We start from the raw sequence: 126,648 nt of genomic DNA, 5'->3' as shown, positions 1-126,648 counted from the left end.
TACAACTGGCATGCATGTCCCTCAATCCAAGCCCTATTATTATAGTAATGAAATATCTGAAAAAACAAAGCTAAATGTGTACTCAAAATAGCCCAAAAGCATAAGCGTACCATGTGGGCACCAAAATAGCATTCTCGAAGAATTAAACATGCATTATGAAATTTATTGTTTGCTATCCAAACTAGAATAGTTTTGTTCTATTAGAAATAGAGAATAGAAATTTGCATAGAATCAACTTTATGAGTGTCCAAATTTGTAGATTTTGTTGCACTTTTCGTTTATAGCTATAAAATGCCTAAATTCAATATCGTATGCAAAAGTTATGGCCAAAATACAATAGTGCTATCAAGCTTCCGTAGTTGTCCACAACTTCTACATCATGCTCTATATTCACTCAAAAATGGATAAAATGGCTACTCCTCAACTCAATAAGCACTCAACAAGGCTTGCTTAAGCCTTGGGAAGCTCCTCAACAAGTACAAAGCAAGTTGGAACAAGCCGAAAGAAGGAACGACTCAATACATACCTCAAGAGAAAGAAACAATGGTTGCCATGAAACCTTGAGTTGAAGCTTTGAATACGGGCTAAAGTAAAGGATGAAGAAGCTCCTCAAATGGTTGGCTCTAATACTAGTTGAAGGGAGTGAGCTCGGAGTGGAAGTATGTGAGTAGAACCAAGAGCTATGGTGGAAGAAGCAAAGGCAAGAGAGAGACACACACGATGTGGAAACTCTAGCAGTCACAATGTGTGACAGGCCTTCCCTTTATTCAAATGTCACTGAAAGAATAAAGAATGAAGTGACAGTGATGGGCACCCACCACTTGCAATATACATGTGTGTGGGAACTGTCAGTGTAGTAATACATAGGCGGCTAGGCACATGCACCTTTAACAATTGTTTTGCAAACAAACAAGTGTGTCTCATCAATTATATGTATCAGTAAAGGCATGGCTTCAAAGACAGCTTTTGTTATCCTTTCCTGCATTATGGGAGTTTACACTTGAAGAACGGTGTCAAATATAGGCAATATAGTACACTTATTTTCAAACTTTTGTATTTTGACAATATTTTAAACACATGGATTGTTGATCGTTATTAAAGGCATCTAGCTTGACATGCTTTACATGAAAAATCGACACATCTTTTCCGATGCTATTTTGATCAACATAGGACTTCACCAAGTGTCTCACAATCAACAACCTAGGATGCACCCTTCCCTCAACATCATCACAACATATGGGAGTGGGAGACAATTGATGCAATTCATTTTACACATGTAGGGTGTGATCCCTTTGACACAGACGGTGTACTTCTACTAATGCTAGAATTCATGTTTTGTTATCTTTCATTATCATCAACAACATTCTAATGTTGGGCATATGTGCATTCAAACCCCTTATAGGAAACTGCTTTCATTGTTCCCTCTATCATCACTTCACCTTTGCTTATTATCCTTGAAAAGACATTCATGTCTCATTTTGTTGTACTTTTCCTATGACATGGATTTGAAAAAAATGCATGCTACTTCTTTAAGCTATTGTTGTCTTTTGCATCAACTCAAACGATATGTAAACATGATGTTAACTAAAGCCCTATGACTCTAATTAGGCTTCAATTCCAATAATTGAATTTGGTCAATTTCTTGTTGGCATAGATATGATGATGGTTATCAAATGCATGTGTCCTAGCACCACATGCATGAAAGTAGGCACATAATTTCCAATATTTCTTAGTTTTAACATTGGACATCCGAAGAAGTTTATTTCAAATTACCATGTTTGCATAAACCTCAACACAATAAGGGAATTAAAAGGTTATATGAAGCTTCTAGTAGACATATATTAGAGGATACTACATCACAACCTTTTGATAACAACTCAAACTTAGCAATGCAAAAATAAACAACACACAAAATATTGCAAAAAGATTTGTATGAACTAGAAATTCTATTACTCTATGAGCCAATGCAAATATTGTGGCAATTATTGTAGGGGGATAGAGAAACTAACACATGATCTCCATTGTCATTTAGTTATATGTGACATCAAAGTTCTAAATTAAACAACATGAGGTAGTGTGCTAGACATTATCTTATTGCAAACATAAAGTTTATGTAAAGTTTATGTATGTTATAATAACAATTCACATGTGATCCATGACTCCTCAATTACTTTCAAGACTCTCTTGATTGGTGACAATGGTTAACAAGAGACTAAGCTACCTCTTGAAACATTTTCTCATGCACATCTTTGATAAAATTAAACACTTGTACATACCCTATCGCAACATCCAAATGCAAATCTAACATATCGAGATCGACTAGTTCACAGTCTTACATTTTCCAAGACTCGATACACCAAATTAATAACCCCAAGAATTGCATGTTTCGCTTGTTGTAGCGACTCTTTACAATCACTGTATGCCTGTGTTGCCATGCTTTGAACTTGCGGTGTGTCTCCACCAAAGTTTTCTTAAAGGACTTCTCCTCACATGTGATGTCCACACTCTTGCTTGTTGATGCCATCCATCTAGCCAAAGTTTTCTTAAAGGACTTCTCCTCACAGTGATGTCCACACTCTTGCTTGTTGATGCCATCATCCAACCATTGAACAACATTTTTTTTCACTAACTTCAATATTAAAACAAAATAGATTTTAAGACATACATCACTTCATAACCTTGCAATTGCTTCAACTTACTATGATGATCTTGGCTAGTAAGGCTCAAAACTAATATGTTTCAAAATCTGTGACAATTCAACAAACAATTTGTTGGAGTTTTGCATTTCAAATTTAAAAAATGTCTCTAAAAATGGCATAATCACTATGAAAAAGTTATATTTTCACAAATCGAGATTTGGCATTCTCATGTTTAAATATGTAATAGAAAAAATAACAAGATACAACCCTAGAGGCTTTCAACTTTGCAAAACAAACCAAACTTGTTTTGGACAACCTTAACTTGTTTAATGAGCACACAAATCTAAAGTGGGCTCCTCATGGAAATCAACAAATAAGATGCATGGAATGCAAATAAAAAATGATCTGCCAAACGATCAATAGATCTTGTGACTTCAATGATGGAACCTACTATGACATTAATGGCTTCTAATATTGTCTACAAAGACTTTTCATGACACCTATTATGTCCCTCTTTTGCCATTTTCCAAGCCCCGCATAATATTGGAGGTTGAGGCGCACATCAACCTCCTACACTCTTTTATTCCCACACTGTGGGATGCCTCCTCCTAATGAATGCAAGCCCTCCTCCATTAAGATCTATGTCCCCTTAGAGGCTCTATATGTGTCATTGCTTCCTCTGCGAATGAGAAAATGGTTAGATAACAAAATATCATAGTTGTTAAATATTTTGAAATTTGAGGATTAAAATATGTAAAATACCAAGCTTGGAGGATTGCGTGAGCCGATTATATCAGCTATTGGATCCACTACTCCCTCTCGTCCAAACATGTGCTCCATAAAGTTGAAGAAGTGACATGCAAAGTTGAGATAATTGAAATTTTCTTTCTTCTACTCATCGGATGGCATCATCTAGTAGCTATTCATCCCACTCAAGATTTGGCACTCCCAATTGGCAAATTGCTAAAAAGTGGGCCATAATCTTGACCACTTTAGTAAAGCTTGTTCCCATGTAACAACCAATCCTTTCTCTACACAATGACGTGCCATGTCCTCCCACTCTTCACGCTTTAAATTTTTTTAGCAAACCCCCCACAATATGTATACCGAAAGTCCTTATTGAACCTTGCATTGCTACAAGCCTAGTTGTTATTATCTTGCCAGTGTTTGAAGGGGTGGTGCTACCTCTAAGTTTTCTATTGTTAGTGCACTCGCTAAGACAGAGACATTTTCAGAGTTGGAAGTGGAAGAGGGGATTGAGGTTGGACACGAAGAATGTGATGGAGGATGGGGGTGGACCCTTGTGTTGTGCATCATGTTTAATTGATATTGTGATTGCCAAAGGGGGAACATGATGAAAATATTGAAAATAGGGTAATGGAAATTGCATGGATTTGGGATGATATAGAATTGGATGAGAAGGTCTTGTAAGATGACTTGGGATGGGCGAAACATGCTCAAATGTAGTTTGCATGGGGGCTTGAGGAACACATTGAGGAGTCACTAGTGGATGGAAAAGGTGGTGGTGGAACAGAGGGACTTGAAGGAGGAGGACATCATAAAGTAGACCTATAGACCGAGAAGTTCAATAAGGACTTTTTGAATTCTCAAGAGGCCTCATCAGGATCTTAGATCAATGTGACTACATTGAGTGTCTCACACTTGTCAACATGGGATGGAGACTATAATTCAATGGTGGGACATATGGCACATGCGTGGATGCAAGCTTGGTGCCATGTGAGAGTATTTGTAGTGGTGCAAGGGGAAAACAAAAAGCCATGGTGATGATAGAAATGACCTATGAGTTGCAAGTACAATTAGTTCAACATTGACTTAGTGGGGCCCAAATTCATAAAATTAACATAGGTACTATTTTTTCCATAAGTCTAGACCTTTACAAACCCCATAACATTGACTTAGTGGGGCCCAAATTCATAAAATTAACATAGGTACTATTTTCTCCATAAGTCTAGACCTTTACAAACCCCATAACATTATTAAAAAGCCATAACTTTTCATTGAGATTTGCACTCAAGTGTATGACTACCTAGACAAAGGAAATTGGAGAAAAGCACCATTGTATTTGAATACAAATTGAGGAGCACATAACAAATAATTGCAAGAATATTTCCCTAGAAGCATCTAAAAGCCTTTATCTACCTAATCTCAAAAGTAGAAGCTAATAACCATTCAAAAAAGGGAGGAAAAAAAAAGAAAAAAACTTCATTAACACAAACATAACGACACAATATATACTTATGCCATTAAATGTTGCAAATACACCATTTAATAAGAAAAAATCATGATTTGTTTTTGGTTTGGATTATGACATCAAGAAGATTCAATCAAGTGAACTATGGTGCAATTTAAAGTTGAAGTTTGTGATACTGGTGCTACATGAAATGCTTAATTACAACAATCAACAATGTGTTTAGACTTGACAAACGATTCACTTATTTTCTAGAACATTTATAGCAATGTGAAAATTTGTAACAAAATGCATGATAAGACAAGTATGTATGGACCATATTCAAGAATGTAGAAGAGACCATTTTTGTGTTTCTTGCATTCCAAATAGTTCGTTGCAGTGTAAAAGAAAAGGTAATGTGTTCATGCAACATTCTTTATTCAAACCAAAGCCAAACATTATGTTGTAGCCGGTGTGACCAACTTAAAACACATCATTTGAAAGGACCATTATAGATATTTTCTTGATGCACACAACATTGGGAACACAAAAATCCCCCTAGAGAATGTTCGCTACATTTGAGTGAAAATTTAGATATGTGAGTCAATCACTTTCAATTAAACCATGGAATCACTAAAGTGTTGATCATCTTTAGCCTTGTATTTGCATAAAAATGTTCAAGCACATGCATGTAAAAAACCTTTTAGGAAATAAAATGCTTTCAACCCTTTAGAAATTTAGCAATCAGAAATGCAAAAATAACATCAACAATTAAATGGATTTTGAATTCTATGACAATAGACATTATTTCTTCGCATAGGTCACAATAAGACCGCATGCATCACAAAAGCATGACAAATGAAAAAACTATTTGTTAATGTTTTGGTTTACATTTAAACAATTACAAAACAAAACTAAATGTTCATACACAATGTATTGGGAGACATTACAAGCAAAAATGCAATTAATGTCATATTGAACAAATGCCTTCCTTGCAATTACATAAATTAGGGAAAACCATAGTGACTGTAGCTTACTACAAAATTGTAGACATGGTTGATGCATTTTATTTGTTTATGGAATAGAAATGTAGACGAGGTTGTGTGCTCAAGTTGTGGAACAGTGTATTGCACACCTTTAGAATGTATAAACAATTAAACCATAAGTGCTTTCCATGAACTTGACAACATGATTTTAAGCTTATGGACATGAAAATACTGGAGAAAATGTGCACTCGTGCAAGTCCCTAAATCCTTGCCAACAATTGTCATGCATGTGGTGTAGCCCAACACTTTCATTGATGTGCCACATCTATATTTGTGTTTGCCGATTTATTAAATGAAAGCACAAATGCACGACAATTTGTGAGAGGACGTTCTTAAAGATGAGTAATGGAATTAATAACCATATTGTTGTACACATTCAGACGAAAGGGCTTGCAACCATACATGATGAAATGTGATATGCAATGGACATGATTTGATGATGCAACAAAGATGTTCATTTCCCTAACCATGAAGCATAGAGGGTTGCCGTAGAATAATAGATGGGACAAGCCTTGATGGGGGACTTCCATTGAAGAGATGAATTAAGGGAGATCCAACATAGAGGATTGTCATAGAATAACAAATGGGACAAGCATTGAATAGATGAATCAAGGAAGATCTAGCACATGTTGAGAGACAAGTAGTGAGAAGAGGGAAGAAAGAATAGCACATAGGTGGCCACGACCCACAAGACAACAACATCAATGGTGGAAGATTAGCAGATATGGTTTGCTTGTAAAGGAGGAGCAATCGCTGGAGGATGTAGATGAATGCACAACACAAGACAGAGCCACCATAGTAGGTTGTCATCACTGAAGGATGAAGATGAATGTGCAACTTAAGATAGAGCCACCACAACAACGTGCACCATAGGATAGAGCCACCATAGTAGGTCATCGTTGGAGGATAAAGATAAACGCATATATGCTATGCGATGTAACAACACGAGACAAAATGGCAAGAGAATGTTTCTTGGGCATATGGAAGGATTAAATGCAATATAATAAAGACAAAAGACTATCTTGGTCCCATGACCGATATATGGATAGAAGAGCTACATGCTATACTCACATAGGTGTGGGTATTAGGGTGCCTATCTAGCATGGATGTGCAATCCCCTCTCCTCCCCCCTCACTCTCCTATTCTGAGAATATATATATATCAAGATAGCATGTAATCGCTAAGAGAATTGTGCATCCACAAATTCCAAAATGTAATGGAAATCAATTATAAAGCTTAGGCTTACATGTAAAAATACATGGATCAAATGTATTGTTGCAGGGTTGAAATAACTAACTATTCATATAGAGCACACCAATATTATAGATGGCCCCATAAGCTATGGTTGGTTCAATGTGTGTGTGAATATGGTGCATATGTGTATGCACATGCACATTTTTTATACCACTTCAGATGCACATATGATGTGGTTTTCCACATATGATCATTGGAGTATTAAGACTTATTATTTGCATATAAGTTTTAATGGTATATAGCCTTTAATAGCCTATGCAATATGTAGATATCCTGAAGTCCCCAAACATGATCACGAGATCCCACCTCAGGCCACCTGCTCTCGCGTGCATCAGCCCCCAAAGGCTAGCAAAATGTCACCTCGTACCACATGCTATTCTCCCAGGCACGTCAGCAAGGTCGTCGTCACACCACAACTGCTGCATGCCATTGCGCGATGACCCATGCAGTCAGAATATGGTGGAGTATCAGCCGCTCGCCTCTTTCTCCCACTCCCAGCCTAGCTATTGGGTTTGTCCATGAGCCAACCCAGGATTTATTTGCCATTTTCAAGTTTGACTTGCAAAGGTGGGGGGAGGTGGCTCTCGATGCAGAGCTTGATTGCACCGAGTAAGCCTGGTGGTGACATGCCGAGATGTTCAATCCCCTTGATGGCACGAGCAAGGAGCTCCCCATCATCAGCAATAGTGGATCGAGACCAGATGGGTAGCTAATTTCACCTTGGGAGACTTCCCAACCTACAGAATGCTCGCCATGCGAAGCAACAAAAACGGTGAAGATGACAAAGATCAGATTATGGAAGGAACGATGGAGGCTGGAATTAATTAGCCACAACAATGCAACTACCATACACTTGATGAACACAAGAGCTGTAAGCAACATTAGGGGATGGATAAATGCAAGAGCTGTTAAAACGCCCTACTTCTGTTAGTAAGAGGCTGGGAGAAAGAACTGTGGGGAAACAAATGAAGGTTCACCATATAAGCATGCTATGGCCATATGGCGATCAAGTGGCACTGCAGTCCCAATAGACTTAGGGGTTTCCTATTAGGCAAGACATGATCTCCTCCTCCCCCCTCCCGCTTCATTTTCGATCTACCACCCACGAGCTTATCATATCCAACATGAGAGGAGAAGCCTTCAAACCATTTATGGTGCTTTTGCAGGTTCTTCAGCCGTAGTTCTTTCGACCATTGCTTATGAAATTGAATTGGCCAGTACGTCATCAAACCTGTCATCATGATGCCAAATTGTTCTGACTAGAAAGCTCGGTGAGATCTCTTGCAGTCAAATGAGACTTAAGCTCTTAGGGACGTATCACTCACCAAGGGGGAGAGGAAGAGATCCATGCGCCAGAGCGCACGCACGGAGAATTTACATTTGGAAAGAGAGGCTCCCCACAATGTGAGCATATACTTTGTAATGCTACAATCATATGAAGTCTCAGTATCATCCTGCACTTTTCTTTAAAAAAACCATTTGTAGGAGCATTAGTGCTTATGGCAATGTAGAAAGCAACCCATGACTTGGGAAGAGTGAAAAGTAAGAACATAGCCCTGATATTCTCCTTCAAGGTAATCCCCTGAGAAGTAAGTTGGCTAGAAATAGAATGAAACTCTTTCAAATGAGAAAACATAGTTGTGCCTTTCTTCATATGAAGATCCATGAATTTCTTAAGCTAATACAATTGTGAAGTAGGGCTTTGCCTATCATTAAGATTACATGCTTTCTTCCATAACTCTTAAGCACCACCTTCTGTCTCAATCATATTAAAGTAACCATACTTTAACAAAGGTGTAATAATAGTGGACTTGCATAACTCATCAAGATTAGCCCAAGTCTCTATATCTGTCATGTGCTCGACTGAGGACTCCTCAACAGTACGAGTTAGTGGTCCATCAAGAGACTTTTCCTAAGTACACCAACCAGTACTCTTCAAAATAACATGGGATTTGTTGCCTAGGCTCTCAACTCTCTTGAACCCACTTTGCAATAGAAGATTCTAACCATAACTTGTAAGGATCAACTAGCTTCCTAATACGGCACTAAGATCACCTAATAGCTTAATTAGCATTTGTCCTTGAGCCACTACATTCGCAAGTCAACTCTATTGGGGGTAAAGGTGCCTCTGCCTAGCTGCCCATGTATTACTACACTAACAGTACCCACCACTGTATACTGCAGGTGATGGGCACCCGTCACAGTCACTTATTCTTTATTCTTTTAGTGATAGTTTGAATAAAGGAAGGCCTGGCCACACATTGTGATTGTTGGAGTTCCCACTTTGATTTTCACTCTCTCTCTTGCTCTTGCTCTTGCTCTCCATCTGCCATAGCTCTCATCGCCAAGCTTCTTCCTCCTGGGTTCCACTACCCTTTCAACTAGTATTAGAGCAAAGGCATTGGAGCTTGCCCAGCATTCTCTTCAGCCCGTATTTCAAGAGCTTCAACCCGATCTTCAATGGCAGCCATGGCACCTTCATTTGTAGGTATGTTTTGATCTCATGTCTTCTCCCCGAGCTTCCGGACTTCCATTGGCATCTTCCAGGGCTGCATCGGAGCCCCCTCGACATTGCCAAGTGCTCCCGAGCACTGTTGAAGACCCCCCAACCCCCAGGAATAGCCATTATAAAATGTGGTGCATTTTTAGGGGGCTGTTCTGACCTGCTCCCGGCATTTCCCACTTCTTTCTCAGCTTCCCGGCACTCTTGGCAACCTTCCCGATCATTGTTAGACTCCCAGTGGTGATCGATTCGAGTGCTTCCCCCCTTCAACGATTGATGTATACACAGTCCCAGGACTATCAAAATAGGGCAGCACTTGACATTTACTGTTTGATGCATCTTGGCATTGCTCGTTTGATGCCTATTGATGCCTGGTGATGCCTGGATGTTATGGGATGCTATGTCTATACTTTGGGACTGATTTGGAGCAGATTTGGGCACTGATTGAGCTTCATTTAATAGTAAATATGCTACTGTAATACAGTGGGCTAAAGCTCATTTACTTGGTGTATGCATTGGTTCTTGGATACGGGGTTACTGGAGGTTTAAATGATCATACCGATGTATTTGGAGATTGTCAAATGCTTCTTTTTTGTTCCAGAATGCTTTTGAGCTTGGATTAGGCTCCGACTTGGTCGTCCTTCGCTGGCATTTGGCTTCAGTTGGGCATGCTTTGGACCAGTTTATGCCTATTGTCACTGCTTGACATTTAGGCTTCTTGCATTTATACTTTCGTCAAATATGGATACCACTTGGTTTGCCCATGCTAGACAGTTACTTGGAGCTTTGTCTTCAGATATGTTTGAGCATTTTGGACCTATTGGGCATTACATTTGGTTGTCAGTTACATGCTCTTTGAATGCTTTCAGGCTTATGCTTTACGGGTCTAAGATAGCTTGGGATTTATGCTCCGAATGTACCCTACTAGGATTTGGCATTTTTGATGATATGTACTCCATGTATTAGAGCGTTGCTTGCTCTCTTTGCATCTGACTTTACTTCCAGTGGGATCCTCTTGGTATATTTGGTCGTACACAGAGTCTTACTTACACTTGAGCTTGAGCTTGTGGGACAATTACATGCATTTGCTCTCTTGAAAGCTTTATGTATGTTTATCACAACATAAAGGATCAGAAAATGGAGCAAAAGTGCGGGAAAAATGGAAGAAGGAGATAACCAAAAAGGCACAGGACAAAGGAAGGAAAAGGCGTCCCGAATGGAAGTCAGACCGTGAAAATTTGAATGACGACCTCCCAAAAGGCTTCAATGTAGCCTCGAGAAAAGAAAAGAGTAAAAGCGCGCCATTAAATATGAAGGCACTCCCGAACGCTTGTAAAAAGAGCGCTGAACTCAGTCCTGTGCAAATTGTATGCATTAGTGGGAATAGGATAAGTAAAACGGTGGGAAATAGGAAAAGAGGGCCTAGACTAATGGCCGGCCATGTAAAAAGTGGGGATGACCACCCAAAAAGTAGGGCATGTATATAAAGTTCAAAAGTGAATGAGAAGCTCATTCTTGTGTGTGGCCAAAGCTTCTTCTTCTTCCTCTCTTGTTTTTTGCCTTCTTGCTTGTGCTTGAGTGAGGAAATGAGGGAGTGTGAGGGAGTGAGGGAGTGAGTGTGTCAGAGTGAGGGATCGTGGAGAAGAAGCTCCCCATCTTCTCTCTTCATCTTCTCTTCTTCTCTTCTCTTCTCTTCTCTTCTCTTGCGCGGCTATGAAGGATGGAGCTTGACGGAGGGGGCTTGAGGTTGCTTGAGCTTGCCACAAGGATCGTTGAGCTACCGGAGTGCAAGAGAGAGGAGGGAACTCGATCGAGCATCAAGGTAAGCTCACTGCACCCGTAAGGTAGGCATTGTGTGTCGGCTATGTGAGAGGTAGCCATGGCCGCTCGGCTTGAAACGCTTGATCAATAAGCGGTCTATAGATCTTGGGGTAGAGCTCCATAGCTCCCCTCCATTTTGGTTCTGTTGTTGGGACCAACGGAATCGAGCCTTGAGCATCGCGCGCATTGAATCGAGCATAGAAGTAGGGTTTATAGCCCGAACCGGTGCTTGAGATAGTTAGGAGATTTAAGAGGTTTTAATCCTTGGAGCAAGTAAGTATTTTGATTTGTTGTTGAATATTAGAGTAGGAACATCCATCTCCATATCTGTTTTTTATTTCTGTTGCATTAGGTTAAGTTTAGGATAGGAAAAAGAAGGAAAACAGAAGGGTTTTGCTGCTGCTGGAAACAGGGAAATAGGGGCACAAGATCAAATTTTTGGTTGGAAGAGTGTGAGGGATTAACTTCTGAGTTTCCAGCAGGCTGGGATGGGGCAATAAGAGGCCCAGGGAACTAGGGAACACCACATTTGACATTCTGCCTTCTGAGAAGAGAGTGAGCTTGAGAGCTAGGGAGAGAGCAAGAGAGAGAGAGCTGCGGGGAGATTGGGAAGTGCTGATCGATTCAAGCGCCACATCGCTTCTAGGTATGCCAGGCAATTCCCTCCATTGCTTTGCATCTATTTGGAATACACGGCACGATTCAGTGGAATAGGCATTGACCTTGAGGCATCGCGCGCTACCCGCGGGCCATCGTCCGCGCTGTCAGACTAGTTCGTCCGAGCCCTAGAATAGGACTACCCGATTTCTAGAGTCGGACCGTCCGATCGTGAAAATCGGACCACTTTTCTTATTCGATTCCCAGAATCGAACTAGCTATCCGACTGTTATAATCGGACTCGGTGTCAAAGTTAGACCACGTATCCTAGTCCCAGACTTGGACCACTCGACCCATTGCAGTAGTCCGCCGACCTCCCCCGTGTTCGACTAAGAAAATCGGACCTAAGTAAAATTTGACCAGCCCGTTCAATTGTTATAATCAGACTAGCCCAGAATCGGACCAGCTCGTCACATTCCCAAAATTGGACCGGTTTACCAGAACTTTAGTAGAAGGTTTTTAAACCTGTCCCACAATCCTGGCCACCTTGGTCACATCTCTGATCCCCCAGGGAACCTAGTTTAACCTTAGAAGCTAGAGGCCAGACAGGATAACTGAAGATTCACCCTGAACAGCTAGACACTGAGCAGACCAAATTTGCAATTTGACTTGACGTTCGGCGGCCAGCCAACCAACCAACCCTGAAGCAAAATAGAGAACGCAGCAGGGCCTTTCAGTAAAACTTTGGATCAGCCAGAACCTGCGCTTAGAGCCACATCAGGCTACAAATGTGAGGGATAGAGTGGAGTCTGCATTGAGTATTTCGTGCATCCGCACCTCACTTTTTGATTTCATCACCTAAGGTGCACTACAAGAAAAGGAAAAACCTTGTTTTTGCACTGAATACTAGAAAGCACGAAGCACAAGTTGTGAATAAGTTTGACGACGATTGCTTCCAATAACAAGGAGCTCATCAGGAGACATAATAACATCAAGGAACCCACTACTAGGAGAAGATCTCAAAACATAGCTGGCTACCAGAGAGCCCCATCAATAGGACCCTAAGAGGACACGAAGATCTGGAAGGCGACAACATAGAGGATCGGACGCTGCCGGAGTTACTCAAATTGATCGACGACCTTGTGGAGCTAGAAGTGGGAGCAATGTCAGGATCGCGAGGTAGACAAGGAGAGGACCGGACTTGGGAGAATTCCCAGTCATAGTGTAGGAGTTAGTCAACGAGTATGACTTGTTGACTAGGACGGTAGTTCAGGGTAGGCCAGTAGAGGAAGTGGTAGCAAACCTCGAAGAGGAAAGAAAGGTGATCAGAAAGGCACTAGAGAGCATGATTGTCTATAACCACAAGCAAAAGGCTAGGAAACTCCAACAAGATGTAGACATGTACGAGGCCCAGCAGGTGCTAGCCTTGGCTGGTGCAACCAAAGCATGACCAAATGCAGAGAGAGAGCGAGCAGTAGAGGTTGACTTATCATTGAGTGAGCTTGTATCTAGGCGGCTCATGGACAACACATCCACAGAGCAGAGCACAACAGCCTTAGCCACAGCATTACTCTCAGGATTAGGGGTCATGCAAGGGGCAAAGGGGCAATCTAGGATCCCTGTTGTAGCAAAGCAACTAGACAAGTATGAACCTAGCAATGACCCATATAGCTTTGTGGAGTAGTTCGAAAAAGTTTGAGAAGCAAACGGTCTCGCAGACCTTGCATAACGCTCTCAAGCCTTCGGGCTGTGTTTAGGTAATAAGGGGAGAATTTGGTACACTAGTCTAGATGCAGCCAAGTGCACGAACTTTGCCCGTCTTAAAGACCATTTTATCAAGAGATTCTCTGAGGCAGGGTACTCTGACAACCTCATTGTCTGGTTGATGAATGTCAGTCAGGGAAAAGGAAGACGTAAGATACTACGTCACTCATGTGCGTAGCCTCTTCAAGAGGATCCCGGCCAATGAACAACCTAACGAGAAGGCTGTGTCTACCATGTTTATAAATGGAATCCGAAGCGAGGAGCTCTACAAGGCCTTAGCTAGTAACTCCACTCTACATAGAGACGTGTTTACTAGAGTTTTTGAAGAGGCAATAAGGGTGGACGATCAGCTTAGGGAGCGAAGCATGAGGAACCCTAGTCAAGATAGTACAAGCCAGAGAGCTCCAGAGCGGACACCGGCATTGGGAGAGAGAGAGAACTCTAGCATACAGGATAAGGGAAAAGGTGTTGACCAAGGCCAAGAGCTGGCTGAGGTAAGAATGGAGCTTGTACAATTGCAAGAACAGATGAGGAAGCCTCCGCGGTCTCACGTGCAATGTATACACTGTGGCGGAATCCACCTCCCAGCCGAATGTCAAGATCCTAGATCTAGGCCGTGCTCGGACTGTGGTAGGTTCGGTCATGACGCATTACACTGCAGATTGCCTAGGAGATTCCCATATGCGCAGCAATACAACCCTCCATACTTAGGCAACAGGCCACCTAACCTCTTTGGCAAGGGAGCCCAGCTAGCACTTCCAGCACCAAATGACACAAGACCAGCCATTCTTAGGCTAGAGATAAACCCAACAGGCATACTCAGACCACCAGGGCCCTATGTAACCCAACCACCGAGTGACGCTCCTGTTCACTATGTGGAAGAACCTAGTGAAGAGGAAAGCTATGCGAACCCATACATCTCCTATGACGAGGAAGGCAATCTAGTCCTGATGGACTATCGACCAGTACCAGTAATGGTGTTGGGCAGAGGAAGAGATAGAGGCTTTGAAGGACCAAGTCAAGATCTCATGCTGGACTTGCGATCATCCAGGCCATATTTCATCACGCTGCCCAAAAAGGGAACAGGCAAACAAGGACAAAGCTGACCTTCGATGCACCGAGTGTGGGATCACACACCTATTTCCTGACTGCCCTAGACGGAAGCCATCAGCTAGTTCTGCCAACGTGCCCTCCATACCCTTGGGACTATTCGGTGCGGATACCTTTGGCAGTGAGGATATGCCCATCCCACTGCATGTCATGACATGAGCACAGACAAAACGAACAGGCATCTCGAAGCATAGGCCAAGTAACCTGGATGCAGCCTTGTTGGGAAAGAAAAGCCAGAGGAGAAGGAGAAAGAGAACATATGCAAAGATTACCCTTAAGACTAAGGAAGCTACAACCTTAGTGGCGGGAAAGGGGGTCACTGATACCGAGGCAGAGACCTCAGCTCCCAAGACATCAGAACTAGGAAGTGCCAAGGTAGGGAAGTACCCCTATCCTAGATGGCAACTTGAGGCTATAGCCAAGGTTAAGGAGTGGGTCAAGGATGCCCAGGAACACCTTAAAGATGTAAAACCCATACTGGAAGACCGAATGGAAGACCTCTCTAGCGTGAGTACACCCGTTTCGTCATTGTAACCTCAATCGGGGAACACACCCACACCACGAGAGATGCCACAAAGGCAAGACCAAGGACAAGCTTGTCAACAAGCTAACCAGGACATATGGCCAAAGAATGGTGACGAAGAAGAAAGCCAACCACCCAGCAACCTCCTCACCACTGTAGTAACCACCCCAATAACCGTGAGCTTGGGAGATTTGCTTCGGCAGTACCCTCCCTTATGGCAGGAATTAAGGCACTGGGTGGAGGGAAAAGGGGAGCATGCTACCGCTGACTTGCAAGAGCAGGACGTGATCACGCATATTCCAAGCCTGACGCTACACTCGGCTCCAAGGTCACTGCACGTCAACGCTTTCTAGGAAGGCACAGAGATACATGCAGTCCTACCTATCTTAGCCTTGGGGGACGCAACATGAAAAGGAATCATAGACACAGGCGTTAGGGTCAGTGTCTTGAGCCACGCAGTTCTACAGGTCTGGGGAAACCCACCTGTGGAAGCAGCTAGGTTAAATGTCACATTGGCCAATAGAATGAAGGTCAGACCATTCAGGGTCCTAAAGAACTGGCCAGTGAAGGTCGCAGGAGAGCAATTTTCCATAAACTTCATTGTCATGAAGGGAGTGGACTACGACATACTGCTAGGCCGACCCTGGATGAGGAACGTGCGAGTTATTGAAGATTGGGGGAACAATCTCATCTTCTTGGGGAATAGGATAGAAGCAGTAAGGGTTGAGATGGACACCTGGAAGACTACCCCAGCCGACCTCAATGCTATCTCTACCATGCTAAAAGGTGATGCCCATGCAAGCAAATCCTATGGGTCATTGACTGAGTACATCCCTTGCCCTGAGGACGAGTGGGATTGGATGCATGTCTTGGCAACCGTTGACCTACCGTTCTCAGATGAGGAAGAGCTGTATAAGCAAGCTGCTAAATCACCAAGCATGCTAGCTAAGGAGCCCACCGTGCCACTCTGCATGATGGCAGGAAGCTCACGTGACCCAAGAAAACCAGTCTCGTTACATATCCCCACCAACAAGATCGAGATTCAAGAAATCATAGAGTGCTTGACCGATAAACTAAAGGGCAACAAGGCTGCTAATCTAAAACCCCTAAGTGATCTCTTGGCTGGGCCTGAGTGGAAATGGACCAAAATGCACGATCTTAACCTATTATACAATTGGGCTTTAGTCACTGACAAAGAGGAGATTGGAGAGGAAAACCTGGGGGATGATGAACAGTCAGAGGGGCAAGACTTCGATGATGAGTGATACGAGCACTGTCGCTCTGCAGGGGACAAGAGTGAAGAAGAGTTGGACATGATAGAATACGACACTGAAGGGAGAGCAATCGAACAGATCAAGGCAGACTCTAGACTTAGAAGGGAAAGGGCAAGCTGGAAGGAAAAAGGAGTCATGTTGATGGAGTGCGATAGGTCCTGGTTGGAGCACATGGGAGCCATGGATTATGAGCAGGAAGGCGTGGCACAGCCACTGGTAGCTCCAATACTGAAGATGGATTCACCTACTGAATTAGGACCCCCTGGTGAAACTCCTTCCTCAAGTGAGGGATGTGAGTTTAACTCGGAGTCTGAAGTCAGTACAAAGAGTGACCCTGAAATACCCCAACCCTCTAAGGTCAGACGCACCAAAGGGGACTTGCCAGTCCACCTAAGGCGCAAACGGTTAAGGGAGAAGGCCAGGAAGCAAACTAAAGACTCAGAAGTAGAGAGGCAAAAGAAGCTGCAGGATCTCCCCAAACGCTTCACGAAGTTTAAGAAGGGTGATAAAGTGGTGGTTTTGCTAGGAGCAAAGAGACAAGGGCAAGCCAGTGAACCAATTGAGGGACCTGCCAGGGTCAAGGAAGTCGACCTGGCAGGGGAAGGTGAGAGGCCTCGACCTGCGTTCATCGCTGACAACCTGACCAAGGATGAGGAGGCTAGACTTGTTGCTCTCCTATGAGAGTATGTCGATGTGTTTGCTTGGTCCTTGGAGGAACTTAGAGGAGTCGATCCTAGGGTTGTGACCCATAATATTCCAATGGTTCCAAATGCGATGCCGACAAAACAGTGACCTTACCCTATGAATCCCAAACACGCCCATGTAGTAAAGGAAAAAATTTGATAAGCTCATCAAGGTGGGATTTATATATGAGATTGAGCACACGGATTGGATATCACCCATAGTGATCGTTATGAAAAAGAATGGTAAAATTCAGGTGTGTGTGAATTACAAGAGAGTTAATGCCGCTACAAAGAGGGATAACTACCCCTTGCCGTATACCGAGCACATGCTAGAGAGGGTGGCAGGCAAAGAAGCTTATAGCTTCCTGGATGGTTTCTCTAGCTATAATCAAGTGCAATGCACCCTGACGATAGGCACAAGACTGCCTTTGCCATGGAGTGGGGTGTATTCGCCTACATTGTTATGCCCTTTGGCCTAATGAATGCACCTGCAACCTTCCAACAATTAATGTGCACCATCTTCAAGCATATGCTGAGACGCGAGTTAGAGGTGTTCGTAGACGACTTATGCATACACTCTAGTTGGGCCGAACACTTAGAGAGGTTGAGAGCTGTCTTTGAACTGTGTCGGTTATACAACCTCTCGTTGAACCCCTTGAAGTGCCAGTTCTGGGTAAAGCACGGATGTATCCTAGGATACGTAGTGTCAAGGAATGGCATTGCCACCGACTTCTCAAAAGTCAGGGTCATTGTCGGCCTACCACCACCCATTAACTACAAGGGCGTTCAGTGTTTCTTAGGCCATACGAGATACTACCGATGCTTTGTACTGAACTACGCACTGATTGCTAGACCATTGTACAAGCTGTTGATCATATTTGAGTGGACGGAGGAATGCCAACGTGCATATGAACAATTGAAGAAGGCTCTCACCACTGCACCAATCTTACAAGCCCCAGACTGGAGTATGACATTCCATGTACACATAGATGCCTCTAAGTTTGCTATTGGAGCTGTTCTATGCCAGCCTGGTGAACATAATCTTGATTACCCAGTGAGCTTTGCCAACAGGCAGCTCACCGAAATGGAGATGAACTATTCCACTACAGAAAGGGAAGGTTTAGCCATGGTGTTTGCTGTAAAGAAATTTAGGCATTATCTATTGGCCACACACTTCATCTTTTTCGTTGACCATCAAGCCTTGTTGTATCTTGTGAACAAGCCGTGCACTACAAGTCGCATAGCGAGATGGTTACTTCTCTTGTTGGAGTTTGATTTCTCTGTGGTTGTATGTAAGGGAAAGTAGCACTACATGGCAGATCACATGTCCCGCATACCCACAGGAGAAGCTGTTGGACAAGGCATACCTGACGACTTATCGGACGCTCATCTTTTTAGCCTGTCTAGCGAAGGAGACTTGTTTAGGGTTGATTTGATGCCATATTGGGCCGATGATGTAGTCCAAGTGCTAGAGAACGGTCTGCCTAAGAGACCTATTGAGAAAGCCAGGCTAAGAACACCATATTGGGGAATATGGGAATTTCCCATAAGTTTGGGACACGTGGTCAAATCTTTGGATTTGTCATAACTTGAACACTATAACTCCAAATCGAGCGCTCTATAGCTCAATAGATTGCATTTTTCAAGCGCTTTCCAATGATAGGTCACATCATATGGTTTTGATAAACTTATGGGCATGTTATCCGGGTGCCACCTTTTTAGTATTCAAAAAATGGGAATTGGGAGATTCCCAAACTCACTAATATTGTGTTTAAGGAGACTTATCTTAAAAATCCAGCCATACCAACTGATCGCTGGCCAACTCTACAGGTTGGGACAAGACCGTTTGTTGTGTAAATGTGTGTGTGAGCACAAGATGCATGATGTATTGAGAGAAGCATATGGCGGGATAGCTGGCAGACACTTTAGTGGGGATGCGACCGCCCGTAAGGTGTTACAGTCCCAACTATGGTGACCCACCCTATTCCGTGATGCTGCTAAGTTTGTCAAACACTGTGATGAGTGCCAGAGGACTAAGGTGCCCATGCGCAAGGATAAGATGGAGTTGACCCCTGTAATAGCTCGACAGCCCTTCAAAAAATGGGGCATTGACTTCATTGGACCTATCAGTCCTGCGGCGCAGTATCCCATGCACGCTACATCATTGTGGCAACAAATTATCTGACGAAGTGGGCAGAGGCAAGAGCCACTAGAAAGAACGATGCTAGAACCACTGCGAAGTTCCTGTGGGAGCAGGTCTTTTCACAGTTTGGTTGTCCAATCGAACTAGTGGGTGATCAGGGTACGCACTTTCTTAATGAAGTGATATCCCACCTGCTCTCAATCTTCCTAATCATTCATAGAAGGTCCTCGCCCTACTACCCTCAAGAAAATGGCCAAGCAGAGTCCACAAATAAAATCCTAGTCAATGTGCTTACTAAGATAGTATCCACATCACGATGAAACTGGGATAATAAATTGATGGCAGCCTTGTGGGCCTATCGTACGGCTTATAAGATGGTTGTCGAACAAACGCCCTTTAGGCTGACTTATGGAACGGAGGCCATTCTACCCGTAGAGTTCTTTGTCCCTAGCTTAAGGATAGCAGCTCAGAAGCGTTGGGAGGAGAAGCTTGGACCGACCGCTTAGTGGAGTTAGAGCGTCTCATGGGGACTCGACTCTTAGCTACCCACGCTCTAATTTGTCAGAAGGCACGACAAAAGATGTGGTTTGACAAGCATGTCAATCAGTGCAACTTTGATCAAGGAGACCTTGTCCTATTATACTCGGTGAAAGGTCACAAATAGAAAATGAAATTTTGAGGACTGGGACCTTTCCGGGTAAACATTGCTACTACACGAGCAAAGGAGCTAGAGTCATGCTTACAAGTAGCCTACACATCTAAGGCTAATGTAAATTTGAGTCTAGGTCTTGGAAATAACTTAACATTGATCAATGGTTTAAGAATATCCTTCGCATTGGGTATATCATGGAACCCTTGGGAATAGCTCGTGTGGGAGATGATTGGTTTGAACAAGCTAAAAAGCATTGTCCAAGGATGGCAACATATGTTGATGGTATATTAGTGGATCATGCCATTGTGGATACAGGATCTGTGTCAACATTATGAGTTCAAAATTGATGGAAAGGCTTGAACTAGAAATCCAAAAGGATGGCTCCACAATTCTCTAGATGGATGATGATAGTTTAAGATAATAGGAAGCTGGCATGACCAAAGTCCACGAGACTGTGCTAATGTGGAATGCATCTTAAGCTTTAGGGTTATTAGGTTTGTAGGCAGCCAAGCTATCAAGTATTATTAAGAAGACCATGGATCTTGCAATCTAACTATCAAATTGATATACTTGTTGGTCATTTGATTTTTCGCAAAGATGCTAGGTGCATAATAGTGGATGCATATCCTGAATCTCCTCAAAGTGAGAGACTACCCTTATCTTCGATAGAATTAGATATATTTTTTCCTGGAGCTATGATGAGCTGAGGGGTATTCCTCCTAGTCTGGTTTTGCATAGTGTTCCCCTCTGAAGGAGGGTAGTTGTCATGTTTGACAAAAAGTGGGGCGTATACCTTTTGAGCTAAGGGATGGACTAATATTTTCTATACAACACATGGAGTCGTGTTTACCAATAGTTATCAGAAAAAAGAAAAATAATCTAATCTAGATTTGCATAGATTTTAGGGAGCTTAATAAATAGACGGTCAAAGATTACTATCCACCATTTATTGATCAAATTCTAGATCAATTAGTGAGTAGGGATATCTATTCATTTATGGACTGCTTTGTTGATTATAACCAAATGGCTATCGCAGAGGAAGATAAGTTGAAAATGACATTTATCACTGTGTTTGGCACCTTTTCATATCATGTTATGGCTTTTGGATTATGCAATGCACCAGATTCTTGGCAACATATGGCTAATAAAACTTTTAAAGATATTTTCCCAAAGGAGCTAAAGGTCTTCATTGATGATCTGGGAGGCAGCACAAGGGAGAGACAATTGATCATTCTCAGAAAATATTTCAAGCAGTGCAGATAGTTTTGCATTGCTCTCAATCCAAGAAAGTGTGTTTTTTGAGTGCCCTATAGATTACTATTGGGCCATGTGGTTAGCTCGATTGGTATTGCCGACTGATCCTAAAAAGATAAAGGTTATCATCACTATGAATCTTCCACGTACTCCTTGAGAAGTGCATAGCTTTTTCTATTGTTAGTTGGATATTATCCATTGACGAATCTATTGTCCTTTACATGTCCATTTATTTGGAGTTGGGTTTAGAGTTTCTTGTGTTACAAAGACATGGGCGTCTACTCCGAGGCGACGGTTGCAATTGTTTAGGCCTCCATTGAAACTCAGGTTGTTGGGCCTTAGCTTTTGCCACTGTGAGCAGTGGCCTATGAGACTTGGTGGATGAAGGTTGAGCACTACCCCCCTCCGTAGACTTGGCTGTGAGTATTTCTACCAGTGGCCTTGCGGACTTTAATAGGGTCATGGAGCCCTCTGAAGGCTGTAACAATACGGACGTTGCCTATGGCGAGGTGGATGTGTTGTGACTCATAATCGACATTGCAGTGAGTTTGCTTCTTGAAGGTTCACCCTAGCAGTGAATCTGTGCATGTGTCTTTAGTGTTTGGCAACACGTAAAAGATCATTGGTACAGTCTCAAACTCGATAGCAATAGCGGTCCTGCACTTACCGAGATGTGTATATGAGTGGCCCCCATATGGGTTTAATTGGGCATTAGTGGGCTATAGTGGTGGTTTACCAAGTTGGGTCCAATGATTGTGAGTTAAGATATTGAAGTCTGCTTCCTCGTCGATCAAGGCATTGAAAGCGCATGTTTGCTTGGCAGTGACCATGATTTGAAGGTATGCGGATTCTACGACTTCCTCGTCCTCATCATCAATTTTCGTGATTGTGGCAACTTGTACTATGATAGGGGGTTCAACATTGGTGGCTCATGCAGCGGATGCATGGGAGGGTAGTACTTCTTAATGCGACTGCCATTAAAGGAGCCTATGACATCACCGTCTAGGGCCTCGAGCTCAACATTGTCAGTTCGGTTGATTGCATGAACTTTAAAAGGCCCAAGACCTCTAAACTTCATTTTCTGCTTGTGTCCTTTAACTGAATATAGGAGCACTAAGTCACCCCGTCCAAAGTCGCGCTGTTGGATATGCTTGTCAAACCAGCTCTCACATCGTGTCTTCTCGCATATGAGCGCATGGGTGGCTAGAAGGTGTGTTTCTGAGAGTTGTTCAAGTTCAACCCGGCATTGCGTCCATGCATCCTTCCCTTCCCACCATTCTTGAAGTGCTATTCTTAGACTAGGAACGAAGAACTCTACTGGTAGAATTGCCTCAGTCCCATAGGTTAACCTAAAGGGAGTCTGGCCGACAGCCGTTTTATAAGCTATACGGTAAGCCCACAAGGCTGCCATCAGCTTGTTATCCCAGTCACTGCGCGAAGCAGAGACTACTTTGGTCAGGACATTTACAAGGATCTTATTTGTGGATTCTGCCTGTTTGTTTGCCTGAGGGTAGTATGGAGAGGATTTTTGATGGATGATCAGAAAGGTGGATAGAAGATGCGCTATCATTTTATTGATGAAGTGCGTGCCCTAGTCACTGACTAGTTCGATGGGGCAGCCGAATCGTGAGATCACATGTTCCCATAAGAACTTAGCAGTCATTCTAGTGTCATTCTTTCGTGTCGCTCTCACTTCTGCCCATTTTGTTAGGTAGTCCATGGCCACAATGATATATTTGACCTACAAGTAATGTGCCGCATGACTAATGGGTTCTATGAAGTCGATCCCCCACTTTTCGAAGGGTTGTCGTGCAATGATTGGGGTTAACTCCATTTAATCCTTGTGAATTGGGACCTTTGTCCACCACTGACACTGGGTATACATCATCATCTTTTATTATTTCATAGACTATTGACATAACATAAGTGTATACAATAGTACTAAGGTCCGTAGGACCATTCACACTGGGTCTAAGACCACCGACTTATTTAATGTCAGCATGTGGTATAGCTACACATGTCAGGTGTCAGGTACACATAACCTAAGTAAATGATCTTGAAGTCTTAACACTCCTCCTCAAGCTCAAGACAGCATCTACACACCAAGTAGTTGTCGGAAAACACTGAACTTATCTTTACCCAAAGACTTGGTAAAGATATCTGCAACCTGCTCATCAGTCTTCACATGCATGAGATCAACTCTCCCTGCAAGAACCATCTCTCTGATGAAGTGGTAGTGTACCTCTATGTGTTTTGTCCTATCATGGTATACTGGATTCGTTGCCAGGAGTACACTACTGAGATTGTCACATAATAAGGTCACTGGAGCATCCACCTGAATATCCAAATCAGCCATGAGCTTGAGCAGCCATGAAATCTCGCATGCTGCCAATGCAGCACCCCTATACTCTGCCTCAATACTAGATAATGCAACCGTTGGTTGTTTCTTGCTACTCCAGCTGATCATGCCACTTCCAAATCCAAAAGCATAACCACTTGTAGATATGTGATCATATGACCATCCTGCCCAATCCGCATCTGTGTATCCAACTAGTTTCAAGGGCTTATCTCTCACATAGAACAGCCCATAATCTACAGTGGACTTAACATATCTCATAATCCGCCTAGCAGCATCCAAATGTGGCTTCCTGGGCTTCTGCATAAACTGACTTATGAGCCCTACAGCATAGCTCAAGTCCGGCCTAGTGATGGTCAAGTAGATCAGACTTCCAACCATCTGCCTGTACATAGTCACATCCTGAATTTTAGCTCCAGTGCTAATGTCCAGCTTGACATTCTAATCAAAAGGTGTATCCAATGGTTTACAATCAGCCATTCCATATTTCTTCAGCATTTCCATGGCATAATGTTTCTGCATCAGCCATAAACCAGTTTCAGCCTTGATCACCTCAATACCCAAAAAGTACTTCAATTCACCTAGATCTTTCATGACAAATTTAGATTTCAGCATCAGCATAACATGATGTATCCCCAAATCATCATCACCTATGATTATCAGATCATCAACATAGATAACCAGCACTACCAAGCCTTTATCTGTTTTTTTCATAAACAGACTGTGATCAGCCCTACCAACAGCAAATCCCAAGCTCTGTAAGTAGTTACTGATCCTTGCATGCCAGGCTCTCGGAGCTTACTTCAGCCCATACAATGCTTTTTTCAGCTTACATACATAATGCTGAAAATCAGGGTGAACATACCCTTCAGGCTGAACCATATAAACATCCTTTGCTAAGTCACCATTAAGAAATGCATTCTTAACGTCCATCTGTTGCAATTTCCAACCTTTAGCAATAGCCAAAGTAATCACTGTGCGTATGGTTGCCATCTTGGCAATAGGATTGAATGTTTCCTCATAATCAAGTCCATACTGTTGAGCGTACCCCTTAGCAACCAGCCTGGCTTTGTACCTTTCCACACTGCCATCTAACTTGCATTTGATTTTGTAGACCCATTTGCAGCCAATGGTCTTTTTCCCTTTACGAAGTGGTACAAGATCCCATGTCTTAGGCATTCATTTCTTCATCCATAACTTCACACCAATTCTCATCTTTCACTGCTTCAACATATGTACCTGGTTCTTTGATCTCCATCACTTTTGTCATGTAAGCATAATGCTTTGCAGAGTAGCCACTGTACGTCAACCTGTCAACAAGGTATCTGACCCTCTGTGAGCATCTAGGTTGTGGTGCACTACTCGATTCCCCTCTCTCATGAGGCGGAATGTACCTTCTCTGCCTTGTACCAGGCGTATAGATAGTCGGAATACCAAGTTCACTGTCTAAAGTGTCAGCAGACTCATATCCAGAAGTCATTCTACCAAGTGTCATCATACCAGATGCATCCTCGGTAGCTTTCTCTTTTCCTTTTCTATCCAAGACATCATATCTCCCCTCACTGACATACTGGTGTCAGTGGACGTTGAGCTCCTCAATCTCATGTCCATGGGAATATTGTCTGACCACTAGGACTTGTCATAGCAGTGCTCTGCTACGAATCAACTGTAGATACATGAGTAGAAGGCATATCCGATGGCACTGCAACCGGTGATACATACCAAGAGCCCATCTCATCAAAGATAACATCCCTGCTCACCAAAGTCTCCCTGGTAGAGGAATCATAGCATTTGTATGCCTTCTTCTCCTGCGAATATCCAATGAAAACACATTTATGCGCTTTTGGATCCAGCTTCTTCCTTTTCTTATCTGGAATGTGCACATAGGCAAAACAACCAAAGACTTTCATGTGTGTTACATCCATCTTATAGCCATACAGCTTCTCAAATGGTGTCATCTCATGAATACTTGCAGTGGGAGTTCGATTCAAGATATACATGGCTTTCATAACAGCCTCAGCCCAATAATAGAGTGGCATCTTCTTCTCATTCTTCATGGCACGAGCAGCTTCAATCAAGACCCTGTTCTTTCTTTCAGCTACCCCATTCTGCTCAGGAGTGTAGTTGCAAGTAAGCTGCTTGCGTATGTCATTTTCAGCCAAAAAATTGTCAAACTCATTTGACAAATACTCCCCACCACTATCTAATCTCAAGCAAGAGATATAGTAGTCGAATTCCTTTTCAACCTGCTTTTTAAACTGTTGAAAAACAACAAACACCTCATCCTTTGTTTTCAGGATATACACCCAAGTATAGCGACTGTAATCATCAATGAATGTCACATAACACTTCGAGCCCCCAAACATCAGAGTGTACTAACTACAATGGATGCATTATGGGCTAGCCCCCAAACATCAGAGTGCACTAACTGCAATGGATGTGTACTCTACCTTACATGCCTGACAAATGGCAACCTGGATTGCTTACCAAACTGGCAAGCATCGCATACATGACCAATATCTAAATATTGAAACTTGGGTAAACCTGTAACAAGCTGCTTTTTCTACATAATTTGCAGCCTTTGCAAATTTACATGCCCCACTCTCTTGTGCCGAATTTCCAAATCTCTTATAGTGCTAGAACCATGGGCAAACATAGCTGAATTCAGCTCTAGCAAAGTAGCATCAAGAGTAAACATTCTACCATTCCTGTGACCGTGAGCTATCAACTTGCATCCATTTCCAAACTCTTCAATAAAGTAGCCATGCTTATTGAATCTAACATGCAAGTTCTGCTCCGTCCGACAGACAGTAAGTTCTTTGTAATCGATGGAACATGCAGTACATCATGCAAATTTTTCTTTCTGCCATCATGAACCACAAGAGACACTTTGCCTTTATGTTCAATGCTATGCTGCGTGTCATCACCTGTACAGACATAGCCATGTTTTTCAGCCACCATATCAGTGAACCAATCACCGTGAGGGGTCATGTGGTTTGATGCCCCTAAATCAATATACCAAACTGCATCATTAGTGGATTTTTCAGTAGCTCTGTCTTTTACATACTGCATGGCAAACAATCTATCTCCTGAAGTATCATTTGCCTGACTAGATGTAGCAAAGTGTCCATGTTGTTTGCCTTTCTGATTGCCCTGCTTCTTCCAACAGTCCTTGGCAATATGACCATATTTCCCGCAGTAATGACAATCCTTATCCTTATTTGGATTGTCAAATGGACGCTGCTATTGGTAGGAGCCTCTACCTCTTGGGCTAGATCTCCCCCTGCCTCTAAAGTTTCCACCACCTCTTGTGTTTGATACCTGCTGGTTGTTATTGCCATAGGATGCATTTTGCTGGCCTCCTCTGCCAGATCCATAGCCTCTACCACGGCTACCATGGTCGCGATGATTGGAATAGAAAACTGTATCCTTGTTTTTAGAACTGCTTGACCATGTAGCCAAGCCAAGTTTAACCTCCTCATGGATAAGCAATGCAACCAGCTCATTAAAATCAGGCATTTCAGCCCTCACAGACACAGAAGTGTCAAAAGACTTATACTCAGGCCCCAAGCCATTCAAAGTCACAGCAATCATGTCTTCATCTTCAACCTGTGAACCAACAAATGACAGTTGATCTACAATGGTCTTAACCTCCATGACATAATCCTGTATAGATCTGCTCTTTCTCTCCATGTTGTTGAACTTCTGCTTCAACTATATCTTTATGGCACTTGTGCTTGTGCCATAGTACTTAACCAAAATATCCCATGCATTCTTAGGAGAGCTGCAGTTCATTATCTGCATTACCATGGCATCTGATATACATAGAGACAGCCAGTACAACACCCTACGAGCTCTTTCTGTCCAAGCTCGATGTAGTCGTCTCTGATCAGTCGTAGGTCGCTTTGGGAGCTCATGTTCAGCTTCTACTCCAGTCATCGACTCCCAATAGCCTTTTCCTATTAAGAATTTTTCCATGCGGAACTTCCATATGGCATAATTGTTACTATCAAGCTTTTCCCCCACTATCTAGGTTATATTGTCAGTCCTTTCTGCATTAGCCATATTGTACCAGACAATATCTAGTCACTGCCTGACTTCCTACAAGCCAACAAGTCACTCTGACCAACTTCAGTCCTTGACTGTTTATGACAGTTTTTTGCAACTATTCTCTGCAAAAAACCAGGGTATTTCAACCCTTTACAACCTCAAAAAAATCCACAAACATATGGTATAACCCGTAGGTACATCAATTAGTACATAGACTTTGTAGGTATTGTAACTCTGTGTCATTCAAGCTTATTGCAGTAAAGAGAATATGCAGTCTGAAACCTGCAATTTTTTAGTAACCAGTAGTGAATTTACTGTCAAAAACCACTTTAAAGCATGTCATAAATGCTCTAAACTTTCCCAAACATTTGCTAGTATATGTAGGCAACTAGACATAGTCATACGGGCACAAAACAGTGCATATCCAGCAAGTACAAGTGACATAAGTCTGCTCACAGATTGTATACAGCCAGTAAACTATCAAACCAAGATGTATTTTAGCCCAAGAGATCCTCAAGCCACTTCATACATATGCCACTGTGTGTAGGGATCAATACATAACCATATGGGCATTCGCAGACTCTCTGTCTTCAAGAAGTAATGTCAAAAAGTACATGGACTATTTATGACCAGCCAATACACTGTCAAAGCATTTGTTCTCTGATTTAGATTTCAGTTTTGAAGAGCCTTCAATGCTCATCTCAATTCTCATAGCATTCAATAATCATATCCCGTACCATACAACTCCCTGTAGGTAACAAAAGGCATGTATTTCTTCAAGTCAATGAGTGTATGTTGATGACAGTTTTATGTCAATTTTCAGCCTGTCATAAAATTTCAGATCTGAATATTTTATCAGTAAAATACCACCCAAATTCATCAAACTCATTACATATGCTTCTCGAATGAACCCTCACTTTAGTAGAGCTCAAAAATCTCAAATGGCTTCAATGCTTCAAAGAGTGATCAGTGTATGCTGCCCTGTTTCAGTTTACAGCAAACTGTCTTCAATTTCAGATCTGTACTTTAGTATTCCAGCTCATTTATCAACTCCAGACCAAGCATTGACATGTCAGATCGTTAATATGTCTTCCAAACAAGCATACAAGCTCTGGATCACTCAAGTAGTGATTTATGTCTTTAATAGCAGCAAGATAGCCTTCATTTACAGTAGGTGCAAACACGCCATCAGTACGACAGTTTACAGCAGCAGGTCGTCTCCTTCTACATGCTCAACCAAGTCTCTTGAAGGCTCTAATCAAGCCTCAAGCACTACCATGAACCATAGAACCCAAAATGGCAAAATGCATACCTTCACAGATACAATGTTAGCCTGCACAATGACAGCTTGCTTCTCTTCAACCATTGCCCTGAGTCTTTAGGCTACATGTCTTTCTCACAACTTCATGCCTTCAAGAGCCCATCCATGATGGCTCTGATACCAAGAGAGGGAGAGAGACAATGTAATGGAGCAGCAACCTGACATTCAGGTCATTCATCATCTTTTATTATTTCATAGACTACTAACATAAAATAAGTGTATACAATAGTACTAAGGTCCGTAGGACCATTCACACTGGGTCTAAGACCACTGACTTATGTAATGTCAGCATGTGGTACAACTGGACATGTCAGGTGTCAGGTACACACAACCTAAGTAAATGAGCTTGAAGTCTTAACACACCACAGTTGAGACTGCAACACCTTGCAGGCTATCATGTCTCTGCTAAAGTGTCCTCTAGCAATCCTGCTATGCGCCTCTGTGAGCACATCGTGCATCTCATGCTTGCATATGCATCTACACAATAACCCGTCCTTCCCTAACCTATATAGTTGGCCTGCTATCAACTGATAGGGTTGGATTTTGAGGATAAGTCGCCTAAGTCGAGCCTTTTCTTTCGGTCGCTCAGACAATCCGTGCTCCAGCACTTGGACGATGTCATCTGCCCACTATGGTATTAAATCAGTCTTGAATAAATGTCTCTCGCTGGAAAGGCTGAACAGATGGCGTCTAGCAATTCATTGGCAATGCCTTGTCCAGCGGCCTCTCCTGTGGGAATGCATGACATGTGGTCAACCATGTAGTATTGTTTTCCCTTCCGTATGACCACGAAGAAGTCGAATTCTAAAAGCAGAAGGAGCCATTGAGCTATGTGTCCTGTAGCACAGGGTTTGTTCAATAGATACAACAAGGCTTGATAGTCCACAAAGAAAGTAAAAGGCGTAGCCAAAAGATAATGCCGAAACTTCTTTACAACAAATACCATGGCTAAGCCCTCTCTCTCAGTCATTTAGTTCATTTCGGTCTCAGTGAGTTATCTACTAGCAAAGCTCACTGGATAGTCAAGGTTGTGTTCGCAAGGTTGGTACAATACAACCCCCACGGTGAATTTCGAAGCATCAATATGTATGTGGAAGGTAATGGTCCAATCTGGGGCTCGTAGGATCGGTGCAGTAGTCAGAGCCTTTTTCAATTCCTCGTACGCTCGTTGAGAGGCTTCAGTCCATTCGAAGATGATCAATAGCTTGTACAAAGGTTTGGCAATCAATGCATAGTTCAGCACAACACGTCGATAGTACCCCATATGGCCTAAGAAGCATTGAACTCCCTTGTAGTTAATTGGGGGCGGAAGATCAACAATAACCTTGACTTTTGAGAAGTCAGTGGCAATGCCATTCTTTGACACCACTGCCCTAGGATACATCCAAGTTTCACCCAAAACTGGCACTTTAAGGGGTTCAGGGAGAGACGATATAGGTGACACCGCTCAAAGACTGCTCGAAGTTTGTCTAAGTGTTCTTGCCAGGTCGAGTGAACACACAAGTCATCCACGAAGACCTCCAATTTCTTGCGAAGCATGTCTTTAAATATGGTGCACATGAGGCGTTGAAAGGTGGCTGGGGCATTAGTCAACCTGAAGGGCATGACCATGTAAGCAAAGACACCCCACTCAATGGTGAAGGCAGTCTTATACATGTCGGCAGGATGCACTTGCACCTAATTGTATCCAAAGAAGCATTCTAATAAGTTGTAGACCTCTTTGCCCGCTACCCTTTTGAGCATGTGCTCGGTGTATGGCAATGGGTAGTTGTCTCTCTTAGTGGCAGCATTCACCTTCTTGTAATTGACGCACACTCTAATCTTTTCGTTCTTCTTCATCACTATGACTATGGGTGACACCCAGTCTGTCTACTCGATTTTGTAAATGAATCCTGCTCTCATTAGCTTGTCAATCTCCTCTTTGATTGCATAAGCATATTTTGGATTCATTGGGTACGGTCGCTACTTGACCAGCATTGAGTCTGGCGTCATGGGTATGTTATGAGTTACTACACTCAGATCTACCCCCTTAAGCTCTTCTAAGGACCAAGCGAACACGTCTATATACTCTCGCAAGAGAGCAACAAGACTTGTCTCCTCTTCCTCAATCAAGTCATCAGCAATTAAGACCAGTCGGGGTGTCTCCCCCTCCTATGCTAGGTTCACCTCCATGACCTTGGTTGGTCCCTCGATGGGTTCACTCATTTGCCCTTGGCATTTGGCACCCAACAGGATTACCACCCTGTCACCCTTCTTGAATTTCATAAATCTCCTCGTGAGATCCTGCGGCTTTCTTTGCTCTTCTATTTGTGTGCCCCTAGGCTGCTTTTCCTTTTCTTCCTTCAACCGTCTGCGCCTTAGGTGGACGGGTAGGTCCCCTTTGGTATGTCTGGTCTTGGATGGTCTAGGTATTTCTAGGCCGCTATCTGAGCTTACCTCCGAATCAGAATTGAACTCACCGTTCTTGCTAGAAGAGGTGGTTTCTCCTAGTGGTCGTAGCTAGAAGGGTGACTATGTTCTAAGCACTGGTGTCATACCTAGTTGGGTTAGTTCTACTTGTTCAAAATCTATGGCTCCTATGTGTTCCAACCAAGCGTAGTCACAATCCATGCTCATGACCCCTCGTTCTATCTTAAAGACACTCTTTTTCTGTGGCTTGGAGTCCGCTCGTATCTATTATATTTCTTGTCCCTCAGTGTCGTATTCCACCGTGCCCATCTCCCCCTCACTTTTGTCACTGGAAGAATGATAGTCTTCGTACTCGTCATTGTAGTCATCTTTGTCCGACTGCTCATCGTTTCCTAGGTTTTGGTATATCTCTTGTTTCTAATCCGAGACTAGGGCCCAATTGTACATGAGTTTAAGTCATGCACTTTGGTCCATTGCCACCTTGGTTCGTCTAATAGATCTTGGAGTGGCTTGAAGTTTGCTACTGGATTGCCAGCTAGCATCCTAGTCAAATACTCCAGAATCTCTTGGAGTTTCTTCTTGTTAATTGGCACTTGGAATGCGACAAGCTTACGTTGCCCACAAAGGGTTCCTGCCATCATGCAGACTAGTATGGAGGGTGTGTCTTTTATTCTGCCAACTGTCTTGATGGCTTGCTCGTATGCCTCATGATCTGAGAATGGCAAGTCAATCGTAGCAAAGACATGCATCTAGTCTCGCTTATCCTCCAGGCATAGGATATACTTGGTCAAGGGCCCACAGGACTTCTTGATCTGAGCGTTACCTTTAAGCATTGCCGAGATGGCATCCAAGCCGACTTGTGAGGTTTTCCCCGTGTCCACCTCTACCCTCACAGATTCCATTCTATTGCCAAGGAAGATCAAGACATTACCCCAATCTTCGATGAATCTGGCATTGCGCATCAAGGGTCAGCCTAATATGGTATCGTAGTCCACTCCCTTCATGACTATAAAGTCAATTGAGAACTAGACGCCTGCAATCTTCACCAGCTAGTTTTTAAGTACCCCAAATGGTTTCACACTCATGCCGTTTACTAGTGCAACATTGAGCTGGCGGTCTCGACAGGTGGGTTTCCCCATGTCTGAAGCACTGTGTGGCTCAGTACACTAACCCTCTCTCCTGTCTCTACAATCTCCTTTCTAGTTGTGTCACCTAGGGCTAAGACAGGTAAGACCGCATGCATCTCGGTGCCTTCCCAGAAAGCATTAACATGCAAGGACTTAGGCATAGAGTGCAGCATCAGGCTCAGGATTTGTGTCTCTACATCACGCTCGTGTAGGTATGCACCAGCTTGCTCTCATAATCCTTCAACCCACTACTTCAGGTCTTGCCATAGGGTGGAATGCTGCCTAAGTAGGTCTCCCAGGCTCAGCGTCACAGGGGTGCTCACTAGCGTGGTAAGGAGGTCATTTGCTCCTCGTCTTTCTCCTATTCTAGATTGCCCAGGCCAATGGATGTGACTGATTTGCTGGCCTATAGCGTCAAGGCTTTGCCTAAGCGGTACCACTTGCGGCACAGTTGCATCTCTTGCTTTTGGTCGAGGGGGTGAGACTAGCATGCTTATGCTGGAGAGAGCTTCGATCTTATCCTCTAGGATGGGCTTAGCATCTTTTAGGTGCTCTTGGGCCTCTTTTACCCATTCCTTCACTTTCTCGATAGCCTCTAGTTGGTGCTTCGAATTCGGGTGCTCCCCTACCCTAGCACTTCCCTTTTCGGCCGTCTTAGGAGTTGAGGTTTCTGCCTCCGCGTCAATGACCTTTCCAGTAGGCAGAGTAGTGGCAGTCTTGGTTTTCAGCGTGATCTTAGCTTTGAGTTTCTTCTTTCTCCGTCTATGGCTCTTCTTCCCGATCGAGGCTGCATTGACGTTGCTCCGACCTAGCAACAATATGCCTGCATGCTTCATCTGTGCTCGGGTCATGACATGCAATGGATAGGTATGGCCTCCCCATCGAGGTTCTCGACGCCGAACAGTCCCAATGGGACAGATGGCACATTGGCTAAACTTGAGGATGGTTTTCGCTTGGGACAGTCAATGAAGAGGTGAGTGATTCTACACTCTGGGCACCTTAGGTCTGTCTTGTCTCTATTTGGTTGCTCCCTTTCAGGACAACGTGATGAGACGTGCCTTAGATGATCGCAAGTCCAACATATGATTGGATCCTGTGTCTACCCTCCTAGGCCTCTACCTCGGCCTCTTCCTAACACCATCACCAATACTAGTCGATAGTCCATAAGGACTGCATTGCCCTTGTCGTCATGTTAAATGTATGGGTATATGTAAGTCTCTTCCTCATTTGGCTCCTCCACGTAGTGGACTGGAGCGTCACTTGGTGGATGAGTCACGTAGGGACTAGACGGTCTAGGTATGCCTGTAGGGTTTATGTCCATTATAGGAACAGTCGGTTTAACGTCGTTAAGTGCAGGAAAGGGCCAATCGGACCACCCTTCTAAAGAATTGTTGGGGTCTGCTCGCTAGATATGGTTGGCCGTAGGGTTGTGAGTACGGGAGTCTTCTCGGTAGTCTACAATGCACAACATCGTGAACGAATCTACCGCAATTAGCATAAGGTCGTGACCTAGGGTCTTGATACTCAGCCAGCAAGCGGTTTCTGCCACAGTACACACATTGGACGTGTGGGTGCGTTGGTCGTCTCAACATATCTTGTAGTTTGGCTATCTCCATTTTTACCTCAATCAAGTCTTGGTTTGTCTTAGTGGCTTTCCCTTTGTCCTGGGTTGTTGGACCTGATCATTCACTAGAGACCGACGCTCTCTCTGAACTCTGCAAGTTGGTCTCTTCTGAATTTGAGCTCTTGGAGCTCCGCTCTTTCAGCTGGTCGTCTACTCAAATGGTCTCTTTAAACACCCTAGCTATCGAGTCTCGCTGCAAGCTCGAGTTGCCTACCAAAGCCTTATACAGCTCCTTCTCCATATTCCAGTGATAAATATAGTGGACACCACTCTTTCAGTAGGTCGTTCGCCCACGGGATTCTCTTGAAGAGGCTCCTCACGTGGGTGACATAGTCATGGATGTCCTCTTTCTCTTTCTGCTTGACATTCATCAGTCTCACTAGCAGATTGTCGAAGTATCTGAACTCGGAGAATCTCTTGATGAAGAGGTTTTTGAGGCCATTAAAGTCCCTCATTCTCCGGCATGTAGACTCGTGTACCAAGTCCTACCCTTGTCGCCTAAGCAAAGCCCGAATGCTTGAGAGTGTTGAGTCAAGTCGGTGAGACCGTTGGCCTCGCAGACTTGCTCAAATTGCTCTACAAAGCTGTATGGATCGTTTGGAGTTGGTACTTGTCAAGTTGCTTTGCAACAATTGGGATTTTAGACTGGCCCTTAGAGCCTTGGTTTGCTCCTAATCCTACTAGTAATGATGTCGCTAGTAGTGCTGCAGCACTCTGTTCCGCTACTGTATTGTCAAGCAATTGCTTCATGAGAAGCTCACTCAATGTCAAGTCTCCTTCTAGGGCTCTCTCATGATCAGTTCGACTTCCACTTGCCAGGTTCAGCACCCGCTGTACCTCGCACAATTCTGCGTTGTGCCTTAAGCTCCTATTCCAAGTCTGTTATGATGGCTTCTGTCGTTCTGCCGCGGTGCTCATACCGTGTGTGAGCATCGTAGCTGCTTACCATTGCTGAATTGCCTCTGGAAAAACTCTTAAGTCGAGTTCCTCGTTCAGCCTGTGGTCTGAGCTTTCCTCTGACATGATCTCGTTCTCGTACTCCACCAAGCTGTCGATCAGGTTGAGCAAGTTGGTAAGATCCACTTCTCTAGCGCTGCTTGCTTGGTCCTACTCTATGCTTTGGTTGTTCGTCTATGTCTTGGGATCTTCTCCTACTAGTGGGTTCCTTGAGGTGTTTATTTGAGTGAGTTCTTTGACTTATTGTATCCAATCCTCAATTTACCTCTACTCAATATGTGTGTTTTCTTTCTCGTGCACTTGTGCTCAATCAGGCTTTCAGCTGTTCTCGAGTGTACTTCAAGTACGAAAATTCAGGGTGAGTGCGAAAAACAAGTATCTAAGTCGCTTACGCACTCTCTCGCTTCGTTTTAGGCCTAATAGGCTCGTTGACCCACGTCTGGCCATCTTGTCCGTTTTTAGGGTTTCTCACTAGATTATCTTGCCCATTTTAGGGTTATTCAGGGTCTTTGGCTCAACTGGCTGTCGCTAGGACTCTAGGTCTAGCAATAGCCTACTCGAGCTGCTAGGTGACCATGTCCTATGAATTTTTCTATTCCCAGTGCCAAAATTGAGTTCCGCGCCTCGGGGGTACTCACAAAGGTTTACGCGGCCGGAGAATTTGGAAAAATCTTGACTTGGCCCAACTTGTCCAAGTTGCAAGGGGGGCCGAGTGTGTCACTCGGACGGGCTGAGGGCCGAATGGAATTGTGGGCCAAGGAGATTCACTCGGACGAGCCGAGGGCCAAATGGTAACTAGTCCGAATGGGGTTAGTCGAGGGCCGAGTGGTCGAGTGGCCGAGTCAAGTGGGCTGAGGGCCGAATGGTGAATTCGACCGGGCCGAGTGTCGACTTGTCCGAGTGGTGTTGGGCCGAGTTGGCTGGGCCGAATCGGCAGGGCCGAGGGCCAAATTTCAAACTTGGTCCAAACGCTTCACTCAGACGGGCTGAGTAAAAGGTATTCAAGTGTAGTTGGTCAAGGGCCGAATGGCCAAGTGGTCCAAGGGCCGATTTTGGGATGGCCCAAGATCGCCATCACTCGAACGGGCCGAGCCGTGCACGACGACGGCCGCGCCGGGGATGATTTCATTGAATCTAACGATTCGCACAACGACCAAGCACGCCGCCTTCCATATCACAACAAATACATAGTAGGGAGGTCCTGATGTACCTGAATCACTCGCAAGAAGAACTCCCCAATGGCAAGATCGAATCGAATCAATGTTGGAAACACACTCTTGCTCTCTCTCAATGTCAAGGTATGAAATGAGCTCTTCCTTGACCTCTTGGCTCTTAAATCCCTTCTCGGGTAAGGTTTTGATGTCCCCAATCACTCACTTGTTGCTGACATTAACATCCCAAGCATTCTTTTTTCCCATTTTTGCATGACTTGTGCCCTCTTTTGCCATGTTTTACAGCAGCAAACCCTACACTTTTTCTATATGGTTTCCTAATCCTAACCTACTCTAAATGCAACAACGGTCGAAGGCAAAAAACTGAAATGATTTCTCCATCTTTTTCAATCATCAAACTAGCAAAATAACCCAAAATACTCACTTGTTTCAAAGATCAAAAAACCCAAAATTCCTACCTACCTCAAGCTTCGGTTCGGGGATGAATCCCTTACTTCGATGCTCGATATGAGGCGCACGAGTGCTCAAGCTTGAATCCATTGGTCCTGGCAATAGAACCAAAATGTAGGGGAAGCTCATGCTCAACCACCAAGACCCATGGACCGCTTATTGCTTCAAGGGTTCCAAGCTAGCTCTCATAGCTATCTCTCACCTAGCCGATGCACCGTTGATCCTCTCGGGGTGTAGTAAGCTTACCTTAATGTTGAAATGGGTTGCCTCCTCCCTCACACAAGTCGGTAGCTCCACGATCCTAGATGCCAACTCGAGCATCCTCAGGCCTCCTCCATCTCCAAGCTCCATCCACCATAGCCGCGCGGGAGATAAAAGAAGAGAAGAGAGAAGAGGAGAGAAGAGGAGATGGTGAAGAGATTCACCCTCTTGATCCCTCACTCCCACACACTCACTCACTCCCTCACACTCTCACACTCCCTCCCTCAAGAATATACACACAAGCAAGATGACGAGAAGAAGAGAAGAAGAGAGGACTCTTGTTAGCCACACACCAAAGAATGAGCTTCCATTCACTTTTTGAACTTTATATATACAAACCCTAAAACCCCCATGGGCACCCATCCCTTTTTACATGACCGGCCATTGTGGCAAGGTCCCTTTTCTTAATTCTCTCTTCTTGCTTCATGCCCTAAGCTGATACCTGTCTATTCTTTTACAAGTGGCACAGGAGGGAGCCTGGCGCTCTTTTACAAGAGTTTTTAGAGTTTTTGAGCTGCCTTTCCTTTAAGATTTCTCTTTTTGCCTCAATTTAGCTTTAGGGGCCGCCTCTACGCCTTTGATCTTTTTCCATTCTTTTTTTGGTTTTTCCTTCATTTTTTTGCCATTTCGATTTGAGGTTAACAACTATTTCTCACCTAGCCAACACTCCTTTAATCCTACCGAGGTGTAGTGAGGTTACCTCGATGCCCGAGAGAGTTGCCTCATCCCTCAAGCATGCCGGTAGCTCCACGATTCGTGATGCAAGCTCAAGCACCCTCAAGCTCCATCCTCCATAGACACATGCGAGACAAGAGAAGAGAAGAGAAGAGAAGAGAAGAAGAAGAGAGGAGACGATGGAGAGCTTCACGTCCAAGATCCCTCACCCTCACACACTCACTCCCTCTCTCAAGCACACACAAGCAAGCAAGGAGAAGAGAGGAAGAGAAGAACATGAGTCTACTTTTTCCACAAACCAAAGAATGAGCTTCCCTATTCACTTTTTGGCTTTTATACATGCCCTAAATCCCTTGGGCACCCATCCCTTTTTTACATGACCAACCATTGTGGCAAGGTCCTCTTTTCCATTTCCTTCTATTTGCCATATCTCTTTATCCATGCCTGCCTACCTTTTACAATTTGTATAGAAGGGAGCCTGGCGCTCTTTTACAATAGTTTTAGGAGTGCCTTGCATTTAAAAATGCACTTTTTCCTTTGACTTGATTTTTGAGGCTACCCTTGCACTTTTAGCTATTCTCCATCCTGCTTCTTTTGTTACATTTGCATTCTTTACTTCTTTTTCTTTCGTCTCAAACTGGGGTTAACATTACCCTCCTCCTAGATGAGTGTCTATCCCATGGCACTTGTGGGGCTTTGCTAATAAAGGCTTGGTGCTTGGAAGGGTGGTTGCTGAGGTGATGATGGGCCTTTTGTGGGTGGGTACTAGGTGAGAAGCTTAGCAATTGATTGTGTTGTTGGAGGTTGAGGATATGTTGTGTGGATGGCAGGGCCTCCAATGTTGGTGGTTTGCTGCATCCATCATTACTTGAAAGAGAAGAAGTGTGCTACCTAGGGGGTGTGTCTACCTTACCATGTAGTGCATTATACTTGTGTGAGTGGAACTGGGAGAGCTGGGTCTTATCCCAGGCAAGCCTGGGTGGTGTCCCACACTTAAGAGCCCAATTCATGCATAAGGGAGGTGAGTGGGTGCAGCTTAGGGAGACATGTCTAATCATAGGTGAGTGTGACCTCCCTAGGTATGTCCTGCCCTTGATGTGCCCTAAGCATGTGTAGTGGGGAACCAAAAGGACTAGGGGATTAGGGATGGAGTCGGCTGATTGAAGCCACCGAACGCATTTAACTTGAGAATCCCTAGATGTAGTGCTTGTGGCCTATGTGAAGTGAGGTGGTCTAACTGCTTTGCTCATGAGGTGCTTCTCTTTCCTCTTTGTTCTCTTTTTTTTTTAATTACATAGTCATGATGAGAGCTAGTCTTTGTCATCCGAGTGAGGTGGAGATGGGGGCCTAAGAGATTTATTCAAGAATTGCTAACTCTGCAAGTACCCTTTGAGGTTCACACAGACTTGTAGAGTGGTAGTAGAAAGCAATGGATAATTACAACACGTAAAGTGGCTATCATTCATATCTTCGAGGAGGGAGAAGTAAAATGAAGGGAGAAGAACAGCTTGCATCATCAATCAAGTCATGGCACAACTGTCTATGGCATTGGGATCAAAATAGAGGGTTGGAAGGCCGCGTTCTTATGGAGTGGGATCTTGCCTAAGTAGTATTCTAAGTAGTCTAAGGTAATTACATGTAATGATCAAAGCAAGGTTGGGGCAAGAGGATATTTCATCTACGAAGCAAACTATAGAGTCATATAAATCTTCAAATGTGAAGACAAGGGCCTCTTCAAGTTTAGTACAATTAGATTGTAGATTATAGGGAAGTTGTATCAGCCGTGGACATTGGGGTCAAAATCCACTCATGTTATTCAAGGATATAGCATGAACGTTGGGTTGTTTTGCTCGAAGGGGCAGAATGTTACAAAAACCCATCCAAGTGTCCATATTCACATCATTGATGTGCCTTCTCCATGTGGGTTGGCACTCATAGCCAGGCACAGATCCAGGCACTTCAAAAACTTTATTGTGCCAAAACTCGATGTCTTCTATGCCCCATAGGGTGACCAGATATTTCTCCCCGATTCTGCTTCCAATATTAATCACTTCTTCCACCACCTTGATTGGTAGAACCCTACACAAGTTGGCTAGGAATTAGAAACTAGGATCGAAGGGGTTTCTAGTAGTTTCTTGTTGTTCCCAAATTATCAAGTCAACATGGAAGCTTGCTAGAAAGTAATCTTGACTTGGTGGGATAGGTGCGGATGAACCTATAGCCAATTTAGCACTCAGTCTCCTACGTGCTTCCTCCACCATTTGCTTCCTCTTTTCTCTAAGTGCAATCTTTCTTTCTATGGAGGTGTCTGCTTGTTGCTGGTCTTCTGGCCATTGTGGGGAAGGAGACTGTGGGACTAGTTCCTCTTCTTGAGGTCCCAACTCAAAGCTTGGTCCAACCCCTTCTCCTTGTTGGTCTCCCTGTGTTGCTCCCTCCTATGAATCCTAGCGCATCTATTTCCTATGGTGTCAAGCTTGCTTATAGTAGGTATCTTCATTGCTCTTCAAAGGTTAAGCTAACTCCCACGTGTTGCGGTGGCATCTGCAAGTCTGTTCACAGGGCCTTGCGTGCAATCCCTAGCTTTTTCTTTATGACGTCAATAGCCTCCCCTTCCTCCATCTAAGTGACATTCAGCAAGGTGTTGAAGAAGGCACGTTGCTGGGTTTCAAAGCCCACTTGAGTGGCCTCCGCTCTACTCTCAGCTAGCACTTTATCTTTTTCTACCTAAGCCAAATGGTGTGGCAAGGTTTTGACTCTTCTCTCATTGCGGTTTGCCTAGCCTTCAACTCTCTTCTTCATTTCTTCAAGGATTTCCCCTTGCCTCTAAGCCAATACCATTAGCCTCTACTCTTGATCTTCAATCTCTCTTCTCAGTCTCTCTATTGCTCCTCCAACTCCGAGGCTACTTCCTGTTTCAAGTTTTCTATTTATGTGTGTAATCTAAGGGTTTGCTCTTGTCTATATGTTTCAGTATAGCCGTGGCATCCCTGAGATTTGCCATTTCCTCCTATAGTCCTTTACATAACTCTCCCAACTCCACATTTTGATGCATCCTCATGAAGCTTTTTTTTCCTTTGGCCAGCCTTGCCTCCCACCATCCGTCTTCTCCTTCCTTTGCTCTGAGCTCTTCTCTCAGCTCATATATTTTCTTTTGGCACATGGCCGCCTATCTAGTCTTCTCCAACTGGAAGACAGCCATCGACTCCTTCTCAGCTTCCAACTCAGCCATTGTTATTTTCGTCTCCTCCTTAGCTTTCTCTAATTACAAGAGTAGCTCTTTGACATACTCATCGTAGTCAATAGTTGGCATCATTGTTGTAGGGATGGGAGTCGTGGAGGTTTCCACTTTCTATTGTTTTGGATCCTGTCTTGACTCAGCGTCTACTACTGCTGCCGGTCTCTTTTGCCCAATAGTTGTGGTTTCCACACTCTTCCCCTATGTTAGTTCCTTATTGACAAAGTATTGCACCAAGGCCATGAGATTGCTGGCATCTACAGTGGCCATGGTGCCTTGAGTAGGTGTGGCTGCTGCGGTGGTGGGTATCAAGAGGGGTGGGATGGGGTCGATAGGGGCCTTACCCTTTCCCTCAATCACTACAAGTGGTGTAATTTCTGGTACATGTGCACTTGAGCTAGGGTCTTGATCTCTTTGCATACTCAAGGCACCCAGCTCCTCTTGCGTGCCTTGATGTTTGATGGACAAGAACATAGCTAGCACGACATCCTCCTCTTCCTTTCTCTTTAATTCCTCCTCCTTTTCAATAGCCTTTCTTTTTCTCTCCTCTTTGGATCTTTTCGATTCTCCTTCCAATCTCTCAGACTCTTCTTTCTCTTTCTTCTTCCTTTCCTCTACCTCTTTCTCGGACTCTTTCTTATCTTTTTGCGAGTCTTCCTTCTCCTTTTTCTTCATTTCTTCTTGCTGCTTCTCCTATGTCATCTTTTTCTTGGCCTTTGTTGGTTTTCTTTTGCTGGACTAGGCTTATGGTTCTCCCTCCTCCTCACAATTTGTTCTCTCGCTTGACTACTCTCGTTCATGATGGGGAGGTGACCCTCTAGGTGTTTCATTAGCTCCTTCCTCTCTATCCTACGCCTCCTTTATTGCTTCTTGGATGAGAGCAATCAAAATTTCCCCATACCCAATGAATAGGGCTTTGGACAATGGTTTCTTTCTCTCAACTCCCTTTGATGCCAAGGATTCCCCATTAGGCAGCTTGCTTCCCGGGGCTAGTGCCTTAGCGGATTGATCAATAGTTTTTTGCACATATCCATTCCAATCTATTTCTTTCAAAGAGTGAGCTGCCAAGCTCTCCAACATGGGCACACTGATTTTGTGCATGAGGAAGTTATATCTTTGACTGGAGAAGAGAGAATGGATGACTTTTGCCTGCATTTTGATTTCTGGGTTGGGGATGTCTGCTTATGCCATCATTTGTCAAGACTTGCTCCTTCTTCATGTTCAACATGTCATGAACATCCTGCTTCTGTCTCCTTTTCACCTTGGATTCTAGACCTAGCGCCTTCTCCATCAAGGCCTCATTGAGCTGAATCTACATTTGCTTAGCTCCTTCTCCCCTCTCCACAGTCATTGTCTTACATTCCCTGTCAGGGTTTTAGGTCCTTAAAAATTCCACACATTTGGTGTGGTCCAGCTCTTGTTCAAATTTCTCGAGGTACTTTGCTAGGTTACGTTGCTTCATAACCCTTTTGGTAGCCTCCTCCTTAACCACCACCTCTTCAATATTTTGGATGCTTCAGAACTTGAGCTAGTTATATGTGTGATTCTCGAGGAAAAGGCCATACTTCGCTCTTTCCTCATCCATGAATAGAAGACAATGGCACGATCCTGTTGTGCTACCATCTTCGTCTCCTATCATGAAACCATGGTTCACCATTAGTGTTCTTAAGACACTTTCTTGCTAGAAAATAAGCAGGAGTTGATCATGCTTTTATGGAAAGAAGAACATGCTTAAGCACAAAAAGAGAATTTTTATTCAAGCAATTCTATTCATTTCCAAAATTTTATGACACTTTTCCTCAATCACAAGTTAATTTCCATCTATTTTGGACGTTGATTAAGACTTTAAATTTTTCATTGCGTGTTTCATTCCCCTTACATGTTTGATTTCACTTGTTGATTTCACCTTACCCCCTTCCCCCTTGGGAATGAGAAGAATCCTTCCTAGGATTAGAGGTTGAGAGGTCAAGGGCATTCAGCGTGTGTTCTTAGTGCTTTACTTCTGCATGAGCCAAGCATAGAAATTTAGATTGTATTCTAGATCAACATGAGCTAGTTCTGCTGATGGTGCGGACTCTGAAAGGCCCTAGCCCTCTAAACTTCATCTTCTATTTATGACCCTTGACTAAGTATAAGAGCACTAAGTCTCCTTGTTCGAAATCTCACTACTTGACATGCTTGTCAAACTAACTTTTGCGTCTTGCCTTCTCACATATCAGTGTGTGGGTGGCTAGAAGTCGAGTTTTTGATAGGCATTCTAGCTCAATTAGGCGCTTTGTCCATGCTTCATTTCTATCCCATCTCTCTTGAAGAGTGATTCTCAGCCAAGAACGAAGAACTCTATGGGTAGAATTGCTTCAATCCCATAGGTCAACCTAAAGGGAGTCTGTCCTACAATTGTTTTATAGGCTGTGCGGTAGGCCCACAAGGCTGCCATCAATTTGTTATCCCGATCACTGCGCGAAGCAGAGACTACTTTGGACAGGACGTTCACTAAGATTTTATTAGTAGACCTAGCCTGGCCATTCGCGTGAGGATAGTAAGGGGAAGACTTTCAATGGATGATTAGAAAGGTAGATAGGAGGTAATCGATCACCTCATTAATGAAGTGCATGCCTTGGTCACTAACCAGTTCGATGGGGCAACCGAATCATGAGATCACCTGCTCCCATAAGAACTTGGTAGTGGTCCTAGCGTCGTTCTTCCAAGCTGCTCATGAGATAATCCATGGCAATGATGATGTATTTGGCTTGTGAATAATGTGCCGCATGACTAATCACCCCAATGAATTTGATTATCCACTTCTCAAAAGGCTGTCTTGCAATAATAGAGGTTAGCTCCATTTGATCCTTGCAAATTAGGACCTTGGTCCCTTGGCACTCATCGCAGTGTTTTACGAATTGTGCTACATCTGGGAAGAGAGTAGGCCACCACAATTGAGACTACAACATCTTGCGGGCCGTCATATCTCCACTGAAGTGTCCTCTTGCAATCCCACTATGTGCCTCTGCTAGTACATCATGCATTTCATGCTCACACACATCTACGTAGCAACCCGTCTTGTCCCAATCTATAAAGTTAGCTTGCTATCAATTGATAGGGTTGGATTTTAAGGATGAGTCACCTAAGTCGAGCCCTCTCGATAAGTCATTCAGGGAGTCCGTGCTCAAGCACTTGGACTATGTCATCTGTCCAATATGGTGTCAAATAGGCTCTAAATAAATCTCTCTCGCTAGACAGGTGAAACAAATGCACATCTGGCAATTCATCCGGGATGCCTTGTCTAACGGCTTCTACTATGGGTATGCAAGACATATGGTCAGCCATGTAATACTACTTCCCCTTGCGTACCACCACATAGAAGTCAAATTCTAAAAGTAGAAGTAACCATCAAGCCATGCGTCCTGCAGCGCAAGGTTTATTTACAAGATAAAGTAATGCCTAATGGTCAACAAAGAAGATAAAAGGCATGGCCAAAAGATAATGCCGAAATTTCTTTACAGCAAATACCATGGCTAAGTCCTCTCTCTCCATTGTTGAGTAATTCATTTCTGTACCCATGAGTTGTCTGCTAGCAAAGCTTAATGGATAGTCTAGGTTATGTTCACCACGTTGGCACAACACAACTCCCACAACAAATTTCGAAGCGTTGATGTGAACATAGAAGGTGATTGTCCAGTCTAGGGCTCATAGAATTGGTGAAGTGGTTAGAGCCTTTTTCAATTCCTCATATGCATGTTAGTATTCCTCAATCCACTCAAATATAATTAGCAACTTGTATAGATGTTTAGCAATCAATGCATAGTTCAACACAAAGCACTGATAGTATCATGTGTGGCCTAGGAAGCATTGAACTCCCTTGTAATCGGATGGTGGTGGAAGATCGCCAATAACCCTAACTTTCAAAAAGTTTGTGGCAATGCCGTTCTTCGACACCACGTGCCCTAGGATGCATCCGTGCTTTACCCAGAACTGACACTTCAAGGGGTTCAATGAGAGTTTATATAACCGACATTGTTCAAAGACCGCTCGGAGCTTATCTAAGTGTTCCTTCCATGTAGAGTGAACACACAAATCGTCTACGAAAATCTCTAACTCCTTCCTAAGCATGTCTTTGAAGATGGCACACATGAGCCTTTGGAAGGTGACTGGTGCATTAGTCAACCCAAAGGGCATAACTATGTAGGTGAAGACAACCCACTCAGTGGTGGCAAATGCAGTCTTATGCATATTGTCAAGATGCATTTGCACCTTATTGTATCCCGAGAAGCCGTCCAGGAAACTATAAGCTTCTTTACCAGCCACTCTCTCAAGCATGTGCTCAGTGTATGGCAATGGATAATTGTCTCTCGTCGTAACAACGTTTACCTTCTTGTAGTTGACGCACACTCTGATCTTTCCATTCTTTTTCAGCACGATCACTATGGGTGAGACCTAGTCTGTATGCTTAATCTCGTAAATGAATCTTGCTCTCAACATCTTATCAATTTCCTCTTTTACTATGTGAGTATGCTTGGGATTCATTGGATATGGTCACTGTCAAGATTGTGGGAGAGAAGGAAGGAGTCTCGCTTGAAGCTTTCTTGCTTGCACAATGGGGGAAGACACACAAGGGTGGAGGCTGAAAACAGTTTTCCTCTTCTTAGTTGTGTAAGCCAAAAGAACTCAAGTACAAAGAAATAGAAGAACCCTATATATGGGTCTCAAACCAAACTCAACTAACTAAGGTGGCATACTAACTGAGCCACAAACTAGAGTAGATAAGGATAGCTATCGTGTAGCTATTATTCAGGGGCGGTGTACCAACCGCGTCTGCAACTAACACGTCGGTGACATAAATGCACAACGGTCACCCTGGCGTATCACGAGTGGAGCTCGATATGTCAACACTCCCCCTCGAGCTCAATCCCAATTCCTGCACACCAAGCAGGTCTCTGAACTTGCGCAGCTTCTCTGCGCCCAATGCCTTCGTGAATATGTCAGCTACCTGATCCTCTGTGCTGACATAAACTAGATCAATAAGACCTAGTAAAACCCTCTCTCGCACATAGTGATAATGCACCTCAATGTGCTTTGTTCTAGCATGATAGACTGGGTTATTTGCCAAGTGTATACTACTCATGTTGTCACAATAAATGACAACTGGCCCATCTGTAGACTGATGCATATCATAAAGTAGCTTATGCAACCAAGCTACCTCACATGCAGCCATTGCTGCACCCCTGTACTCAGCCTCTGTGCTCGACAAGGCAACTGTAGGCTGTTTCTTGCTGCTCCAAGTGACTGCAGCACTCCCAAAAGAGAATACATATCCACTGGTAGATCGTCTATCAGAAATACTACTAGCCCAATCAGCATCAGTGTATCCATGCAACTGTATCTGAACCCCAGTCTCATAAAATAGTCCATACTGCAATGTGGACTTCACATACCTAAGTATGCGTCTAGCCGCATCCAAATGTGGTTTCCTTGGAGCCTGCATAAACTGACTTACCAATCCAACAGCATAGCTCAAATCTGGCCTGGTAATAGTCATATAAATCAAACTTCCTACTATGCGTCTGTACATAGTAGGGTCTTCTAGAAGCTCACCTGCATCTGTGCTCAGCTTCACATTTTGCTCCAAAGGAACTGAAATAGGCTTACAGCCTGTCATCCCATATTTGGACAGCATGTCCAATCCATACTGCCTCTGCAAGAGCTGTATCCCACTTGGTGATCTAATCACCTCAATGCCCAAGAAATAACGCAGCTCTCCCAAATCCTTCATCTCAAACTTCTGCTTCAATAGCATTTTCACATGAAGGATATCTTCATCACTGTCACCTGTCATAATCAAATCATCAACATAAATGACAAGCAGCATAATACCTTTCTCTGTTTTTCTCACATAAAGTGAGAAATCTGCCTTGGAAATCTGAAAGCCAATAGTGACAAGATACTGTCCTATCTTGTCAGACCATGCCCTAGGTGCTTGCTTCAAGCCATACAAGGCTTTCTTCAACCTGCAAACAAACTCAGGATGAACAGCATGCACATAACCTGGTGGCTGCTCCATATAGACCTCTTCTTGCAAATCACCATGCAAGAAGGCATTCTTTACATCCATCTGATGTAAAGACCATCCCTTTGATGCAGCCATAGCAATGACTGCTCTTACGGTTGCCATCCTTGCAACCGGACTAAATGTTTCTTCATAGTCAATGCCATATGTTTGTGCATACCCCTTGACTACTAATCTTGCCTTGTATCTGTTCACAGAACCATCAGCATTGTGCTTCACCTTATAAACCCACTTACAGCCAATTGCATTCTTACCTTTAGGCAAAGGTACTAACTCCCATGTAGCATTTGCTTCCAAGGCATCCATTTCTTCATCCATGGCTTTCTCCCATTTTTCTTTTCCCATGGCTTGCTCAAAAGATGTGGGTTCTGGTTCCTGTATCACTTTGACCATATATGCATAGTGAATGGCTGTAAATCCATCATATTTCAGCCTATCCACAGGATACCTAGCTCTTGTAGACCTGCGCAAAGTAGGTTCACTCCCAGGTGCTCTCAAAACATCCCTGGTCTTCCTTACTCCAGGTGTAACAATAGAAGGAATACCCAACTCATCATCAATGCTCTGTTCTGAGCCACTGGATTCACCATCCACATAAGAGTGACCTGCATTCACATCAAACATGGGCTGATCAACCTTCTCTTTTCCTTTTCGTGATACCTGCATACCACTATCTGCATTGCTTTGAGAAGATTCTCCTGATCTCAATCTGCCTGTCCATGGCGAAGAATGTGAACCACTGCTAGAGGACGCTCCAGGTCCACTAATATTTTGTGTCTGCTGCTGTGAATTCTGTGTAGCATTACCATTTTGTGCATCTTCATCATCAATCACATTTACTGGTCTATACCAGCTACTCATCTCATCAAAAACAACATCTCTGCTCACTGTAAACTTACGAGTAGAAGGGTTATAGCATCTATACCCTTTTTGCTGCAGAGAGTAACCAATAAAGATGCACTTCTCAGCTTTTGGATCCAACTTGGATCTCAGCTCATCTGGCACATGTACATAGGCAATGCAACCAAAAATTTTCAAATGAGAAATATCTGGTTTCCTACCAGTATACCTCTCCTCTGGAGTCATTCCATGTATTGCTGCAGTGGGAGTCCTGTTCATTATGTAGACTGCTGTAGCAACTGCTTCAGCCCAATAAAAATCTGGCAAGTCTTTTTCATTGAGCATGGCACGAGATACCTCTCCAATATGCCTGTTTTTCCTTTCTGCAATTCCATTTTGTTGTGGGGTATAACTACATGAATATTGCTGCTTTATGCCATGCTCCTGCAAGAACTTTGCAAACTCATTTGAGAGGTACTCTCCCCCTCCATCTGACCTTAGGCATTTTATCTGCAAGCCTGTTTCTTTTTCAACCATAGCTTTAAGAGTTTTGAAATGCCCAAAAACTTCACTTTTCTTTTTCATAAAATACACCCAAACTTTTCTGCTATAGTCATCAATAAAACTGACAAAATAATGACAGCCTCCAAGAGATGCAGCTTTAGTTGTCCACACATCAGAGTGAATTAATTCCAATGGCTTCTCACTCTCTTGAACATGTCTAGGAAATGGTTTCCTTGCCTGTTTTCCAAACTGACAGGCTTCACATACCTTATGCATTTCTGCAACCTTGAATTTGGGCAATCCTGCAACAATATTTTGGGCCTGCATTGATTTAAGTCGCTGTACATTAACATGACCAATGCGTTTATGCCAGATATCAATATCTGCAACTACACCGGTCCCATGTGCAAACATTGCTGCACTCAATTCAGACATGTCTGCATCCAATGTAAACATTCTGCCCTTCTTCTTTCCTTTTGCTATCAAGCGACCTTTATTTTTCATATCCTCAACAAAGCATCCATGAGGATTAAATCTGACCTGCAAGCCCTGTTCAACCATTTGACCAACTGAAACCAGATTCTTGGTAATATTCGGGACATGAAATACATCGGACAGGTATTTCTTTTTCCCACCCTGCATAGACAAGGGAATTTTTCCAATCTGCACAATAGGATGTGCAGTATCATCACCAGTCTCCACAAATCCTGGTTTTTCCATTTTCCTTGCATCCTCCATCCATTCTGCATGACCTGTCATGTGGTTTGATGCACCTGAGTCAACATACCATACATCATTGCTTTCTTCTGCACTTGTCATAGAATTGTTCATGTGCTGCACCATGAACAAATGCTCATTTCTGTCATCACCCTGTCTACTAGAAGATGCATAATTCCCTTGTTGCAGTTTTCCATTCATGATGTCATTCTGCTTTTTATAGCAGTCTTTAGCCATATGACCCATTTTACCACAATAGTAGCATTCAACATTACTGTTTGCATTTTGGCCTCTTTGCCATCCACCACGACCTCTTTGGCTCCCCCTGCCTCTAGAGTTACCACGTCCTCCTCCATAGGACTGGTTTTCTTGAGTTTGCTGCATATTCTGATTTCTGCCACGGCCTCCAAATCGGCCTCCTCTACCTCTGCCTCTACCTCTTCCAGCATTTGAGTAGAAGACAGCTTCTTTTGAAGTTCCTCCTGAAGAAGATGCACCACCATTTCTCTGTTCCTCAGAAATTAGAAGAGCAATCAACTCCTCAAAATCAGGAAATCTTTCACGAACTGAAATGGATGTCCGAAACTGTGCATAATCCTTTCCTAGACCATTCAAGGTCACGGAAACTAAATCATCATCTTCCACTGGCGACCCAATGGAAGCAAGTGCATCTGCAATCTTCTTCACCTTCATGTGGTAGTCGTTGATGCTCATACTTTCTCTTTGCACATTATGCAACTCTTGCTTGAGCTGCATTTTCCTGGCTTGCGTATTTGTGCTATACATTTTTGACAAAGTATCCCATGCCTCCTTTGGCGTACTTGCATCCTGAATATGCACAATCATAGAGTCTGAAATACTGATAGACAGCCAATACATAACTTTCTTGGCTCTCTCATGCCATGTTTTAAATGCCTGCATTTGTTGTTGATTGGGAACATCAGGAAGAACTGGTTCTTCTTCATTTCCTGCAACAAATTCCCAATATCCTTTTCCCATAAGGAAATTCGTCATTCTAAACTTCCATGCCTGGAAGTTGTTCTTGTCAAGCTTTTCAGTGACAATCTGTGAAAGAGAATCAGACGCCATTACAGAACACTGCAAGAAATTCTGTCACTGCAAAAAACACAGCTTCACCCTCACAAGGGCAAATCTGCAAAACTGGCGAAAGTGGTATTTGACCACACAGTCACTTCCTAGTGACGATTTTGCATAAACAGGAACCAAGGATGATTCTGAAACTCCCAATGTCTCTGCGCACAAGCATACGATGCAATTTCTACAGTAACTTTTCACCGACCTGTAGAACAGTGGTCGCACAGCATAAAACTGAGCCTTTTCTTGAGTGCGTGCAGAAAACTTCCGTCTGCAAAACAGGCCCCGAAATGGCCTCAAATCAAAAAAACAAGGTCGCCGAGGGCTAAAGGCCTATCCCGCAGCATATACTGCCCTCTTGCTTCACCGCGAAGGGCGTCTCAACCTGAGACAATGCACTCCTGCAATTTCCGGCTGTGCTACCTGCAGAGATCTGCTCCCAAAACAGGAAATGAAAGCAACACTACTCCTCTTACCAGACCACCGCGAGCTTGGCTTGCTTTCTTGAGCTCCTTACCACGAACAAGGCTCTGATACCATGTCAAGATTGTGGGAGAGAAGGAAGGAGTCTCGCTTGAAGCTTTCTTGCTTGCACAATGGGGGAAGACACACAAGGGTGGAGGCTGAAAACAGTTTTCCTCTTCTTAGTTGTGTAAGCCAAAAGAACTCAAGTACAAAGAAATAGAAGAACCCTATATATGGGTCTCAAACCAAACTCAACTAACTAAGGTGGCATACTAACTGAGCCACAAACTAGAGTAGATAAGGATAGCTATCGTGTAGCTATTATTCAGGGGCGGTGTACCAACCGCGTCTGCAACTAACACGTCGGTGACATAAATGCACAACGGTCACCCTGGCGTATCACGAGTGGAGCTCGATATGTCAACAGTCACTGCTTGGATCGGTGTTGCATCGAGTGTCATGTGTATGTTGTGAGTCACTACACTCGAATCTATCCCTTTTAGCTTATCGAGGGACCAAACAAACATATCTATATACTCTCGCAAGAGAGCAATGAGACTTGCTTCCTCTTTCTCAGTCAAGTCATCGGCTATAAAGGCAGGTCAAGGTGTTCCCCTTCCTTGGCTAAATTGACCTCCTTGACCTTGGTGGGTCCTTCTATTGGTTCATTGGCTTGCCCTTAGCGTTTGGCTCCTAGCAAGATTACCACCTTATCACATTTTTTAAACTTTGTGAATCGCTTTGATAGGTCTTGCGGCTTTCTTTGCTCATCGGTCAGTGGTTCCTTGGGCTGCTTTCTCCTTTCCTCCTATAGCCTTTAATGCCTCAGGTGAATGGGTAGGTCCCCTTTGGTGCATCTAGTCTTAGGAGGTTGAGGTATTTTGGGATCACTATTTGAGCTTACTTTTGACTCAGAATCGAACTCTCCATCTTCCCTAGAAGAGGGAGTCTCTCCTAGAGGTCGCAATGCTCAAAGGGTGAATCCGCTTGAATAATGGTGCGGTACTTGGTTCGTACTTGGTTGGATCAGGCATGCTTGCTCGTAATCTATCGCTCCTATGTGCTCCAACCATGTGTGATCGCAATCCATGCACATGACTCCTTTCTTAATCCTAAAAATATTCTTCTTGGTTGGTTTGGATTCTACTCGGATCTGTTTAATCATTCGTCCCTCAATGTCACATTCTATGGTATCCATCTCTCCTTCGCTTTAGTCACTATAGAAATAAAAGTCCTTGTATTCATAGTTAAAGCTATCTTCATCCAACTACTCATCATCTCCTAAGTCTTGATATGGCTCCTCCTTTTTATCGGTGATTAAGGCCCAATTGTACATCAAGTTTAAGTCATGCACTTTGGTCCACCGCCACTTAGGTTCGTCCAAGAGATCTTGGAGAGGTTTAAGGTTAGTGGCTGGGTTGCTTGCTAGCTTGTTTGTTAGATGCTCTAGGATCTCAAGGAGTTCTTGCTTATTGCTGGGGATATGGAATTTGATAGGGTTTGGTCGTTTGTTTGAGCTTTTAGCCATCATGCAGAGACTAGCATTGAAGGTTCATCTTTGGGCTTACCGATTGCCTTAGTAGCCTGCTCGTACTCCTCACCATTCGAGAATGGCAGATCAATAGTGGTTAGCACGTGCATCCAATCTCACTCATCTTCTGGACAAGGGATATACTTAGTCAACATCCCGTAAGATTTTCTAATCTGGGTGTCACCCTTTAGCATGGCTAAGATGGCATCTAGGTCGATTGTTGGTGTTATCTTCCAAGTGTCCATCTCTGCCCTCACTACTTCTATTCTATTGCTTAAGAAAATTAGACCATTATCCCAGTCCTCTATGACCTGTGTATTGCATATCCAGGGCTGGCCTAGTAGGATGTCATAGTCCACCCCTTTCAAGACTATAAAATTAACAGAGAATTGGACTCCTGTGATCTTCAAGGGCCAATTATTTAGCACTCTAAATGGCCTTACCTTCATTCCATTAGCTAGTGTGACATTAAACCTAGCATTCTTAACAGGCGAGTTACCCTAAGCATGGAGTACTGCATGGCTAAGCACACTAACTCCTGCCCCTGTGTTAACAATTTCCTTTCTTGTGGTATCTCTAAGAGCTAAGATTGGTAAGACAATATGCATTTATGTACCTTTCCAAAAAGCATTGACATGCAAGGATTTGGGCATTGAGTGTAGCATCAGACTCGATATTTGCATATCTGCATCATGTTCGTGTAAGTCAGCAGCAACATCTTCCTCCATTGAACCTTCAACCCACTGTTTCAGCTCTTGCCATAGCATCGGATGCTACCTAAGTAGGTCTCCTAGGCTTAGAGTCAAAGGGGTGGTCACTAGTGTGGTGAGGAGGTTGCTAACTGCTTGCTTTTCTCCAAATCCTACATTATCAGGCCAATGGCCTTGACTAATTCATTGGCCCATAGCATTCGAGCTCTATTTAAGTGGCACTGCTTGTGGTACAATCGCATCTCTCAATTTTGGTCATGGTGGTGAGTCTGGCGTGCTTATGCTTGAGAGATCATCAATCTCATCTTCCAATATGGGCTCAATGTCTTTTATGTGTTCTTGGGCCTCTTTCACCCACTCCTTCACTTTTTCAATGACTTTGAGTTGGCACTTTTTGGCTTAGGGTACTCCCCGACCTTCGGACTTCCCTTTTCAGTCATCTTTGGAGCCGATGTTTCTACCTCTGCATCTGCCACCTTTTTTCTAGCAAGCAGCGTCATAGCACTCTTTGTTTTTAGTGTGACCTTTGCGTCTGATTTCTTTTTCCTTCGCCTATGACTCTTTTTTTCGATTAAGGCTACGTCTAAGTTGCTAGGCCCTAGCAATGATATGTCAACTTGCTTCGCGTCTACGCACGAGCCATGACATGCAACAAGATGGGTGTGGCCTCCCCGTCGAGTGTCTCGACACCAAACAACCCCAATGGGACTGATGGCATGATTACCGAACTAGAGGATGGTTTTCATCTAGGGCAGTCGACAAAGAGATGAGTGATTCCACACTCCATGCATCTAAGACATGCCTTACCGCGATTGGCTTGCTCCCTCTTAGGGCAGTGCGAGGAGACATATCCTGGGTGATCACAAGTCCAGCATGAGATCGGATCTTGGGTCTACCCTCCTAAGCCTCTACCTTAATCTCTACCTAATGCCATCACCGGTATTGGTCTGTAATCCATACGGATCGGATTACGCTCTTCGTCATACAAGACATAAGGGTTCATATAAGGTTCTTCATCGTTCAGTTCCTCCACATAGTGGACTGGAGAGTTGCTAGGTGGATGGGTTACATAGAGTCTAGGTGGTTTGTGTATTCCTATGGGGTTTATCTCCATCCTAGGTATGGCTGGTTTAGCGTCGTTGGGTGCCAGAAGAGCCAATGGGGCTCCCCTTCCAAAGAAGTTTGGTGGTCTATTTGCTAGGTAAGGCTGATTGTAAGGTTGTGAGTACGAAAGTCTCCTTGGCAGTCTACAAATGCATGGCATCGTGGTCAAACCTACTACAATTTGCACAAGGTTGGGACCTAGGGTCCTGACACTCAGTTGGTAGGTGGTTTCCGCCACAATACACACATTGAACATGAGGACATGTTGGTCATCTCATCATCTCTTGTAGTTCGGCTAGCTCCATCTTTATCTCCGCTAGCTCGGTCAACGCCATTTCCTTTGTCTTGAGTACTTGGGCCTAATCTTTTCCTTGACATTGAAGCTCTTTCAAAGTTTTTAGGGTTAGTCTCTTCTCAGCTTGAGCTCCTAGAGCTTCTCTCCTTGAGCTTGTCATCCACTCTAATGGCCTCTTCAAAGACCCTAGTTAGCGCGTCTTGTTGCAAGCTTGAGTTGCCTGCCAAGGCCTTGTAGAGTTCTTCACTCCATATCCCATTGATGAAGACTGTGGACATCACTCTCTCCGTGGGTCATTCGTTCATCGGGATTCTTTTAAAGAGACTCCTCACATGGGTCACATAATCCTTGATGTCTTCTTTATCTCTCTGTTTCACGTTCATGAGTCGTATGATCAGGTTGTCTGAGTACCTAGTCTTGAAGAATCTCTTAATGAAGAGATTCTTGAGGTTATTGAAGTAATTGCAATCTTCGGCATCTAGGCTTGTGTACCAAGTCCTTCCCTTATCGCATAAGCATAGGCCGAAAGCTTGTCATCACTGAGCGAGATCAGTGAGGCCATTGGCTTCACAAACCTACTCAAACTTCTCTACGAAGCTATAGGGATTATTGTTTGGCTGGTATTTATTTAGCTACTTTATGACTACAAGGATTTTTGGTTGGCTCTTGGAGCCTTGGGTAACTCCTAGTCTTGTAAGCAATGAAGTCGTTAAAGTTGTTGCACTTTGCTCTACCGCCATGTTATCTAGTAGAGTCGCTTCATTAGAAGCTCACCCAATGTGAGGTTTTCTTCGAGCACACACTCTCTCTCTGTCTCTCTGTCTCTCTTTCTCTCTCTACGTTTGGTCTTGTCCGTCATAGCTAACACTCGCTGGATCTCTCGCATTTCTACGTTCTGCTGTAAGCTTCTAGTTTGCTGTTCCTAATTGTATGCAATTATGCCTTGCAAGGCTTTGCGTGCTAGCTTTCTTTCCTCCTCAAGATCCACTATAATATCTTCTACTGGTCTACCGTGGTGGTCAAGCTGGGTTTGAGTATTATATTTATTCACAATTTCACGTCTGGGAAATCTCCCAAGTCGAGTTCTTCGTCCGTATGCAGTCAGTACTTGTCTCTGACATGTCAATGGTCTCTCTCTCTACTAGGTTGTCAATGAGATTGATTAGATTGGGTAGATCTACTCCTCCAATGGTGTCTATCCTTACTGCATCTAGCTTCTCTATTGCGTCTTCTGCTTGGTCCTACTCTTGGGGTTTCAATCACCCGACTGTGTCTCAGGGTCTTCTCCTCTTGGTGGGTTCGTTCTATGTTTACATCTGAGTGCATTCCTTGTTAATTACAAACAATCCTCAATTTACAGTCACTCTGTGTGTGTGTGTGTGTGTGTGTGTGTGTGTGTGTGTGTGTGTGTGTGTACTCTCTTCTATGCATTGTGCGCAATCAGGCTTTTGGCTTTTCTTAGGTATACCTCAAGTGCTAGAAAACAATACGAGTGCAAAGGTAAAGTGACTATATGCGGCTCTTGCATTCTTGTTTACAGATTTGACCCGATAGGCTATAAGTTTGATTTTCGGCCACAGTTTTCGGTCATTCTCACTGGTCCTAGGATTTTGCTACATCATTCAACTTGATCGAGATCTGTTTGGGGATCTATGACTCAATTTGGTGCTACTAGCGGCTTGGACTGCTAGCTGGTCAGCTAGAGTCGCTTCTAAGTTTGTGTTTTGTTGATTTTCATGTTTCTCGTGTCAGAAATGTATTTTAAGCATCTGTATGGCCTTTGGGGGTTTGCACGGCAGTGTCTGGTTCTACATGTTAAAAATTTGAAAAAATCCAAATTTGGCCCACCAGGTTTGAATTGCAAGGGCTGAATGTTCGATTCGACTCGTCAGAATGGCTGAGGGCTGAATGAGAAAGGGCCAAATGCAACTAGTCCAAATGTCAAATTCGGCCAATCCAAATGTGGTTGTCTGAGGGGGCTGAATGGCCGAACAGTAGTGGGTCGAATTGACCAGGACAAGGGCCGAGTGGTTCATTCGAATGGGTTGAAGTCAAACAGTCGAGGACCGAGTTAGGTGGGCCGAAAGCAAAGTGGGTCGGAATGGTTAATTCGGTCGGGGGCCGAGTCCTAAGCATCCGAATGGTGGTGGGCTAAATGACCAAATACAAGAGAATCGAGGGCCGAATCTAGGGTTCAGCCCAAAATTGCCATCACTCGAATGGATTGAATGCGGCACGATTTTGGCAAATATGATGACAAATCGATCAAATCATACGATTTAGGTCAAGAGATATAGCACACACCTCCAGATCAAAACTATGGATAGAGGATAAGAGTTGTATATACCTGCAATGCGCAAAAGACTCTTAGGTGAAGCGATCGATCCAACGTAGCAATGGGTCTCTCTCTCTCTCTCTCTCTCTCTCTCTCTCTCTCTCTCTCTCTCTCTCTCTCTCTCTCTCTCTCTCTCTCTCTCTCTCTCTCTCTCTCTCTCTCTCTCTCTCTCTCTCTCTCTCTCTCTCTCTCTCTCTCAATGCCATAGTTGCAAATGAGCTCTCCCTTGGCCTCTTGGGTTATAAACCCTTCCCCGACTAAGGCTTGACCTCTCCAATCACTCTCTTAGTGACATAAATCCATTCAAACACTCTTTTCTTCCCCAATTTTCTTGATTTGTGCCCTATTTGGGCCTATTTTACAACAGCAACCCTAAAGCTTTCCGCTTCGATTTCTCGAGCCTACCTACTCTATAAATGCAACAAAAATCAAAAGTAAAGTATTGAAATGATTTCTCATACTTGCATAATCATCAAAAACCAAAAATACTTGTTGCAAGGATTAAAAGCCCAAAACCTCCTATCTATATCAAGCTCTAGTTTGGGGATGAACCCTTACTTCGATGCTTGAGTTGAGCCGCGCAAGCGCTCAAGCTTGAATTTGTTGGTCCATGCAATGAAACCAAAATGTAGAGGGAGCTCACCGCTCAACCGCCAAGACCCATGGACCACATCCCTTCAAGCATTTCAAGCAAGTACCTATGACTATCTTTCACCTAGCCGACGCGTCTTCAATCCTACCAAGGTGTAGTGAGCTTACCTCGATGCCCGAAAGAGTTGCCTCCTCCCTCAAGTACACCGGTAGCTCCATGATTCCTGATGCAAGCTAAAGCACCCTCAAGCCTCCACCTCCAAGATCCATCTTCCATAGCTGCGTTTGAGACAAGAGAAGAGAAGAGAAGAGAAGAAGAAGAGAGGAGATGATGGAGAGGAGAGATTCACCTCCAAGATCCCTCACCCTCACACACTCACTCCCTCAAGCACACACAAGCAAGCAAAGAGAAGAGAGGAAGAGAAGAAGACGAGTCAACTTTTTCCACACACCAAAGAATGAGCTTCCCTATTTACTTTTTGGCTTTTATACATGCCCTAAATCCTTGGGCACCCATCCCTTTTTTACATGACCGGCCATTGTGGCAAGGTCCTATTTTCCATTTCCCTCTATTTGCCTTATCTCTTTACCTATGTCGGCCTACCTTTTACAATTTGCGTAGAAGGGAGCCTGGTGCTCTTTTACAATAGTTTTAGGGGTGCCTTGCATTTAAAAATGTGCTTTTGCCTTTGACTTGATTTTTGAGGCCACCCTTGCACTTTTAGCTATTCTCCATCCTGCTTCTTCCATTGCATCTGCATTCTTGTCTTCTTTTTCTTCCGTCTCAAATTGGGGTTAACACACACACACGGAGTGAGTGAGTGAGCGAGTAAGGAAGGAGAAGCTTCTTCACTTCTTTTTATTTGCTCTTCTTGGAAGAATTGGTGGTGAGCAATTAGATTGGATCAACAGCTTTAGAGCTTGAACCAACATACCTTGCATCACCATCAAGCTTCTTTAATTGGTGGGTAGACTATAATGAGAAATGTAGATTTGGAGAGTCTACTACAAACTTTAAGCCTTCTTTGATCTCTTACATTCATTGGATTGAGTGGAAAAAGTATGGTTGGTCCAAAGCTTGAGTACAAGCTAACTATGTGAGAGGTGGCTTGTGCCATCAAAGAAGAGGGGGAACTCTAGAAATAATAAGAGTTTATCAAAGTTCCACTATTGTGTAGCCACAATGACCTACAAAAATAACCATGTGTACTCAAGCAAGACTTGATAGAGTCCACTTCAAGCATATTATTTCTTATGTGCACATAATAAACAATTCAATTTTACACAATAGGAGGATTCAAAAGGCAACACTTAACCTTGGATGATCAATGGATTTTGCCTTAGAGTAGAGTATGGAATTTTATATATGGTTGGAGGATTCATGAGGTAGCACTGGCTTGTAGTAGAATATCATTGTATTATTTATGGATTTATGAGGTAGGCTCATTTTACCCATGCTAATACATTTGTTTGTACCAATGCTACTGCTATTGCATATATGGAATTAACCTTGTACTCTCTACAATCCTCAATGTTGGCTAAATACTTTTGCTTGGAAGAGTGGGATCTCTCTTGCTAGATTAGGTTCATGAAGGTAATAGTAACACGAATTCGTGAAGACCTATGGGATGATAAAAAAAACTTGAATGGTTGGAGAGGGAGAAGATTCATGATTCAATTCATCAAATTGTGAAGTCAAACTCATTGAATAAATTATGTCTCACCTCAAGAAATCTTGGCTACATCATTTAGAATAACCTCAAATCACATCTGAGTTTCTTGAAAGTGGATAATGTTCATCTTAGTAGAGGAAGAAGAGTAAAATGAATGCTGCTTCTCCTTGGTTGAGAAGCCAACAATTTGGCCCAAGTTAGATGGACATTTTGATTTTGGTAAATGTATAAAATTGGTCGTAAGGTATTGGAAAGGTACACCATTTAGTACGATCAATCTACATTGCTAGAGAATCCTATTGGCAACATGAGATTGCATTTCCAAATCAGAAGGAGGTGCCTTGTTACTACCCTTTCTATCAACATGCCACTACTTGGTTTGGTTTGTAAAGTGGCAAGGAAAGATTGGTTAAAGATTGCAAAATGGATTCCTAAGTAGGTTCTCATGAGAGAATTATCTGGAGGAGTATTTTATTAGGTATAAAGGGTGAAATGAACCCTTTTTTATTGATATATCTATAGATTTTAGGAGGCATTGTTTTGCAAAGCCTTTGGGAGGCAAGGAACTTGCTAGATTTTAGCTCTAAGTCAACAAGTATGAATACTTTTTGTGACTGGTTTAATAAGCTTGCAAGTTGGATCCTTGAACTTCTTAATGCCTTGCATGCCAAGAATGGTTATAAGTTGTCGTATTTAGTCTTAAAACCTCCATGTGAGTTGGATTAGCTTTGTGCCATCTAATTATTTTATACTCAAAACTCCATGTGAGCAAGATTAGCCTTGTGTGATGTAATTATATACAACATATGAAATCTCATTTTATTGCCATAAAAAACAATTAATCATAAATAGTCCATGACTACATCCTAGCTAATTACCACTTATTTTAAAGTTCCTCTACTCTTCCTTGCCTACCATGATTCATATATAGGCTCCACACTCTACACAAAAATCACTCTACATAGTAATCTATTCAAGTCAAAGTCTTGAAAGATCTAAACCATAGAGTCTTTAGGGGAAATATGAGAGAAAGGAACAATGCTCATGAATTGCACATTCCCTACTTTGTGAAGCTTATGCATGCCGTCCACTTGTCATGACCAGAACCATCAATCTTGTAGAACACATGAACCAAGTTTAGTCCTAGTATCATTAAGGCTAATACACAAGCAAAGCACAAGTTGTACATTTTTACAAGTGTACGTGTGCAAAGAGAAGATTACAGGGGAACTAAAAGAGTTGGTGAACTTGATTGGGACTTGAAATAATAAAGATACTCAAGGAACGACATTTATTGACATCAAACAAGGCTCACAAGACTTTGGCTATACCTTTGAGGCTATGTAAAATTTAGTTTTGTATAGAGGTGTTGCGGATTAGGAAAGATGATTGATTCTACAATATAGGAGTCAAAGGTTTAGGTAGAATTTTTGTATTTTAAAGAATGCACAAATTGTGGGGAGAGAGAGAGAGAGAGAGAGAGAGAGAGAGAGAGAGAGAGAGAGAGAGAGAGAGAGAGAGAGAGAGAGAGAGAGAGAGAGAGAGAGAGAGAGAGAGAGAGAGAGAGAGAGAGAGAGAGAGAGAGAGAGGTCACATGTAGAAAGCTCACATGTTACCTGCTCAAAAAGGGATTTTAAAGTGCACCTTTTCATTGTTAAAAAACAAATGGAGGGTGAATACTAGCTCCATGTGTTCACTTACCAAATACATGAAAACGTGACTAAGGAGAAAAAGAGGTTCCCTCCTCCAATCTATGAAACTTATAAACTTTTTTGGTTGTATATGCATCTTACTAAACAAATGATGCTAAAACTAAAAAGATCCCACACATATTGAAGTAACCTTCATTTTTAGGATGACACAAATGAAAATATGTTCATGATTTGATTTATCAAAATGGTATGCAACCTACTTTCAAAAGAAACACTTGTTTGTATAAACTTACAAAATTATTCTCCTTGCAAACTCTTTACATGCTATAATAGTACACTTCTTTTGACTTTTGATTGTAGATTTGGAAAGAGCAATAACTCATGTTCACATAACTTGCTTAAAGGTTTTGGGTCCATCTCTATATCTCAATACCATAGCCAATTTCTAGCTCTTATTCTACATGTAGCATATAAGCACTTTTTGGTTTGGCATCCCAAATGTTGACAAATGCCATATGAATGTAGGAAATTTTTTTCTATTAACTAGGAGTTGCCTATGTTTTGCATTTAGTGTAATGTGAAAAAGCTAGGCAATCTACTTGGATTTTTGCATGATATTCCTTGGTAGGGCATGGGGCAAGAGCTACATTGTTTTTACATGCACATTGTAAATGCAAATGCACATTATAAGATTGAGGCTACTTGAAACATTTCAATGTAATATGTTTTGTTTATTCAATAGGATACAATTTTAGATCTAGACAACAATATGAGGCATGAACTTACTATGTAGACAAGTTTTATGACTGTAGACCTAGTTTCAAAGACCGTATATTTCACAGTGTCCATATTCCCTTTTGTTTATAATACACAAATAGTAAGCATTTTGTTTGTAATGTGATTATGGTGCCTTTTGGTAGTAATGTGAATAACACCCATCTTTCACCCAAAGATGATGCACCTTGTAGGCGCCCAATTGTGGGATTTGAACCCTTGACCTCCCACAACTCATACACATGCCTTGACCTTGTAGCCACCCAATTGTGGGTTTTGAACCCTTGACCTCCCACAACTCATACACATGCCTAACCAATTAGCTTAGTCATTTTGTGTGAATGGAGCTTTTATCTCTCTTGAAATGGGCTCTCTTTCTCATTAATCATGTTTCTCTCTCTTATCACTCCTAATCAAGTTGGATGCACAACAATTTTCAACTCAAATTAAAATGTAATAAATAATTTCAATAGAGCCCAAAAAAGAGGACAAAGGTTTGAACATACTTAACCTCAATTTTAAACCAATGACATTATGCAGCGTAAGAGCCTCGCCATGCACAGGTCTATCAACTTGCAATGGTGGGCCTATCAACTAGTTGGTACACTGGCCACAAGCAAGTAATATATTTGGAGGACTTAGCTATATCTGGCAGCTAAATGTGCTAAAGGAGGAGAGGGAAGATTCATCTATTAGGAGAGCATTGTTGGGTTATCAATGGCTAAGGAACATGCCAACAATACTTGTGCTAGGTAACACATGCTCACTATTTTTGAATGTACTTCATTTACCACCACAAGTTTTATTTTTCTAGGAGGTGGACACCCACTGTGCAAGTGTTAACCAATCAAAGTACTTCTTTAGGGGTTGGGCGTTCTAGTTCTTTACACAACCATAAAGGACATGACTTACTGTTTACCTACTAAATAGGTGAACTCTCCTTGCCTACTTTTGAACAGGGAGTCTCTCTTTCCAAGTTTGTAAAGTGATGGACAAGGGTACACTTTTTGCATTTGTAGCAGCCAATCAAAAAAAATAAAAAAGGTGATATTTTTTCATTTCGAACAAAATGTGTCCTTTTGGTGCGGAAATATTTCATGCCCATGTGTGTGGCCAGTTTCCAAAATTACGCGCCCACCCTCTGGGGCCTGGGCAGAGGTTGGGGCGCCCATCATCATTTGATAATTAACCAGCCTAAGTTGGTCAAGTTGATACGCCATCACGCACGCTATTTCAAGACCGATTCTACACGTGCAAGTCAATTGACTTGTGCGTTGGACTCTAACAGTCTAGGTCTTATATTAGTCACAATTAATGTTAATGATGCTCCATTTAAAGGCACGCGGGGAAGGAGAGAGGTTCTAGCCTTCAAGACCAATACCTCTCTCTCTCTCTCTCTCTCTCCTTTGAATCCATGATGATCGTACCGAGCTAATTTCCTCTGCTTGCATGATTCGAGAGCGTCACAGACGTAACACATTTTATAATCATGCTGATAGGAACCACAGCTAAGGTGCAGCCATGGCATCCATCGGCTGCTGCCACTGTTGCTGCAGCTGATCGGATGGCGCCATGCACTTTCGGTAAGAGAAGAGCAATGTTGGGTAGATCCTATGTGGTGGCCCAAGCTTCGCCAATAGACAGTAAGAACCACAGTTGCAGCAACAACAGCCCTGAACCTAGCTCAAAGATGGCCATGACAAGAGCAGATTTGGAAGCTTGCCAATGGCTGAGACCTTCAATGATTAAGGAGCCTCAAGCGTTTCATTCTGACATGGACCATGGAGATCACAGTTTTGCAACCTCCGACGATTCTCACTCCTGCAGAAATGGCAGTGCTGCTACCCACTCGAGCTCCAGCTCTCCAAAACATTCCTCTATCCTCGTCAATACCATCTCTTCACCCCTCTTCACCGATGCGATCACATTCTCCTCATGGCAAGAGCGTGCTGAAACCGGAATTGAGAGAGTAAGACCATTCCCTATTACCATTCCTCGTCTTGTTATGTCGTTTGTTTCCATTGGCACAAGAAGTTTTAGACAAATTCCCACTATTACGAATTACAACAACATCATGAGTTTCTGCAAGGGAGGGACCGCATGCTTAGCTAGCTGCGGTTGGGGGTGGGCAATCCCTGCCCCCAGCCAAACCTAACTAATTGTGAGGTGCGTCCTGAGCAGAAGCTCAGGATGCTGAACACTGTAGGGTAAAACATGGAAAAAAAGCCCCTTTTGCCAAATGGACAAATGCTAAAACCTTCTTGTGTGGTTCTGTTGACCAATCAAGTTTACTTGCTACTAGGCATAGTTCATCATCCACTAATACACTGTCTGCGTGCCATGCTATGGTCATTCAAGCAACTCAATACCCTGTGATTCATAACTTGTTAGGTGTAATTCACTGTGAAGCACTCTGTGTGCACGTGTGCCATCCAAGAGCCGTCGAAACAACACAACGCTCTGTAATTCATCACTTGTTAGGTAAGATTCAATATCATACACTGTGTGTGTGTGCATGCACCCACCATGCTAGAGTCATCCGAGTGACTCAACACCCTGTGAATCATTGCTTGTTAGGTGTAATTCACTCTCAAATACGCTCCCAAGTGTGGGCATGTGCCATGCTAGAGTTATCCGAACAATTCAATACCTATGGTTCAAGCAACTCATTGAATCAGCATAATAATAAGGAATAGATAAAGAGGAGTTGCTAGACAGGAGATGGGGATGAGAAGCTGAAAACATGCCCCAGAAGGCACGGTCAAATGCACCTACTAATATCAAGTCCCTATGTTGGTATATGTACAACAAGAGTTCCTCAGACTCTTACACCAGTGCTCCATTGGTCTAATTGCCTATGATGAGTGTTAAAGTCCAATTGCCTCCGACGAGCGTTAAAGTCTAATATCTCTAGTCACAAAAAATATTAAAGCTATAGCAACCGCTCTTAGACCAGTACACCATTTGTCTAATTGCCTCTGACAAGTGTAAAAGTCTAATATCTCTAGTTGCAAAAACTGTTTATATATGAAGCACAACATCGAGCCTTATAAATACAAGTGAAAAAAAAAGAGTGAGTTCAGGCCGATATCTCAAAGGAGGATATCTGGTATAATTGATGAGTAAAAAGCCAAACTCTAGTTGATACCTCAAACAGGCTTGGATATGATCTCCAAGTGGTGATGGTTGCATCTTCAGAAGCCCAAAGAGATGCCTAAATGCCATATCACTCTTGTGAATGCCCAAAATCTGGGCAGCCTAAGAAATGCATGAGGCTGAATCTCCACCTTTGAATGTTGGCAGCAAGAGCAAAGATTGTGCTTTCTTGGTACATCCTGCTTTAAACCAAGCTCAATCTCTAGCTTATGAAACTCAATTGACTTGCAAGTTTTGAGGGGGAGCTCCTTGTAATGGGCTAGGAAAAGCTAGCCATTGCACTGAAAGCTCAATTAGTTCCCTGTTGCAAGCTGGACTGAAGCTCATTGGTGGCATATACTGAAGGTGAAGTCTGCTGTTGCAAATTGACTTTGAGTTGACTGCTGCAAACTGCATGTGCACTTTTGATGCTTAGGCTACAGACATTTGTGTGTGATCTTTGCTGCTAAAGGTCTAGGATTTGATCACCTGTCATATTGCTGAGCAAATTTTGTTGGCACCCTTTTCTTTCCATTGAAGGGTTGCAGAGTTTCTGTGACATTTGCTGAAATTTGTGGCACCTTGAACTAGTGAGAATGTGTGGATGATTGGAAGCATGAAAGGGAGAGCATGAACATTGATACAATTGAAGAAACTCAAAAGCTTGAGGATGAGACATGAGACAACTAAAGAAACCTTAAAATGGACTGCCCAATTGCCTTTAACCAGCCCTCAATCGAAGGCTAAACATAGTGCCTAAAGCCCATGATATGTGCTAAACTAACACTCTCTCTTGGATCATGGGTGATCAGTACATGTGATATATAGCGATGGAGAACATACAAACCCTTAGGGTCGAGTACTAGGACCCATTGCACAACGGCTTGTTAGAAGCTATAAGGTCATAATACATATGGACAATGACAATTAACTAGGATCATGGTGTTGAGCTAAAAATGCATTAGCTTGACTTAAACCACCCCAAAACACGCTTAATTAATGAAGAAACCATCTTATTTTAAAAAGAAATTCAATCAATCAACTAGGATTATAGTGTTGAGCTAAAAATGCATTAGCTTGACTTAAACATCCCCAAAACATGCTTAATTAATGAAAAAGCCATCTTATTTTAAAAACAAGCGTGATCCTAGAGAGTTATTGTGTCCCCCACATGCAAAACCCTAATTTGGGTGCTCCAAACTTTCTATAAATAGGCATGCAGCCCACCACTCTCTCTCAATCTCGTTTTTGCAGGTTTAAGGATTCGTATCTCTGCTGCCCATACCCCGTTTGTGGGGAACATCGCGGTTAGAACCTTCCATCGTAGTCTGCTATCACTTGTCGCGTGTTTCCGGTTTTTGTATTTGTCGCCTACCTCTTGGAGTTGTCACCATCATTAGGGAACTTGCGTTTGTTGCTGCCAGGGCCAGTCGCCATCATCTGCATCCAATCGCCTTTAGTAGGAGCTGTCACCATCATCATCCTATTTGCGTTTGCAATCAATCTCTCTCCTCTAGTTGTTGCTATCAACATCTGTACTGTTGCCATCAGTTTTCAGTTGTCGCCAATATGGCTAGCTTGCATTTACCTGTTTCACACAATCACCAGTTTTCTCTCTACTTAGGTACTTGTGTTTTTTCTCTTTCTCTCTCCTCATTGCTTGCTTGCATTAGATCCAACCTTCCTGGCTACATTTGTTGTTCTCTTTTCTCTTGTAACAAAAGCTTGAACATTTGGAGCACCGGCTAGAGGTGCCAACCTCCCATCTTGCCTTAGGGTAGACTCACGCTCTAGCAACATTGGCTGCATGTGAAGAAAAGTGAATGGAGTTATTGAGGTTTGGGCCTTCAAGGCAATGGCCACACCATCAAAGTTGAATGATAGCTTGTAAGGCACTAGTGCCATATGATGTGCTTCAAGAAGAGTAACTTGCTTGCTATGAAGTTGGTCTTGGATAGTTGTCACTTGAAGAAGAAAGGATTGGATGGAGTTCATCGTCTTGAACTTGTGGGTTTGAAGATGTCCATGAAGAGTGACAACCTGCATTGGTGATGGAGCCTGATACATTAGGTGAAGCTTTGCCCACACCTTGGGGGAAGGCCCATAGGGGGTGACACCGATAAGACTTCCTTGAGATGCGGCGTATTGGAGTCTCAATCAAGGGTTGCCTCCTTGAAGCTATCCTTGTCCCAACCAAAGGGAAGTGGAGATGGTCGGTGAGGATGTAAAGTCAAACCAAAGTTGATATTGTTAGGAGTCATTTATGTCATGCATAGTCATCTCTTGCGTATGAGCCTTAGCTTGAGTCAGATGGGGACATTGGGAGCTCTGTCATTTTGTCTATTTGTCATTTCATGTGTTTTGATGGAGGAGGTAGCTCCCTAGGTGCACATTTCATTGTAATTTACAGCTGACATTATTCATTGATAGACACATTGTCTTATAGATGTCAGCACTCTTCGACATCCAGTGACACTCTTTCATCTGGGGCTTCTCTCCATCATCAGCTTGATCCAGTCCCCTCAATGATGCGTTGGGTTATGTGTAGAACTGATCATCCACATTGTATTCAGCATTCTTTTGGAGTTCAATGTTTGTTCTTCCATTTTCTTCTTTCTTTGGTTGTGCACCCTCACATGGTATCATCTCCAAAAGAGAGGATCCAAAAGTTTGACAAGGCCACACTCTATTTGCTGTTTGGTGCAGATTTGTTGCAAAGAATGCAAGTTTTTAGCATTGTTTGGGCCTTCTACGGTGTGCAGGCATCTCAACTTGTTTTGTAGGAGTGTAGCTGATTTCTTCTCCGTTTGGGCAGATTGACGCCAAAATGCAGCACTTTGTTGTGTGTTTGCAGATTTCCTTAAAGAGATATGGACTATTAGTTTGATGCGTGTGACGACTCAGACAAGGAGTCAATCCATTCCTTTGAAGATAGCCAGTCCCACCAGTAAGATATTGTGAAGAGTGGCACCAAGATTGAAGATTAGAGCCATGATAATCTAGAGATCATCACTCTAAAAGGTCTAGAAGATTGGAGCAACCTTGTTTTCCCCTGCTTCTCTATATGTTTCTAATAGGGCACCTATTGTAGGGCCTCGAATGGCCATTGTGGCACTATAAGTTTAGGTGCGTGTTTTTCCATTGTTATCCAATAAGGATCGACTTGGTGGCACCAACTACTACCTTTGGTCTTGCAAAGTGGAGTGCACATTGGATACCTTCGATCTATGGGCATTTATTACTACCTTGATAGCATGTCCACTAGAGGATCCCGGCATTGGTTCCACCATGGACCAAGTTGCTCTTTGAGATTGGCTCAACTCTAGAGCCTAATCTTTTCTCTTGACAAGTTCATAGGATTTTGTTTTAGCCTGCTTGTGTTATTCATGTCAATCTATCATCTCTTGGTTGTGAGCTCCTGTCAGAGTTTGGCGGAGACATAGGAGCTCTAGCAGTTTAGGTGGATTTTCTTTATTTGTCAGCTTCTTGCTTCCTGTGTGCATTCCTATGTGAGTAACCGCTTTCCATAGTCTGCATACACCTACCAAACATTGTCTTTGTCATTTGGGGTTTTTTGAGTTGTCCCCTATTTTTTCTGGCATTTCTTTCTCTACGACCAGCATTTATGGCCTCCACTGATACAAGTCGGCCATGTTTGGGCATTTATGGCTATTTATAGCGAGTCCCCAACTTGGCAGATACACACACTCTTCAGTCTTCAATCTTCAATCTTCCTCTTTGCAGGTGCACACTTTGATACTCCGACTCTCCGTGCTTGGTGCTGCCATCGTCATCAACGTGATTTGGTGCCCTTACTGATGCTTTGGGCTGCATGCAGGGATTGATCAATCCATCATCATTGTATCAACATTCTTCTTCAGTCAGTGGAATATTCTTCCCTTATCTTCTACTTCCTCTCTCTCTCTCTCTCTCTCTCTCTCTCTCTCTCTTTGTACTTCTCTGTGTTCGTGTTTCTCTTCCTTTGCCCACTCTTACATGGTATCATTGTCTAAGTGAGGACACAGTTTGGAGATTTCTTGTAGAAGAGCAAGTTTTCATCGCGGAGGGGCAACAAAGATTTCCAAAATGTAGATTTTCAGCTTGCGTTTACTGTGTTTACTACCTGAACAAGTGGTCCATTGCCCATTTGCAGCTCTAGGTAGCTAGGGACAGTCTCCAAGGACCAGGTGGCAGCTTTTTGGCATTAGGCGGCATCAACTTTTGTGTTTTGCTCAAAAAGCAGATTTGCATTTTGGCAAGTGTTCGCTTCTTGGTGTAGGCATTAGCATATTGTTGTAGGTGACAACTTCTTGAGACTTGGAGGAGCTTCTTTCTAGATACTCTTTTGAGGGGAGACATGATTATCGCGATTATAGTCAGCATGAGGAGTCCCCCGTGTGCACCCATTCCCTTCTATTCATCTTTCAAAGAAGGCTCCGTTCTTAGTGAAGATACTGCCCTTGATACCTTCGGTATAGGTGCTTATCTTACCTTCATTATCCAAAGAGGACAAACTCGATGGTTTGAACTATTTGTTGTGGTCATGTAAGGTGGAGTGTATACTCGACACCTTCGATCTTTGGGCTCTTGTTGCAGATTCCATCCCTCGTCCTAAGGAGGATCCCATAGATGGAGCTTCTATGGACCATGCAGCCTCGTGGGATCGGCTTAACTCTCGAGCTCGATCCTTTCTCTTTATAAGTTTGCAGGATTTTGTGCTTATGCATGTTCGCAGGAAGTGTGAAAGAAGCTCGTGTCTTTGTATCAGCATAATACGTTTTCCTGCAAGATTTCCCTGGAGAAGAAGTTGTGGATGCTCAATCTTGATGATTCCTCCTCTATGAAGGGGTACATCACGAAGATGGAGGACATGAGAGGTGAGCTTGCCTCTCTTAGTTGGATGATATCCTTTGAAGATATGGCTATGATCCTTTTGACTTGGCTGCCATCTCCTTGGTTCGATGTCTTCTACACCAGCTTTATCACATCGAGGACCCGCGAGACCCTCTTATGGGAGGAGCTTTCACCGCTCGTCTTAGAGCATGATGAGTGACTCAGAGAGGTTGGGGCTTGTGGTTCTAACTCCACCAAGGCATTCATTTGTAGGTACAGGTGGAGAGAAGAAGAAGAAGGCATAGGCCAAGGACAAGAAGTAGGTGGACAAGAAGGATGAGAAGAAGCCCAAGTGCCCACACTGTGGGAAGGATACTCATCCCGAGGAGAAGTGTTGGCAAAAGTATCCCCATTTAAAGCCAAAGGAGAAGGATTCAAAGGATTCGAAGGCTGCCCCGGTGATGACATAGTCTATCTTTGTGCATGTATTTGTTGAGGAGAATATAGCTCTTACCTCTTTCACTCAGGAGAAGCCTTGGCTTGCTGATAGTGGGGTCTCTTCTCACATGACCTATAGATAGGATTGGCTTCAGGACCTGAGTGCCAGAGGGGGCACAGTCACCATTGGTGACAACTCTACCATTTCCATTCGAGAAGTGGGGACTATTGCTTTATTGCCAGACAGACAGTCTTCTTTGGCCAAGGTTCTCTATGTACTGGATTTAGGTTTTAACCTATTGTTTGTTCATGGTCTTATATGGCTTGGTATTTGTGTGGTCTTTACACAGGATGTGGTGACAATGGAGGATACTTCTATAGGTACCGTTCTTTGGACAGGCTCCCAGGAGGGTGGGCTTTACACGCTCAGAACCTCAGTCGCGCAGTCTTCCCATGAGCTTGGGCTGCTTTGGCATGCTTGTTATGGTCATCTTCACATTGATGTGGTTAGATGGGCTTCTCAAAAGAAGATGATGGAGGGCCTTTCTGATTTTTCTCTTGTTCATACTTTGTGCCCTAGCTGTTTGAGGGGCAAGCAGTATAGGCAGTCACATTCCCAAGTTGCCACTAGGAGGGCTTCCTCGCTTGAGTTGGTTCACACTGACCTTTGCGGACTTGTGGGCATGACCTCCCTTGGGAAGGCCAAGTATCTGATGTTGATTATAGATGACTTTAGTCGTTATGTGTGGCTTTATTTCCTAGAGTATAAGAGTGAGGCGTACTCTTGTTTTTGCAAACAAAAGGTGTTTGTGGAGGCACAGACTACTTCCAAAGTTTGTGGCGTGCAAGCGGATCATGGTGGTGAGTTTACTTCTAACCTCTTTTCTTAGTTTTGTAGGGACCATGGCATTCGGGTGGAGTATACCCATCCGAACATACCTTCGGAGAATGGTGTGGTGGAGCGTGTGAATTGAACCATGCTAGAGATGGCCTGATTGATGTGGAGCATCAGGGTCTTCCTCATACCCTTTGGGGTGAGGCAGTGGCTATTGCGGTTCACATCTGCAACTGCTCCCCGACTTCTACATTACAAGACATGACTTCGTATGAGGCTTTCTTTGGTCGAAAGGCTTCCATGTCTCTATTTTATATATTTGGTTGTGATGCATTTATTGCCATGAGAACATGTATTTTTGAAACCTCACTTAACATGTGGATTAATTTTTAATCACATGATTAAGTAAATGTTACACGTGAGCTGCAATTGGGATTAGAGTAAATTGATGAGTCTAGGACCCGAGAAAATCACAAGATGCCAAAGGCAAAAGTTGCTATAAGTTATGTTGCACAGGTACTTGTTTGGTGGTATTTGATGTCAATTGTTGGCTTAGGTCATTCATTTGGCCATAAGTGTCAGTTGTTGGTGACACTAGAGATGTGGCGTTTAATGGTACCTAACGTCGATCTAATGGTCAAAGATGGCACAGAGAGACTCGGGAGTGGAAGATGCCTAGCTAATTTAATTATTGGCCAATCAAATTATTTTTCTGGGCATCGAAATAATCATTAGATTAATTTTCAGTAATTAAAGACTGAAAATTAATACTTAATGATAGATAATGTTGGAAAAACCATTTGGGAAGGTTGTCACTCGGCAAACTTGCCCATACAGGCTGGTAAAAGGCTAAAGAATAAGAAAAACGAGATCATTCTTGCGGTAGCAAATGTGGGAGAGTTGTGAGCAGCCATGGCCAACCTATTTTCAGCCATTGCAGCCAGCCACGAGTGAGTTTTGAGGAGGCGAGTGCAGATTCGGACCCTCCAGAGCTAGGCGATCGCATTCAGGTACAAGGTGACAGCTGATTTGGATGTCTTAGTTGTAGGCGACAACATTTAATGTTGTTGTAGCAAGGCAGCAGTTGCATTTGACTGATTTTCAGTCATTCTTCGTAACAAAACTCTAAATTCTCTCTCTTTATAGCTTTCTCTCTCATCTCCTAGCCATTTCACAGCCTTGCTTCGAAGATCTCAGCATTTGGATCCTTGGAGGCTGAGAAATTGCAAATTTATATGTTGTAAAGCCTAATTTACAACCAAAATTAGGGTTTAATAGCAGCCTCGAGAAGCGTGTCAGAAATTGGAAGCTCCAAGACTTGGATTTTTTAGGGCTGAAGGTGAATTTCAGCTAAATTCAAGTGGAGGACTAGCGAGCCATTGAATTTGGGAAATTTCCATCGTCTATGAAGTGGGTGAAGATCAATTAAGTGCCCGAATCAAGGAGCAAAACAGATTAAGAACTTGCTGGTTGCTTAAAATTGCGAAGGGGATCGGGAGAATCCCATTGTAAATCAACTTCTTCTTCAATAAAGCTAAAGAAATACTGAAAGGGGCACCAATTTTGGGGCCAATCGGGTGTGCATTATCCAAGATCAGTAGGTAAATTTGTATTTTCAGATTTGCATTTAGTGTTTGCTGCTGTAATTAAGTTGTAATAGGGGATTTACCACCCATCCATGGAAGGAAGGCTAGTTTCATGGTTCCATTGCCGGGATACCATCAAATCCTTTGAATTAGTGGGCCCGTGGTACTTGATTGCAACTTGGGACTATTGCATTATTGCTGAAATTATTCTCAGCAGTGAATTATAGCAAGCGTGTCTTCACATGGTGATACATGATCAAGTAGAGAGGATGCATCACTCCTTGGTCAATCACGTGGTGAAGGGGGAAATGCAATGACTGATGTTGGGCATGGTTCTCAACATGGACAACATGCTGAAAATGTGGGAAATGACCCAAATGTTGGCACTTTAATGCATAAAGAGACTGATGACCAGTAAGGGGCTGAAGAATTTGATGATAGCTTTAAGGATCGAATGTGTACAATAGCAAATCTTTTTGCTGAATTAGCAAAGGATCCCTAGTTTACTCGATTCTTGAATGCCCCTAAGAAGGACAGCAAAGGCAAAGAGAAGAAGTCACCTTCTACAGCTTCGGGACAGCCACAAGAACTGGAGGAAATGCCTAAGCCTTCTTTAGAAGAGCCCAAAATGCCTGATGAGCACAAACAGTTGGTATCTGTGGGGCAACAAGTGCAAATGCATGGCCAACTTGGTAGTGCCAATCTATGGAAACATGGGCAGCAAGGCATTTATGCACATGCAAGCATGGGACAGGAAGGATACTTGTGGCGGTGGTACCATTTTTCATGCTATGGTTAGATAGACATCGCATATGGGAATGTATGGCACAAATCCCTATGGTATGCAACAGCTAATGCATGGCTCACAAGACCCAATGTGTTCGGGTAATGCAAGTGGAATACCTAATCCCATGTATGGCAGCATAAGCATGATGCCAGGGGCACAAAGTGGGCCATATAGATATGTATTGGCACCCCTAGGAAGTGTTGGAGCATAAGGATTTGGTTCTGGTCATGTAAATGCTTCAGATAGTGCTGGTTTTTATGCAAGTACAATCAATGCATCCTTTTTGCAGCAGCTCATTTACGATAACTTGACTCCTATAGGTCTGTTGAAGGACTATGATGAAGGTGGCAAAAGTGTGAAGTTTGAGCCTTTCAGTGGTACACAAGATAGGCTGAAAGTACTTGTTTTTATTCAACAATTTGATGCAGCCTATTTTGGAGGCAACTTCACAGAGGCATCTAAGAAACACAAGTGAAACTAGCCTTCCTTCCATGGATGGGTGGTAACTCCCTGATTACAACTTAATTACAGCAGCAAACAATTAGTGCAAATCTGAAAATACAAATTTACCCATTGATCTTGGACAATGCACACTCGATTGGCCCCAAAATTGGCACCCCTTTCGGTATTTCTTTAGTTTTATTGAAGAAGAAGTTGATTTACAATGGGATTTTCCCAATCCCTTTCAGTATTCCAACTCCCCTTGCTGTGATGAATCACCAGCAAGTCTTTAATCCGATTTGCCCCTTGATTCAGGCAATCAATTGGCTTTCACCCACATCATGGATGATGGAAATGCCTTAAATTCAATGGCTGGCTAGTCCTCCACCTGAATTCAGCTGAAATTCACCTTCAGCCTTGTTGAATCCAAGTCTTGGAACTTCCAATTTCTAGCACGCTTCCCAAGGCTATTGCAAAACCCTAATTTTTGCTGTAAATTGGGATTTACAGCAGAGAAATTTGCAATTTCTTAGCCTCCAAGGGTCCAAATGTTGAGATCCTTAAAGCAAGGGTGTGAAATGGTTGGGAGATGAGAGAGAAAGCTGTAGAGAGAGGGAATTTAGAGTTTTGTCGTGAAGAATGACTGAAAATCAGTCAAATGCAGTTGTTGCCTTGCCACAACAGCTTGTAGATGCAAAGAATTGAAGAAAATCAATCATTTACTGCTACTGCCCTGCCTCAACAGCGTGTTGTTGATTGGTCTTCTTTTGCCCCTGGCTGCCTCAGAAGGTCCTCCAATGACTGCAAATCAGACCAATAGCCTCCCTCCCCTCTCCCTTGCAAGCTGAATTTATAGAAATGCTTCTCTTCAGCCTCTAAAGACGTTTTTTAGTCTTGCATGGGCATTTTTGACAAGTGGCAGTCTTTTCAAATGGTTTTTCCAGCATTTTTCATAATTAAATATTAATTTTCAGTCTTTAAATACTGAAAATTAATCTAATAATTATTTCGATGCCCTAAAAAATAATATGATTGGCCAATAATTAAATTGGCTAGGCAACTTCCATTCTGAGTGTCTTTGCGCCATCTTTGACCATCAGATTGGCGTTAGGTACCATTAAATACCACTTCTCTAGTATCACCAACTGACACTTATGGCTAAATGGATGACCTAGGCCAACAACTAGCACCAGATACCACCAAGTATCTATGCGGTATAACTTATAGCAACCTTTGCCTTTGACATCCTGTGATTTCTTGGAGTCCCGGGCTTATAAATTTACTCTAACTAGTTACACCTCACGTGTGCAATATTTACTTAATCATGTGATTAGAAATTAATCCACATATTAAGTGAGGTTTCAAAAATATATGTCCTCATGACACAAGGCAGTCATATTTTTGAAGGGAAATGCATTGCAGTGGTGGTCTACACTTCTTATTTAAGGGAAGCCATCTACCACTTGGGTCTAGTTCAAGCAAATGTTTGTTTCAAATTGGTTGACAAGTACCTTTGAAGTAGACATTATGACAGCTTGGAATCAGTTGAATTCCAAAGACTGCAAGAACTTGGTTTAGTATAATAAGAAGTTTTGGGATGTATTGTTGCCAATTACTTCTTATTGCACACTACCCCTCCATGAGCAGATGGAGAAGTATATTTGTGGTTTGCCAAAGGGTATTCAGGATTTTTGCATTAAGTCCACTGTTTCCAACATGTCTTAGCTTATAGAAACTGCTACTACAGCCGACACATTGCTGCGTGGAAGGGATGCAGGATTCCATGGTGATGATGCCAAGTCACATGCCAAAGAGACAAAGGTTGAGAAAAAGGGTAAATCTGAAAATAAAGCTGAAAAACAGGGCAGATCTGAAAATAGGATTGAAACGAGAAATAGATTGCAGAGAAAAAGTGGGAAAAGTGATGCATGATGTAGGGAGCTGATGTATTTGCTGAAATTCAGCCGGAGGTTGAAGAGCTTGATGAAATACTGGTACCTGATCAGATTTTGGCACACAAAGAGAGGAAGATCAAGGGTAAGGGTTTCTGAAGGTACTTGGTGAAGTTTCAGAATTATTCACCAATGGATGCCAAATGGATGGAGGAGGATGACTTGGCAAACCATCCTTAGTTGTTGCAACTTTACCTTGATTCTTTCTAGTTAGAGACAACTTTAGTTTGGGCTCAATAAGGTTCAACAAAGCAAAGGTCCAGAGTATTACGTGATGCTTGTGAGGGAGCAAGCACCTTCGCCCCTCAGTAATGGACAGTTGTAGAAGTAGTGGATCTTGAATGTATTCAGCATACATTCAGGGTATTGTAGCTGAACAATATGTTTTCTAGGAGTTCACTATTCAATGTACTAGTCACTATGTTTGGTATGCAGATCGGTATGGTTTTCCATGCAGCTCTGAAACTGTACATTTGCATTCGTTATGCTCGGTGTGTAATCAATTATGCTTGGTGTAGCATTAGTTAATGATCATTAGGAGCCGATTATCGAATGTTGGTTTTTAGCATATGATAATTAATATTCAGTGGTATTCAGCTGGTTTTGTGGGCAACAACATGTCTTATGATGCCATTGATGTTTCCGCCGTGATTTATGCTTGGTTTTCGCTATACTATGGTTTGATTTTGCTAGATGAGTTGAGCTCCTGAGAAATGGACATGCCGCATGATAATTTGGCAATGTTTTTAAGATTCTTTGTGAGTCTTATGTTATGTTATGTTGGCTAGTAATTTTCAGCATATGTTGGGCATATGGAATGGTTGAACAGCAGTGCGCAATGTTGTGTTGATTATGATGCCCTATGGAAATTCCAGTGTAGTACTTTGCTTTTGATGCATTTGGCAGTGCAATCGAGGACGATTGCAAGGATTTCAAGGAGGAGGGCTGTCATGAGGACATGTATTTTTGAAATCTCACTTAACACGTGGATTAATTTTTAATCACATGATTAAGTAAATGTTGCACATGTGAGCTGCAACTGGGGTTAGAGTAAATTTACGAGCCTGGGACTCGAGAAAATCACGGGATGTCAAAGGGAAAAGTTGCTGTAAGTTATGTTGCACAGGTACTAGGTGGTATCTGGTGTTAATTGTTGGCCTAGGTCATTCATTTGGCCATAAATGTTAGTCGGTGACAATAGAGATGTGGTGTTTAATGGTACCTAATGCCGATCTAATGGTTAAAGATGGCATAGAGAGACTTGGGAGTGAAAGATGCCTAGCCAATTTAATTATTGGCGAGTTAGATTATTTTCCTAGGCATCGAAATAATTATTAGATTAATTTTTAGTAATTAAAGGCTGAAAATTAATATTTAATGATAGATAATGTTGGAAAAACCATTTGGGAAGGTTGCCACTTGGCAAACTTGCCCATACAGGCTGGTAAAAGACTGAAGAAGAAGAAAAACGAGATCATTCTTGTGGTAGCAAATGTGGGAGAGTTGTGAGCAGCCATGGCCAGTCTATTGAACTTTGACACATGGATGTTGAAATGTTGGCTGCAAATTTTTGTAATTTCATTGAAGTTTACTGATTATTTGTCACTTCTATATAGATGGCAGCATTGACATCTATGGGATCTTCATCATTCTCGGCAGGTATTTCGTCAATAACTGGACGAAGTCGAAGCACTACTTGGTCATGGTGGGATGAGGTAGATGCAGGGGTGCCATTGAGAGGTGGAGGGGCTCGCCCTTGGAAATGCAAACTTTGCCCTTATGCTCGCACTAGTGGGGCTGATAAAGTGAGAGCCCATCTTCTACATGAGGAGGGAAAAGAGGTGCGTTTTTGCACCAATGTATCAATTGAGAAAAGGCAGGAGTTAGTTGACCGCATAGCCACTTCTATGGGGAATTCACATGCCAGGAGGACGACAAATATAGCAGTGGATCCTACAACATGGACTCCCAAGGCCAGCAGGGCATGGTGCTTCATGCAGAAGACCATCAGGATTAGTGGCTACGCAGCCTTCTCGTGGGCCATCAATGGCAACAGGTCATGGTGTTAAACAGAGTTCATTGCACACTTCATGGGAACCAAAGAAAAAAGAGGAAACAGATGCAGCAGTGGCACGCTTTTTTTACCATGACCATATTGCATTCAAATCAGCTAGGTCACCTTATTTTTTAAATATGGTGACAAAGATTGCAGAGTATGGACCCACATATAAGCCCCCTTCATCAGAAACTATCAGGACTACATTGTTTCAAAAGGAGAAAGTAGCCATAGAGATTGCAACAGTAGATATTTGCAATCAATGGGCAAGAAATGGAGTGACATTGATAGCAGATGGAGTGACACACGCCATAGGTCCATACATGGTGTTGTTGCATATTCTCGTGGAGATCTATACTTCATTGGTAGTCATGATGCTTCAGAGACTGGAAAGAGTGCAGATGTATTGGCATCCGAGTGGTGCGAGGCAGTGCAGGCTGTTGGGGTAGAAAATGCAGTGCAGTTTGTGGCAGATGGTGAACCTACAAACAAGGCAGCAAGAAACATTTTAATGGCTATGTATCCACATATCACCTTTAGTCCATGCATGGCGCATTGCTTGAATAACTTGTTGAAGGATATTGGGGACTTGCCATGGATTGCATCTCTTGTTGCGAAAGGCAACAAGATTATCACATTTATATGTAATCATCAGTACTTGCATGCTGAGTTTCGTAAGAGAAGTGACAAAGAACTTCTTAAATACTCGGATACACGATTTGCATATAACTTTCTTATGCTTGGTCGATTGCACTATTGCAAAGGTGCAATTAGGGAGCTATTTGCTAGTGATGAGTATGAAAATTGGACTGGGGTTGCCACTGCTACTGCTCTGTTATGTAATGCATATGTTTATGATAGAGATTTTTGGGATGAGGTTAATCGCACCAACCAAATGGTTGATCCTATTATGCACATGTTGAGGCTTGCCGATGGCATGGATCCATGCATTGGGAAGATCTATGAAGGTATGGATCGCATGATTGAGAGGTTGGAGAGTTTGGAACCAAATGCAGATAGGTATGAGCAGATCAAGGAGTTATGCATCAGTGGATGGAATGAGTATGACTCTCCTATGCATGCTGCAGCATATGTGCTTGATCCTGAGTTTCAAGGAAAGATGCAAGAAAGAGACCTTGAGGTGGTCAAGGCTTGGAACACATTGCTTGCAAGGCTTTATCCTAGCCGTGAAATGCAACGCAAAATTAAAAATCAGCTCTCTGTATATCGGCAAACATTAGGGATGTTTGGTACAGAGGATGCACTAGAGGACATGACAAATGTTAGGGCTGCTTTATGGTGGGAGGACTACGGGGCAGAAGCTCCAGAGTTGCAAAGTTTGGCTATTCGTATTCTTAGCCAAACAATTAGCTCTTCTTGTTTAGAGCAACTATGGAGCTCATTCAATCACATTCACTCAAAGAAGAGAAATCGTCTTGGTACAATGAAGATGAATGACCTAGTTTATGTGAGCTCCAATCTTTGCTTGCTAGCTCGTACATTAGTTGCAAAGGCTGATTCTTTTATATGTTGGGAAAAAGATGACGATGATGATGATGGGCAGGATGTTGTTCATCAGGATGAGCATTCAGGCACAGTGGAGCCATCTTCCATGAATCAGAGCACTTAGTAGCTAGCCTTTTGGAACTTTAAAGTATTGACTTGGAAATTGGAGCTCTTGTAACTTGGATCTTTACTATTTAGGCTTTAAAGTTTACTGTTTAATGCATATTTTGTGTTTTTGCAATGCACACTTGTTGCCATTTGGACTTATGCAACATTGTTGATTACAATGTTGAATTATGAATGCGACAATTCATTGCTGGTTACAATGTTTGAATCTTTATTATTGTTGAAACTTGATTATTATGTCTCTAGAGTCTAATTTCATGAATTATGGTTGATATGATCTCTCTCTCTAGATTCTAAGACAAGTGTTGACTCTCTCTCTCTCTCTCTCTCTCTCTCTCTCTATATATATATATATATATATATATATATATATATATATATATATATATATATATATATATATATATATATATATATATATATATATATATATACCGTTCCCGTTCCCTCACTTTGGGCGTTCCCCCCATTCCAGGGGGTCTCGTTCCCGTTCCCGTTCCTGGTTCCTGGTAACTATGGAGAGTATATTAACGTCTCTAAAAGGCCAATGTGGCCTATGAGACCAAAGGAATACATACAATGATGGTGTGTTTCTCATCTGGAACGAGAAAAGATGAAAAGATGAAAAGAGAGAAAATCCTGGCAATAGTAGACAACAGGTGTCGACATCATCCAACTGTGGACGATAGCACCCAGCTGTAGGTGACAACTCCACAGGCCTACAACAGTAACAAAACGTGTGAATAAGGCTGGAACCAGATGCTAGATGGTAGTAGGTGGCTGGTGGAAACTTTGACCATGATGTGCTCCGTGAATGGGGTGTAGGTAGTAGAGTTGTGGCTCCTGAAACCTGCAAAAAGGAGATTGAGGGAGAGTGGTGGGCTGCATGCATATTTATAGAAAGTTTGGGGCACCCAAATTAGATTTTTGCATGTGGGACACAATATCTCTCTAGGATTACGTTTCTTTTTAAAATAAGAGGTTTTCTTCATTAGTTAACTAGGTTTTGGGGTTGCTTAAGTCAAGCTAATACATTTTTAGCTCAACCTTGTAGGGATGTGATCTTGAGGCTTCAATCTCCGAGTATCCTATTGATGGGTCTATTGCAGGTGATTCTTTGTCCTCGACTGAACCTTCCCCAGCCTCAGTTCCGCTTCTTCCCTCTAGGTTGCCTCTTCGCACCCCTTCTTTGTCTTTGGCTTCTCCCCCTCCTTGTTCTTCATTCTCTACTTCGACTTCCCTACCACCTTTAACGGATGCAACTACTTCTTCTACTTCGTCACATACTTCCATCCCTTTTGCCTCCCCTCCGGAGTCTTCTAGGGATACTTAGCCACCAGAAGGGGAGCCTTCTTCAGATGAGGAGGTTATACCTTCCCTTGGTGAGGGGGAGTCACTACTCTAGACAAGAGCATTGCAAGAATCGGAGGCTAGACAGTCTCCCTTGCAGTAGGATGAGCTTATTTGGATTCCTCGTTGGTACTAGCAGCTCATGCAAGATTCGAGTGTTTCTCACTTTCTTGCTTCCCTTATAGGTCCACGTAGATCGGCTCACTTATAGGCTCAATGGAATAGTTTATGTCTACTATTCGGGCTATTTTGGCCCTTGTAGCCCACTAGTGCTGACCTGTTTATCAGATGAACGTAAAGTGTGCCTTCTTGAATGGTGTCCTTGAGGAGGAGATTTATGTTTCCCAGCCTCCTGATTTTCTTGTGCAGGGGAAGGAGGACCATGTCTACAGATTGCGGAAGGCCCTCTATGGCTCGAAGCAAGCTCCCAGAGCTTGGTATAAGAGGATCAATTGCTTCTTTCTTTAGAGGCTTCCATCGATCAACTCATGAGCTCAACCTATACTTCTAGGTTGAGGGTGATAGGTATGTTTTGCTCATCTTGTATGTGGATGATCTTATCATTGGAGGGAGCCATACTTAGGAGGTTGATCATACTTCGGAGATTTTGTGATAGGAGTTTGACATGACAGATCTAGGGATCCTTCACTTTTTCCTTGGATTGGAGATTTGTTAGATGGCATAGGGCATTTTTGTTTCACAATACAGGTATATTTCCCAGCTTCTCTCAGAGTTTGGTATGGCCCATTGTCAGCCTATTTCATGCCCCATGGACCCAAAGTCCAAGCTTTTGGCAACTGGTGTTCCCCTTATAGATGCCACTCATTATAGGTGTCTTGTAGCTTATTCACACTCAGCTAGATATTTCTTTTGTTGTGGCTCTATTGTCTTTCTTCATGAAGACTTCCACTTAGGAGCATTGGAGTGTAGCCTTGCACATTCTTCGTTATTTACAGGGGACTTAATCCTAATGGATCCTATATGGAGAGAGGGTTACTCTCTCTGGTTGGAGTGATTTTGATTGGGTAGGTGATGTGGATTCACAGAGGTCTACTACAGGTTATGCCTTCTCCCTTGGCTCAATAGTTATCTTGTGGAGCAACAAGAAGCAGCCTATTGTGGCCCTTTCTTCTATAGAGGCAGAGTATTCTGCCTTATGTTCTATAGCTACGGAGGCGGTTTGGCTTTGCCACATGTTGGCAGAGCTTGGCTTTCCTTAGCCAAGACCTATGGAGCTGCGTGTGGACAACCAGAGTGCTCCAGCTTCGACCAAGAGCCTTCGTGTTTCATGCTCGCATGAAGCACATCAAGGTTTAGTACCACTATGTTCGAGAGCGGATCATGGATTCCGAGTTGGCAGTGGCCTACTGTCCCACGGAGGACAATGCAGTAGATCTCTTCACGAAGCCTTTACCCAAGGCTTCTATGTTTCATCACATGAGGTTGTTGGGTCTTTAGACACTCCTAGGATCTGGGGGGGGTTAGCTTGCCTGTGTTAGTTACGTCATTCTGTCATCTCCTGGTTGTGAGCTCTTGTCAAAGTCTGACGGGGAGACATAGGAGCTTTGGCAGTTTAGGTGTATTTTCTTTATTTGTGTGCATTCCTAGGCCAGTTACTGCATTTCATAGTTTGCCTACACTTGCGAGACATTGTTTTTGTCATCTGGGATTTTTTTGAGGTGTCCCCTATTTTTGTTGGCATTTCTTTCTTTGTGACCAGCATTTATTGCTGGTCAGCCAGATTTGGTCATTTATGGCTATATACAGCCAGCCCCCCACTTGGTAGATACACACACTTCAATCTTCAATCTTCCTCTTTGCAGGTGCACACTCGGACACTCCAACTCTCCATGCTTGGTGCTGCCATTGTCATCAGCCTGATCTGGTGCCCTCATTGACGCTTTGGGCTGCATGTAGGGACTAATTAGTCCATTATCATTGTATAAGCATTATTCTTCAGTTAGTGTCGTATTCTTTCCTCATCTTTTGCTTTCTCTCTCTCTTCTCCGTCTGCTTGTCTTTGTGTTCATATTTCTCTTCTATTGTGCACTCTCACATTTTGTCCTTGTGTATGTGTGCAAACTTTGGACTATTGTGGAAGTTTGGACAAAGCCCTCTTCTCTCCACTAGCTGAAGACCTTTGCCTACCGTATTACCATAGAAAAGAAGCTATGAATGCTTTCCATTGATGACTCTTCTTCCATGAAGGATCACATTAACAAGGTGGAGGACTTGTGGGATGAGCTTGCATCCCTCCGTAGGATGACATCATCCCAAGATATGGTGATGATTCTCATTACCTCCCATCTCCCAAGTTTGATATCTTCTACACCAATCTCCAGATTTTGGGACACCATTTTGTGGGAGGAGCTTGCTCCGCTTGTTTAGGAACATGAAGAGCGACTCAAGGAGATTGGAGCTAGTGGATCTGTATCCACAAAAACTTTTACCGTAAGTTCGGGAGGTGGCAATAAGAAGGCCAAGAATAGGAAGAAGAAACAGGCTAAGCGCCAAAGACTTCTTCGGGCTCTGACACAGATTCATAGGGGAAGCCTAAATGCCCCCACTGTGGATAGTGGGAAGGGTACCCATCTTGAGGAGAAGTGTTGGTTGGAAGAAATACCCTCACCTTCGTCTTAAGACCGTTTGTACACCAAGGCTAGGGTTTCTTCGTACACTTAGCATAGTTCTAGGGTTTTCTTAGGGCATTTTGTGCATTTTAGCACATCTATGTGGATTATTATGATCATTATTCTTTCATTGTGATTCGATTCACTCTATTGAATACATTCATCGATCATCATTTGATTATATGAGGCTATGGTTTCTTAGGGCACTCAGCATAGCTCTACAGTTTTCTATTCAAAGACATTGTGGATTTTAGCATGTTAGTGTGGATTATTATGATGTTTAGTTGAGTGCATTCATTGATCATCATTGTGAATGTGTAATTTTGTACTTCATTTCTCTTCTCTTGCACAATTACTCCACATTTGGGACAACTTAGCAGCTAATTTATGGAGTAGATAATTTGAGAACCCTTCCTGCAATTAATCACAAGTTGTAGACTCTGAAACTTTTCAGAAATTGAGAGTTGAGAACTCTTCACAAACGAAAACCACACGATTGCTAGCAACTATAAGATTATCATGATTGGACACTACCATAGCCGAATTTTACAAGTCTGTTCTTGAGCATGGGTTTAGTCTTTGTTTGGGCAGAGGCATAGACATTGAGCCTTGGTGCAAGAGGGGCTACACGAACTTGGGGCATGTGCTTACACATAGAGTCATCATAGAAGAGGGTGGGGCACACGGGAAGAACATCTATTCCTGTTTTGTGGACTTAAAAGAAAACATTTGACATTTCACCATGAGTCAGACGGATGAAGAGATAACAAGGTCTTATAGTCCCAAATGAGCTGTAGTGGGGGTTCCATGTATTTTACAAGTCTGTGATGGGCTGAGTATGAGCAGTGAGAGGCCTATTTGACACAGTAATGAGCACCATTGGGGTGAAGCAGGGTTTCCCTCCACTATCTACAGCTGCATGCTGGGTGAAAGGGGAAGGGCTGCGCCAGATGGGCAGTGTGCTGATAAGGCTAAGTGTGAGGGAGGCTGGATGAGGCTGGCAGCAGTGAGGGCAGCTCAGCTGAGCAGACGAGGTTCAACTCTGCTCCATAGGCACAACTTATCAAAGGGACTCCTAGCATTCAAAGTGGTGATATTTCTAAGGTGTACATTGATTTTATGGATTGCAGCTGTACCAATTGTTAACCTGTGACAGGTGGAGTCATCTTTAAGCAGGTTGACAAAGATATTGCACAGAAACAGGCATTGTTTGTATACGATCATATTGCATGCTGTTTGTCAATAATATTCCCATCACACACCATATCATGTTTCTCCTGTTTTATGGATTTCATAGCACACTTACAATGCAGCTGATGCATGATCGTGGTAGGAGCTTTAGATACAAATCAGAGACCCATCAGAAAGTGTCCCCATTAATCAAGCAGCGCTACACCTACTTACGATGCCACTGATGCATCACCCAGGTAGGAGTTTCAGGTAAGGATGATGGACCTTAGGAGTCTTACATCACTGAAATCCATCAGAAAGTGTGCAAGTTAATTAATCATTTCAATGTTGTGTAAAACAAATTTGAAACATATTTCATATATTTCATAGTATATACACCCTCTCTTTAGTATCATGTCTACATATACATGATACACAGTGTAACATTCTGGCTTTATTTTTGCAGGCTATATTTAACTTCCGATTTCTTTCTCTACTGGCAGTTGCAGGCTCTCTTGCAGGATCATTTCTCTGCTTTTTGAAGGTGTTTTTATTCTGCAGTGCCTCAAAAATAAAGTTAACGTAAAAGTTAATGCATAAAAAATGAGGTTTTCACTTCCTCATACCATTAGACAAGCATGCTTCTTGTTACTTTCAACTAGTTTTTCATGTGATTTTCTCTTTACTGTTTTTACTCCAGGACTCATATTGAATTGCTATCAGCACGTCCCAGACCAAGTTGAATTCTTGTGCCCACAAGCCCCTACATCAGTGAACACAACGTATGCATGTGTATAAAATGTGTGTAATGCTTTAGAATGCACATCTTCCATAATTTCTTACAAATTTGTCTGGGTCTAGACATTAGAAAACCTTGGGTAAAAATGATGCAGGTTTGGCAGTCTTTATATTTACATGTGGGTTCTCCTCAGGCAGTTGCAACTGCCGCCATCACAGCATTTTTGCACCCCCCTGCCCCTATCATGCATCCCCTACCTGCCACCTTCCCTACTTGATGCTGTCTATGGCTGCCTCTACTACTACACCTATGGCTGCTTTTGTGTGGCTGCCTGCATGACTCCTCTCTCTCACCTCCTTCCCTTGTTGCCAGCGGTGTTCGTGCTGCTCCCTCCCTTTTTAGTAGCCTTTCCCCCATCTTTTGGTCTGGCAGCAGCTCACTTTGGAGCTCCTAGGAAAAGTGCACACAATAGAAACCTTTGGTCCGATGCCTCATCCAAGTCAAACATCTTGCATGTGGTTATCTCTAAGGAACGGCTCCAAACAGTGTGGGCTATCAAGGAGTTGGAGGAGGTCACAGTCTTTGCTTAGGTTGTGGGTCACCTTTCAGGGCACAACTCTGTGATTGGCTCCACTCTACCCTTTGCATTGGTTTGTCTCACTTCTGCAGATGCAATGCAGGACATATTGAATAGCTCTCAATGAAAAGGGTTGTTTACGCTTAGCAGATTAGTGAGGCCACGAGTGAGTCGGTGCATTATTTTATGGCCTACCAGCATTTTATGATTATTTTATTTCTAGTGGAGATGATGCATTTTTCCCATTGTTTTATGTCTATTTATTCGGGCTCCTTCCTCCTCAGTGACTCATTCACTTGCTGTCTTCTAGAGCAGGTCCTATTGGAGAGAGGGAGCCGGTGTCAATGCTTACATAGCCAGTGACTCACTGTTGTATGTGACTGTCTCATGTTTGGTAATGGATTTCCTTTCTGGAGCATTCTTCTGAGTTTTTCTTTGCAATGTTATTCTATTTCTCTTTTCTTTTGTATCACACAATCTTTTGCAGCAGCCTTCTGCGCTTCCATCCTTGCACCCATTGTTGAAATGGTACCAAACATCCATGCTCAGGCCTTGGGTGCTGTTTTCTGCTGTGGACAGTCTACCCTCCCACCTTCCTGCTGTCACACCGTCTTGCTGCTGATCAGCATTCTACTCCTAGCTCCTATCCAGGTGACCTCCATCTAGAGCAACTTGGCCTGTTTTCAGCCGTCTTCACCCTGCATTTTGTGAACAGAGCCTATGTTTCAATTTTCTGCATTCATTTAATCTTGTACGGCTGCATTTAATGCTTGGACTGCCTGTGTTTTTATTACAGCTGCTTGTGTTTTCCTATTTTTTGCATTGTGTAGACTGGCTGACAATATTTTCAGGCTTTTCTCAGCGATTTTTGGCTGTAATCTTCCTTTCTGATCCTATGTTGGCCGTGTTTAATTAGATCTTACTTTCTTGTAGTAGTCATTTTGTGTCAACTTTCTATCCATTGCATGTGAAATTATGATTAGTGCAATCTCAAGTCCTTGTTGTGTTTGCTTGTACTCTCTGTCTATCTCTCTTCTTTTTTTAATCTTTTCGTCATGTCCTCTCTAAATGGCATCCCTTGTTGCTCTACCAACGATAAACTTCATGGCCCTAAATATCTCACATGGAGTGTTGTCATGAAAGCATGGTTTGTGTAGAAGTGATTATGGTATGTGGTTTTAGGAGCTATCTAGTGCCCTCAACCTCCTAGTCCTCTTCTAGATGATTGGGACCCTATCAATCATAAGGAAATTGTGCTTACATGGGATATGATGATACTCGTGTGTATTCTGCTCTTCTTCGATGTATCTCTAAAGAGGTTCTACTAGCATTGATCTCCTACAAGATAGCTTTAGATTTTGATGATGTACGAGGCTCCCTCGACCATGCATGTAATTACTCCCTATGGACAACTCTAGTAGATGAAGTTTGAGCCTAAAGATACTGTTCAGTCTTCCTTGCTTCATGAAACATAGGTACAAGATTGGCTTCGATACATGCAGCCCGTGCTTCCAGGGGCTCATCTTGTGGGGATTATGTTCTAAAAGCTTCCTCCATAATTTTATGGAGTAGCCAATGTATTACAGGCCTAGACATCATTGATACCAGTTAGTTTCACTCATATATCCTTGATGCTGCTTGAGCATGAGGTGTCATTGAGATTATAGGGGAGGCTTCCATATTGGTATGGTGGCCATGATGAGGCATTTGTAGCTTTAGAGAGGGGTGACAGGAAGAAGTCGTTGAAGGCCCAGTGCTATCATAATGGTAAGGACATTTGCGCAAAGACAGTATGAAGTTAGCGGCTTTGAGGAAGAACTAACAAGTTGTAGAGTCACACGAGAGCTTGGTTTATGTCTTAAATGCCATGCTTTTGAACACTAGCCCACTTAATTTACTTGATTTTGGCGAAAATCTGCTCAATAAGAGACCAATTGCTAGATGGAGTCCCACCCTATGCTAAATGATGATAGATTCGCTAGAGTCTAGCATTGCCACCATGATAACGACTAGGCATCCCTCCAACAAGCCCTATTGAGAGTGGGGAATTTAGGAGGGGCACATCTCATTTATGTGCCTGCTTGTAGTGGTAGGCCTCCCCTTATCTTGAGTGTCATCTTTCCCCACCTCCACCCCCAACTCACCCTCGCCCTCTTTCCATCTCTTGTAGCTAATCCGGCACCTTCTGACCACCTAGATCCATGTCCACCCCCCTCCTCTCCCTCCTCTCCCTCCTCTTGCCCCCCATCTTTCTTAACCCCCACCCCCACCCCCACCCCACCCACCCCTTGAAATTAAAAAAAGGAAAACTAGTCTAGGAGGTGACAAGTTTCATACCCTAGTGGCTTGCCCTTGATAGTAGAGTGGCCTCTCTTATTTGGTAGAGGCTCCACATCCTCTTAGTAGCAGATAGAGAGAAAGTAGAAGTAGAGAGAGAGAGAGAGATAGAGAGAAAGTAGAAGATGAGGGAAGAATATTGCATTGACTGAAGAAGAATGTTGATACAATGATGATGGACTGATCAGTCCTTGCATGCAGCCCACAACGTTAATGAGGACACCCGATCAGGCTGATGATGACAGCATCACTAGAGATGGAAGAGGATGACGGAGTCGGAGTGTGCACTTGCTAGGGAAGAAGAAAGATGATGATATGAATGACTACCAAGTGGGGAATGGCTATAAATAGCCACAAAATCCCTAATGTGGCCTAGTGAAATCTCACAATGTCATAACTATTGGCCGACTAGCATTTAATGTTGGTTGTGGCATAGTAAATGCCTAGAAAATACCGGATGGCCACCAAAAAATCCAACTGGCAAGGACAATGTCTGACAGATGTGGACAATGTAGGAAATGCAGAAATTGCTCATGAAAAACACATTGGAACCCGACAAACAAAAGAAATGCACTGAGATAGCCACTCTAGAATGAGTAGCCTCCCCCATCAAAACACATGATAGACTTGTCAGAGCTCCAAAAGTCCTTGTCCGACTCAGGATGAGGCTCACAGGCAGGAGATGACAAGGCATGACAAATATGATTGCTAATAGGACCATTGTCACAAGGTAGGCCTTGTGGGTCAAATTAGATATTGGAGGCTCTTGCATTGGAGTTCTCAATAACTATGCATTGACAAAGGTTAGAGCATAGGCTACTTTTTGGCTAGAGGTGGTGGTTGGCTTGAGGTGGACTCTTGAATTGTTGGAGGCGACTTCAACAATCTAGAGACCGTAGAGGATCTATAAGGCAAATGCACAAATTTCTAGGGTATTGCAAACAGAGAGGATTCGGCGTTGGAGGCATTTCTTTTCATAGTCAGAGCCTTACGTAGGGGATATGGATCATTGGACTTCTCCTAGGACTACAAATAGAGTGTTTTTTTGTATGCCACCATGATGAAGCTTTTGTCATCCATCATTCATTTCTTTAGAGGTTGTTGGGAGTAGCTTCGGGGGGACTTTGGGCATTGATGGGTGCTTTGGCAATAGTTCCTTCACACTTGGTGTTGCTGTAGCATGTTTTTCACTTTATGGGATGGCAAACCTCGATGGTGTTACACTCCACCATGGCTTCTTACCTCCATCGTTCTCTAGACCACCTTGAGTGGCCTTGTATATTTGATTTGATTTGCATTCATCTCTAGCTACATTGTTGACCATTTGTACTTCATTGTATTTGCACTTATCTTTTGCAAGGGAGAAATGCATTTTATACAGTGAGAGTGCGCAAAAAGGAAGAGAAAACATGAACATAGAGAGAGAAGGGAAGAGAAAGATTGCAATGAAAGAAGAGAATGGAAGGAAAAAATCTGCACTGAATTGAATGAAAGCTGAGTACAAAAGAGGACTGATCAGTCCTTGCATGCAGCCCAAGGTGTCAATGAGGGCACTGGATTAGAGTGATGAGATGGAAGGCAGCACCAAAAGATGGAGAAGAGTCCCTATAGATTGGAGTGTGCTGAGACGTGCAAAGGATAAACTTGTGAATGACCAACCAACTGACTAAGCCTGCTATAAATAGTAGAAACTGTCCAAAACTGGCCGACCTGGTCAAATAGGGGGTGAAAATGTTGGCTGACCTGCATTTGGAGCATAAAATAATGAAAATGCCATGAGAAATGTTGAATGCAGTCTGCATGATCAAATCGCTACCTATCTAGTATGAACAAGTCCTCCAACCACCAAAGAAGAAATGCAAGGTTTGGAAACTATCTAGTGACAGTGTGAACACACCCGAGACTTATTGGAAAAGAAATGCACTGTAATGTATGCTTTAGAAAGAGTTGCTTCCTTTGTCAAAACACATGAGAGACTAAGTATCGGGGCTCCTAATGTTCCCGTCTGACTCAAATTGAGGTTTAGAGGCAAGAGGTGACTGAGCATGGCACACATGATTGGTCACACCCCTAAAATCTTGGATGTTGCTGAAGGCCAAAGAAGATGGAAGGGATCTAAGGGTAGTAGAGGAATTGGCAAAGTTTATGAAGTCCATCGATGAAGAAGCTCCTCACGATCCTGAGAATCCCTCTCTGAAACACAAGGGGCCAAGAAATCCATAGTCTCATTGCCAATATCACCCCCCTTTGAAACGGAGGGGGGGTATGAGGGAATTGCCAGAGGAGATGGTGGGAGATGGGAGAGAACTTGTGGAATATATGGTGCATAAGTGGGAATGGGTGCCGCTATGAAAGATTGCCTCGAATGATACCTAGTGTAGAAGTAGAGGAGGGTTGAGATGATTTAGCTCCATCCTTCGCTCTTGGATGAAGGTGAGGGTATTTCTTCTAGCACTTCTTCTTGGGTTCCATAGTGTGCGCATTTAGGTTTTTGTGAGTCTTAAGGAAGACTCTGAATGTTGAACCTACTTCTTCTTGTTCCTGATCTTATTGTCCTTCTTGTTGCTCCCTTTCAAACTTGTAATAAAGCCTTAGTAAGGTTGGATCCACTAGTACTAATCTCCTTGAGTTGCTCTTTGTGCTCCAAAGCAAGGAGAGATAGCCTTCCCATAGAAGAGTCTCCCAAACCTAGGAGGTAAGCGAGCTAGTGTAGAAGACATCATACTTGGGAGATGGCAACTAAGTAAGGTGAATAATTGCCATCTCCTCCGATGAGATTGTCTTGCCAAGGGACGCAAGCTCATCCCTCATATCCTCCATCTTGTGTTTGTGATCTTGCATAGAAGGGGAATCATCAACTGAGACCATTCGGAGTTTCTTCTCTTTGATGATATAGTGGGCAAAGGTATTTTGATGGTAGAGAGTGAAGAAATGCGTTGAACGCAAAAAACACAAAACCAATTGTACGACAAAATACAACTTGATAAATACAAAACACAATTGGGGTTAGGGTAACTTAGAGATAGTGAACTCAATGACTAATGAAGTCAATGACTACTGAATATAAAATGCTAATGTAGCAAATACACTATGTAGTGAGTATTGAACCTCAAACTCTCGTATCTCTGGGATCAAGGTAGAGGTTATGAGTTGGAGAGTGTGTCGTACTTCGAATGGATCTCGAAACACAGTAAGGCAGCTTGTGTGTGTTGAGCAACAATAAACGCAGCGAAAGAGGTTGTATCTAATGTAGACAGACAGTGAGGAGAGAGAAAGACTTAAAACGTAGATACTTGAGGAGAGAGAAAAACTGCAACAAGCTGATGATGACATTATAGACTGACGGCTGCAAAAACGCGGGCATGATGACGTGGTAGATTGATGGTAGCAAAAACGTAGGTATGATGGCGTGACAGTTTGTACAGTAGCCGTAGATCACAAACGTAGTAGTTCAGCAGTTAGCAAGTTGTAGATAATGTGGTTGATCAGCAAACACAATAGAAATTGTTGTAAACTACGCAATGGAGATTGGGAATAGGCACCAGTCTAATGGAGACAGCAAGGGGAAGCTTTGGATGAGATGTCCTTTGGGAACAGGGTATAGGCAACTAAGCTAGAGGGCTTGAAACTTACAAAAACGAGATTAAGGGAGAGTGGTGGGTTGCATGTCTATTTATAGAAAGCTTGGGACACCCAAATTAGGGTTTTACATGTGGGACAGGATCACATTTCTTTTCAAAATAAGGTTTACTCATTAATTAAGTGTGTTTTGGGCAGTTCAAGTCAAGCTAATGCAATTTTATCTCAATATTCCCTCTAAGGCCCAAAACTCAGCCATGAGAAATAAGACCTTTTGTGTATTTTTTCTTTTATCCCAAGGTGTCCCATCCCAAAGTAGCCACGGCATCGGGCAAAGGGTGCACGTCGACTGCCCAATGACTTACCAAGACTATAGAGGCGATGGTTATCTTACCAAGGGAGCCCAACTAATCACCCTAGAGAGGCCATGACATTGGGCAAAGGTTGCATGTCAACTGCCTAGGGGCCTACCTAGTTCTACAAAGGTGGATGGAATCAACAATGGACTTTTTTATTTTTATTTTTAATTTTTTTGAGTGCTTGGTTTTAATTTATCACATGATTTAGCATTAGTGTGGGTTTCAAATCAGTATTTGTCCCATTGTCATTGTGCCCCAAAGTATGGGAAATAAGGATGGATAACGCTGCTACCTTCATAAAATAAGCAAAACAATCCCACACACTACTAAGATAAGTGTTTAGGGATTACCTAAGGATGTGCGTGTGCAAATCATGTGGAGAATATGTGGAGAGAGACAAGACGGTTGGAGAGCAAGCAAGACAAGTAAAGACAGCATGCAAACATAGGGAATTGCCTTTGGAGATTGCCATGTGCAATGCTGTGAGTATGGTAGATCCAAAGTTAACCACTCCAAGGGTGACCAAAAAAGGATAAATGCGCATAGATGCACGTTTACATGAACAAAATACCAATGCATAGGGTAATGCAAAGGAAGATGCAAGTTGTCATGCTCATGTAGAATGCAATGCAACGATGCCACTTAGATACTGCCCTCGCAGGAAAATTGTTTACTTGTCCAAGTGCCATTTTATGATCTTGTCATCTTGATAGTGTGGATGAAGTTACAAATGTCCATAATGTACAACACAAAATGTCTGGAAGTAAAATCTGGAAGCATCATCAATGTCACTATCAAGAGAAGAAGTTGTTGCTTCTCAAAGTGGAAGGGAAAACTGTAGACCGCCCCCTCTCACCATCGGATGTCGAGAGGAGAAGTAAGCACCCCTATGTTCCCAAAATGTCAATGTCGATGGGGAAAAGGAGTAGCACTCATAGAAGAAGAGGGAGAAACATGTCCAGCAGAAAACCTGTGAAATGAATAGCCTTCAAGGTGGCCTTTAAAGAGGCAATAAGGAATTTTGTGAAAGAAGCACCACCAAAGGATGCAACCATGGGAAGAAGTGCCAAACGATCCAAGGTTTCACTAGGTGGTAGATCTTGTAGAAGCAAATGTGAACGTGCAAAAGGAAGTAAAAACAACTACATAAGATTACTAAACATGCAAACCTCGACTTCAATGTTGAATGCAAGTGAGTGCTATGGACAAATGTGAATGGAACTCCCACTATCAAAAGGTAGATACACTAAGAATGTAAGGAAGTAAAAGGAGAAATGTGCAATGGAAAAGAGAAGACAAACTAGAGCGTGCTCTATAAGGATCAAGTGGTGTGTAGATGGGGAGTGGAAAGGAATCACGGTCAGTATCACAGAGATCTGAATCGGAGAAAGGCTCCACAATTTGCTGGGCCGAATGGTCTCTAGAGAAAGTGGGCTCAAGTGCTTTTGGTTGCGAACTCGAAGGAGAGGGCAACTCAGAGCGGGAAGGGGACTCATTAAGTCCTTCCTCAAGAGAGGCAACACGTGTTCGAGGATAACTTAAGTCCACAACAGTAGGATGGATAGACATTTTTAACAACTCCTTAGGTAAAGAGGGAGTAGATGAATCAATTGCCATGTGAGCAGTGGGTCTACCATTCGTCTCGGTTGTGGAGGAGAGAGGAGTGCCCACACCAAATGGGCTTGCGGCACAAGTCTTGGGTGGACTGCCCTTAGCCTTTAAACAACACCTGTCATCAAAGTGACTAGCCTTTTGACAATGTTGACAATACTGATTTTTCTTTGGTACATTCTGCCACCCGGGTTTTAGTTTTGACAGGGAAGTTCATTGTGATTGACTAGCTTGGTTTGAATTTGGATGTTGATTGGAAGGTGGAGTTTGCTTGTCCTTCCCTTGTTGCCCCTTTTGAGACGATGCGACAAAGGCCCCCTCTGTGGAGGATGTCCTGTGAAACTGATTGAGCAGCCAAGTGTAACACTGTAGCTGTCACTCATAGAACATGGGCGTCTAAGGTTGTTAGATCACCTGCTTCACAAAATGGAAAAATTTTTGTTGTAGCTTATTAAGGAACGATATAACTTGATCGTCAGGGGATTTAGGGACCCCAGTGTTTGAGAACTCAACGAGTAAATGTTGATACTCAGCCATCTTGACTTTTTCAAGTCATCCTTATCAGTGATGGTGAAGTTTTGAAGCTCATGATCTAAGTTGATGCAACGAGTACGATCCCGCGCCACATAGAGGTCAACGAGATGGGCCCAATGCTTAGAGGCAAGGTCAAAGTACTAGAGTTGTGAGTGAAATTCACGAAGGAGACCTTGCATAAACTCGACAATGGCTATGGCATTTCTGCGTTTCCAAGAGCAACAAACCTCATATGGATACCAGCGGGGGTTAGGTTGGGATTCTTGTGTGAGGACAAGTTCCCACAAACCTTGGGAATCCAATACATGCTGCATTGAATTGTACCAAGTGGTAAAATTCAACTTATTAAAACGAGTCTTGTTTGAAAAAGCATGCTTGGCGGATAAGGATGAATGGGAAGCTGGTGGGGGGATAGATGGGTGGTGTAGAATATGGAGGTGGATAAGGTGGATTTGGCGGAGGAGGGGGGTAGACAGAAATAGGTTGTGAGATGGGTGCTGATTGATGCAGAGGCACGTGAACATGAATGTATCCATAAGGTGCCGATGGGGGAGGTGGAGGCACCGGGACTCGTAAGCCCTATCCAAATATTGGCTGGGGAATGGAAAAATGACCAGTCGGCGGGCCACTAGGTAAGGCCATGGAGACAAACTGTGGTATCAACTGGGGGACACTCTGATATGTTTGGGATGCTCTTTCAAAGGGAAACCCAGAAAGTGTGGGGGGGAGGCTTAGCCTCCATCATGGGTATGCTGCCCAAATAGGGGGAAGGAGGTGTCCCAAAGGTTGTGCCTAAGTATGCGGAACCCCCCAAGGTGCTGCGTGGTGGAACATGTGATGTACTTGATGGAGGTTGAAAGGAAGGTGCAATGGCATGTGAGGGTGGATGGGTGGAAGCCCAAAAGGATTTGTGATGGGTGTGGAAATGGGAAATAAAGTAGGTTCTTTTTCTCTATTCAATGCATTAAATTGAAAAGATGATTGTGATGTGGATATGGATGCACCTACTCTAGTTTGACCATGATAAACAAAATCATTTGAAGGAAAAGGAGGTGAAGGGATACTTACAACTTCTACGTTCAATTGAATACCTTCTTTTGAGTTCAAAAAGAAATATGTGTATTCTTCATTGCTCATAAACCAAAAATTATTATGATAGTCCCTTCATCAAGAGGATCTCTCGACACATGAGAAAAAGGGGAATCAACATGAATAGATGTGTTCATACCTGACATTGGAGTAAAGATGTGCAACCAGCCTTCCTTCTTGGAATGGTGGTGATAACCTGATTTAAGAGTTAACTACAACAATAAATAAATGCACATAAAATGAAATACACAATTTACCATAACATTCTTGGACAGTAGACTTCTTGTTGGCCCCAAAACTGGCACCCCTTGCGGTATTTCTTTAGCTTTCATTCAATTGGAAGGAGTGCAACTTGAGATTCTTCAATCTCCTCCTGCTAACCAATTGCTCTTGCTGTCATAAATGACAAGCAAGCCTTTTGGGTCATTTGCCCCTTGATTCACCCAGGACTTCTTCTCCAATTTGACCCTTGGCTGGCCAAATGCTGCCCCAAATCAATTCGGGATGGGCTGGCTCTTGAAATCCCTTAATAATCTTCAATTATCAGCTGCTGATTTCAGTCCCTTGAGCCTTCAATCTTTGGCACGGATCCCAAGGTGGCTTGCTAAACCAAATGGCTGAGATCTCCTCCGAATGGCTAAGAATTGTTGAGAATGGTTGAGCATAGGCTGAAGGAGATGAGAGAATGCTACAGAGAGAGAAAATTCTGAGATTTGTCACGAAGAACTGATCAAAATCAGCTGCTGCCCTGCTGTACCAGCCCCAAATGGATGGACCAACAACAATAGGAGCATCAACGACTGTGATATTTAGGAGAAAGTGCATCAGCAGCAATCGCTAGCTTCCCAAGGTTAAGAATATGCAATCTCCATCACCAAAATGGTCTCCAATGGCTGGGAAACGGCCCCAAAAGCTGGCAGCAACAGTCCAATACCTCTTTCCAACAACTCCAAAATGAAAAAACGAGATTTCCCTCTCCCTTCAGCCCTATTTAGCCTTTTTCCCACTTACATGGGAAAGTTTTGCCAAGTGGCAGCTTTCTTAATTCATTTTCAGCAATTTCTAGCCATTTAATTAATTTTCAGAATTAATTAATTCTGAAAATTAATTCAATCTTTAATCCATGCCCAGAAAATTGACCTTGCCCATCCAAAAATTAATTGGCTAGGCCATTTGCAGCCCAAAGTAGTCCCATGCATTAATTGACCCTTGGACAAGCATTAATCCATTAATTAATGCCTAGTCCCTAGTGTCACCACCACTGACACTTAATGGCCAATTAATGGTGCTAGGAGCAAACTGACACCAAAATTTACCTGGAATCTAACAAGTGTAACTTGTTACAACTTTTGCCTTTGACACCCATCTTTTTCACAGGGTCCTTCGGCCTTCAACTGTGAAAAAGTAGCTTGCACCCCACATGTGCATCTTTTAATTGCACATTTGATTAATCCTTTAATCAAATGTCAATTAAACATAAGCAAAGCATCAAATTTTCACGTCCTCGTGACAGACCACCCCCTTGAAATCCTTGCAATGGTCCTCGATTGCACTGTAATGTCTCAAAGTAAACAATACTGCACTGGAATTTCCACAAGGCATCATAGTCAACACAACATTGGCCATTGCCAGCTAACTATCTCATATGGCCACCATTTGCTGAAAATTTCCAGCTAGCATAAACATAGCATAAAGCTCAACAATAGTTCAGAATTGTTGCCAGAAACTCATCAGATGCATCCCAAACTCTTGTTTCTCAACAGTGCTGACTACACAACCATAGTAAAGCATAAACCGAGCCAAAACCATGGCTGAATTGTCAATGGCATTCAATACACATGCTGCTGTCCATAGAACCAACTGAATACCACTGAAACTAATGGTCATACACTGAAAACCAGCACTTGGTAATCGGTCTCTCATGATCATAACCTGGTGCAAATGTACAGTTTCAGAGCTGTAGTGAAAACCATATCCATCTGCATACATACCACAGTGACTAGTACACTGAATAGTGACCTCATGGCAGACATACTGTCAGCACAGTACCTTGGATGCATGCTGAATACATCCGAGATCCACTATACAGGAGAGCAGTCCATTCTTGGAGGAGTGGAAGTGCTACCTCTTCCTTGAGTATCAGGTGGTACTCTGGACCCTTGCCCTGCCGAACCCGAAAGAACCCGATCCAAAGTCGGCTCTAAGGGAAAGGTATCAAGGTAAAGCTGCAACAACTGAGGATGGTCTGCCAAGTCATCCTCTTCCATCCATTTAGCATCCATTGGTGAATAGTTGTGAAACTTCACCTAATAGCATATGGAAGCTTTCCCTTTGACATTTTCTCTTTATGTGCCAAAATCTGCTCAGATACCAATATCTTATTCAGCTCCTCTACATTGGATTGAATTCAGGAGATACATCCTTAGGCACATCACCATAAAAAGGTCTCAACAAGCTCACATGAAAGGCATAGTGTATCCGCTAGTGTAGAGGCAATTTCAGCGGATATACCACATCATTGATCCTCTCTAACACCTGGAAAGTTCTTCATTTTGAACTGCAGATACATTCTTGTTTGCCCTTTCTTTTTCAGCCTTGACTTTTCAAAACGCAGCAATACATAATCACCCTTTAAGAAATACAACACACATCCATGGTGATCAGCTACTTCCTTTTACATTCCTTAAGTTCTCTGAAATGCATACTTTATCCTTACATAAGCTGTAATAAACTACGGCATCTTTTGCGTACCATGCTTCACTTGCTAACATACAATGCATGTCCAATCTTTCATCACATGCAACCCAGTGTGATATTCCATACATCACTCATTCTCTCATGTGCTATAATCGTTATCAACTTGTTGTTGATTAGGACAGTTCCTAGCAATGTGTCCCTCCTGTTCACATATGTAACATTTATTAGTAGCCCTCAATTCTCTATGCTCTGCCAAACTTTTCGAAGGTCTTTGCTGCTGTTTTTGCCTCTTTTCAACCTGATTTTCAGATCTGCCATTTTTCTCAGCCTTCATTTCCTTGACATTTGATTCATCATGGCCTTGAAAGCCGGCATCTTTTCCACACAGCAATGTATCAGCTGTAGTAGTAGTTTCTATAAGCTGAGACATGCTTGAAATAGTGGATTTAATGCAAAAATCCCTGATTCCTTTAGGCAAACCACATACATACTTCTCCACCTGCTCATGAAAGGGAATTGACCGATAAGAAGTGACGGGCAACAATGCATCCCAAAACTTCTTATTGTATTGCTCTAAATTCTTGCATTCCTTTGCATCAAGCTTGTTCCAAGCTGTCATGATGTCCACCTCAAAGGTACTAGTCAACCAATTTGAAGCAAACATTTGCTTGAATTGTACCCATGTTGATGGTGCTTTACCTTGCATCAAGAGCGTGGACCACCACTGCAATGCATTTCCCTTCAAGAAAGTGGTTGCCTTTCGAATCTTAGAGGATTCGGCGAAGTTTCCCCCGGAATAAACTGCATCAAATTGCTGAATGAAAATCAAAGCTTTCAGTATATCTTGTGCACCACTAAACAGTTCAAATTTCACACTTTTACCTCCCTCATCATAGTTCTTTGTTGGACCTATGGGGGTCAAATTGTCATATACGGGCTGCTGCAAAAAGGGTGCATTTGCTGTATTTCCATGATAGCCAGCATTAAACGGAGCATTTGCATGACCAGCACTTATTCCTTGAGTCCCAAAAGCACGATGGTGTACCGATGCTTGCCCATATGCGTGATTTTGCATACCAGGCATCATACCGATGCCGCCATACATCGGATTATGCATTCCATGAGCCATACCCAAGTACATTGGGTTATGCAAGCCATGCATTGGTTGCTGAAAGTTATGGGGAGGTGTGCCATACATTCCCACATTCGGTCGCTCACCCACCATAGCATGAAAAATTGTGCTACCACCAAAGTAAGCTGGCTGCCCCAAATTCTCATGCAAACCTTGCTGTCCAAAAACCATAGGATTAGCATTTACATCATGAACTTGCATTTGCATTTCTTGCCCAACTGGCACCAACTGCTTTTCACTATGAGCATCTTTAGGAGCATCTTGAGAAGGCTTTGGCTTGTTCTTCGGTGCATCTTGCTGTCCCGAAGTTCTAGAAGAGGATTTTCTCTTCTTGCCCTTGTTGTCCTTCGTAGGAGTGTTCAAAAACCGAGTAAACTGAGGATCTTTTGCCAATTTAGCAAAGATATTGGCTGCTGCCCTCATTCGATTCTTGAATGCATCATCAAATTCCATTTCCCCTTGTTGATCATCATCCTCTTTTTGCATTGAGGGTGCAACATCTTGGCCTTCAGTCACATTTTCAGCATGTTGTCCATGATTCGTTCCTTGTCCAAGATCAGGCATTGCATTTCCTTTTTTCCCATGTGAATGTGTATCATGAGAGGCATCATTACTGCTTGATTGCATCCCACTGTATGAAGACATCTTGCTGTAATTTCTCAGCTGAGCACAAAGATCAACACTAACACAAAGCTTTGGCTTGCAATCAGGTGCCTCGGGCCCACAAAATTAAGAGATTTGATGTATCCTGGCAATGAAATCTTGCAACCAACCTTCCTTCTTGGAATGGATGGTGATAACCTGATTTAAGAGTTAATTACAACAATAAATAAAAGCACATAAAATGAAATACACACTTTACCCTAACATTCTTGGATAGTAGACTCCTTGTTGGCCCCAAAACTGGCACCCTTTGCGGTATTTCTTTAGCTTTCATTCAATTGGAAGGAGTACAACTTGAGATTCTTCAATCTCCTCCTGCTAACCAATTGCTCTTGCTGTCATAAATGACCAGCAAGCCTTTTGGGTCATTTGCCCCTTGATTTACCTAGGATTTCTTCTCCAATTTGACCCTTGGCTGGTCAGATGCTACTCCAAATCAATTCGGGATGGGTTGGCTCCTGAAATCCCTTGATAATCCTTAATTATCAGCTTGCTGATTTCAGTCCCTTGAGCCTTCAATCTTTGGCACGGATCCCAAGGTGGCTTGCTAAACCCTAATTTCTGTTGGAAATTACTGCAGAAATACAGATCAGCCCACCAAAAATGGCTGAGATCTCCTCCGAATGGCTGAGCATAGGCTGAAGGAGATGAGAGAATGCTGTAGAGAGAGAAAATTCTGAGATTTGTCACGAAGAACTGATTAAAATCAGCTGCTGCCCTACTGTACCAGCCCCAAACGGATGCACAACAACAATAGGAGTATCAGCGACTGTGATATTTAGGAGAAAGTGCATCAGCAGCAATCGCCAGCTTCCCAAGGTTAAGAATATGCAATCTCCATCACCAAAATGGTCTCCAATGGCTGGGAAACGGCCCCAAAAGCTGGCAGCAACAGTCCAATACCTCTTCCCAACAACTCCAAAATGAAAAAACAAGATTTCCCTCTCCCTTCAGCCCTATTTAGCCTTTTTCCCACTTACATGGGAAAGTTTTGCCAAGTGGCAGCTTTCTTAATTCATTTTCAGCAATTTCTAGCCATTTAATTAATTTTCAGAATTAATTAATTCTAAAAATTAATTCAACCCTTAATCCATGCCTAGAAAATTAACCTTGCCTATCCAAAAATTAATTGGCTAGGCCATTTGCAGCCCAAAGTAGTCCCATGCATTAATTGACCCTTGGACAAGCATTAATCCATTAATTAATGCCTAGTCCCTAGTGTTACCACTGATACTTAATGGCCAATTAATGGTGCTAGGAGCAAATTGACACCAAAATTTACCTGGAATCTAACAAGTGTAACTTGTTACAACTTTTGCCTTTGACACCCATCTTTTTCACAGGGTCCTTCGGCCTTCAACTGTGAAAAAGTAGCTTGCACTCCACGTGTGCAACACGTGCATCTTTTAATTGCACATTTGATTAATCCTTTAATCAAATGTCAATTAAACATAAGCAAAGCATCAAATTTTCACGTCCTTGTGATAAGATGCATGATGGAAGTGGTGTATGGTCCGTGCCAATTTCCACTTGTGGATGGCTAGTCCATGTTGGAGATTCCGTCTTTTTTGCACGGTCACAAGTTCTATGCATCGAATCTAGAGAAGAAAACTCAATCTTACCTTCAATCTATGGCCTGTTAAGCCCTATGCATAAGAATGAGATCGTACTTTGCAGCTCAAATCTTGTATGGTTGGTAGACTCCATGGTAGTTTGAAGTCTCTCCAACTATGCTAGATCTATCAGAGGCAAGTTGGGAGGCCCACTCGTAATTGTTTTTGGACATGTTTGGTTGTGGAGACTGAAGAGGTGTAGAAGTGTTCGAAGTCATGTGACCCTTTTGTTGTTCTTGCTTTTACAAATGAGCTTTCCGATCAAAGTCCTAGGTATCTCAAAGAGTACTTGGCTCTGATACCATGTGAATAAATACTCTAAACACAAAAAACACAAAACCAATTGTACGACAAGGCACAAATTGATAAACACAGAACACAGTTAGGGCTAGGGTAACTTAGAGATAGTGAACACAATTAATAATGAAGTGAATGACTATTGATTATACAATGCTTATGCACTATGCAATGAATATTGAACTTTGAACTCTCGCATCTCTGGGATTAAGGCAAAGGTTTTGAGTTGGAGAGTGTGTCATACTCCAAATGGATCCCGAAACGCAGCAAGGCAGCCTCCATATGTCGAACAATAGCAAACGTAGTCAGAGAGGCTGGATTTGATGTAAATAGGTAGTGAGGAGAGAGAGACTAAAAACGCAGGTACGTGAGGAGAGAGAAAAACTGCAGCAAGCTGATGATGATGTTGGAGGTTGACGGCAGCAAAAACACAAGCATGATGAAAACGCAGGTATAATGATGTGGCAGTCCGTACAGTAGTTATAGATCACAAACATAGTAGTTTAGCAGTTCGCCAGCTGTAGATGATGTGGCTGATCACCAAATGCAGCAAAAATCGATGTAAACTATGTGATGGAGGTTGGAAACAGGTGCGAGGTCAATGTAGATAGCAATGGGCAGCTTTGGACGAGATGTTCTCCGCGAATGGGGTTTGGGCAGCGAAGCTAGAGAGCTTGAAACCTGCAAAAACGAGATTAAGGGAGATTGGTGGGCTGCATGCCTATTTATAGAAAGTTTGGGGTACCCAAATTAGGGTTTTCCATGTGGGACACAGTAACTCTTTCGGATCACGTTTCTTTTTAAAATAAGAAGGTTTCTTCATTAATTAAGCGTATTTTGGGGTTGTTTAAGTCAGGCAAATGCAAATTTGGCTCAACAGAGAGAAGAGAGCTTTATCCACAACTTCGTTGCAGTTTGAAGTCTATGCATATGCACAAGGGTAGAATTCTGCAGACTTGTTGAAGAGAAAAGTTTGAGCTTTTGAATTGAGTTGATCCCATAGTGCTACTTCGTCCATTGTAGAACTAATGTCGAAGGTGTCAAGGATAGACTCCACTTTGTGGGAACAAAGGGAGTCCTTGTATGTTAAGAGTGTGCCAAAACCTGCAAAGGATAAACCTCTAAATGACCAGCCAACTGATTGGGCCTGCTATGAATAGCAAAACCTGCCCGAAACTGGCCAATGTGGTAAAATAGGGGGTGAAAATGTTGGCCGACTTGCATCAGGAGAATGAAATAATAAAATTGCCAAAAGAAATGGTGAATGCAGCTGCATGATCAAGTTGCCACCTGCCCAGTGTGAGCGTGTCCTCCAAGTTCCAACCACTGAAAAAGAAATGCAAGGGCTGGAAACTGTCCCCATTGACATTGTGAACACACTTGAAACTCATTGAAAAAGAGATGCACTGTATTGCATGCTCTAAGAAGAGCTGCTGCCTCCATCAAAACATGTGACAAACTGAGTGTCAGAGCTTCTAATGTCCTAGGCAGACTTAGACTGATGCTCACAGGTAGGAGATGACACTGCATGACACACGACTGTTAAGAGTAGGACCTAGGTCTCAACATTGGGAGTGGGTGGACAAGGACAAAAGCACAATTGCATGGGTAGCTCCATCATATACAAGCAGCTTGCTTTCACACTCTAAAGACCGTGACTGAGTGAAGCTGAAGAAATTGACCCTTCATTGTGTATGATTAAGTGTAGTTGGCATGTAAAGCAAGAGTCACATCAACTAGTTGTGTTCTTACTATTTGCAATTTATTTTAGTAGATCAATGATTTTAACATAGCGAGTAAAGTTGGAGATTTGTAATCTTGGGTGCATTGTCACTGGTGCTGAATGATGGCACCCCACATCATCTCTGTCCCAGAATGGGAAAGAATTGTCATGTGGGGATAGATTGTAACTATTGAGCAACAAATCTGAGCTGCAGAACAGTGAAGCTCTGCTGTGCATAAAACTCAGCTGCATGTGATGTGTTTATAAGAGCATAATCAACATCTATAAGATGATACACAATACTTTTTATATGGTTCATATATTTAGTGCACAGGTTTGGATCAGGTTTCAGGTACTGTTGCTTGTGTGGCATGATTTGCAGCCAGTGGTGGTGTACAATGACTTCGATGGTAGGCTCAATGTAATTGAATGTCATGATAACTGTGTTTGCTTCTATTTATGCACCGGCAGGAGCAGGCTGAATAGCTATTCTATGACAGCAACTCTGTTGCTATCCACAGTGGATAAATAGATTTGTAAGTGGAGATTCAAACAACTCTCCTGCATGTGAATGCCAGGGGTCGATCTCCTATGAGTGCAGCTAAAAAAGTGTTGTAATAAAAGAAAGAAAGAAAATGGTATTAATGTCTACAAGAGACCAAATCAGCTTATGAGAGAAAATAGATACATCTGAAACTCGGGATTATCATGCTTTCCAACTAGAGTAAAGAACATATTATTTCAAAGAAACATGCAGCTAGGAAACAACAAATATCTGGGATAATGAAAACGAGGAACCTGATACATCTGCCAGTGTAGCAAAGTAGTGGAACTGATATGACAGCCTGTGGAGGGAGGAAGAGCATCCCAATCATTTCATAACGTCCCTCACGAGTCTATCTAACATAGAGAAGCTAAAGCACCGAGGTTGAGCTGCTCAATGGCATGCCAGTATTATTTGTAATGTCCAACAGTACCTGATGTGAGGACATAGACTGGAAGGCTGTGGGCTGCATGATCTGCATCTTTATGACTCTGTCTAACATAACTCCCCATGGTGGATCCACAGGTCTAAGTAAAGAGATGTGCTGGCCTATGCTGGCACTGCAATACAAGATAAGAATGTCAGAAATCATGGGACAACAATAAATTGTGTACCTGATGCAGTTATACTTGTTTTAAATTGAAAGATGCCTTCAGCTTGTGTGGGCAAATGTTTATATCACTATCGGAAGAGAAGCGGTTTTCACTGGTGATACACATCCAAAGATGTATTTCAAACAATCACAGTTAGAACTTGATGGACAATTGGTTTCTTTGTCCCCTACCAGGGACTATCATAGTCCTGATTCATCAGACTGTGAACTTGCTGAGGCTGCTTATAACCTATCCCATACATCCTATCTCTGAAGATCGATTTGCTTTAATAGAATAATTCCTGTGTCATTGTCATGCTCCTCATGCAGTCTTGATTATCAAGGTGTGCAATGTGCATGCTGAATAGAATGTGAACTTTGACCCTCCACTTACAGCATATGAAACTTTCCCAAATGTGCTATTTAGCTTCTGTGGCTTCAAAATTAGCTACCAACTTGAAGGTGCTACAAGCAGTCTTCAAATCATCGTAATGATGGCTTTTGCATGAGGCCTAAGAATCATCATTAGAGCTCTTTTTATGGTCCACCGCTTTAAATCTTTTCATGGTTCACAAAGCTCAAATATGGTCTTGATACATTTTTGTAAACTGATGCTAAAAGGAATTGCAATGATCGGCTTGGACAGTTGCACTTGGGGCATTTTGTGATATGAACTTATCTTTTCTTTCATTTTTCTGGTTATTTTTGAGCGAGGCAAAATGAAAAAAACTATACGCATGGAGCTGATCACACATTAATTTGGTCAACCAGGGATGCGTGTTCGTTGTGGAGTCATATGGAACCTTCTATTCAATGTGCTTAAATGGTGTACATACAGGGAAAATGGTGCTGCGGCTTGTTGAAGCAGTTGGTGAGTGCAAATAGTGGGTAACATTAGGCAGGGTTTCTTGTAGAACTAAAAATGCTTTAGTATACTGTATTCAAGACCTAGACATTTCTAAAACAAGACACTGTACACGGAAAAACCTTTCCTGTAGGACTGAAAATGCTTTTAATACATTGTATTTTGTTCAAACTGTTTCATACCTTTGTCCTGTTTTGGTCTATATAATTGCTTCTCCATGGCTCTAAGAAAAAGAGAGAGACACATACATATATACACAAGTCCAGTTGGACATGGATGAAACGTTGCAATATTACTTGGATTACCCTCTGCTAGACACCCAGTCATCACACTTCAATGTAAAAATCTAAGGCAATGAGTTGAAGGAAAGATTTTAACTAATGGCAAATGCTATAAAGGTATTCAATGTAAATGATCGGCCTTTGTTGTAAAAGTACGAGTTGGACATGGATGAAGTATTTCAATATAGCTTGGATTCCCCTCTGCTTGATTTTACTGATACTGTTGAAACAAAGGGTGATTATTTGTGTTTACCATGATTATAGCATTTATTCTTTGTTTAAACTTTCCCTTCCTTCAGCTCATTGCCTTGACATTTGAAGTTAGTTGGTGTTGACTGGGTGAGCACAGTGGCTTGATATAGAATGCCTGTATTTGTACGAACAAATACAGTCTAACCAAACAGTATTGTTGACATGGATGGTCTACTATATATCATTCTGGGCACATTATCACCCATACTTGCTACTCTGTCCGTCAAGTTCCAGTCAGTAGAAAAGAATCCCAAAATCGCTGCTGCTTGCTTTAAAAGGTGGGTGGAACACTTATAGTCTAGTTAAGGATGCATAGCTGTTTACTGCAATAGTGTCCTTTCCGCTAGATAGCTTCATGATGTGCTTTGAGAAAGTCTCCCTAATGTCATGAGAATTGGGGTATATCTACTTGTGTAGTATCATGAGTTGCATCATGGCTGTTTCTGCAGGTTTTTCTGGTTATTAAAGGTCAATTTCATCAAACATGCTGTGTTATCTAGCTGCTTCATATTGGTAGTTTTTTGGGCAGATGTCTACCTAACTGGAACTGTCATGTTCATTTTCGGAATGGGCTTATATGGATTGTTTATCAGCAATGTTGCAAACAACTTGCCACCCAGTGAAGATCGAGCTATACAAAACTCATCTTTGTTTGGGATGTTCTATCTCCAGGTGCGCTTATACAAGTAGCCCCTCAGAAAAAAATGGCATTGTTTTTTTTTTTCTCTCAAGAAAAAGTGACATTGTTTTTCCATATGGAAGTTTCCAATAGCTAATGATCTGTTTTGGCTTTATAAAGATATGAATGTATTTTTGGTTGCATAGAAATATGACTCTCTTAAAAAACGCATTTCGGGCTTTGTGAGATTTAAATAGCTCATGTAAATCATTACGAAATCAGAATTTTTTGATAGAAAGCAATTAAACATGATGCAACCAACACTCAAACAAATTTTCATCACATAAAAACATCATTTTCAGCATAAAATATAAAAAAAACTTCATTTCCTTCATAAAAAATAGTCATATCGTGTTTCTACGAAATCCGATACACAATAAATGACTCCATGACTAGTGAACGGAGGTTCCATTGCTCTCAATTCCATGCTGCATATCAAGTTTCAGCATCTCCATTAATCTCCATCATCATTTTCTTCAATCTCCTTCCCGATTTTTCCTTCAAGGTAATGCATATGAACAACCCATAGAGGGAAGAGAGAGGGAGGAGAGAGAAAGACTAGTTTCTAATCTGTCAATCCGGGCAGCCATTGGACTTGTAGTCTTGTAATTTCCCTCTCAAGATAAAATGTGAGCTTGAAAGCCATGTAGATGTACAGGAGGAGTAGGAGAATGGTGATGGAAGGCAAAGGGAGGATGCATCATGCTGGTAAGATCAGATAGTATGGGTGTATTGAGGTGCATAGCCCCCTCCCTTTCACAAAAATCGGCACCATGTTGTAGGACGTCTCCGTATCCTTCACACCTTTTAAAAAAACGCCTCCCCTCCCCTACCATTCCTCAAATTTTGGGGGGTGGAGACCCCAAGGGTCACACCCCCTAAGTCACAAGTCCTTTTACACGAGTTTTTTTTTTGCCTTGGCCACCGGGCACTCCCGTCTCTCGTCGGGCCTCCGAATCGACTTTTGAAAAATTATGGGTGTTTGTCTCAAGGTCCCGCATTATAAATATTCAAGATAGTTGAGTGATGGTTTAGAATGTGTAATAGGGTCATGCTTGTTAGTCCTTTATGTAAGGATACACGATTTTGGGGAGTTGTGAGCTATAGATTCTAGACAAAACTCTGGAGGACATTATGACATCTAGTATATTTTAGTAGGTTTATTCTACAAATGACATACCTGTTCTCCATACCATTAAGACTATAACTTTTAGAAGCCATAACATGACTTACTTTTTCGAGCATTGTACCAATGCAAACACCACAAGCATGTACTTCTACTAATCTAGAATGGTAAGGACAATTCCAGAAGTGAGGGCTATTTTGAGCTTGATGAAGCTTTCTTCTATTGCTCATTGCTTGAAAAGAGCTTTTATTCTTTGAGAAATCATGGAGAGGATAAGCCATTTTGTATAAAATGTTTGAATGGCCGGAAGGCCTTTTGTAAATGTTGTTTCCATATCTTGGTAGTGATGTGTGTGAACAGACTTAGGGTTCACTAGGACACTTTTTTTCTTTTCTAGGAGGTTTTTTTCCCTCAGCCTTGTATATATGCTTATCCCTTTAGGGCATACTTAGTTTTGTAAATTCTCTATTGATACTAATCTATACATTGTAGCTTCTTCTTCTCTAAGCTATGGGTGTTTATTCTTGAAACCCTAAATCCAACAATTGGTATCAGAGTGGGCTTTGATCTCTTGAGAAGAGTTGTCTTAAACATACCATGATCTTGCACATTCACTCATGTAAGATAGCTATAGATGCTTGGGATATACTTGCACATTTGTATCAAGGAAGAAATGAGGTTTGTGTTGCTTATTTATAAGAGAGTGAACATATGGATGAAGGTGACTCCATGGATAGTTTTTTGACAAGATCAAAGATCTTAAGGAGCAGTTGATTGCTATAGATGAGATTTTGTTAGATAATTCACTTTCGCATATTGTTCTCAATGGTCTTCTTGATTTTTATCAAAGTTTTGCATCTACTCTTCACTTGATGATTAAAGGCAATCTAAATGTTTTGTCATTTGATGAGTTGGTTTGTGTCTTGTTGCAAGAAGAACAATCTTGGCAAAATAAGTCCATTATGTGTGCTACAAATCAAGATTTTGTGGCTAGTGATAAAAGTAAAGGAAAAGTTGCATTTTTTGCTAGTAAGCAAAAATTTGCAAATGTTGTTTAGACAAAGAAGGCCGATAAGGATGAGAACAAAAATAACAATCGAATCTATTGTAGGTATTGTAAGGCAAAAGATCATGTTATTAAGGATTGCCCTAAATTGATTGCAAAAGAGACTAAGAAGTAAAATGTTGCGTGCTTTTGTTGAGTTAAAAATACATTATATGTTGATTAGTAAAACCTAGCATCCCTTGCCGTATTTCTTCAACTTGAATTGCAAATGGATGGAGTACATTGAGATTCTTCAATCTCCTTCATGAATCCAAATGCCTCTTGCTGTTAGAAATGACTAGCAAGCCTTTAAATCTATGCTTCTTGGTTTGCTTAGGAAATTGGCATTCCTCGTGCTCATTGGGTGGAAAATTCAGTCCCAAATTTAGTGTTCCTTGGATAGCCTCTTGAAACTCTTTAAATTCTTCAATTTTAGTCGCTGAAATTCATACCCTAGGCTTGGAAATCTAGGCACACTTTCTGATGTGGCTGTCAAGCTCTAATTTTTGTTGTAAGTTAGGGTTTACAGTGGAGAATCTTCAAGTTCTCCATCCTTAGTGGCTGGAATTATTGGAATTTGTTGAGGGAAGATGAAAAATGGCTAGAGATGAGAGAGAATATTGAGGAGAGAGAAAATTCAGACTTTATTACAAAGAAGAGACCAGAATCTTTGTTGCCCTACCCGAACAGCCCTTGGAGCTATCACCCATTGTTAGAAAGCCCAAGTAATGTTGTCTCCCCTTGTTGATTATTGTCGATTGCTTGTGTAGAGCCTTCCCAGGGTGTTGCTTGCTATTTGGGTTGCAATGGCTGACCAAAATCACCTCTTACATACTAGAGTTGTCCGTTGAGAGTTATGCAATCACACCCATGTGACAACCTCTTTGTATGGAGCAATAGGGTAAGACTCGTACAATTTACTAGAGAGGATGCTTGAAATAGAGGATACCTGAATCCCATAAGCACAGTGGAGAAAAAGGGAACCATCATGAGCCTATAAAGTGTTGTATCTTCTTATCATTCAATGATGGAATACCATTGTACTTTGTCTTTTCAATCATAGTCAGTGTCATACTCAAGATTGTGTTTATGAGTCCAAGCTTCCATCTTGGAATCTAATTCACTTGAGTAATAGTTGGTCTCTCTAATCTATATCATCATGAACATTGTCTTTGTGTTCCATCAGCCATAGCCATGCTCTAGATCCATGCATTATAACATGATATCAGAGTCATGGTGAGCATGGCTAAGCTCAGCAAACTCTTCTCTCAACTCCTCTTTGCCCCTATCCAACTCAAGACTAGCTAATGATTCCATTTTTCACTTCATCTACATCCTCTACCTCTTGGCAGCCATAGCCAGCCTGCATCTATCCTGCTTGGAGCTCTCATATCTCTTCACATAAGACAAATCTCTTCAAGCTTCCTTCTGGAGATTTGTTCCTCTACTTCCAGAGCTTCTTTGTGTCACATCACAGTCTAACATTGGTGGTCTACAACTCCAGCATTGCACGAATTCGAGCTCGTTGCCTGTTTGGCGCCTGCGTCTATCCGTATGGCCTGTTCTCCCTATACGCAATGCGATTTTCCTTGTGACCATAGGGCAATTGAAGATTGGTTCATAAGCTTCTCCCCCATAAAATCTTTTTGCAAATGATTGTGTCTACGAGCTGCAGCAGACAAAAAACTAGTTGGCTAGAAAATCTTGTGGACTCCATAGCCTTTAAGCTTCAACCCTTCAAGCTCATCTTTTACTTCAATCTCTTTCTTCCTTTAGCTTAAGCTTGTCAATGCTGCTCTAATGTACTATAACACTCAGTATCCAACAAGGAAATCACAACAAATTAGCAAGTGCGTGTTCCAACATCAAGATCTAACACCGAAGGTTCAACTACATAGTATCTCTTGATATTACCTAGTATTGGTTAACACTAATCTTCTTGTGTCTTTTGACACATTCAAAGACCAACTCTCTTATTGATTAAAACTCAGAATTTGAAGCTCATTCTCAGTTTTGGGAATGACCAAAATCAAGTCTTTTATGAAGATACTTGTTATGAAGAGTGATACGACTCTCCTTGCCAAATTGTACTACATAGAAGATGCCTTTATTCTATCTGTAGGAAGAAATGTAGCTTCCCACACTAAAGTGCAATCAATGAGTCCATTTGAAGATTTTGAAGACATTCCAGCTGTCTCAGTCATCATGCAAATCTAAAAAATGGTGATATTTTTGCTTGAGGGGGACATGAAGACTAATGCTAGCAAAGTCAATAAATAAGAAGACCAAGAAAAAGAAGACCATGAGGACAAAAAGAGCATCAAAGAAAGCAAAGTGGACAACATCAAAGAAGGGGACAAAGGAAAGAATGAAGAAAACCACAAGGGCATGTCGGTCCTTGTCTCCACTTTTCACTAGATTTTTTTATTGTATGTACTTGCCATTAATGCTCCTGTCATACGCCTTGTTAAACTCCTCATGTAGCTATGTATAAGATCCTCTACACACTTAGTGAGGCCTTGTAACAATCCCTGGATGCTTGCCATGTTTGGGTGTACCCACACTTAGTAGAATGTTTTGTTTTTCTTGCAACAGCCTCTCGATACTTCACCTGTTTGTGGTATGCCCACACTTAGCAAGGTTTTACTCATGATAGCCTCTGAACACTTAGTGCTTTCTTTATGGTTGTGATTGAGGAGGGGCGTTGAGAGTTATGCAATCATACCCATGTGATAATCTCTTTGTACGGAGCCATAGGGCAAGAATCGTACAGTTTACTAGAGAGGATGCCTGAAATACAAGATGCTTGAATCCCACAAGTGCAGTGGAGAAAAAGGGAAGCATCATGAGCCTATAAAGTGTTGTACCTTCTTATTACTCAATGATGGAATACCATTGTACTTTGTCTTTTTAGTCACAGTCAGTGTCATACTCAAGATTGTGTTTATGAGTCCAAGCTTCCATCTTGGAACCCGATTCACTTGAGTAATAGTCGGTCTCTCTAATCTATGTCATCATGAACATTGTCTTTGTGTTCCATCAACCATAGCCATGCTCTAGATCCATGCATTTTGACATTGTCCACCACTGGAGGAGTGGAAGTGCCACCTTCCTCTTGAGCATCAGGCAATGCTCTAGACCTTGCTCTACTAAACTTGACTAAGCTTGATCCAAAGTTGGCTTTAACAGAAAAGTATCGATGTAAAGTTGGAACAATTGAGAGTGGTCTGCCAATTCACTCTCTTCCATCCATTTAGTATCCATTGGTAAGTAATTCTGAAACTTCACCAAGTATCTTTCAGAAAATTTACCTCTGATCTTTCTCTCTTTATGTGCCAAAATCTACTCGATACCAATATCTCATCGAGCTCCTCACCCTCTAGCTGAATTTTAGTAGACATATGCTTTGGCACATTACCATATAAAGGCCTTAGCAAGCTCACATGAAAGGTATTATGTATCTGCTAGTACGGAGGCATTTTCAGCCTATAAGGAATATCGCTTATCTTCTCCAACACCTGGAAGGGCCCATAATATTAGCCTCTCTACTTTTCGTTTGTTTTAGCCTTGCCTCTTCAAAATGCAAAAATACATAATCATCCTTTGTAATTTGCAAAGCACATTTGAGGTGACATGAGCTACCCTCTTTTACTTCTCATGAGACCTCTAAAGTGCATACTTAACCTTCTTATAGGCTGTATCCATCTTCTCGACATAATGATTGTTCTCAAATATCTTATCCATTGTGTTTAAGATAGAGGGCACTTTCTTGCCACCCTCCACAATCTCAAATGGAGCCTTGCTAGTGTACTGCTTGGGATCAAAATTGTTGCATGACCTTTAGGCCTTTCAGGTAGTAGCTGCCTCTCAAAAGTGATTGAGAAAAGCAATCAATGTACATTTTCAAAAATGACATGTGACCTTTATCCATCTTAGTGACATTCTCATCATCTGCATTATCATCTTTATCCTTAATAAAAGCCAAGTACTCAAAAAGATGATTTTTCATTACTTTTGAAATAGCAAAGGTAGATACAAATGGTACTAATTTTCCTTTCACCTTTACATCAAGGGTGTGGGTCTTGCCTTTAATGTTGTAGGGTATGTGAGAGTGCAGCGATACGGAAGCGTAGGACAAAGATGAGAGAGAGTGAACACAGAGAGAAGAGAGAGAGAAAAAATGAGACAATGTAAGCGCAGAAAATCTGTAGTGTAGTATGCTGTATAAGAGTGCAGAAATATGCACGGAGGTAGAGGAAATATCTGCGTGTGTCTCCAACTTGATGACCTCGATCTTCGTCAGCCCGCACAGTTTGTCTCAGCCATCAGATCTCAAGACCAGAATCTAAAGTGAATGAATAGAAGTGTGCACCAAGGGCTAGCTATTTATAGCCAAGAAAAGAGTAATCACCAATAGCAGGTCGACCGCATTAAATGCAGCCGATTGCACCTCAATAAGTGCAAAATCTGTGCGACTGCCCATAAAAAATGGCTCCTGTATCTGTTGTGCCATGTGGCACCTGTACACTGCCTGCCCAGACAATAAACTGTCCGACTGCTGATGTGTTCTCTGCCATACGACTGTCCAGGAAATGATTGTCTAACACCCCCTCTCAAATCCTGGACTGGTCAAAAGACTAAGGGATTGGGAATGCTGCCAAATAAGAGCTTAGGGAAGTGCCTTTGTAAACAAGTTTGCAAGATTATCCTTCGTCTTGCAGTACTCCACATCAATGGTCCCATCCAAAAGCTTCTCCCGAAGGAAGTAATACTGGATCTTAATGTGCTTCGTCTGGGCATGGAATACAGGATGCCACACCAAGGCAATGCAACTCTCATTGTTGCACCGCAGAAGAGTAGGACGAGGTTGGGGGCAGCCAAGCTCCTCCAACAATCTCCGAAGCCACACAACCTCACATGTGGTGGAAGACGCAGCCCGATACTCCGCCTCAGTAGAAGAAAGGGCTATTGTGGGCTGCTTCTTGCTACTCCACAAGATAACACCTGTACCCAAGGTAAAACAATAGCCTGTAGTAGACCGTTGGTGTTCCACATCGCGAGCCCAATCCGAATCACTCCAACCTGCAAGAACCAAATCTTTAGCATCGGTACTTGATGGATAAGAAATCCCTAGGTCAGAGGTCTCCCTTAAATACCGAAGAACCCTCAAGGTAGCTTGCCAATGCACCTGTTTGGGTTCACTCATGAAACCCACCAAAAGATCCACAGCAAGACAAAGATCAACACGAGTGTTGAGAAGCCAAATCAAGGATCCAATCAATTGACGGTAGTGGGAAGCATTTGCCAAGGGAGAGTTTGAGTGTGAAGTGGGCTTTCAGTTCGGATCCATAGTAGTAATGGTCGGAAAAGTCTTCATCTCAAAAGACACCAAGAGCTCTTGAATGTATATTTGCTGAGAGATGAAAATCCCCCTCTGAGACTGATAAATCTTGTGACCCAAGAAGAAATGAGGAAGCCCCAAATTTGTCATCTCGAACGTTTGATGTAAAGCTGTCTTGGTCTCTTGGACCTTTTGTGAATGATCCCCTGTTAGAATCAAATCATCAACATACAACACAAACAACACACGACCAACCTTGGAAGTGTGCACATAAAGCTGCGGATCGGCCTTGGAGCGCCCATATTCCAACTGCGACTGAAGAAATGAGTTTATCTTCTTGTTCCATGCATGCGGAGCTTGCTTGAGGCCATATAAGGCCTTCTGCAACTTGTAAACTTTCCCATCTGAGGATCCAAAGCCAGGAGGCTGCTCAACATAGATCTCCTCCTGCAAGTCACCGTTGAGAAAGGCCGACTTCACAATGCACATCCAACTAATAGACAGGCCATCTCCTATGGCCAGCCAAAGTAAGAACAACTCGAATGGTTGCCATACGAGTAGTGGGGGCAAAAGTATCATGGAAGTCAATGTCTCGACGCTGAGCAAAACCTTTAGCAACAAGGTGAGCCTTGTGCTTGTCTAAAGAACCATTGCTAAGGTACTTGGTCTTGAAGACCCACTGGACGCCAATCACCTTCTTGTGAGAGAGACGAGGCACAAGAGACCAAATGCCATTTCTCTCAATAGTCTCTAACTCAGCTTCCATAGCCTTCCGCCAATGGTCAGACTGCAAAGCCTCCTTCATTGAAGTGGGCTCACGATCTTGTATAACACAGGTCATCAAACAATAGTTAGAGCAAACAAGCTCCGTAGAATGTGCCTGATTCCTTCGTGACCTCTGCGGTCCATCTTGCGGTTCCCACTCCTCAGGGATCCCCTCGATCCTCGAATCTCGGAATGTGTCACGGGCCCAACGACGAGGAGGACGAACCTCTCCCCGTCGCTTTCCATTTGCTGAAGACTTGGGTACATCCACTGGCGGAAGCTCCTCGGGGGTGGCCAGTGGAAGGAAAGACTCTGAATCAAAAGAAGAATCTCCATCAAGAGGCTTTGGCTCCAAAGTAACTGTCTTAGGAGCCCAACTCTCCCTTGGATCTCCAAGAATGGGGTGCTTCTCACCTCCCTTTGTGGCCGGAACTTCCACGAACCGCACGTCTTGGCTCGTGTAGACATCCTGCTTGACGAGATTAAACAAACGATAACCGTGGGACTGGGAGCTGTAACCAACAAAAACCTGTTGTCGGGAAGCTGCCTCGAACTTGTCACGATGTGTCTTCGGGATGTGCACATAGGCGTCACACCCAAAGATCCTGAAATAAGAGACATCACGCTTTGTTCCAAAGTAAGCCTCAAAAGGTGTCATTTTGTCAACGGCTGAAGTAGGAGATCGATTGAGGATGTGAACTGCGGTAGCCACTGCCTCGGTCCACAGAAACTGAGGTGTCTGTCGGTGCTCCATCATGGTGCACGCCATCTCGATCACACTTCGGTTCTTCTGCTCCAAAATGCCATTCTCTTGAGGAGTGTTGGTTTTAGCAAACTCCTGGTGAGTGCTCCTATCTGCATAAAAACGAGCAAACTCATTAGACATAAATTCACCTTCCTTGTTTGAACGCAAGGTCTTCAGTCGTCGGCCAGATTGGTTCTCCTCAAAGAGAAGCCAATCCTTGAAGTGAGAGAAAGCCTCCGAGTTCAAAGTCAAGAAATAGGCCCATGTCAGCCTGTTATAGTCATCTACGATCAACATGAAGTACAAGCTCCCCTTCAGGGACTCGGTCCTCATCGGGCCACAAAGATCCATAGATACAAGCTCCATAGGTGAAGTAGACCTTCTCGAAGCTTTGTTGGGAATCGCATCCCGATACAATTTTCCACGAATGCAGGAGACACATGGCTGATGACTCACCACTATGTCCGGCAAACCTCGGACAAACGATCCTCGCAACGCCTTCCGAAGGTACTCATAGCTGAGGTGGCCAAACCGAGCATGCCATAGCTCGGACTATATCTAAGAGGTAAGAATAAGAGAGGTAAGAGCTCTAGAAGACTTCAATTTGTAGATGCCATTATCCTTATACCCTACAGAGAGAACCTTCCTCGATCAACGATCAAGGACTCGAACAGTATCACTGTCAAACTCCACCAAGAGGCTAACATAATAAATCTTATGGATCGAAAGTAAATGATACCCCAAGCTTAGCACATGCAACACCTCAGAAGTGTGGGTACCACCACATCCATCTGGAATAAGTTGCATCTCACCCCGTGAAGCAATAGACACAGAAGAGCTGTCTCCAATGAGAATCTACCCACGCGAAGGTCGCAAATGGGCAATACCAACGGGAGGAGTCATGTGTCGGGAGGCACCATTGTTGACAATCCACTCACGAGCCTGGGGAGCTGCCATTGTAGCATCAGAAGTCTTCGGTGTAGAGTCCTCAATGACTGCTAAGTGTAGAAAAACAGCTGATGAGGGTGCAGCCACTGCTCTAGAATCCTTCATGTCCTTCTTCTTGGTGTCCATCTTGTCTTTGTCGGGGCAATCCTTCTTCCAATGACCGGTCTTACCACAAATATGGCAAGTTGATTCCTTCTCCTTGTCCTTCTTGGATTTGTTGTCCTCCTTCTTCTTCTTTTGGTCCTTCCCCTTCTTCTAAGAGGCTTGACCAACCAATGCCTCCGATTTGGAAGCATTCTGTCTCTTCAATTGTTCCTCTTGGTCTAAGACCATAGGAACCAACTCTTCCCACTGAAGAGTAGATTCCCACCCCGATGCAATAGGAGCGGAATAAAAAGTACCGAATTGTGGCGGCAACTAGGACAATAAGGTGATCGCCATGTCTTCGGAGGGAATAGGCTTTCTCGCATTTTGAATCTGTATCTGAAGCTGCCGAAGCTTGTTGATGTGTTCCTGAAGTGAAGAAGACTTATTCACGGACAAGGTCCACATCTGTATCTCCAAAGAAACCCTCTTCATCAGGGTCATCCGTTTGTACATCTGGTCAAGCTTCAACCATATCTCTCGAGCCACCGTTAAGTGCTCGATGTGAGCTATCACGGCTGTAGTGCAAGACAGAAACATAAAAGATCGAATCCTGGCATTCAGTTTGTCCCAATGAGATTGAGCCTTGGTCAACTCCGCACGAGTATTGGAAGAGAGTTTGGACTCATCTCTCACCGAGGGCCTGTTAATCTCCTCCATCACCAGTTCTGCCAAATCATAAGACTCCAAAATGGCCAGCCAACAGATCTCAAGACCAGAATTTGAAGTGAATGAATAGAAGTTTGCACCAGGGGCTGGCTATTTATTCGTTTTCTCATCAGTGTCTCGGATGTTGAGAAACCCATTCATTAATCGCATTTCTTTTCATTTTATTTACGTTTTCAGCTCTGCAGTCACTGTTAGAAACCCTAATCTGCAGAACAGTCCCAGACTACCACATCAGCAATTGCCACAGGTATATTTCATTATTTTATTCAGAATTTCAGAGCCAAAGCAAAGGGATTTTGTAGAGCGAGGTCAATTTTTGCTTAACAAGTGCTTCAGTGCACAAATTGCAGAAATTTGCAGGCATTTGGGTCAGCAGATTCGGGGCTTTTGTATCTTTGGCAAACATTGACAAATATTGTGGTTTCAGTCTGAAATTGACTGAAATTACGCACATTGGATGGCCAAATTTTGGGGCTTTTGTGTTTTTAGTGTTGCTGAGCACTCTTATTGCATTGGGCAGCGTGTTGCTTGCTGAAATCTGAAAATTTTCAGCACATTAAGGCAGTAGTGGTCAAGCGTGACACGTTTTAGTTGATTACAGCTTGGCATTTGGTGTAATTTTTGGAAATCTGAAGATTTCCAAGTCAGACAGCTTTTGTTATTGCTCTTGTGCATTTGATTGAGTGACTCAAGGACAAAGTGATGTCTTCACTTATGTATCAAAAGGGGATAGATTAGATGGCAACAACTATTCTTTGTGGTCCTTCATGATGAAAAATGTGCTTGTTGCAAAAAATCTTTGGGATTATGTTAGTGGGAAAGAAGTACATCTTGGTGATTTGGCTCATGCAACTCCTCCACAAGGAGGTTGTTGCCAAAGGCAAGAGGGTGCAGTTGCAGCCTCTCAACAAGGAGTAGGACATGGACAAGTTGCCGCTCAGCCACCACCCCAAAGAGCAGTTGTACAGAAGGCTTGGGACACTAGGGATGCCCAATCATTGTCACTTATTGCATTGGCAGTTTAGCGTTCAATAATCCCGCATATTCATATTGTTGCTACTTCATGAGTAGCATGGCTTACACTTGAGCATATGTTTGTTGGAAAAAATAATACTCGCATTTCTTTTTTGAAGAAGCTTGAAAATGTGAAGATGGAAGAAGGTGATGCTATGCAAGATCACCTTAATAAAATTTAGGACTTGCACGAGCAATTGATGAATATAGATGAGTATTATTTTGATGCTTAGATGATTTCTATGACTTTAAACTCTTTGCCACCTTCTTATTTGGCTTTTCATACAGCATTGAATCTTACAATGCGGGTTTCTATGTAGCCACTTATTTTTCTTCAGTTGATTAACTTATTGTTGCAAGAAGAACAAACAAGGAAGAACAGTGGAGTGGATGTTGTAACAAGTTTTTATGGCAAAATAGAAGGGGAAGGGCAATCAATCCAAGAATTCTTAACAGAGTTCTGGAAGTTTTGGAACTTCATAGAACAATAAGAAGCAGGGGGGCACATAAGCCAAGAAGGGCAAGTGCCATTATTGTAAAAAGCCAAGTCATTATATCACAGAATGCAAGAAACACATTGCCAAGGAGAAAAAGGAGTCTGGGATGTCAGTTTCAAATGCACGTTCTTCTACTACTACTACTATAGAGTTTGCATCGATCGTCATTGACCGTGACTACTATTTTATGCTTGCAGTTATGATTCTTCTTGGGCTGATAGAGCATTTAGCTCTACAGAGGATACTAGCACTAGGTTTTTTGACAGTGGTGGTTCTACGCACATTATATCCCACAGGGATTTGTTTACTTTTGTTGTTTGAGCTCTTGTTAGTAAATCAATGCAATGTGCCAATAATGTATTTTATCCTGCTAGAGGTGTTGGAGAGATTCTTTTGAAAGCATAGGGAGTCATGTCTTGTAATGTAGAAGTCGGGGAATGGTTGCGGATATGAATCGTAGTAGCCACTACCTCACCCCAAAGAGAACGACGAAGACCCCGATGCTTCAACATTGAGTGGGCCATCTCTAGCATGGTTCAATTCGCATGCTCCACCACACCATTCTACGAAGGTGTGTTCAGATGGGTATACTCCACCCAAATGCTGCGATCCTTGTAAAATTGAGAAAAGAGGTTAGAAGTAAACTCTCCACTATGATTGGCTCGTATGCCACGAACTTTGAAAGTGGTCTATGTCTCCACAAACACTTTCCACTCGCAAAAACATAAGTACGCCTCACTCTACTCCAAAAAATAAGGCCACATATAATGATTGAAGGTGTCAATAATTAGTATTAAATACTTGGCCTTCCCAAGGGAGGCCGTGCCCATAGGTCTGCAAAGGTCGGTGTGAACCAAGTCAAGTAGGGTAGAAGCCCGCCTAGTGGCAACCTTGGGATGAGGCTGTCTATATTACTTGTCTCTCAAATAGCTAGGGCACAAAGTGTGAATAGGAGGGAAGTCAGGAAGTCCCTCCACCATCTTCTTTTGAGAAGCATGTTGTATAGCGTCAAAATTGAGATGACCATAGTGAGCATGCCAAAGCAGCCCAAGCTCGCCCAAAGATCTTGTGACTAAGCTGTGAGCATGTAAAGCCCCCCCTCTTGGGATTTAGTCCAAAGAACGGCACGTGTAGAAGCATCCACTGTCCTCACATCTTGTGTAAATACCACGTGAGTACCAAGCCGTGTAAGACCATGAATAGACAATAGATTAAAACCTAGATCCTGTACATAGAGAACTTTGGCTAAAGAAGATTACTTGTTTGGCAATAAAGGAATAGTTCCCACTCCTTAAATGCAAATGGTAGAGTTGTCACCAATGGTGACTGTGCCCCCTTTGACACTCAGATACTGAAGCCAATCCTATCTGTAGGTCATGTGAGAAGAGGCCCCATTGTCAACCAGCCAAGGCTTCTCCTGAGCGGAGGAAGCAAGAGCTGTATCCTCCTTCGCAAATACATATCCAAAGATAGACTTTGTCATCGTCAGGGCAGCCATCGAATCCTTCAAATCCTTCTCCTTTGGCTTCGAATGGCGGTACTTTTGCCGACACTTTTCTTTGAGATGAGTGCCCTTCCCAGTGTGGGCAGTTGGGCTTCTTCTACTTCTTCTCATCCTTCTTGTCCTTGGCCTGTGCCTTCTTCTTCTTCCCTCCACATGTACCTGTAGTAAATGCCTTGGTGGAGCTAGAACCACTAGCCCAACCTCTCTAAGTCACTCGTCATGCTCTAAGACAAGCGGTGAAAGCTCCTCCCATAAGAGAATCTCGCGGATCCTTGATGCGATAAGGTTGGTGTAGAAGACATCGAATCGAGGAGATGGCAGCTGAGTCAAAAGGATCAAAGCCATGTCTTCAGAGGATATCATCCGGCCAAGAGAGGCAAGCTCACCTCTCATGTCCTCCATCTTCATGATGTGCTCCATAGAAGAGGAATCATCAAGATTGAGCATCCGCAACTTCTTCTCAAGGGAAATCTTGTAGGCAAACGTCTTGTACTAATACAAAGACGCAATCTTCTTCCTCGCTTCTGCCGTGGTCTTCAACTTGTGAACATGCACAATGATAGAATCTTGTAAACTCTTAAAGAGAAAGGATCGGGCTCGAGAGTTGAGCCGACCCCACAAGGCTGCACGGTCCATAGAAGTCCCAGCTATTGGATCCTTCGTAGGATGGGGGATGGAATCTGAAACAAGCCCAAAGATCAAAGGTGTCAAGTATGCACTCCAGCTTACATGACCACAATGAATAGTTCGAACCATCGAGTTTGTCTTCTTTGGGTAATAAAGGTAAGACAGGCACCTGCATCGAGGGTATCAGGGATGACATCTTCATTGAGGACGGAGCCTTCTATTAAAGATGAATAGAAGGGGGATGGGTGCGAATGGGGGACTCCTCGCCGACTATAATTGCGATAATTGCATCTTCGCTCAAAAGAGTGTTTGGAAAGAAGCTCCTCCTCTGAGTAATCAAAGCTCAAGAATTGGTAAGACAGCTTCGAGCCTGCAATCACCCAAAAATGTGTTTTTATAAAAGAAACAACTGTTGCTTGCCACCAGGAAGTTGTCGCCTGCACTGAAAGCTGTCACCTACAGCAGAGAAAGTTGTTGTTTGCTGCAGCAAGATGCTGTCGCTTGCACTAGAAAGAGGTCACTTGCAAAACACAGAAATAGATGCCACCTGATGCTTGAATGCTGTGGCCTGAGTTTTGGAGGCTGTCGCCTGGCTGTTAGGAAGGTTGGACCACTTGTATGGGCTGTAAACACAGTAAACGTAGGCTGAAGACCACCTGTACGGGCTGTAAACGCAATAAACATAGGCTGAAAATTTGTGCTTTGAAGATTTGGGCTGCTCCTCTGCGATGAAAACCTGCTCTTCTGCAAGAAATCTCTAGGTTGTTTCCTCACTTAGGCGATGAAACCATGTGAGAGTGTGCAACGGAAGAGAAACATGAAAATAGAGAGAAGCAGAGAGAGAGAAAGAGAGGAAACAGAAGATGAAGGAAGAATACTACACTGACTAAAGAAGAATGTCAATACAATGATGATGGACTAATAAGTTCGTGCACGTAGCCCAAAGTATTAGTCAGGGCACCAGATCAAGTTGATGGCGATGGCAGTACCAAGCATGGAGAGTTAAGAGTGTTGAAGTGTGCACTTGAAAGGGAATACTAAAGACTGAAGAGTGTGTGTGCACCAAGGGGGGGGGGGGGGGGGGGGGGGCTAGCTATAAATAGCCATAAATGCCCAAATTTGGTGGACTTATACCAATAGGTATCAAAAAATTTGGCTGACCAGCATTTAATGCCGATCACTGAAGAAAAATGCTAGAGAAAAAAGGGGTGACCATGAAAAATTTCCAAATGACAATGACGATGTCCAACAGGTGTAGGCAGACTGTGAAAAGCAGTAAATGGCCCAAGAATGCACACAATGATAAATAAAGAAAATGTACCTAAATTGCTAGAGCTCTTATGTCTCCGTCAGACTCTGATAGGAGTTCATAACCAGGAGATGATAGATTGACAAAACTAACATAGGCAGGCTAACAATTTCCTACAAGTGTTGCCGCTTGATCAACGAGGATAGTGCAATCATCTTTGGGCTTTTGCTCCATTGTATGAGCTCAATTTATTCAGCATGATTTAGTGTTTATCATTCATCTTCCTCTTATTCTGAGTTTCTTAATTTTCTTCTCTGAGTGTTTGCTGTATACTCTATGTTTCTCCCTGTAAATCCTACTGTCTCTCTTATATGTTATGAGAGCATACCTTCCTATCACTTTTCTTGACATTGGAAATTCTAATCTTTCCCACATAGCAAAGCATTAGTTGTACTAGCTATTTCTATGAGTTGTGACATGCTAGACACGATGGATTTTATGCAGAAATCCTTGATTTCTTTTGATAGCCCATAAAAATATTGTTCTATCACTTTTCTATCAAGAATCGCGTGGTGGGGGGACTTGCTTGAGTTGCTGCGCCAAACACACATTGTATACACAAGAGGAAGCTCACTCAAGAACACAAGAAGAGAGATGGAGGTCTAAACGTTTTCTTGTTGGTTTCTTCTTCTTCTTTCACACACAATACAATGTACACAAAGTATAGGTAAGATCCAACATAAAGAAAAGTGGCCTACTAAGTCAAATAGTATAACTGACTATACTAATCGACTGGTGCTATACCTATGCCAACTGTAGGTAGGTGTAACAACTAAATATAATAAGTGATAAGTTAGTGGCCGTGTGAGGATCATAATGACCATTAACGTGCTAAGAGTAGATGTGCGGACCCATCTAGCTAGGTGGTCCATCATCAATGTCTGCACGTGTTGAGCTTGCTATCTCAACATTTTCTTGAAATTGGAAACTTGAACCTTTCCTTTATGCTAATCGACTGGTGCTATACCTATGCCAACTGTAGGTAGGTGTAACAACTAAATATAATAAGTGATAAGTTAGTGGTCGTGTGAGAATCATAATGACCATTGACGTGCTGAGAGTAGATGTGTGGACCCATCTAGCTAGGTGGTCCATCATCAATGTCTGCACGTGTTGAGCTTGCCATCTCAAAATTTTCTTGAAATTGGAAACTTGAACCTTTCCTTTATGCATGCCGTGCTGTTCAAAGTTCATTGGATTGGCACTACCAAAATGGCCTCACATTTGCATGTCTTGCCCCATTGACACTAATTGCTTTTGCTCATTCGCAATAGTGGGAGTATCTTGAGGTGGCTTAGGTATTTCCGTAAAGTACATCTTGCTGTCCCGAAGCTCTAGAAGATGACTTCTTGCCCTTGCTGTTGGTCTTGGAAGAAATCAAAAAACAAGTGAACTAAGGATTCTGTGCCAATTAAACAAAGATATTAGTTGCTGTTCCTTATTTGATTCTTGAACTAATCATCAAAATTTTCAGTCTCTTGTTGGTCATTAGCATCTTTTTTGCATGGATGGCATTGCATTTTGGTCTACACCAACGTTTTGTTCTTGCTGGCCATGTTGTGTGCCTTATCCAAGATTAGGCATTACATTTCCTTCTTCCCCTTGTGAATGTTCAAATTGAGAGGCATCATCATTGCTTGATCCTATCTCCTTGTACCAAGACATCCTTGCTGTAATTGCTCAACTAAATACAATTTCAGCATTAGAGCAAAGCTTTTGATTTTCAATCAGGTGCCTCGGGCCCACCAACTCAAAGACTGTGATGGTATCCATGCAATGGAACCATTAAACCAATCTTCCTTTGGGGAAAGGGTGGTGATGACCTGTCTTAACTCTAATTACAACAAGAAAATAAATTCACATAAATTGAAATGCAAATGTTACCGCTTAATCTTGGACATTCGACACCCAATTGGCCCCAAAACTTGGTGCCCCTTGGGGTATTTTTTCAACTTGAATTGCAAATGGATGGAGTACACAGATTCTTCAGCCTCGTGTGCAAATCCAAATACCTCTTACCATCACAAGTGACCAGCAAGCCTTCAAATCAATTTGCTCTTGGGTTCACATGGGGAATTGGCCTTCACCATGCTCCTTCAGTTGCAAATTCAGCCCCAAATTCAATGTTCCTTGGCTGGCCTCTTTGATCTCTTGAAATTCTCCAATTTCAGTTGCTGAAATTCATGTCCTAGACCTGTAAATGCGGGCACGCTTCCTGAGGTGGTTGTGAAACCCTAAGGCTTCTGTGCGCGCGCATGCGCACTGCACACATTTGCCTTCTACATTTTCTGTTAACCGGTTGCTAATCATTGGATTTCGAAGGCCAAGGAATTCTGGTTTAAACATGAGATGCAGATTCATCAGAGGACCAGAGTAGGTGCTAAACGTACTATTAGATTAGAGGGTACTTCCACTGCCTGTTCAAAGAGGGATTTAGATTACTATCTAGGGTAATGGACTTTCTAGACCAGCGAAGCCTTGGACACTACCTTTTGGAGTCACGCCACCATAGAACACCTCCTGCAGTCCCCAAGAGAGGCACCTTGAGGATGTAGGGCAGGCACTCTTACAAACTTTTTCAGAGTTGCAGCCACATGTGACGGTTCAAAGCACACCTCAGATAGGCCTCTAGCATGGGGAGTCACCTTAGACAAGGCCATGGAGGAATGCAATTGTGGTTCTCAATCTGCCAGCCCTTGTCCCCACCTGAGGTAGTCAAGTGCTAGCCCAAGATGCCCTCAATCGGCCTTAAAATCCAAGCATTATCTTGGCAATATGGTGTGTCGTGCATCTCATACATCTTTTGAGCTTTCATTTGACAAACATGCGTTCCATGCCTCTTGGATATGATTTTAACGCAACTGTGTTTTGGTCTTTGGAAATCACTCTCTTCTAAGTCATTAGAGATTGAAGAGGCTTCTCTTTCAACATTCTCATCTCACTTATATTGATGGACCCATGTGCCTTCAAAGCAACTTGGATCTCAAACTTGGGTCACAAGTATAGTCTCTTGGGTTTGAAGACACAATGATCCTTATATGGCACACAAGAGGAAAGTATGACTGAGGGTGTGCAGTACTGCACGGAAATTGCTTATTGCGGTGATATATGTTGAACTAATTCATCATTATCTCTATACTAAGCTTACAAGCTAGCAATTCCAACTTCATCTTGTATATGGTGAGCCTTAGAATTTGACTCTGCTGTGGAGGCAGAATGAGCTGCAAAAAATGGCTATGTACACTCCTTGTTTCTTTCTTGCATGCAGAGTAGTGTCACCTCTAGCACGTATCTACTAAGCATGGTATGAGACTGGCTTTTGCGGCTTTTATTCACAGAAAAATATCCACTTATTAGTGCAAAGATGACCTCCAAAACATGCAGTGTGTGCGCTTCCAAAGTCAGGATTACTTTTTGTATCTTATGTGGTCAGTACTAGGACAAAAAAAAGGAATACACCTAAAAAATGTGTGGGCCCTATCTTACTGGATTTTTCTTGATAATGCAGGAGAGACCAAAATGGATGAGAATTGGATCTCTAGACGAGTTGAAAACCAAGCTGGGGCATGTGGTGGTGATGATTTTGCTGGTGAAAATGTTTGAGAGAAGCAAAGCTGTTATGATAGCAACTGGTACAGACCTATTGAGTTACTCTGTTTCCATCTTTTTAACCTCTGCTGCACTGCTTGTACTGCATAAGCTTCATCATTGACTGGTGATGTATAGAAATCTGCTTATACGTGCTTGTAATTCAGAAAATATAGTAACCCAGGATCTCATACTTGTAGTAACCTCGTCTTGTAAATAATGTTGTCCAAGGTTTCCTCTCTTTAGCCAAAACTACTGAGATGGATGGCTTGGAAGAGGAGAAATATTCAATATTTAGTCTCCAATCTCAATCAGTAGTCTCCTGTAAAGCTGGAGTTTCTAGTACTTCAATATGCAAAGAGGTTCCTTAATGTGAAGGTCCTCATATCTAGTTATAGATGTATTGCTCGTAATCTTCATCAGTGTTGGCATAGATTGATGAAAGTTAATGATTGTACTAAATCCAAACTCTCTATACAGCCCAAAATATTATACATGCAATAATTCGAGTACTCCCAAGTTCTCTATGAAGCCCATTTACATCCAATGATGAGAGTAAAAATAGCCAAAAGTTTTGTCATATCTAGAACAAACAACATTTGAAGTTTTTGTAGGATGAACTTTTGAGGGTTAGCCATCGTCCTTTCAATATGTCAAGTGGATCATACATACTGTTCTTAATATTACTTACTAAGACATACAAGCAAGGTTTAGAACTCTTTTTTTTTTGGCCCCCAATAAAAGAAAGTTCCATTAATAGCACCTTGGAAAAATCCCCTTGAGATAGAAAATACAGAGTATTACAAAGTAACTCTAAAGAGCGTGTCTAAGTACATTACAAGTACAATGGTTGTGTGAAGCAAGTTTTGGAACTTGGATA

The 126,648-nt window shown here is 42.7% G+C and overlaps 1 protein-coding gene across 2 annotated transcripts; it reads left to right on the top strand.

Moving 5' to 3' along the window:
* The first annotated feature begins 62,764 nt into the window (after positions 1-62,764).
* On the top strand, positions 62,765-126,322 carry LOC148024331 (uncharacterized). 2 transcript variants are annotated; one of them, XM_087693950.1, is made up of 5 exons: positions 62,766-63,407; positions 84,750-84,827; positions 105,141-105,240; positions 106,297-106,439; positions 125,689-126,320. In XM_087693950.1, exons 1-5 carry the CDS (start codon positions 62,928-62,930, stop codon positions 125,890-125,892), a joined length of 1,005 nt encoding a protein of 334 aa, XP_087550076.1. In that variant the 5' UTR covers positions 62,766-62,927; the 3' UTR covers positions 125,893-126,320. The 2 variants fall into 2 exon arrangements, with proteins under 2 accessions (XP_087550078.1, XP_087550076.1); XM_087693952.1 differs by lacking the exon at positions 84,750-84,827 and having other exon boundaries at positions 62,765-63,407; positions 125,689-126,322.
* The last annotated feature ends 326 nt before the right edge of the window (positions 126,323-126,648 follow it).

Source organism: Lygodium microphyllum, chromosome 15 (assembly GCF_053477565.2).
Source record: "Lygodium microphyllum isolate KBCC chromosome 15, Lygodium_microphyllum_v1.1.10, whole genome shotgun sequence".
NCBI lineage: Eukaryota > Viridiplantae > Streptophyta > Polypodiopsida > Schizaeales > Lygodiaceae > Lygodium > Lygodium microphyllum.
The sequence above is the reverse complement of the archived record's forward strand: the minus strand, read 5'-3'. Positions and strand labels throughout refer to the sequence as shown.

Excerpts from the sequence above, each read along its gene's own strand:
- LOC148024331 (XM_087693950.1), top strand. The coding sequence starts at position 62,928 with ATGCTGATAGGAACCACAGCTAAGGTGCAGCCATGGCATCCATCGGCT. Across the intron at positions 105,241-106,296 it reads GCGGCTTGTTGAAGCAGTTG|ATGTCTACCTAACTGGAACT; the intron begins GTGAGTGCAAAT and ends TTTTTTGGGCAG. Across the intron at positions 106,440-125,688 it reads TTGGGATGTTCTATCTCCAG|GAGAGACCAAAATGGATGAG; the intron begins GTGCGCTTATAC and ends TTGATAATGCAG.